Genomic DNA, 142,858 nt, shown 5'->3' with positions numbered 1-142,858 from the left:
GAAGGTGAAGAAAGATAAATGTTTAGATGGTGTCATGTTCTGAGAAGTGCAGCTCAAGAAGGCTGGGCGGGGGATTATATAAAAGGGCCGAGCGTTCCTCATTTCAATGCCGGCAAATGGCAACTCTATTTTTAAGTGGAGTTCCTCAGTTTCACTGGCATCAAAATGTGCATTTTGGGAATTGTGCACTCTTGATAATGTGTTTGGTTTTGCATAGAGAAATCCCTTCTTATTCAATGCATGCATATCCTAATAAAGTGGCTGACCGTGTATAATATACAATATCCACATTTTACATGCGTCACTGGGCCCAACCCAGAAGACCTGAGCCAAAAACACTTCCAAACATACATAGCATCTGAGCTGATGTAACAACAGTGTGATCAAACACAATGGATACATGGGCCAGAACAAGTTCTCCCCACTGATACATGACTTTCTGCCAAACAGCTTTGAAAGCCTTTTGCCAGAATGTGATTCAGGGATTTTCAAGAATAGGCCTTGAGTGTTGCCATGGAGACATACATCACTAATCGACCAGGCCATAAGGTTAAGGAAGCAGGTCCTGTTTTAATGGGTAGAACCGTTGATCCAAGCTTGACATGATCTGACAAAAGCATGTCCACACAATACTTACACCTCAAACTATTGATGTGCTGCTCATCAATGCTTGCAGTTGTTGTTGAAACTTGCACGAAATTTTAAAATATTTGTGATACATAAAGCATTTTGTCAAGTCATTTTCTACTGCTGTCGGGCACAGAAACAGCATATGGGTGAAATGGAGGAATGTGCCAGTGGTTCATCACTCATATCAGTAGATCCTAGGCATTATGGAGGAGTGGGGCTCAGCTGTCAAATTCAAACTAATTGAGAACTTTGTGGTGTTGCTCGTGTTTGCTGAGCTCAGAGTCTCCCATTCTCGCCCGGAAGCGCTTGTGGATTGTACAGTTTACCAACAGATGACGCCACGGCGGATTTGCATATTTCACCCTGTGGTTAAATTGTCAGGATGTGATCAATTCTCCATCCTCCTAGAGGCTACGATTGGCAGTGCGATGAATGAAGTTTATCGGGAGGTTGAAACACATGTCTTCAACAACCGCTTCCAGAGATCTATCCTGGCTGGGCAAGTTTATGTTTGTGGAATATGAGAGTCTGGTGTGGTGCTGACCTCTCAGGCATGTTTTGACCTCTGGGAGACCACCACTGTGAACTAACTCCCGGGGGCTTTGGCTCAGATGGTTTCCCTTTCCCACATCGTTTTCCTCTGATCGTGCAATGAGTCGACACTTCCTCCTCAAATAACGTTTGTTGCAAAAGTGTTCCTGGGGGCTGTTTTTGTCCAACTCAGACAGTTCCAAACACAAAAACATCCCAAATGAACTTGTAGTGTTTTATAGTTTTCCTACCTTCACCCCCTCTTGGAGTTTTCAGGCCATTTTAGGAATGATTTGACGGTAACTGCTCCTCCAAGTATGCGTTGGCAGGTCATTTGCCTCCCATTAATAAAACATGTGTTAACAATTTCCACCAGTCTTATCTAAGCTGTGGTTTTGGAGGATCGAGTGGAATTATGTATCTAATAGTTAATATTTACTCTTTTGCACCTGTAATGTTAGGATATGCTGGACATCTCTACTTTTGTGAAATAATAAACCTGGGCATGATTTGTCTCAATGTTTTTTCTGTCCCATGTATATTTGGGGTTAATGTATTTTGATGCCACAGTTAGGTTAGTTTCATAGCAAGTACATTTTAATTTCAGAATCTGTTTTGAATTTTGATTACTTTTTGGGAGACTCACTTGTTGTTGGCATTGTAAAATGAAGAGAAAACTATTTGGCACAACACGACGCCGACAATAAACGTTTGATTTTGCCCCACCCATAACACCATCTTCTGATAAACCATTGCAGATTGTTCACAAGGTTTCCTCTTGCTTCGTGTTCCCTGCATTTTAATATATCCTTGATCATCTTCATCATCCCATTATACTGGACTGTATTAAACATGATCTTAATGATCAAGAAACCATGATATAAGTATGAGCCTGGGTATTTTCGTTTTTATAAATTGGACCACCAATGATGTCACTTCCTCTTAAAGACCAGCGAGAGAGAAAATTGCATCTCTATTTAAGTGAGAAAATGTCCAATAAGAAGTTTACAGCTATCTTTTATGTGAGTGTGATAGTTATAAGATTGCGTGGTAAAATACGTCATCTACAGTGATTTACATAAACTTTATATTAAACCACTTCATACGGGTCTAATTTCATAGAAGGACACATTGGAACCTTATATTACTGGAGACATAAACATGCCCTGACCTCCACCTTCTCCTTTAATGTTTGAGAAGCCGAAAAAATGTAAGACATCATGACCAAATCAGACTTGTGTGGAGAGATACTGGAAAGAGAGAGAGAGAGCTACTGTTACTGGAGAGAGTTCTCTGGAGAGGCTCTGTAGACAGAAGCTGAGCAGTAGATCTATTGGCTGTTGGGATCATCCCCAATGATCTGCATGGGAGTCCAAACCACCAGTGTTTTCTTTGTTTCAGTGGGAAAGCTCTGAGGCTTGAACTATTGAAGTATTCTCTATGATCACAAGAAGAGCCAGAGTTCACTCGAACATTGAAGTCATTCCTCCCTTGATGAATACAACAGAAGAGAATCTAAGTCCTCTACATAACTTTTTGCCTTGTTTGCCCTCAGGGAGTTTAGAGTTGTTCAACACGGATGGAGGTCATATCCAGACTGCTAATTCTCTTCCATTATAATGGTACTTTTTATGTTAATAGTGAGTTCATCTGCATGAACATTGTGTTATTGTGCATCTTGCGAAATGTATTTATGGTACACTTGTGTCCCGAATTGTTTGTTCATGGCATTTATTACAGTATTTTGTTTTCCTTTCTGTGACAACAGTTCGCAATGGGAGTTGTTAGACCATTAGAAATATCTGAAATGGTTAGTAGTATCACTTGGTCCTAGCTGATGACTACTGGAGCTTTGTTTGATACAGGAAGTAAAACCCTTATTTCAGCAGGTTTGCATGTGAGGGTGGGAATGCAGAACAAAACAGACCATTTTGCTTCACCGAATCCCACATGTGACAAATGTACAACTATAAAATAAGGATATGGTGATAATCAAATCAAATCAAAAGCAATTGATGTGCAAGAATCTTTGGTTTTGTTGTGGGATTTGAACTCCCTCGCAGACACGCATGCATGTATATAGAGTAGGTACCGTATGCAAACATTCTGCATGTGTGTGGCTCATTGCATGCAGCCACGTGCATAAACAACAATAAACCATTGCTCCACACCCGACTCGTTCCAACAACCACAGACTCTGTCTCTTGATGTCGTCCATTCTGCTGTCAGAGCCCACATGTGGATTCCACTTAATGGATCGCACTAAGTGAATCATGATCTGTGATGCTCATTCTTCATGTCAGGCTCGTCCAGCGAGGCAGGTCATTTTTCACATCCAGCAGATCAGTAGCCGTCATGTGGATTGATGTTTATTACACATGATGTGTTTGTGTGCTGGTGTTCTGGTGAAAGCATGTGCTCCCCACCTGCCCGAGCCCACTGCAGATGTCTTCGCTGTTCCACCATTTAGCGTTCCTCCAAGACCCTCCGAACTTGGAGCCACTCTACTGTACCGACATTCTCCGAAACCTGTGACCTCTGACCTTGAGCGCTCTGGCTGTGGACCGCCACGCCGAATCACACTCTTCAGACACCTCCGCTGTCTTGAAGACATGGACAAGGCCTTTGAGATTGAGACACCTTTTCACAATCCAAAAGCATTGAGCGTTCACCTGTCGAGCCCAGCCGTGGACATCTGCTGGGTCTTTTGATCTTGTCATGTATTAAACCTCTTGTGTTAAATAATGGATGCATGCCAGCGAAATATGCGAGCCTTCATGCATGACCACATGCAGGGCTTACTGTGGAACAAGCATGTTGAACTGTTTGCAAATTGGCGCCAATTCGAGGAGGACGGTCATTTTCTGCCAGAGTGTTGACAGTTACTGTACCTCTTCAGTGACACCCTGAGACATTTGGCTGCAGCACTTTGTAGATCATGGCATGAAGAAAGCGGTATCATTCAATCTTGAGGTTTATCCTCTTGAAGATGGTCAGTCGACCAGCCAGTATCGTAGTGTCTTGCAGCCAGTACCTTTATAAGGTAGCCAACCAACAGGCAACTTTGCGTCTGACTCATAGAACAAAAACTGGCTAGACCACTGACATGCCATGGACGATGGCAGAAACATGTGGAAACAGAAATGACCATATCCTCCATGATGGTATCATTATATTAATTAAGTGGTCTAGTATTGAAGGCCGGTAGTATGTGACATGGTTCATGTAGTTTGACAGCATGAGGAAATGAATGACACATTTGTGATAATGACCCCTAGCATGACAAGGTGGCTTGTGTTAACACCACTTCCAATTATCTGTAAGTAACCACCATTCGTTTTGAGTAACTATGTTGCACATAAAAGGGAAGGAGATTGAAACTGTGGTGAAGCAAATTCGAAAATGTGATAGTAATGCCTCAGGCACATTTAAATGGTAAACATGGGTATGAACCACACATTCTACCAGTTGTTCAATGGTAACCATGCAACAATGTTTCCTAACTTCTTCACAGCCATTATTATCACTGGAATTCACACTTTTCAACACTCATGTAACATGCAGAGGAAATGAACATTTTATATTTTATTTGCGCGCCTGTCATTCCTTGCCTCTAACTTCTCTTCTGCTTGACACGTTTGCCCACCAGTATCTGAGAATGATTAAATGGGGGATTCCTCACTTGAAAAAAGAAAAAAAAGCATACAAGGCAAACACAAAATGTGGTCTGATGATGAAATTGTACCAAAAAAATAAAAAAAGGCTGTAAATTTACAAGGTGTATTCCTGGAATCACCCAAAGGTCAGGACAACATTTTTTTGAATGATCTTTCAGAAGAAGATAAACTGCTTCCTCTGACAGATGCAAGATTATTAAATTAATGGTTATATTATGAGTCGTTTTTTATCTATGTCCGTCTTTTTGATGGATGTGCTTTTGACAGTGTCCTATCCAAGTTTACTTCTGGGCCATTTTTTCCACTCCTGTATTTTGTTCTTTATTGGTCAGGCATTCCTCCTGTCTTTATATTAGAGTATTAGATTGAGACCTGGAACATTTCATTCAATTACTTATTCATTTAGTTGAATTATCTCTGACCAAATGAATTATTTGAAACAACAATTGCTCAACTGAGAACCATCAAAAATGAGTCTAAATCTTCAGCCATCAGATACATATTTTTAGATGTGACTTGAATGCAATGTATGGTCAACCATCAATCGAAACCAAGTTAAACCCATTGAGCGTTTCATAACAAAGAATGAAGGCCTCCCTTTGTCAGTCAGAGTTCTCAGCCCGATATCCCTAATGGTATCCACCATCTTGGTGTTTAGGTCTCAGCTGTCATCACTTAGGCTGCTAAACACACAGCGTGATGAGAGGAGAGTGAGGAGAGAGCTCCTCGGTGCTGTTATTCCACAGCATGCTCTGCGGTACCTCCCTCAGTGTGCCACAGATCTAACTTCCCTCCGGTCTTCCTTTCATCTCAGCAGATGGGGAAGGAGTAGGTTCAAGTGAGGTAGGCAACAGGACATGTCTGGGGGGACTTGGTGTCGGACTTGTGCACCCGTGGGTCTTAAAAGAGGGGTCTTACTCTTCACACTCAATAACAAACAAGCACAGAGGTGCCACAAGAAACGATACTGAACGTAACGCAGCATATACTATAGCAATGATCCATTCTCCTGTTAACACAGGTTAACTGAGGGAGAGAAATGTTTGGGGGCATTTGGAACCTAACGAAGTGGGCTGTTGGAGGTACATTTACTGCTGATTGTCATTACTAATTTTATCATACAAACAGTCAAATATAAAGCCTAGTGATCACTGCAGTGTGCAATGCAAACTATATACTAAATATAAAGCACTCTAAGGTTTACAGAGCAAAACAAACAAAAATAATAAATACAAATAATAAATAAATGTAATTATACAATTCAGAATGAAAATGACCTAGTACATGTATAGTCACAAGTTTGTTTCCTAAAGAGGAGACTATTTGTCAGAGAGTAAAAACATTTTACAATACTGCAGTATTCACCTATACACCTTTTCCCCGAGCTGTTTTTGACCACAGTTGATTTGAGTGGCTACTGGCGGAGGACACCAATGGCAAGGCTTCTGTGAACAGAATGACCGACTGTGGAAAGTTCAACACAACTCTTAATTAGAGGGCTGAGAGACAAGTGTCCCCTTTTTCACTTGGAGGAGATCCCTGGTAAATACGGGACTCAACATAATTCACTCAATGAACCTGTTGACTACTGCATTTTGGTTGTTAAGACAAGGAAAATGACAGTATTTTGCAAGGTGAACCATAGCTTCAAGGTAATATGTCTGTCAGCATTCATGTGTCAGATGGAACGTTTACATCTTAGTATTTTGCATTTTACTGCTCTGAAAACTTCAGGGTTTCTAATATGGATATCCTAACATGCTAAATCTAAATCTGTCAGTGTGTGTGTGTGTGTGTGTGTGTGTGTGTGTGTGTGTGTGTGTGTGGGGGGGGGGGGGGGGGGGGGGGGGGACCCAAATGCAGGGAGAAAGGCAGACAAGAAACAAATAGAACACAGGGAAACTCTAGAGCAGGGAAAAACAGAACTAAACAATGGGGGCATGGTCGCGGCCTTGACAAATCGGAATTGGATAACAATATCTTGGTAATGTTTTGCACTGCAATATCTGACTGGCACGCGTACCGCATTATCTAACCCTGTGGGGGTTGTGACGATGTAATGGAAACAGGACTAATATTAGAGGGAATGCCGAAATCAAGAGAACCTATCCAAGAAAAAAAACACGGAACCATGAGGGAACTATTACACTTTATGTGTTTGTTTACATAATTTCAAGAATGGAACAAACAAAAAAAAGGTGAAACACACATTAGCCTGCTTGTTAAACACAGATAATCAGATGCTTTTTACAAATAATACAACTCAAATTCAACCTTAGTGCCTTGAGCCATGTGCCGACCATGTCCTCATCGTGTGGTTTGTATTGATGATGTCATGCTGTTAAGGGTGGTCTGTCACGCTTCCTTCAAGCCACAGGGTCTGTAGCTTGTTCAAGTGCTCATTCAATAAATATATGCTAATGTCTATGGCTTAACAGTTGCCTCTAAGAAATATAGCATGTCATAAAGCAATGTGTGGAATTATTTAGCTACCATCAACCCAGCCTGAGGATAATCCGTGTACAGTCTACAGTAAATACTGCATGTATTAATAATGTATATTGATTCATTATTGCCCTTCTTTTGTCTGTACACTTTATCCAATATGGAACGGATGGGCTTGGCCTCGGCACAAATCAAATAACACCAAAGTATGTTTAGCCAAAGCACTAAAGTCTTTCTTCCTATTGCCCACTATTACTTCACAGTCAGAATCAGGGAGAACATTCTTGCTATGGAAATTAAACAGCAAGAATTTGGCAACATTGAACTATTTAATACCTCCTCTGAAAAAGCAAATGTTTCCGTTTGTAACAGCTAGTAAATCAGAGTATTCTTTGTTAGGTGCAGGAGAATGAACTGGAAACAGATTGTTCACCTTCTTCAGTTCTTGCACAATGTTGGGTTTTCTTTGTGTGTTCGCTACCGCTCTGAAATGATTCAACCAATACGCTGCAGTTTGTATTTGGATGACAAGCATCTTTACGTTCATGCAAGGCAGGTATCTTTCTTAAATATATGCCATAGGGGCAATTTATTCCATGCAGTACCATGTCAAGAGCAGTGTAGCCAACTTGCTGACAGTCAATTGTGGTTTGATGAGCAGTAGACATACATATTGAGGGCCCAGGTGGTTGTTGTCCTTCAACAGGAAATGTATACTCTTTATTGAGTTGAATGATTTAGCTGATATGTTCATCTTATCCCAGTTCCCTGACTGAAACTGGTCAGTCATGTTCATCTTTTAACTGCCAGAATCTATACCTTCTACTTTTCTCGTCTTTCTGTCCAGAGTTGCCCAGATTGTTCAGACATGTCTCATGACCCAGTATATATTTGAGATACAAGAGATATTTCAGACATCTGGAATACATGAAAAGGACTGAGGGAGAGAGGGCATACCATATGAAATACACACCGTTATTTTGTCTCCCTAAAAAAAATAATCTATGTGCGTTGAAACAACATGGTTGAGTTATGACTGAAATTGTAACGGTTGGTAATTAAACACATATATTCCCTTACAAGGAAGCCATTGGCTGACAGTGCACTACTCAGGTGTTGTCGATGTAAAAAAAACACTTGGGTCGGAGCTGTCATTTCAATTGTAAAAAACTGACAGCTCATCTGTAAACACTTTCTGTGGTTTGGAAAAACAGCTTGGTTTCACTTTGAAAGAATGTACTCACTTTCCTTCTTCCTTATAGACTGACATCCAGCTGAAGATCCTTGCCCAACGGAGGACTTGACAGAATGATAGACTTGAGTCTACTCCGGTGTGAAATAGCGAACAAGATAAGGGTAAAATAAGCTGAGGTGTACCACCATATTGCCTTTGAATACTTACGACTGTGGGGTCAATAGAGTCACTAATACACATTACAACTGTGGGGTCAAAAGAGTCACTAATACACATTACGACTGTGGGGTCAATAGAGTCACTAATACACATTCAAGGAGACGTGATGGCTCTGACATTGACAGATGTGCCACCTTGGTCTGTGGAGGGAAAATGAGATGTCTGCCTAATGATTACCACCTCCATCATTGAAATCATGTACATCTACTGACATAGAATCTGGAGAATCCCCTGTGGGGGAACTCCTTATCTGGATGGTGAATGTATCATGTTTGGGCTTGAACTATGCGCTCTGGTGTTTTTAGCATTCCAGTGCTGGAAGCTGCGGGTAAGACCGGGGGTCTTGTGGGGCAGATCAGTAGGGGGTGCCATATCCTCTGCATCACACTGTGTAGTCTGTCACTGTACCTAACCTATTAGTCACCTGTTTGATTGATTAAGAAATATTTATGTGAGGACCAAAACCAAACTATAGTTTACCATTTAAATGTATTCATTTAGCAGACGCTTTTATCCAAAGCAACTTCCAAGAGAGAGCTTTACAAAGTGCATAGGTCACTGATAATAACAACAAGATAGCCCCAAAGCATTGCAAGTAGCCAAAACATGAAGCACATATGGTGAACAACCAAAATAAGTGCCAAAGGGAAGAACCATAAGAGCATGTAGTTAAACAAGTTACAATTAAACAACATGAACCGCCATAAGTGCAAGTGTACCTGTAGAAAAACAAGCAACAATAATGAAAACAATATATCACAGTCAGTACAACAATTTAAATCAGTTAACACTAACCACAAGAGCAACAAGTCTCTAAGCAAGAGTCATTGTGATCCTTGAGGAAACTAACATCGGGTCAAGCAAACCATTCCTAAGTACCGTTGTACTCCCGGAGCAAGTGCGTCTTGAGCCTTCTCTTGAAGGTGGAGAGACAGTCTGTGTCTCTGATGGAGGTGGGGAGTTGATTCCACCACTGGGGGGCCAGGCAGGAGAAGAGCTTGTGTTGGGACCGGGCGGTCTTGAGCGGTGGGACCACTAGGCGGTTGTCTGAAGAAGACCGTAGGTGACGGGTGGGGGTGTAAGGCTGCAGGAGAGACTTGATGTAGTCGGATGCAGTCCCGTTCACTGCTCGGAAGGTCAGTACCAGGGTCTTGAATCTGATACGGGCTGTGATGGGTAGCCAGTGGAAAGAGATGAGGAGCGGGGTAACATGGGAACGCCTGGGTAGATTATAGACCAGGCCGCTGTGTTCTGAATCCTCTGAAGAGGGCGGGTTGCATGGTTTGTACCATACCATGGCTTTATATTGTGTTGGGCTTAGACAATATGCCAATCCATCTTTCAAGCGAAGATTTTTAACTCGGTGCTTAGACTCAATTCATGTAATGCCCTAAATATTGATTATTTGTTTCAGAAAACATAAATGCAATTTTTGTAAATAGAAGCCCTTGTAGTACATCATACAAATACATTTTAAAACAAGAAGTGGTCTATGACTTAATGATGACAAATAATCATTCACATTAAAAAATATTTTATCTGGTTTCATTTTAGAAACATACAAGCTCTGGTAAGCAATGAAGTTGTGTTTATGGACATTTTCGACTTCAAGTACCTTGTTATGAAAAATCCGGGCGAAGAAAGCAAGTCCTTCTATGGATTCCAGAAGTTGGTACGGTATTTTACTTGGAGTTTAGTATTCAGATCTCTGAAGACCCAGATGTGCAGTAAGTTTTGAGCCTCATTGGGAATTCCTCTGAAGGCATGTTTGTACTGAAAGAATGCATACAGACTGCTGTGCCCTGCTGCCCCGCTCATTGTTCACCTATATATAGACTCAGTTTTAGCAGGAGCCTCTGAGCATTGTCATGTGGTGCATTTCCAACATGACTAGAGTGACACTCCAAGTTAATGGTGTCATATCCAGAGTAGACAGTATCTGGTCCCTATTGCGTGTATAATCAGCGACATCCAAACGGAAACCCTATGTGACAGCGAAACGTAAGGAAACGTTGAGCAAGAGCAGCTGTAAATGTAGCGTAAACATGACAGATGGCCTGCCAATGGGATATGGGATCCTTATCAACACCCTGTTTGTCTGTTTGAGAGGTCTCCTCCTTCCCCTCTCGAACCTGGTTCAACATGAAAGGAGAGGGGCCGTGGCTGTGCAACTTGGCTCTCTCGAAGGGTTCTGGGTGTCCTGTCTGACAATGATTGCATTGATTTACTGCTGTGTCAATGTCATTACCACAGGTCTGTCCAACACCCTGTTTCTGTTGTGCAGATGCAGCCTGAGGAGCCATGTTGGAGGAACAGATGCGAAGCACAAACAGCCGTGTAAGAACACTAGATGAGCTTAGGACTGAACACAAAATGTGTTGTGTTACAAATTAGCTTTCACTCCAATTATAACCATAATGAACCAATTCTTGGACATGTTGACAACTGCAGCATTTGATTACTTGCAATACTATGAAAAATGTCCTTGTGACTTAAGTTTCCATAAAGGTGCATTGCCATATGCAGAAATGTACTTTGTGTCTTTATACTGTCACTAGATAGTTATACATTTATACATTAATTGTATAAAAAAAAGTTACCTTTACACTGTTTTGGATTTTTGTTCATAAAAAAGGTTAAACAGTTAAATGGTAAAATAGCATTTATTTACAGTACTGCACTCATTCATGATTTACGTTTATTGTTGATGGGGCAAACTAATGTTAAGTTAAAACCATCCTTTTAACCATCATATATGTGCTTGTGCTTGACGTGTCCTTTTTGTCAGTCAGTCTGCATGAGCTGAAATGGTAATGAGGATTGTCAAGTGCAATCAAGTGGTTCTTGGCAGTGGGCAAGCCTTTCTGCGGTGATGATGGGGCTGTGGCCCAGTGCACTCAGGGTCACTGCCAGTCCCCAGCCACCCATCACACCCATGGTGGAAAACTCAATTCAACTCAACTGCTAACAGCTTCCCATAAACGTGTAATTCCCTAAATCATATTCCCTATCTGCACATTTGTTTACTTCAGTTCATGTATATTTATTGTGGGTACTCCTGACTCAAGTGTTTTGTCAGATACTTGTGTTTTATGTGGAAAATGATCCACTTTGACTTTCACAATTTTCTTCACAATTCGTTTTTATTTTCCTGTCTATCGCCTAATATCCATGATTGACTTTAACTGGGCCAGGCGGCTGGGACAGCTTGTAATTGTGGAATGTAAGGACCAAACTCAACAGCTGAAAGAAGGATTTATGTATATTTCAAGATCCCTCTCTCACCTTTTCTCACTGTTTCACATAACATAGCACATTGAATACGTATGATTCAAACGAATGAACCATCCCCTAACATCCACCATTCCACACATTCCGGGCATATGGAGCTGACAGACTCAGACTTGACAGTGCTGGTCCTGTAGGGTACTGAAGCTGCCACTGTGGGTGGTGTTCCACCTTATCCCAAACTGGGGTGGAAGTCATTAAACAGCAGGTTTCTGAAAATGAAAACATATATTTCTTTTTTTGTTTCCTCTCTTCCCTCCCTTACATTTTACGACCCTTCAGTTGCTTTTACAGGATTCTTAGAAGTTTGGTCTGGATTTACTTCTAAAACAACAATAGCAGTTGTATCCCTTGTTCATTCCTGACTGTCAATGTGCAATGGGGTGCTGAGATAAGGAAATGAACTGAGCATCACTCATCTCTACTTATTATTTACTATTACTGTTTATATCACTATCATGCAATCAATAGTATGCTGGGTTAGTACCCCTGTAGCCGATGCAGTTCTTCTCCAAGCCTGTAGAAAGCATTTTGAGTAAATGGTGTACTGTTTGAGTAGAAAAACACAATTAGAACTGACATAATCTGGTTGAATTTACTCATGGTGAGCAAAGTGGACTGGTGAGTCAGGTGACTATCTCTTACCTAAATCCTTCAGATTTAAAGGGTACTTACTGTTGGCCCATCCCAGACGGACATTTTGAAATCGGAAAATGTTTGTAAACCCTGTTTAATGTACCTATGTTACCTGATCCTTACCTCTCTCTGAAGTGAAAACCTTTTAAGAAACATATCTTTCTTTTGCAATGGGGTGTTTTAGTGTCTTTCCAGAGCAGACACACTATTTTGGATTGGAGCCCCAAGGCCTTAAGAAGAAGCTCTTGTGGCTCAGTCCTCCACAGCTTTATCTTCAGAGCTAATGGAACTGATCAGCTCAGTCTAAATATAATAAATTAAGGCTAAAACCCCCCAATGAAACAGAGACAAGTATTCCCATTAAAGAGTAGTTCTCTAAAAAATTCATTTTCTGCTCTTTGCTCTAGGCCTACTTCAGTACACGTATATTTAGTATGGGTACTCCTGATAGATATTCTTGGGTCAGATACTTGTGTTTAATGTTTTCAGATCCATTTGGTCCAGCATAAATGTCTCGTAAGACCCCACATTCGCTAACACTCCTGAAACTTGGCAAAAAAATTATTAAATGGATTTCCTAAATGGCATTTCACATGTGCAAAGTGGAGCTTGGAACTTTCCAAGTGTGGTGAAGTTAAATCAGTGTTGTGATATATTATATTTTGCGATATGACATGTGACTCTTGACAAAAATTTGGGTCAAATGTATAACTGTCTTCCAGCTTTGAAGTTAGGGCCTCCATCTCAGTTTTCAGTGTTGTTTAAAGGTCATTTACCCCTACAAAATGTGGCTTTGAGGCATTTATAGTTGTTCCTTGAGGGTAGATGCACTTGCTGATGAAGCAAATTATCTGGAAAGTCCAGTTATATTTTCCATGTGTTGAATACTGTACTGTGTCACGTGTGTAGTTTATTACCATGGAAGTCAGCACGCTTCGTTAAAATAGTAAAGTCAATCCATTCTCACAGACCTTGGATTTAAATGACCTCAGAATGGTCGTGAAACACAGAAGAATTGCCACACTTGAAAGGTCTTCAAAGTGATTTGGTGTAGTGATTCCTCTCAGCCTTGATAATGAAGGATGAAGGTGTACTTTAATGTTTTTTTTTTCATGGATTAAAACATTGTGTGTACGTTGTTCGATGGGAATGTTTCCCGATTCGCTTGTCTTTGATGTTGGAGGCAGGAAGTGATGTCTGACTAAAGGGAAGTAAAGGTTGATGGACCATGTGGACTTGCTGAGGACTTTTCCAAAGCATGACCGTAGAAATGAACAAACCACATGGACAGTTCACACAAAGAAAAAGTCAAACAGGACATCCACTCATTATAAAATGTAACCTAAGGCTGGGTTTAATACAAACCATAATTACTGTACAAAGGGAAAAACAAGCACCTGGATGAAATTGAACCATCCTGTCCTGAGGGATCTCCTTGGCTGACAAAGGGATGATTGAGACAAGAAGATGAAGAAAACAGACAGAAAACGTATTTCAGATGTACTTTGGAAAAGTCTTCGTCTTCCAATAATTTCCTGTATGGTAGAGTAATTATCAAAAGGGAAATGTACAATGTTTTGAATGCCTTTTGCACAGGTTTTTAGGTCCAGTATATTATTGGATTTGTGTACACTCTGCTATAATCAAAAAATACTGTTTGACTGATTACATTCATGTAATGAATCATCCCTACCATAATTTTGAACATACAATGATCAGTAAATATCTGTAAATGATCATTACATGGACTGTTTGTTTGAAAATGTGCAATTGACCAGACAGGCAAGTTCTCTTCCTGGAATATCAGGGTGGTGGAGGAAAGTCTCTTTACCCAGATGTGCCCTGTAGAGCTTACCACCTGCCCTGGTAAAGAAGCATAGAGCAGATGTTTCTTCCACAAACACCGAAAAGTTTTTCCAGTTATAGTGGAGGTGAGTTACACAGCATTTGAATCAACAAAGAATATAAGAGAGTGTTGACTTGAACATGCATGATTATGCAGTGACAGATACTCTTTAAAGAATAAGCACATTTGAGTCAGCTGCATTCTGATCATATTTCAAGTGAAGCGATATCTACACTTGAGCGTGAACTGTATGAACATGGATACACACACACACACCCTTGATGTACATCTTGCTCAAATATGCAGTCCTGGACCTTTGATCCTCCTTCTTGATGTGTCGAATACAGATTTATAGGAAAGGTTATAACTGTGATTGACAGTTTCCAAGAACACTGAATGTTTGACACCCAATGTAGCGGTATGTTTAAGAAATGTATAGATGTGTGGGGAGCCAATGACAAATTATTCTATCCTGACAACTGATTTGTTTAGTAAATTTGCCTATTTACTTTCTTTTACATAATCGTGTTCTCCTTTCCTTTCTCATCTCTGGCACTGCTGCACATGGAACGTTTCTGCTGAGTGTTAGTGATTGACAGATTCTGAGCTTCCATAGAGTGAAACGAAAGAGACGGGAAGTCTGATCATGAAAAAAATACAGCTTAGGTCTTCCAAGCTGCCATGAACTTGTGAACTGACCTACTCCACATTGTTGTCTAGACAGGTGGGAAACAGACAAGTGAGAATTGTGTTCTAAAGGTGATCGTAGGTTTGTGGGGTATACTGGTTCCACTTTCATAATACATTTGTATTTTATTCAATAGACACATCACTTAAAGTTTGATCCTGAAATGTAAATATTTTGAATGTCCTACATATGGTATAAGGTATCAGGAACGATGAAAGCTTCACCTTATGGAAATTTGTCATGTTCCACAGGGGAACATACAGCATTACTTGGCTTGATGTGTCAAACTTACCAGACCATACTTGAGCAGAGTTTTGTTTTATTTCCACAGACTCATGTATTCCCATTAAGGTCTTTCAATATGATTTGTTGTGAATAATCAAAGACACTTTATAGGAATTTAAGAATGTTGAGGGACTGTTGGGAAAGACAATGAGTTGTGAGCTTGAATCAAAACAAAAGTCGAGCCGTACAACACCTTGGTGAAGGTGTCAGAGTCTGTCACTTTGGCAAGGCCTCCTCTGCACCACATGTGGTCTACATTACTCAGCTGGCAAGACCTCCACACCAACATCTTCTTCGGATGGAAGCTGCATAGCAGACCTTTACTCATTTACTGATCATCTGTGGGGAATCTGTGTCCTGTTAGGCAGTAAAATGACCTAAAATCAACCTGATTACTTTGATTACCTGATAACGATTCATACAGTAACAAGTTGGTCACTTGTGGACCATCTTAAAGTGTGAATTTTCAGTTGTATTCGTTTTGGGAAGAAAGACCATAAATATAATTTGTTTTCAATATAATAACAATTTGTGTTGTCAAAGTAACATCATATCAACTGCTCATTGAAAGATACGTTATTGTGGGATATTCTTATTAAGCTCAATATAAGTTTATGGTGTTTGTCTAACACCTCTTATGTTTCAAACTCATATTAGGGAGTAATTGTGTGTGGTCAAATTGTAAGGAAAAACACTTATGTGGCAAATAGACCTTCCCAGACATGATTTCCAGTGAGTCTCATGGATTGACACGTGCCCCATACTTTTAAACAGGTAACATGTTTTTTGGAGTTAGTTGTGAACGTTTTGTTGCCATGGAAAGTTTTTCTTTTATTGAGGTTGTTCCGCAAAAGGGCACAGGGATAGAACGGTTTTGTGGCGGGATTTATGTCTCAGTTTATGTGGAACTTGAATTCTGCTGTTCGAAACCGATCCAACTCTTCCATCACTCTAGGCAGTAGCACCATGCTGTGTGCATTTTGCTAAACTGTGGTGTCACATTCATACAAGCATTGTGCCATAAGTTACAACATGCATTCACAAACGGAAACCCTGACAAGTTCAATCACAACTTGCTACACAATGACATTTCCTATCTTTTCTTGATCAAATATTTTTGGGAGAGATTGCTCAAACCGTCTCTTGAAAATATATGACTTGCTGATGAGACACAGCAAAAGATACAGATGTGAAACAAACCAGCTGTTGTTTCCCCAAATCTGGGAGAAAGGAAGGGGATTTTCAGCAACAGTTTACATGATGAACGTATTTCATTTGGGAGGTGCAATTAACGTAGGTAGAATGTAGGTCCCTTGTGTGTAAACCACGTAAACGTAAATGACATAAAAACAACATCTATATTACTAAAGGACGCCTTTAAGATTATAGTTGGATGTACAGCCACATCACATGGAGATATAAAATGCAGGTCATGAGGAAAACCTTTTCCAAGTCTCCAATGGAATTTGCCATGGAAACAAACGAGCCAACTGTAGGAAAGAGTCATCATCCGTTGATTCCAGAATCCCTGTTTTAAGGTTCCAAACTTCACCACAGCCTGAACAACTCCTAGAGAAAGGAAATCCTAGTGAGGAACTCAAGAACCATTCAGCTGCCTTCTGACAAGTCCATTGGTTTTCTTATTCTTGATTCCAGATATGGTTAGATACTTATGTCAGTTTCAGAGTTGGAATGTGATGTTCCCCAAAATTTCCGTTGCTTCTTTAGCAATTTATTTCTTTGTGGGTTATGACAAATAACCTTGGAAGTTTTGATAAAAACTAAACAAACAGCATAAAACAATATTTTTGTTACTGATGAAACATATTAGACGAACACACAAGTGTGTTCGTCTAGACATGATTTAACCACTATCATGTCAGGAACTGGCAGATTGGGTTTCACATGCCATATTGTTCCATATTGCAGTAAAGTGCTATAAGTAGTAAATTGTAGTTTGATTGGCTTAGTTTATATTATTTGAGTTTGATTTGTTACATTTGTTATCAGTGACCATGGTTGTCCCATAATGGAACCACATTTTTAAGACTTTAAAGGCTTTGCTGTTTGACCCTTAAAAGTGTAAGCTTGTTAAAGTACATTGGTACATCAGAATGCATTAATATAACAGATCTTTTTATAAACCTTTGTGCTTCCAACACAAAATGCAACAATTCCTATGCCTTCTGTTCCAAAATTAAGGTTATATTACTAATTTCATTTTACAGTTGATACACTGCCAGATAGTCTAACACACACACATTTGATTACAAATGTTATTACAAACAACAAATGTTGTTGTATCAATGCTGTTAATATGAACAGCCAATGATGGTTGCTAATTTTCTGCAAGATTATGGAGTCAAGATGATCTAACGTCAGCTGGACACCCATTGATTGAAAAGTGATGATTCAATGCTTTCTGCAGAGGTTGCCAAGTCAACCCAACTCAACTGTATGTCATACCATCTTTCACTCCACCCAATGAACGCAGCATACACAGTAGGTTTAACTTGAGGAATGGAGCGTTAAACACCTGGGAAGACATACTGCCTGTCTGTCAGTAAACACAGATAAATAATTCCTCTCAAGTTAACAGTCCTCTGGAGCACTGTTGGACACCTTGCCAGACATTTCATCCAAAAATGTCACTCGTTGTCACTCATTCAGACCATGCTGAGCAACTGAAGCTTCGTCAGGAAATGTCTTTTGTACAAAAGGATGCATCTTATCTGTTGCGTGAACTAAACCCTACAGGCACTTTCACAAGCTACATGACTCAGCAAGGCATCATTCCCAGTAACATTCTTTTTATGACCCCTTTGACACTTCCTGCAGATGCCTGGACTTTAAGTCAATTAGACGCCTATGCTAGTAAACTCTGAGGGGAGAAAAAATCACCCATAAATTGTGCCTTGTTGGATTAATTTGATATGACCAAAGCAATGAATTAAAAGTGTCTCCAGACTTCTAGACATGTTGTTTAATGGTGGTGGCGATTAGGCAGTGGTGAAACCTGTCGTAATTGTTGGTGGACCATGAGTAAGAGATACCGGAGAAATCACATGACCGAGCTCTGCAAACGATCTGTCAAAGAACTCTGGTGGTGAGCACATGTTGAGGGCATTTGGCAAACCTGCAGTTTGTTCCTTTACAACAAATTGTGAAATCCATTGTTAGTCCCCATCCAAACCATGACGGGAGCTGTTTCTTAACCCATGCCCTTTCCGAGCTTTGTCCAAACGAACCTTGGTCTCAAGGCTTAGTGGTCCACTACATTTCTGCTCAATGACTTCCTGAGTTAGTTTAATACGTGATCTACCATGAGCTTCTTAATAGCATATCTGTCATCTATTCAGAGAGCTTGTTAAGTCCTATACATAGTTTAACAGTTGTGAGACTAAGTCATTTTTTTATCTACAGCATGACACTCATTTAGCACAAAAGACTGTTGAGAGAATTAGAAAGGAGAAGCTTTAACTTTTGTTTGAACTCTTTTGAGCAATACATACATGTGATTAACTGACTGATGTATTGATTGAGCAGCGAAGATCAGTAGAGTAGGGTCAGTTCAAGTTAGGTCAGGTCGCAGGTCGGGCCAAATCATTTGTCGCTGGTTCAATTCCGGCCTGATTAAATTCTTATTCTTGTTCTTTTATTGTTTTGCGGGTCACAGAACATGGGCGGAGTCACGGCTCACCTGTGTTTTACCCCTGTTTCATTATGTCATTACTGCTTGGCCGTATTCCGATCAGTTGGAAAGAACAGGCAGTATGCTGGGGTTTTGGGATCGAAGGGGGGGGGGGGGGGGGGGGGGGGGGGTAGTGTGTATGTGTGTGTGTGGGGGGGGGGGGGGATTCCTTTCTCAGAGAAGCCATTCATTAGAGAAGTAAACGTTTCCACTGACATCATGTCCACTTTCAGCGCAGTAAGCGTGAAGTCAGAGGATCTGCTCCCGTTCCATGGCCCAGAGATCTGCTCTGATCAGGACTACTTCTGGCCTCAATGAGAAACAGCTGTTACTGTAGGTTGTGGGCACTGTGCAAAGAGCTGTACTACCATTTCTACTTGTTCCCAGAATTACACTTTCCCTCAACCGCTTGTGTGACAGATTTGCATAGCTATTTAGTGATGCGCCCAGCCATTCACTATATTGTCTTTTGGTGTGCGGCAGTAACGTAAACCATGGTAATGCCTTCAAAACACCAGCTAGAACTTGAGGCCATTGTTTCTTTATACGGTAATTTTGATTTTATCAGTCCGTGGAGAAATCAACAAAACCTTGTTTGGTGATCTCATCCAACTTGCGTAAATATTTTTCAAGACTTTCATTCTCTGCAAAACACATAATTGAGAAAAGGTTCGACTTTATTTTTGTGTGCAGTATGTGACAGTGATTACTATGCAGCATTCAGACTGCATAGCTACCATGTACTCCAGTATTCAGTAGTTTTACCATACCTCTGTTTGACCAATAACAATAATGACAGCAGCATGGTGTACCAGTAAAACGGCATGCAGTCCCACAAATGTCACCTTGTTCCACTGCACAAGTGGCTGACGGAGAATGTTAACACATCGTTCCCCACTTCCCGACGCCACACGCTCTGACAGGTGTTGAGGTTATTGCAAATAAACTGGATACTCAAAGTTATCACTCTTTCTCTTCCTCACTCACAACTCTCTCTCTCTGTCTTTTTCTCCCTCCCTCTCTCTTTCTTTCCTTCTCTCTCTCTCTCTCTCTTTCTCTCTCTCTGTCTTTCTATTTATTTCCATCTTTCCTTGAATGTGTACTCTCTGGTTTCAGAGTGTGCGTGTGTGTGTGTCATGGACAAACCCCCCCAAAAACAAAAAATATCCTTGTTTTGGCTCCTGAGGGAACAGAGTTTGCCGCTCTTTCTCTTTGATTCTTCTGAGCCAATGGCTTCACATGGCGAAGATGGGGCTATTTACATATTGTGTAAAATCAAGGCAGTGGAATTTAAGTCAATGTGTGAACACTGTTCTTATAGAAGTGCCAAACTGCCACTAAAAACAACACTGGGCTGTGTCCTATTTTGATCTGTCAAATGGAATGATACGGCTGTATTAGAGAAGGCACAATGCCAGTAAATGTCCCTCTCCACAGAGAAACTAATATTTCATATATATCAAAGTTATATGTTTCTGACACATCCTACTGTTGTACAGTACAGTGCAGTATAGTATAGTACAGTATATTAATGCACTGAGACTGGGTCATAAAAGTCAACTGCTCCACTCAGTACATTGTCATGCTGTAAATCTGTGCAGTCTCAGTGTTGAAGGAAATCAGCTAGCAAGCTAGCAGCTAGCAGGTGTTTTCCCTGAGGTTCTCCACCACCCTGCTCCTCTCATTTCACAAGCCTATCTTTTTATGAGATCCTGTTCCAGGGCTGAGATGCATCCTTTTCTATATGAAGGTGAATCCCAAAAGCAGGTGTAGGTTGTAAACTGTTACCAACATATAGTGGTAATGAATGTTATTGCCTGTAGGTCTTTGCTGTGTCCCCCCCACCCTTCCCCTCAAAAAACTAAACATAACAGACCAAACAACTTAGTGTACTGTAACATTTGCATTGAATTTGAATGGTAAAAAAACAGTTATGAATTGACAAGTAATCAGTCACCTACATTTCATAATGATACTGCTGGTCATGCTACAAGCTTAATTTGTATTCCATTGTGAAAAGGACCGTTGTAGGAACAGACCACTGTCAGTGGACTGGAATCATCTGATGATTTAATCTCATGGCATCAGCAAGATGACCTCACACTCACTAAGGCATGACCAAGTCCATCATACTGATGGGTCTCTATAAGGATATCTGGAATCCCTTCATTCCATTTCCTCAGCTGAAAATGTTTCATTTCCCATCCACGCTCTCAAATCATATAGGAGGAAAATCTGAACATGACAAAACATGGTTTCATTCCAAGCATGACTCAGGACTGAGATCTCTAATCTGTTCTGCAACAGTGAACAGAAAGACGGAAAAAGGGCATAGGGAGCAAGACAATCCCAGTTGTTCCTCAACATGCCACTCAATACTTGGGTTCCCTCCTTTTTGGACTTGCAGCATGGCGCCTGCATCCATTCTGTAATGGGGATGACTGTTAAATGAGTCTATCTAATAGCACGCTACTTTAAAACTCGACTTTCTATGCTGTAAATCTTTTTTTCTTTTTCTGTTGGATCGGTGGTCTGTGTAAAAAACAGAGGATGTGGTTTGACTGAGTACTTATTACACAGTATTCAAAGAGTGCCAAAAATGTAGATGTGGTAAAAAAGAAAACAAGACTAGAAGTGCTAGATAGAATTTAGAACATCTGCTATTGCGGCTAAATTAATAATGTCTGCTTAGAAAACAGCTGTGTTGTTTTCCGCTGGCATTAAAACTAAACAAAATGGTTGGGCGTGAAAAACAGCAGTGGAGGTACTCAAACCAAATGTCAGGAGAAGGAAAATCAACAAAAACATTTTGGGATAACTGCACTATACCAGTTTTCGATCAAATGCCAGAAGGATGTGTGCACGGAAACCAGCGATTGATTGAATACCAATACACAATCAGAGGTTGATACCAAGACACCATTTGTCTGCCTTCACTTAAAAGAGAGCCAAACACAAACTCTTGGGAGGTCTGAGGCTTTTGGCAAGACTGCGAGAGAGGAAATTGGGACTATATGGAGGCATTTAGTGTTTTCCTTCTATGCTATATTAAGCTGCTAAACGCACATACCAAAAACACAGTTTAGTACATGGTGGGCTTTAAAGTGCTTTGTTTGCAGCTTGATAATTTGCTTCATTGACGACCATTTTTTGTTGAGACAAGATATATGACTCTATGGACGGTGGGAGGCCGCTAGGAGGCGGAATACTGCAGATCCCAACAAAGATTGCGACACTAAAACACCTTGAATGAAAGCCAGCAGACCCCAACGTCCAATGGACGTGTTCAGCTGTGACTCAGATGGATGAAGACGTGCAAGTGTGTGACTCCTCCATGAACTCTGTCCTCCATGGAGAAGACACTGAGTTATTGATGGAATCTTCTGGATTTCTAGGAGGATTCCAAATGCTCACGTTTAGATGAGAAACTGCACCATAGCTTCAAAAAGTGTTTCCGAACCAAACCTTGGCATCGGGAGGTATTTCTGAAGTGTCTAGAGTGTGACGGCAAATCTTCCCTCTATCCCTCACTTGGGGACAGTTGTCTTCTCAACCCACCCGCCTTTGTGACCAGTGTTCAAGGACAATGTGACAGGGCAGCCTGTAGACATTGCCTGCCTATGGGCGGAGAAAGTAACACGACCTATCATGCAAACATGAGAGAAAACAGAGCTGGAGATGCTGTAAGGCTCATTTGTGCCATGTCTGTTAGTTCTAATCTGGATAGAGAGAGACAGAGAGAGAGAGAGAGAGAGAGAGAGAGAGAGAGAGAGAGAGAGAGAGAGAGAGAGAGAGAGAGAGAGAGAGAGAGAGAGAGAGAGAGACAAAGAGAGAGACAAAGAGAGAGAAAGAGAGAGAAAGACAAAGAGAGAGAAAGACAAAGATAGAGAGAGAGAGCCTGCAGGGTCAGATGAAAAGTTTAGATGAAACCAAAGACATCTGCTTAAACCTGTTCCCCCCTCCCCTTCCCTCTCTGCAGTCCCCCTCCCCCCTAAAGGCTGCGTGGTTCAAAGACGAAGACAGCTATTCTTCGGGCGATGGTGTGCGTCTGTTTCGCAGGTTGGCCAGTGTCTGTTTCTACTCTAAAGCATTGACAAACAGGGGATTCTGCCGATGTCAGTGAAAACTGCACCGTTCGGCCAATATTTATGTTATGAAGACAATGTTGAAATAATATTGTCCTGAAAGGAGCATCCGTGAAACGAGGATTCTGATATGTGTGTTCTGGGGTCAGCATTTAAAACCTTGTCCCTGGCACTGGAACTCTAACTTCTGCACTCTAAGAAGCACCGCACTATCGTGCAAGTGAAAAGTTTGCGGCTGCAGGGGTCAATTCCTTTCTTCCTTTAAAGAAAATTGATGTGTATATATTTATTTGCCAGCTTAATGAAAATGAGGTCCTCTAGACTTTAACAAACAGAAGGTTTAGCACTGCACACGCTACCAATCCCAGCTGTGGATACTTTTGCACAGCTGTCTCCATGTAAGACATTGACGTGTACTTCTTCTAATTAAAACCTTGATCCTTAATTGTGTTTGTATATCATTTATTCTGTGTGCTGTTTATTTATTTTAGTATGCGTATCTGAACCCTAAGTCTGTACTCAAGTTTGAATTGAATTGATATCATTAATGTTGATATGAAAGAGTGTGCCAAGAAGACAAATGTCATGCCTTGCATCTGTTCCAGGAATCAGCGCCCAGCAATGTTGTGAGTCAGAAAGCTGGTCACTTCTTGTAGTAGTGATTCACTAATGAGCCTTGGAAAGACTTTCCTCCACTCATGAGTCAAAAGACATACTGTTACGTAATTAGGACCCTTTACCTCCTTCTTCTTGTTCTTCAGGTCAAGGTCAGACCATTTATTCTAGGGTTAGACCAGGCCCATAAATTGCACTTGGTTACCTTCACAAGTACAGGATCCCTAGCTACAGGTTCTGTGGTTTAGGGGTTAGGTAAGACATAGGTAGACATAGTATGCTGAAACCTTGGCATTCAGGGTTAGGATGATCAATGTCCTGAAAAGCAAAAACCATAAAGACTTCTGTCAGATGTTAAGCATATGGTTCTCTTACTAAAGTCAAGAAAATACCTCACCCAAAAGACAGATCAATATGACTCTTACCTTGACTGCAGTGTACTGCTCCAAACTGGATACTTCTGGAAGAAAGCCATGAAAATAAATCTAGATAGTGAGCCTTTCTGCTATGCAGAAATTGGAATTATCAATTTTTTCAAGAGTGGATTTAAATAACACACAATTTGTACTTCCTTGCAACATTAATATCAATCAAATCAAATATCCACCCAGTTTGGTACTGGATTTCAGGTACTGCTAATGCTGAGATGGAAAGGCTTGGGTTCCATGCAACGAAACAAGCAAATGCATTTCAGCAAAATTGTGTTTTCATGGTTTGTTAAATTATGAGGCTGTTAATGGTATACAGCAGTTCCACATCCCCCACTGTGAAATTGTATCAAGTAACAATAACACATGGTGTCATTTGAAGATAGGCTTATCCACAAAGTCTATTTCATGGAAGCTTACGACACAATAGTAATAAAACAAGCAGCAAGGGATTTTAGCATTCAAAGTATTTTGCTTGGTCGATCAATCATCCAAACCACTTATCTAAACCGTTTGAAATCCGTCTTATCGTTCTTGAAACATTTCACTTAAGTTTGAACTTTGCTAGAATTGTAAGGAATTCTAATAAAAGTGACAGGAAATCAGATCACACTCTCTAAAATTGTGTCAAGGTTCATCACAGCATAACTTGTTTCTGTGAATGCAAAGGAGTACAATATGCTACTGATTGCATACATTTACTTTCTCTTGAAAGACACAGAATGAACACGTTGGTTTGAATGCATTGGCAGTGGTCTGGTATGGAGGTCTTGGAAAAGCAAGCCTAATGATAAAAAAACGATCCCTAATCTGGAACTAAACAGAGTTTATGAGGGAAATAAATACGAGGTGCTTACCTTCAGTTTATGTACTGTAACGTCTGTGCAGCATAATCGCTTAGGAATGCAATGTTCCATCTACAGGTAAGTACTGTATGTTGAGGCAATAAATGGTAACAGACAGAATACACAGCCATTTAACAATGGAGTGTCTGGTTTTGTATGTGTTTAATATCCACATTTACTCAAGCTGCTGTGTCACCCCTTGATGAGCAGTAAACCTAAACTCATAAAGCTCCAAACCTCCAAAGAAGAGGGTCCAGAGCCAGTTACTGGTCTTCATTAACTCTTATTGTCTCAGACTGGAAGTATTGTTTTCTAAGATAAATGAAGACATGGGGACAGAAGCACCATCATCATGCTCTGAACAGTTACCAAAGCTATTAAAGAAGCACAATTACGGCCTGGTCTGCCAGTGTTTAATTTCAGACTCCATTTTATGTATGATTAGGCAGGGGTGACGTTGCATGATTGTGCTCTATAAGATTTACTTCATCAACTAGCCATGTACCCTCCTCCAAACCTCTGTAGACTACGTTACACATTTTCAAGAGCAGTTAAAGGAATCAGAAGAATCATTCAAAAACAACTTGAAAAGTCACATTAGTCTTTCCACATACACAAAAGACAGCTCTCCTGAATAATGTGTTGCTCCAAAGATTGTTTTATCGCTTAACTGCTTGTTGACAGATGCACTTGGCACGTCAAAGCCTAGGTCTTGTCCAGGACAGGAGTATGATTGGGTTGGTTGAGGGTTGTGGCAGATTGTTTCCTAAGCTTCTTTCAAACCACTTGGTCTTACAGTACATCTCTGTAAAAATGGACAGGTCCCCACTCCCTGTTAAGGCCCTCACCCCTTGGACAGGCTAGTCTGTTTGCTTCCTCAGTAGCGGGCTTGTAAAGCTGAAATTGTTGTGGCCCCTTAAGCGCGCTCTTTCTCCTTTTTTCTTTCTCACACAAACACACACTTGTCTCTCTTGTCTCCCTTTCACTCCTCCACTCTCTCTCTCTCTCTCAATGTCTCTCATTTACGGTCCTGTGGTTTTCATCGGCAGTTTAACACAGAAATGGGTTCAAAATAAAGAAGTGTCGCTGTGTAACGTCTCTTTGAAATGTAGCATACACAGCTCTGAACATAAGATAGTTTGCTCTACTGTAGTTTGGCATAGTAGGATCATAGTAGTAGCCTTTATCAGGACAAGGTTGTTAGAACACAAACCATTACCTGTAAAAGGAAATAATTCATGGCTGTCAAGTCCAGGCTGCTACGTGTCACCTGGTTGAAAACCATTGAAGACATGAGGGCATATGCAGACTACATCAGGAGCATGGCAGAGACATCTCTTTCCCATACTTCCCACAACTGATTTATAGTTTACAGGCTTGGGTTTCCTGCACTAAACCTTAAGCCAGGATAGGGTGCTGATTTGTTTACGGATTGAAATTCAATGAAGATAAAGTTAAAACGTTATCTTACTTTTGGGCTCTGGAAGGGGAGCATGTTTAAAGGGGGGCTTGTTGAAACATTTCATGCATCTCTGTCTCTGGTTTGAACCAAAGCAAAAGTAAAAAGAGGGATATCATTTCTATGGTGTTGTTTACAGACCATGTATGATAGATGCACTGCATGTCATTGAGAACCTGATCATCTCGTTCACCATTCAACTTATTTTCACTCCTTAGTAAATCAATCATCACAATCAAAGGGTGCTACCATCTATAGACAAGACAGACATTTTTTCACTTACTAAACTTGGAGACAAAACAACAGACATGTCTGAAATAAAAACTGACATTGGGATGGGAGGACTTCTCGAGGGCATTGTAAAAGTCATTCAGGAATGGACGCCGAATCTTAAAAATATTGGCTGAAGTGGCCCCAGAGATTCTGTAGAGAGAAGATGGCGGTTGAATATCTCATAATCCCAGGCCCCTGTGGTGACTTCAAGAATTGCAATCAGAGCTTGTCCTGAACTTGCATTGGAGGAACGCTTTTTGTTTCCTATAACCTTTACGTAATGGTGAACATTTTCAGTTTCTTTCCTGTTATCCTAGGAGTAGGCCAAAGAATAGTCAGACTGTCATTTTCTTCTCATCCAACTCAATACCTCATGAATAATGTAATAAAAGAACTAACTTGACAAATTTACAATATATCTGGTCTGGATCTAACCTTAGAAATGAATTCCATTTTCCAATGTGATTACTCAAGACCAGAAGGTTCCTCTAAATGATAAAAGAAGGCATAGTTCCCCAATTATTTCTTGCCATATCAAACTTTCTACAAAGTTTGCATGACGCAAAGGTATTAAAGCAAATGTTCCATTACAGTTCAAGTTTGTGTCAACTGACCTCTATCTGCTCCCTGCAGATTAACATGACCTAACAAGAGTAATTAAGCCAGAATGCTAAAACAGTGCTGATGAGGAAAGTGTGTCTTGTGGGAACATTGCTTCAGTTCTCACACCAAAGTCAACTCCAAGATCTACATCAATCAGCCAGTGTCTCTTTTGGGGAGGATAAGTTGTTCTTTCTTAGTCACTTCGGGAAGTGTTGGAAATGGAACTTCTTCACTCAGAGCTTAAACATGTCAAACTTTGCCTGAAATTAGCCAATGTCATTCTCTCACCATGACAACCCAAGCTGTTGTTAATGTGAAACTCACAGAAGTCTGCGTCCCATGTCTTTTTTGGATGAAGGTCAGAACTCCAGATGAGCCGGGCTGTATCTGCTTGCACTCAGGGGGGAAAGGGAAACACACTAACGGTCTTTTCCAATTCGGCCACTTAAATTAGAACATGCTGAAAAGTGAGTTGCCTGTCTACCATCATTGAAGTTCAGGGAAACAAAGAGAATTTGGACAACTTGGACATTGGCTAAAGAGGTCCAGTAGGAAATAACTTCCCACAGTAAAAAGAAAAAAAAGGTTTTTCTCTCACAGCTGGTGAAGATTCGCCGGTAGACAGGGAAGCTCGCAGGCTCAGTGTGAGCTTGGTGATGTAGACAGAAGAGCATGATTCCCAGGAGACGCTTGTAAAACGGATATTACATTAAGTATGCATTCATTGTATGAAAAATGACCTCACTGTCTCTTTATGCTTTTGAGGGATTTAAATTTATGTCAATCTTTACTGGGCAGGGTTATTTAGCAATTAGTGGTTACAAGAAAGTGTAATATCATTACACTGTGATGGTTGAGCAGTGAGGGAGTCGGGCTAGAAATCAGAAGGTTGCCGGATCGATTCCCCACCGTGCCAATTGACGTTGTGTCCTTGGGCAAGGCACTTCACCCTGCTTGCCTAGGGGGTAATGTCCCTATACGTACTGTAAGTCGGTCTGGATAAGAGCGTCTGCTTCATGACTAAAATGTAAATGTAATAATCTTAATTGGAAATGACAATTTCAAACGCGGAACATTCCTTTATGGAGGATTACTATTCGGGAACTAAAATAGCCATCTAATTGAAAAACAAATCCATGGTTATTTGTTCATGAATGAGACACTTACCAATAATTCCTTGGCAAATCACAGTGCCATTTTCGCAAGGCAAGGGGTGTGGATAAATAATTTTCTTTATCGTAAGAAATGTTTTTAACAAACCAGCTCATTCTATGACACACAGATGGCATTCATATCTTATTTTTGTTTACATGGTGCCCTCTGATGTAGCAGATGTGTTATTATTTACAGACTTAATTTGTATCATTATTTTTAAATAAGGTATTTTAGATTTTGAGTTGATTCAGTGGTGACAAAATGTTACAAAAGGTTTATGCGGTATCTGGTTTAAATGTCTGTTAGATGTTACACACTGACTTCGCCCTCAACCTGTACTTAGAAACAACCCTCCCCAAACCAGGACAATTGGCTTTTTTCGACAATCTGAAACCACTTTGTACGGCTCATTTCATCATAGTTTAATAGAGTTTATTATGGGTCATTCATATGTTTAATCACAAGGAAACATTTTCTTTGGGTTGGTCTTAATTGCAAATAAATGTGCCTGTAGTGCTGATGAAGGCTAATACTGTCATTTGATAATGGTTATAAACTATTGTGGCCTTTAGATAATGTATCAAAGCCTAATAAATGTTCATAAAAAACATCTCAGTTTCACATCTCATCTCAGTTATTCTTTTCCTTGATTGCCACAATTAACTTTAATAGTCGGGTCCTCATTCAACCAACAGAGTAGATATTAATGGATTGAGAACATTCATTTTCCTTGGCCGAAGACATTCTGAGAAAGCCTGAACAATTGTCAAAAATGACTGAGACATTCAGATCTACAATTTCAAATTGAATTAATTCATTGATACAATCAATCAATGTACATGTATTTATAGAGCACAAAGAAGAAGAGTGAATAAAAATAATTGAGAAGTTGCAAGCATCAGGAATTGATTTTCTATGTTGATATGCCGATCAATGTAAAGTCTGCTTGTGGTGGGAGTCAGAAGAGTTCCCTTTCGCGGAAAGGGAACTTGTCAGCGATAAAAAAAATCAGAGTTAGCTCATGTTTATGTACACTGTCCTCTTCAATGTAGCGAGCTCAATGTTTTAGGAGTATCTCTTTAAGATTGTGTAAGTGCTATTACATAATTCGGATGCTGTAAAGGATGAGCTGTTTTCAATTAGCCATTTCATTGGACAACAAGGCCTTTTTGAATGCTGGGTTGAGAACTATCATCCAAGTATTTTGATCCTATAGTATCAGCTGGCTTTTAAATCACGTTTTATGACCATTGGACAACAGATTTTCACAAGAAAAACTGCAACAGATGTGCCTTCACACAGCTGAGGTGCATTCTTCTCTAGCCATCGACATTAGGCTTGTTACACACACAAACACAAGCCCCACATGCGGTCATCTGCTATGTACCCCACAAACAAATGAGTGTTCCGCCTATGCATTGGTCTTTTCCTCTGGGGACTAAGTAAACACTGACTTTGATTTGCATGTATGACTCAGCCATTACCATGACAGCGATTTCATTACAAGACTTACGGTGCCACCTTGAGGGATCGTGACCCCCACACAGAGAGGAGGAGGCACGCTTGGATTGAACTGAGACGTGTTCAAACAGCACGTCCACACCCATCCTTGGATTAGTGGACAGTGCATGTGCAGTAGACACACCCACAGAGAACACAGGGAAGTCTCCATGACGATGCATATCCAACCTGGCAGAGGTTTCACTGGCTCTGTTGTTTTGTTTTCCAACAAGCTCGTCTGAATCTACAAATGCAGAGCACCGTCTGGTTTTTGTCCGATCCAAATTGCGGACTTCTGAAAGCATGTCTGGAGTCATGCTTTGTACAACATTCCATCAACAGATCGCATCCACCATTGGTGTAGATTTGTGAACAGTACAAGTTGGGGGGGAAACCCATCTAATCATAACTGCTTTTTGTGGCTGTATCTCTTCAGTACAAGAACAGCGCTCTGGTTAGACCAATGAGGTAAACGTACTGTTGGTACGTGTAGTCTTGGTCAGTATAGTCTTGAGTGATAACCGTTTTTGAGAGGAGTGAAATAGCAACCCAGATGCTTAGTGTAGACAATGTCTCTCACACTATGTTAAATTGTTGGCTTCTGGTGTCTATGTTCACAATATTTACTATAATGTTGCCGGACGATGGGAACATGATTATATTTAAATCTTCCATCTTGTCAAACATAGACATTCATGAAATATTAGAGTAAATTCTCGAAATGAAAGTTTATATGAGGTAATTATCGAAGTTTATTGCAATGACTTAATGCTTACAAAATATCAAACAGAGTTAGTCTATACTGTAGAAGTATGTTTAAACACAGAGATAATCACAGAGATTGGTTTTACTTTGTTGTTCAGTACTCATGAGCTAAGCACACACTTCAGCTAACAGTAATGACCAGTCATTGTGCTATGTCTGTTAAAGCTTACAAGTGAGACTTTCCAAAGAAAGCTTTATATGTGACAGGCATAAGTGGGTCAGCATGCAACTGTGACATTTTGCACACAAACAATCATTCTAAGTAGAAGGGAGGGGATTCACTTTTCTCCAGTTCCACAGCAAAGATGCATCATTGAAGCCAGGGTTCTAAAATACAAGAGTGCAACTCAGTTTTATTGAAAGACAGTACAATAGCCTCCAGAAGCAATTTACAATCCGTTGTTGTAAGGTTGGCTAAACACAAAAGGAGAGATATATTTTTGGAATTTGCTGAGCAATTATTTTGTGCTTATGTTTCTCAATAAGAGGACTCTAGAAATATCGCTCAAGCTGTGAGGATAGTTTTTCACGTCTAAAAAACAGTTCAAGCATGTAGACATTCTCAATTTTCCATTAATCTATCACGTGTTTTGTACCTGTTTAGGACAAATCTCATACTGTCATGCAATGAAGTCCTTTAAAAACGTTATTCTTTGGAGAGCTCCAAAGCTGACAGTGCTTCATATTGCACAGACATTGTGTGACCAGAAATAAAACATTGTTTTGTTAACTAGACATGGGCCTACATTATGAAACTCAAACATGATGGATTCAAAGTACTCAGAGATTGTGTAACAAGAGGTCTGATGATAGAGTTCAGCTTATTACTGTGAAAAGTATGTATGAGTATTGGTAATTGCACTAGAGACGAGTTTCCCCTTGGCTTTCTCTGAAAAACATCTGCTTACGTTTTACTGGCACATCTCATGTCAATGTTATTGATGAATTCTACGATCTTAAATATGCATCATAATATTCTTCTGACCAACAATATTGTATGGGATGATGTCATTTATGAGGTGCTTTGTAAGGTACATACTGTTGAAAGGAAACAGGACAAAATCCTTTTATTCTTTTTTTTTCTTTCGAGTTTTTATGATTACTCTCTTTCCACTCTTTTCCAGGAAAAGCCCCAGTTAAATCCTGTAAACTCCAGGTGTTCATTCATCAAAAGGGGGAGAGGATACCACCTCCGAAACGCTATCTGCGGTAATCGTTTGTGTCAAGTGTTGACAGAGCAGCTATCAGGCTATAGAGTGTCCGCTCACGGAACACCTCGTGTTGTCCAGACGAGCCCCTCAGCCAGACTTTGCCTGCCTCCCTCTTTCCATGAGGTCACCTCTGGCCACGGAGAAGCTAGAGTTTATAGTTCTGCTAAGTGCCTCAAAAAACTCAAGACAGAGGATGAGTTTTTATTGCGCTTCACAGCAACTTATAAACACGGGTCTATACTGTGTTGAAAGCTGCTCTCCTGTGACTCTCCATAGCTTGCCTCGAAACATTAACGTTTTCCTAAAACCAAGCGGCTGTAATTGCATGAATGAAACATTAGTCACACGCATGCCAACTGAAGAGAGTGAGGCACTCCATAATGAGCACTGCCGTGTGTGATATGAAGGTGTTCATCAATACTAAGTAGTCCCGTGTGTGTTTTGCAGTGGTAGAGGAGCCGAGGCCCATTAATCAAAGCCGTTCTTCCTGACAAACGAGGCTTCACAATAAAGTGTTTGATTATGTTCCGCAGATGGAAGAGGTGGCGGAGCCAGGCGAGCTGCAGTTGCAGACCTTCACCCCCACAGTCCTGCAGACAGAAACCGTTCGCAAATGTATGGAGGCTCATCCCTCTCTCAGCGGCTACACCGCATGTAGCTCCACCCCTTTTTGGCCCAGACTGGGCAAATAGTCTCTGACTCTGCGAGTGAACCACTCGCTGGCTGGATGCTAGAGACTGACTCAGACATATAGAATTTATTATGTGGCAATATTGTACTAAAGGCACCCTTGTTGTCTGTCAAGTCCCACACACAGAACTTTGACAGGCTTTCAACACATTGTGACAAACTGTAGGAACCCCCCAACCCTTTGAGTGCACCACCTGTATTTGACTCTGAGAGACTGACTCCAAGATATTAGACTTGTAATTCATCTGTGTGCCAATATTAAATATCATTTCCTTTCTATTATGTCTGACACACAGCACATTGACAGGCTTATGGTGAAAGGATAGTGGTCTGAAAAGGGATGTGACATCCCTTTGATCAGCCCTTTATTGACGAGGGGTCAAGAGAAGTGCACACAATATTGGTTTCAGGCCCAATGACCCTCCATCATCTAAAAGAAGAACAAGGAGAGAGAAAAAACGGACATCTGAAATATTTCAACCAGGATGTTTTGAATTTGGCCACCATCAAAGAGAGAGTATCTTAATCTGGTTAGCTCTCCTTGAGAGCTCCAGATTACACTGGGAGTTCAAAGGCAAGGTATCGATAAGAGTTGTACACCCAAAAGAGAAGGACTGTTCCAGCCCCTGGGTTATCTTTTTCCAATTTATCTCCAGAATGGTGCTGCTGAAAAATACCAGAGCTGTACATAATGTAGATTCAGTGTTGGGACAGGAGAAATCCTTATAGGCATCCATGGGCATTGTGTTTTTACTGGCAGTGTGCTTGCACTGTCTGTGTTTTTAAACTGCAAAACAAACATGGTAATTCATTATTTCCTGGGCATGGTTCAATCGGAAAAGAATGCTCTCAATGTATTTGTGAGGCACACTGCATTAAAATGTTCCCATAAGCACCTTCATGTTTCAGTTCGTAGTAGCAACAAGTAGCTGACATGATTCATACTCAGCCGAAATGAACTCATCACTAAGGCAGTCGGACTAACCTGTGTGATGAGGTGTTTCCATTAGTACTAAATAAGTTGTGACCCGATGATTGGTCTTATACAGATTTGTGAGTCTGACTTGTGTACTTAGCAATTAAGCTTTTTATGTCTGGCTCAGGGGAATGATTCAGGAGGAAACTATCTGAAGGGAAAAAAGCTGTGCAGAAATGGGTTCGCTGGGTTCTCCATTGTCCATGATGTTAAGAGCCTTGTAAAAGTGAGTACTAGGTAGCATTCTTTATTTTATTTTTTTTCAGCATACGTCTCAACTGTTGACAAGTGAAGTGTCTTTCCAGACTTTCTTATCTACTCCCAGTCCTCCCCAGTATGTGTCTAGTCCAGGAGTAAAGATGTTATCATCTGTTAAGTCCATTTCCCCCAAAAACGAAGATCTGGGTGTTGTATTACAACATAAATACAACACAAGTCAAAATGATGGAATCAAGCCAAGGCACCAGGTTCAAATTTTCAGTAGTTTTATTGAAAAATGCCTCTTTTGTTTCAGAAATAAATAAGAAAATAAGGCTGTGGAATTCACGATCTGCAGTTAAAACATGACGCAGCAATACCATATCCATAGTTTTGCATACAAATTCAAACTGCATTAGATACTGATAAGACAACAATGCCAACAACTATATTCTGATTAAAACATTTACTAAATATACACCACAGACATGCAATTCCACCTTTGGTAAAATCAGCTGTGACTTGATATAGGAAACTGATAAATATTTTGTCTAGAGAAAAAAAAAAAAAATGGAAGCCATGTTTAACTGCAGTACTCAATTGGAAACATCTTGGTAGACGCTGAACAATAGGCCATTATTTAAGTTAGAATGAAGGCAAAACTATGAAAACAATTATTAAAAAAGACTTGTAGTTATAATCAGACATACTGGATGAAATGGGATTGATAACACATTGGTTTCAACTTGGATATCCCAATACTATGAATTAAACAAACCTTTTCTTTTCTCCAATGCTTACAAAGAGTTGGAATTAGTCAGGAAGAGTGCATTGTCTGACACTGGGAGTGGATAAACAGTTAACGCTGATATGTTACAAGCAAAATGCACAATAGGAAGAAAGAAAGCAAGATCACAGATTCCTGTAGACTATTCTAAGCTTTTTGGTCCCTCTCCCGCCACAAAAGAATGAACTTGCATATGCTCTAAGGTACTTCCTAATAAAGAAGAGGTATCAAACCCCTTTTAAGTGTGAGAATGTGCACGGCCCTTAATTGTATGCATATGTGAACACAGCAACAACAAACAAATCAAGAAAAAAAAAGAAAGAACATCCTTTCTTATGATGCTATCCGTTTGGACTCCTTTCTTGATAGTGACCTCTTTCGACGCTCATTTTGTGAGAACTCCTCTTCCTCTTGGATTGGGACTACGTGGGTTTCGGGTTCAGATGGGTATGGGTCTGGTTGGAAATAGTTGTTGGCCAATTGAACATAAATGTATGTTTCACTGTGCACAAGATGAGCTTTGTAATTACAACCTATCAAACTTGAAAAATATGGCTGAATGGTAATGATAAAACAGATGACACTGATAGAAATGGATTGTAAACAGTTCAGTGCATTTTCCATCTCTGTTTGATGCATGTATTACTATGTGAAAAACACTGGTGACATTATTGTGTGGTGGCAACCCATTCAACTATTGAAGAAATGCACACATAAATGCAACCACCAGCCTAGGACAGTGATGTTCATCCTCTCAAACTACAGAGGTGCAGCTGGTATTGGGAGATGAGTACTACTACTGCTATAGCATAACAGGAGAACTGAGACATAAAGAAAGCCAACCTTCTGGTTCTTCTACCGTGTAAAAACAACAAGGGACAAGGAAACAAGGGAAAACATGTGGTTCTAAATGGCCCTGAGTGGTCTGTGGTCTAACCCTTGTGGGGGAAACAAGGTATGGTCACACTTATGGTATGGTTCCACTCAGAAGGAAAAGAGGCATTCGTGTTGGCATTCAGCAAGCAGTAGGTTACAAGGCACAAGCGTACTACAGGTGTTAAACTAAATTTAGTGGATGTGACTCAAATATCATTTACAAGGCACCATTAGTTTATTTACAGGTAAAAACACCTCAGAGGAAACTAAGTCAACTATGGAAAGAAAGTTGCTGGTGCTGTCGCTGTTGTTGTTTTGTTCCACCTTGTTAGTATTGGTTGTTTGTGTGTTTTTTACATGCTCCTCCACCCCCATAGAAGGTCTTTTGTTGGTTCTTTGGCTTCAAGATGCAAACAGGCCACTACTTTTGCTGCCATCACCGTTGCTTGTGTGTTCTAGATGCTCTAAGTTGGTGTTAGTACCAGTCCTCTGATGGGGTTTGTTTCAACATAGTTTGTTAATCATTTCCGTGGTGGTTATCCTCAAACAGCTTTAGAGCGTGTGAGCAAGCCTCTCAGTAACAGGAACTTGTCTCAGGAATTCAAAGTGAAAGCATCACAGGCCATTTAGAAAGTTTACTACGGTGAACCTGAAACAGGTCAAACAGGATGTTAGTTTTCCACTCAAGCATCCTTTCCCCCCCCCCGCCCCCCTCCAACAAAATGGTAATTTGAAATTGTCGATCAATTTGCTGTCACACGTCAAACTACGTTGCGTAACAGCTGGTTATCAAACTATGTTACCTAATAGCTGGTTATCAAACTATGTTATCTCATAAGTTGTTTTCCAGACTACCAATGGCATGCTTTTTCAGCTGTTTTGGTTTTCTCCTCCAGCATTTCATGCTCAAGTGTCATGCAGTCATGCCACCTCTCTGCCTACATACCTCTGTATCCTTGTCCGTTGTAAGGGATGCCGACACACTGAGAGGAATCACAGTAACCAGAGGGGCCAGGGGGCCCCCTAATTCCAGCGAAGCCCTGGCGGCCAGGAGGCCCTCGGGCCCCAGAGGGACCTGCGGGGCCTGGAGGTCCTGTCCGAGACTCGCCTTGTGGGCCTGGGGGAGAAAAAAATTAAACACAGTTGGACAATTATTGTCACCGCCATCATAAACATTGTCATCTTAGTCATCACCAATGTCATCCTTCCTCCATAGGATCCCAACAAGAATCGTAAGTGTGGGAACTGGTGACTGGTTTCTGCCACGGAGGAGGAACATTAAATTAAAAACATTTAAAAAAAAGAGGGAAAAACTCCTAGAGTTTGTTGATCCTTTTTCCCCTTTCCCCGTTGTGTCTAGACGTTCATAAAGCCAGCTTGGAAACGTTCCCTCGCCGTGTCGTATGTCCTCCACTAAGCCCTTGGACCATGTGTTGCGAACCAAGCCAAAGACGTCCAGAGGAGGAAGACCCGAGCACACCAGGCAGATTATCCCCTCAGCAATGACTCACCCTCTCGAGCCACCCCCTCCTCGGTTTTGACCTTCTCAGGTCTCTGGATAGGGCGGGCCATGTGTTTCACCGTCTGGTTCTCTTGTTTGAACCAGGGGGCGCTCATGGAAGACTCTGGCTTCAGCTGGGTCCCATGACTGTGTTGCTGTAGGTCTTACGGACAAGCTGGACTGCTGAGTCAGCTGAGCTGCTCGATGAGCCCCTGACTGGTGTTAGTGTTGGATGAACTATACAAGTATCCTGGCTGCAATAGAGGAGTTCATACCACTGGGCTTCCAGTCAGTCCTGTTTCACAACTCCATTTAGCAAAGAGCACCATTTTGACAAAAGCACTCAGGACACAAGTGTTTTGCAGGAAGAGAACCCGTCTGTTAAGGTTCCTTCTCATCCTGTCCCTCATCCCAGCTCCGTCTAATTCAAGTTTCAAATGTATTTGTCGGTTGTAAACAAGTACAGTTGCGGTTCCATCGGAATCTCCAGGCAATATCCGTGTATCCCATTCGTACATGAAATCTGTGATAACCCTAACACTCTCTGCTTCTCTGGGAGCTCTACATCAGTGTCCGCCCCGCTTAGCTTCCCTCCTCAACCGTTGCTGACTGGAGGCCATGGAGTTCAGAGGTGGCTTACAACAGCGCATTGATGTTCAGCAATTAATGTTCAGTCCGGTGGGGATATACATTTGGTTTCAACATCTGTGTATGTGTGTGGGTGTGTGTGTGTGAGCACCTAAAACACAAAAGCAACATAAATCCCCTGTAAAGGCCGGGTATTTAACATGGGGGACTGTAGAAGGGAGAGCCGGTGGTAATTTATTAAGCACAGCTGGCTGAACACAGCCTCGGGCTCCACGTCAGAGATGAGCTGGGTGGAGCCTACTGTGATGGCAGCGGAGGTTTCAAACAGGGATGAGTAGAGAGATCAATTCTGATAGAGCCTGGGCAAAATAATGTGGAGACCCACAATCCTTATCTTGATTGGGGGTACGATACCAAAGGAGGAAGAACAGATTTTTTCGGAATGCAATGTTTGCGTCAAACATACCGGGTGGTCCTCTCTGTCCTCGCTGTCCAGCTCCTGGGGTTCCTCGGTCACCCTTTTCTCCTGCGGAGCCTGCGAGGAAACGCATAATAATTTACAGGCCTGGAAAGGATGAACAAACTCTACGAATGCCTCTTGTGCCACAAAATAAACCTTTGCTGGCAGCTTGAAAGAAAAAAAAATGCAAGCCTCCCAGAGCCACAGAAAATAATGGGAGACATACGGAAAAACACCAAGAGGTGTAGAACCACACAGACAAGGAGGAGAGAGAGAGGAGATGAGAAGCTCGAAAACTTCATGGAGCACTGATATTTCAGACAAAAACTCATGTCCAATTTCACTGAAAGAACCATGACACTTCTAACTATGCCCCACTGATCAACAACAGGGCGAGACCGGAATGTTCTCCTCCAACATACTTTAGATAAGAACAATTGTGCTTGTTCGGCTGGCATCCAGTACCTCTCTCTCCCATTAGGCCAGGTTGACCGGGACTTCCAGGGAAGCCGTTCCGTCCCGTTTGTCCTGGTTCTCCACGGGGTCCCTGACTGCCGGAGGGGCCAGGGGGTCCAGGGGGACCTGGGTTGTTGCTGCTGCGGTAACCGTTGGGAATCTGGTTCAGCATTTGATTGACTCGACTCATTTGCCCTGCAACACAAGGAGGAAATTACAATTGAGAAAAGAGAAGATTGTTCTGGAAAGACTGAGCAAGCTCTGTTAGGAGTCTGGTTTTCCAAGCGATTGCCAGAACTACTTCTGCCTGCAGTGCATGAAAAGGAGAAAAAAAGAAAAAAGGAGGCGCGAACCATTCACTAGCTGCTCGCAGACTTGTCTGGCGATGGACCGCATCATGTTCTGAGGAGCAAAATCGCCCTGGAAACAAAGAGGTGGTCGTGGTGATGAATATCCAGTTGATGAAAGATACGTTAAAGAACATCCAAATTCATAATGATGGATTCCCAGTCCAGCAGACGCTGTATGTCGAGGTTGTAGCTCTTGAAACAAAAGAAGAATGTACTTACTCTCTCTCCTTTGTCTCCCTTTGCACCTACGCCCCCCTGTCACAACAGAAAAGAACCACCAAAAAACGTTACAATTGGACAGCTTGAACAATGGATGAGAGTGCTGGGTGATTGCATGTGACGGGACCAGCGGTGACAACTCACGGAGGGTCCAGTGTCCCCAGGTTGTCCGGGTTGGCCTGCAGTCCCAGTGTTTCCAGGAGATCCGGGAGGTCCCTGGATAACAGCAAACACACCAGGCCGCTTAACAATGGCTTCTTGTCATGTATTCTCTGTGTTAGATAGGCTTGGCATCTGATGTGCATTATGGCGGTTCACATTGATTAAGGAAAGACCTCACGCCAAAGAAAGGGATTGTGGGTTTGACGTACCATCGGTCCTGTTTGGCCTCTGGGTCCTGTGGATCCCTCCTTTCCTTGGGGTCCCTGCATGAACAGTTCCAGGGAGTTTAGCACAATACGGAGCTTGTAAAAGTGTAAAGCTCATGATCATTACAACAAGGTATATTTTACTCACCCTTGGTCCAGCTGGTCCAATTGGGCCTATCGCACCAGCAGGCCCAGGTGGACCCTGGGAAACATAGGAAAAAAACAGCCAATTCAGTGCTGGGAAACCTTTTTCCCCCCTCACTAGCCACATTAACCAAGGTCAACTACCTTTGACCAACAAACTAAAACCAGTTTGTTTCACTAGCAGTTTTCCGCGTGTCAAACTGTAAATCTCCCTTTACTTCTCATTTGCTCCGAAAGCCTGCTCACTTTTTTATTATCAATCCTCTCTCGCCTTTGATGCTTTGGCATAAGATTTACAGGGAACATAATATATTCCAGATCCGTTTTATTGGCTATTATAAACCAGGGCTGCGTATTCTGCAAGTCATTAAATGCATGTTGCTATAGCATCTGCTCCAACATGGTCACCTGCAAGCTACCCACAATTCACTTGGAGATGGGTAAGCCAAGGCTGGTAAATTGGAATCGATACTCCCAGGATCTTACTCTTACTAATCCATGATGTCGAGGGGCATCAACGCAGAAACATGAACTCTGACCTCTAAATTCTGTTTCGAGAACACGGCCCTTAGCAAAGCCTATAGCTCGTTTTTTCATCTCAGACCATAAAGGCTGGTGAAGTAAACACATGCCCTTCAATGAGACTGGAGGGGGGCTTCACAGGGCTCTGCATTAGTCAGCGTCTGCGTCTATAAACAGATTTAATGGAGACCATCTCTGGTGATCTCTTAAGTACAGAAGTTCCTGATTGGGGACATATGCAAGTGCAATGCTTTTGAGTTCAAAGTAAACAGCGATTGCCTGGAAACCATTGTGCACACTGTTGTCAATATGGATGGGACAGTGGTCATTCGGTGCGAGTGCGGTTTGAATCACCCACAACAGCAACCGGTTCAGCCATGCCATCAATCATAAAGACACATGGTAGGAGAAAGTTAAGAGGCTTAAAACAATATAAAACATTCCCATCTATTTTTCACCAGTTTATCAGCTGAGAAAATAACTCCCAGCAATACTTCAGTACATCCCTCTTATCCCCCCCGAATCCCTCTTCACTTGAAGAGCGATTTGACCCGCAACTCGAAACAAAACTCAACCGGTTACTGGTAACGGCTTCTTTGCAAGTCCTCCTCAGGGTGATATATGTCGTCTGTGGCCTCGCTACATGGAAGGAGGCCAGAGCAGTAGCATAACCCAACGCTGTGAATTATTCCCCTAGTTTCCTGTTCAAAAACCACAAGCCGGGGCTCGCGGCCAAAGCAACACTCACTTTCTGCCCAGGTAGGCCCGAGTCACCAGCTTCTCCCTTTGGTCCGGGTCGACCCTGAGACGGAGAGAGCAGATGGAGGGGGGGAAAGGAGGAACACACAATCAGAGGATAGCCCACAATTTTTTTGCACATATAAATCTCATCAATCTCGCGGTGTCAATTTGATCCAATGCTCAGCCAATATGTCACTGTGTCGGTCCAAAACTAACAGTGACTTTGCAATGTGATACGTGGATCTCGAGTGGTAGAGCTCTGTGTTGTGAATTCAGTTGGAGTTTCTCAACTTCAGTTGAGTGCACGCGGATGGTGGAAATCCCAGCCAGGATTTATGCTTAAGTATTGAGATGAGGTGGTTTTTGAAGAACCCATAGGTTTTCTAGTCTATCTCCAGACATAATGGAATGCAGGCTCAACAAGGCCCCCGCCACCACCACTCCACAGGCTTTGTAGATTCCAGACACGAGAAATGGCCGCTGTGGCCCCTATGTGGTGGGTCGAGACATGGTGGGATTTGCGCGCGACCGCTGAAAAGTAGCACAGAGGTGCCTGTGGCTGGTAGTCGGCAGTGTGTATGTGTGTGTGCCAGGACGTATTTTGTTGTTGTAAATATGTGTGTGTATGAGACTCACAATTTCTCCAGGAATAGACATGCCGCTTGGCCCTTGAGGGCCCGGCAGACCCAAAGGTCCTGGTTGTCCCACATCCCCACGCGGCCCCATTGGACCCTACCAGACAACACAGAGAGACGAGATAAGCCATGGGCATCAATTAGACCTGGAAAGAAGTCAATATTGTTATCTCTCGAACACGGCGGTGCCTCAGAACCGCTACCGGTTGAAATCTCTGGAAACAGACACGAGAGCCTGTGGAATGCATCTGCACTGTCAAACCTCGTTCAATATCAAGAAGGAGACTAACACTCTCTCGGTAAGTGAATTCAGATGTGCTTCTTCCCTTCAAAGCTACTTAGACTGTAAACAGATCTTGGTTTTCATCAAGAGAAGATAGCTTTTACTGGAGACAATATCCACATTCCCCATTCGGTGTCAAACGTCACTTTTAACGTCAACGATCGTTTCATGACTCGACTCATATTTCCTCACTTAAAAGGTAAACATGCAGAGGTGGAGGTTAGCGAGGGACTCACCACAGCGCCAGAATCTCCTCTTTCACCCCGAGGACCTTTGCTACCGGGTGAGCCCTAGGGAGGGAAGGAAGAGCATTGGACACAAATTAACTGTGTAACTTAAGTGTGTGTGGGCGAGAGAGGATGAGAGAGAGGAGAGAGAGTGATGGGAAAGAAAGAGAGAGAGGGGAGACAGAGAGAAAGCGAGAGACGGAGAAAGAGAGAGGAGAATGACGATGGAGATCAAATAAAGAGAGGTTGAACGGAGAGACACAAAGGAACAAAGAAGGGAGAGAAAGAGAGCGTGAGAAAGGGAGAGAAAGAGAGAGGCATAAAGGACAGACTGACAGAGATGAGCATCCAGAACATAACATCCATCGGCGGTCAGAATGGATGACCGACTGGGGGGTTTGGAAGGAGTGTGTTGCGGCCCTTACCACTGGTCCCATGGGGCCCGGGGGTCCCGCGCTGTCTACGATGCAGGTGCAGGAATTGGGGAGGGATGGGCACTTGGCCTCATCTCTCTGTGGTGCGTGGACACACAAACACACAGAGCAGTGGTGAGCTGAGACAACAGTGAAGATTTGGGACTCTGCCAGAAGTTCTCCTCATATTTCAGAATCCTTTCAAGGGTGAAAAGTAACCCTTGCAACAGACACACGCAGGAGGCTGGGCTACGATAAAACAGTCTGGCATTACAATGGTGCACACGGACGGCAAAACAACAGTTTACTGCTGTGTACTGCTCACTCGTTAGGAAGGGCAAAAACCAGACCAAAAAGACAATAGAACAGCCCAATCTAGACAGCAGTCCTTGCATGCAGCAACCCAGAGGCTGGAGTTGCGATGGAAACAACCACAAGAGTTGAAGCATGTTGAAAACCTTTGGGTGGTCAACACCAGCGTCCCTCTTCAACAAAAGCTGCTTTCATTTGTTGAAGGCGAGCGTTCTCTTAAACACATCCGGGGGGACATAGCCACGAAACTCCAGATTGTGAAAAAAAGAAGTGCAAAGCTCAGTGTTGAAAGCGCCCGAATATAAAGAATATAACACCCTGTAAACGGTGTCATGAAGATGTTGGTGAAGATGGCCTGACAGAATTACATTGTTTGTTTTGGATTCATAGAGTGAACCCTGTGTTGGTCTGTGCATCTGACAATGAAAGACTTGAACTTGAAACCTATTGGTATATCTGGTTGGCCTTGGTTTTTCCCAGAACACTTTACCCTGGCTCCTGACTGCAAATCAGCGACACAAGTCTCCGTGCGCTGTTCGAACATGCAGCTGGGCGATATAAATACAATGATTGTCCTTGAACTGTCAAGAGTCTATAATTAAATCCAACCAGGTCTATAACTTAATATGTCCCGAAAACATTCACTTGGACCATTCCAAGTGCTGTCAAATACTGTCAAGAAACAGGTGTCTCAAAGATTTCCTGTCAAAAATATAGCCCCAATGACTTTACCCTTCCCCAAATGCCAAAAATGCACATCTAGCTTTTTAAATTTAGTTTTGCCTGACATATTGGAGGACATCTGCATAGGGGTATTCAGAGCATGTTGTATGAAATGTTGCTCTCCAATCACTTTGACAGAGCTTGAGTGAAATATGCTGAGCTCTCGGTCCACACAGAATGTAACTATTGGAAAAGTGGGATTTGTAGTGGGAGAAGTACCGTTTATCTTTTTCACTGCAGCTGTTATACATGTTACCAATCACAGGACCTCTGGCGTCAAGGACAGGGCAAAAATAAATGTCGTGTTTTTCCATTGTTCATGTGTCTGGATGATGTGAGCATGTCCTCAAGCAAAGATGTGGGATGAATATGAATTTGTTTACAGCTTTGTCAAGAGATGAGACAAACTGGCATGGATTTATCCGGCATGCCAGGCCAGGCCCACACAGGCCCCTCACTGAGTCTGGTGCAGCGGACGCCAGGAGGTTGTTGGATACAGATGAACGGACATCCTCATGCCCTGCTTGCGCCGACCCTGTTCGGAGGACGGCTAACGCGCTAAGCCCCACCCCTGCAGGACGGCCCGGCGACGTTCCCCTCTTACCATGGAGGGGAGATCACAACATCTGTCTCTGCTCGTCCAGCCCAGGGTGCAGACAATATCGAACATCTGGAGCTGGAACTGTGGAGAGAGAAAAAAAAATAAAAAAAAGGAAACAGGGTTTCAGAGGACATGTGTCAATGATACATCCTCCTCACCCCCCCCCCCCCCTCCACCTCCCCAAAACAAAAACACATACAAAAGACAAGGCAGGACAGACCAACCGCGAGGCATCAGATAAGAATAATTGCGCTCCAACAAACACGCTCCAATGAGGAGAGCGGGCGTCATAGCGACTCCTAGAGCTTCCTGCTTCCCGTCCTCCAGACACACAGAATGCACACGCTCTCTTTACAGAAATCTTTTCATGTCCGGGACATAAACAGCGTCAGGCTTTTCCAGTCCAAGGTTTTGACTTACAGTTGCAGATTCGCCTTTGGACCCAATGGACTTGGACATTTTGCCCAGAACTTGATATCCATCAGCAGACGTGTTTCCGCCTTCCTTAATCTCTTTGGTGGCCACCTCTTGACAGTCGAGGTTTAGCTTGACGCTGGTGGGGGAGACCAGGATGTGGACCTGAGAGAAGAGGAGGATAGAGACTGATTAATGAGTCGGACTTTCGACTGGGGCTAAGTCTTCTGTCTGCTTTGCATCCTGATGCTCTGCTATTAATTAAATGCTTCTCTCAATCCAACTTTGGAGAAGAAATAGATATACTACAGTACAGTATATCCTCTGAGTGGTTGCTCCTTCCAGCTCAGATGGAACGCAGACGATAGTCAGGAGTGCACACATCGGAGGAAAGTAGCACGGAAGGAAGGAAGCGGCTCTAAAAATGGAGAGAGAAAAGAAAACCCTGCGAGCTCGGCCATGTGGATCAGCTGCAGTTTGGCTCCAAAACACACAGCTCTTCATCCTCTACAAACCTCATTATAGCGTAGTTAGCTGATAATTACATATGATTCATGGCATGTCACATCATCCACGCTGCTTAGATGGATCTGGTGGTGGATGATAAACGGTAGGAAAAGTCTGGATCAGCTGGGGGTTAGGCCGCTGGTTTTCGGAACGCCACCCTTCATCTGTTACCTCGTCTTGCGGTGACAGGCGAGAGAGAGAGAGAGAGAGAGAGAGAGGGCGTGCCGCTACAAGAAGATGAGTCTTCCCACCAATCGGTGTCACGGCCGTGTCGGGAGTGTGTAGCCTGTCGAGGCTTGTGCGATTGCCCGTCCTCAATCAGGCGCTCTCCCTCGCCACACAAAGACGAGACGATGACGTCGTGCCCCTCAGTCATGCTCCCTCACAACGAGGGGCAGCGGTCGCGTCGTTCAGTTTGAACCACAGGGATCACATTCGCTCTTAGAAGGAACATTTGACTGTACAACGTCATGCCCAGACTCCAGGAGTCCAACCCTAACCCTAACCTCAAAGAACACTGTGGTCGGCATCCCAGAAAACGTGAAGGCGGCCGACCACGGGGCTGAGAAGAACAAACTCCTCGCTCTGGACCCGGTGACAGCCGACCAACTAGGAAGCCTTCTCAGCAATTTGTGGAAAGAGCGGGCAGGGTGTCACCGATGAGGAGATGTTTTTGGTAAATAAGCTAAACATGCACTTTCCTGAAGCAAACACAGAAGACTTGTAAAGAGTCGTTCTGCTGGATTGAAATGACTAAATGTGACCGTTTCCACTTTCAGACCTCTGAGACAGTGAGACAGTGTCTGACCAACTGACAGTGATAAGCCAAGCAAATGTAGCCAATCACAGTTTCCTGATAGAATATTCCGTTGGAACATGGCTAACGATAGTTCGAGATGATAGTAACGAAAAATGCCATGGATGTGTTGTCTACAATAATAAGGGTGAAGACTGCACCCACTCCAGGGACATTCAATTGATTAAAGTCGTCCAATTATTATTATTATTATCCACACACATATAACGTGGGGTTTTCCCTCAATGAGAGGTCACTTAGAAGACTCTTTACACCATGACAACAGTCACTACCCACCACCTCCCATCTCCACCCCTCCCCTGACTGAGTCTAAATGTTTTAATTCAGTTCAAACGTTTACCCTTTTATTAGACTTAGACTTCTGTGTTGTCTACCTTGAATATACTCCTGTGTGGGGGAATCTTTTCACATACAAAAAGACCAAACCACAGAAGAGGCCGATGTTTGCCAGAATGAGTAAAAGAAACAATGATAAAAGGTTCCTGAGACGCATCATGAAAATAAGTCTTTGCTATTCTCAGAATTAAGGGAATAATATAGGATCGGACCTGACAGACACATCTGGCTGATCTTTCACTGACTGATTGAATGGTTTTCTACTCATCTCAATCTATACTCACGGGAGTCTTCACATTCTTTTTAGATCCTGCTGCAGAACTCATCAGATGGGCTTTGGCTTTCTGCTACGAGGATCCGGTAAAAGCTGAGTTGGCTTGGTTGGACAGGAACAAAGGTGGCTAGCTTGGATGTTGCTAAGTTGATAGCACTCACCACATACCACTTTCATTGTGCTGCCAGGGATGGCTAAAACAATAAACGGCCACACCAATCAAAATAGAGAGTGAGAGTTTTGGCCAAAGAAGATGTGGCTTTGTGTTCGATACTGGTAGAAAGGAGTTGGTTTCACAGAGAAAACCCCTGCCTCTGCCAGAACAGCACTAAAACTGTCGACCTTGACGCTTTTTGTAAAAATGGCTAGTTTACAAGGCGTGTGTGGGGGGGGAATCCATCGTGTTCCATTAGTGTGTGTCACAGTGAGATGCGTGACCGACGTTCTATCCCCCATTCAGGAATGGTAGAGATCACGCCGCTTGTCGAGAACCATTGGGGAGAGGTGACATGACTCAGAGGCCCTGCCAGGAGCTATGGTCTGTCGCCAGAATCCATTTGATCTGGCGTGAACTCAAAATCTCACCCAGGTCCATATCGGTACATCCAACCACGCTGGGAGGTAAACCGCAAAACAGAGTCACTGCTACTAAGGCAACAGAGTGAATTCCCCTGCGGTCAGCTACCAGAGGCTACAGGGGAGAGACAAGGCTCTGATCCAGACAGCAGAAGTGCAGCGAAGCCAAGGGGAGGAATGGAGGGGAGGAGGAGAAAGAGGCGGAGGGTGGGAGGACAGGAGGGAATAGAGCCATGAGAGGGACGAAGGAGAAGGAGGGCTTTTATGGGAGGGAGGGAGGGAGGGAGGGAGAGAGAGAGGAAGAGAGAGAGAAAGAGAGAGAGAGAGAGAGAGAGAGAGAGAGAGAGAGAGAGAGAGAGAGAGAGAGAGAGAGAGAGAAGAAAGAAAGAAAGAGAAAGAAAGAAAGAAAGAAAGAGAAAGAGAGTGAGACAGGAAGAGATTGCAAGAGAGAGATGGGGGTCAAATAGAGAGAGATAACAAGGGAGAGTTGGAGAGACAGAGGGGGGGAGAGAGATAAAGACAGACGAAGGGAGGGACACCTTCCCGAGATTGGCATCCGGCTGCCTGTCTGATGTCATTTTTTAACAGCTTGACGACTGACCCAATATTTCCAGACAAGCGCTCCAACGAGCGACAGCAGTACATATTTATTGGCCTCCCCCAAAATAACTTATATATTCTTGTGAAAGAGTACCATACTGGTGTACTCGAGTGCTGAAGCAGCTGATCTAGGAACCTAGATGAGGTAACTGAACCTCCATCAGACTTGAACCAACGGTGCTTCCAAGTGCATCCAACCATGGACCACAACTTCTAACACTCCTTCAATGGCAGTGATAATGGGTCTTGATTTGCACAAAAGACCAAACGTTCCTTCTCTCTCTTTCACCAATAACCCCGATCCCCACTTACTGGAGCCCAGCGTACAGTACTGTAACAGTCTTTTACAGCAGTCAGAGACCATCTGTTGCATGTGCCAACAGAACTCTCTGCAGAGCACATGTCCGAAGCGGCGTCGCAAAGCGCACCTTCTGTAATGTACAACACATTTGGAATGCCAGGTATTTTCCCTGGGATCTATATATCCTCGGGACATCAAGTGAGAACATTGGAGCCAGATGTGATGGATGTGCCACACCTTCACCTGCCAAAGTTCTTCCAGAACATTCTGCGATCCATCCATGCCACCATCCCTCCATTTAGGGCCATATTTACCTTGTGGAAGCTTCCATGGAAGATCCTCTTCACAGGGTCGCTGTCAAACGTGACCCTCTGGATCTCACCACGTGTGTCCTTGTTATAGAACGATACCGTTTGGCTTCCAGCTGAGAAGAGAGGAAAACACGAAGAGAGAGAGAGATTGAGAGTGGCAGGGTTCAGACACTTCCCTCCGACATTGCATTAGTAATAAGTATCTAAAGTAGAAACAGGACTTGCGTCTTCGCTGTTCGTGTGTGTTTGTGTGTGTGTTTGTGTGTGTGTGTGTGGGGGGTGGTGGTGCTCATGGAGGGGGCCCAAGTAGTTATGCTTTGTGAAAGCTGCTCCACAAAACACAGGCAGGGCAATGAGGCGTTGTGAGGCCCCCAGCTGAAGCTAGTTGAAGGCAGGATGCCGGGGCTGGAGGAGGGACTGTGGTTACACTGATGAAGGCCAAAGCAGCCCTCCCTCCAGGGCTCTGGATCCTGTTAGGAGGCTATTCACTTGAAATGATTTCTGCACAAAAGGGACACAGCTGCTTGACATGACTTCTAACCCCATCCAGCCCGCCCCCCCCCCCCCTCCCAGTGTCTACCGATTAAAATGACATTTTTCGCTACACATGGACTCACACACACATAAACAGAGGAGTATGCCTTACGATTGATGGTGACACCAGTCTCGGGTTTATGGTCCTTGCTCGACACCTGCCAGATGTCGAAGGCCTCGCTGGGCGTGTCTGGCAGCAGGCGGAACATCATGATGATGGTGTAGGAGTGAGGTAGCCCGTCTGGGTGGATCTCCCTGTTCCAACGGCAGAACCAACCCCCCCCCACAAATAAGTCATGTGGAACGATGGCCCCACGAGGCCTGCGCCCTGTCTCGATCGGCTGGTTTCTCACCCCAAACGTAACTTACGACAGGACATTGTAAATCCATTGACCTACTTTGAAGGGGAGAGAGTCTCTTTGCGAAGCAGAGCAGAGCAAGACCTTTCATGTTAACTGCTCCACGGCTCCCCGTATGAAACTACCGATGGGCGATGTTAAAGCTCCGCCTTTATGCACTGTGTTAACTACCCCGGAGGGACTCTTTTGGGAGTGCGTTTAGGATTTAGTCAATCCCCAACTTCTATGCACCTGACATCGCTGACCTTCTCAACAACAGGGGCTCTAGTGAGCGCTTGGCTGCAACACACACCTGCTCAGCCCTGTGGCACCCAGAGCAGTAAAATACTGCAGTCAACTCTAGAAAACCGAGACCATTTTCAGTCATTCTTTCACTAGACATGTGTACCCCAGCTGCCATGGTTTCATTCAGACAGTAACCCAATTTAAAGTAAGTATACAGAAATAAACTAATCATGCTTGTCTAAGTCGGGCTGGCAATTGATGTCGTTCAGCACAGTTGCCTGAGGATATTTTAATGACTGTCATTAAGCATGAATTTACAGTAGGTTTAGACAGGGCTTATTCTGCAATTAAACAGACCTTCAGTCTATTACCACCCAACAGCAGAGCAGATACAGGCTTTTCACATATGCAAATGAACGTCATCTTGTAAGTATTGGCAAGCAGACAATTTATTACGCACTCTAAAAAAGGAAAAGAGAAACAGCGACTCTGGCTAGCTGAACTAGCTTGGTCAGAGCCTCGTACACTTTCATTCATTAGAGGTTGATCCCATAGTTTGTGACAGCTATTGGGAAAGCCTTTTGGCTGAGGTGATTTCAATCCTCAGGGTTCCAGACTGCTAATTAAAGGTCCCATGACATGAAAACTTCACTTTAGGAGGTTATTTAACATTAATATGAGTTCCCCTAGCCTGCCTTTGGTCCCCCAGTGGCTAGAAATGTCAATAGGTGTAAACCAAGCCCTGGGTGTTCTTCTTCGCCTTTTAGAAAATGAGAGCTCAAATGCTCGGTTTCGGCGAGACATCATGGCTTGCAAATGACCGCAGCATGGCAGTTAGCCCCTCCTCTTTCTTCCTCACATCATTTAAAGCTACAGAGCAGGGCCCAAGGCAGAAGCACACGGCATAGCGCCACCATTTCAAATACAGCAGATGCTGCCATGTCACAGACTAATACCATTGACCGGAGCTCTGTGCTGATTATCGGTTGACCGCCAGATTGAACAGTTCCCTGTGCTTGACTGGGTTTGAAAACATTGAAAAGTGATTTCTCCGAAAGCAATTGGAACATCTCATGGAGAATGAACGTGGACACACTGGCTCATCTTTTTGCTTTGGGGTTTCGACTTACGTCGTGGGCTGGTTGAGGAAAGCGTTCTTGTGGAGTCTGTAGGCCGTGTAGCTGTTGAAAGAGCCAGGCTCCATGGACACTCCCTGGATAGAGCCATAGGTCTTCTCTGTCAGGTTAAATGCCTCCAGCATTCTGAAGCCTGCACACACATGATCAAAAACAGGGTCAGATACCTGATGCTTCCAACGTTTACAGTCAGTATGCACTGCGGCTGGTCCCAAGGTTGAATCTGGCAAGAGTTCTTACCTGGCGATGTGAATCCATTCAGGTAAATCAATGGACAAGCTACGGAACAATAAATAACAGATGTTTGAAAATACAACAAAAAAAATCTTAAAGGTTATGAAGACATATGTTTCAGTAAAAACAGATCATCAAAAAAGACGCTTTTAGAGTTCTAAAGAGATATGTCTCTTGGTGAAAGAGAGAATGCGTCAAAAATGCACTTACTCGATGTTGCGGTTTCGCAGATGAAAGTCACCAGGTTGTCCTGGATGGTGGCGAAGGCGTCAAAGTCATCCACCACGAAGATGTGTCTGTCACTTGGCTTGCTGCCAATGTTCTGCAGTTCGGCGTAATCCACATCAGCCACTCCGACCACAAACACACTGTACCCTGGGGGAAGAACGCACGACCCGCGGACGGACGTGTCAGTGATAGCTGCTCGAATGCCATCCCATTAGCCGAACTATGTCATCTCCTGCAGAGAGATGGGAGGAACGGAGTGTTTGATGGACAGGTCGGGTGGCTTACCGGCGTGCTGCAGCTTGGCGGCGTTCTTCTTCACCTCGTCTTGCGAGCGACCGTCCGTGATGGCGACGACCACCTTGGGAACGTTCCTTCTCATGCCATTGTTCGGGGCGAACACCTTCTCATACACATGCTTCAGGGCGACACCTGATTGACGACAACGAAAACCCAATCAACCAATGGCACTGGATGTGTGATAGGTGAATTTCGAGACGCAATCATTCCGTGCTCGGTGTCATCGATTAAACAAAAGCTTGTAGGCGAGACCTGAATTCAGAGTTTCGATTGGCTCACCCGTTTTGGTGTTTCCTCCTTTGTAGCGAATGAGCTGCAGCGCAGCGAGGGCGTCGCCCTTGTCCTGGTAGGAGTTCAGCCTGAACTCTGTCTGAGAGTCATCACTGTACTGCACAAATGACACCTGTTTCCAAAGTCAAGGACACATGCATTACAAGGAGTTATGGTGTGATTTAACAGTGCACCACCTCTGTCGAGGCAGATCTAGGACTCAAACCAAAAATTATCCAAGTCAACGACAATTTATAGCCCCTTTGAATGATCTGAAGTCGTTTTTTTGAACCTCTATTTTCCCCGACCACGGACCTGCATTCCTGAGGGCCCGATGACATCGAAAGCTCCAATCATGCTGAAGACGAACTGCACCACTTTGCTGAAGCTGTCGTCACCGATGCTCCACGAGCCGTCGATGACGAACACCACGTCTGCCTTGGCACCTTTGCACACTGAAGCAGGAAAACAAACCAGTGAACCACTGTGCACCCCCCCCCCCCCCCTAAAACGGAGCCCCAACACCGAGACCAACACACTGAATGGCTCTTCGTAATTAGGGTTGGCATCCTCGCAAATAAAAAGGTCTGCCAGATGACATCATTGAGCTATACATAGCAATTATCGGGTTTAATTGATCACACTTTTTTGGTGGAAATACTAAGAAAACGAGGAACATTTGGTCACCAGAAGGACTGGGAAAGAACTGCCTTTAATGACTTTCTCTAGTACAAAAAGAAGTTGGTAAAATGATGGATAATGTCTGCCTTATGTGCTCGCCGCACGCTTTGAGCTCTCTCCTCCATTCCTTCCTCTTTGTTCAAGGTCCATAAACAAGTTTAGCAGACAGACAGTTACGTTTCCTTTCTTAACACCTATGTCAGTATTGCATAAAAAGTGCTCCCACTGAACTGAACTTTTTCAGACTTTTAGCCAAGTGCGTAGTTTATTGGAGCTCTTTTGGATTACGGTGCCGGACTTCGTAATTTAAGACCCATTTAGATGTCAGATTGCAGCTGTGAAACTCGGTCGGCTAAAAGGTGTTAGAGGGCATTTAGCAGATGCGTTCATTCAAAGTGACACACAATTTGGGTCAGAAAAATAATCTGGGATAATCAAGGGTCAAAAAGTGCACAGCTCTGACAGTCATAGTGCTCTGGATCAACCGGCGTGTTGGAGACAGTACTGGTGACATTGGTGCTTACCAGCCCATCCTGGGGGGATGGTGGGAGGAGGAGGAGGAGTTGGTGGGGTAGTTGGGGACGGGGTAGGCTTGACCACTGAGGGGGAAGAAGAGAGACCAGAAAAGTTACCCTCGAGTACATCTGTGCACCTTAACACATTCACAACAGCTCTTTCTCATGCCTTGGAAAACAAACACTCACGTGTTCTCTCCTTGATGCTGACCCCGGGGCCCTCCAGGTTGGGGGTCTGGACGAACACCGTGGCACTGTAGAGGGCGTCGGGCGAGAGGCCGTCGAAGCAATAGTGGCTCTGGGCTGCGGTGATGGTGATCTCCTGCTGGCCCTTGCTGGAGGCTACACAAGGACACGGAAGGGGGAAGATCACACGTGAGCTGAGAGCTTGGGGTCGAATGTAAACATGTCTGCTGCTCCGGAGATTTGTCAGTCTTTCACCATCGTAACGCCATGCAGCTGGACACTTACAGACTTCTAGCGAAGAGACTTCTGGAAAAAGAGATCCAGGACATCCAGAATATCCTGCTTTGCATGTAACTGAATTTGAAATGTTTGGGGAAAATGTTGAGATTTTCCAAATGTGACTCTTCTTGTCAGGCTTACCACAACAACCAAGACTGTGGCCTTATAAGGTTGACTCATCTCTTCATCTTCTTCTCCTGAGTTGGCCTCTATATCATTTGACTTAGCTTTGTTAGCATTCTAATTCCTGAGGAATTTTGGTGAGAACAGCAAACCACAGTTTGAATTCCTCTTGGAGAACAAACATTTTCCTTATTTGTTGACTTCAAAGCGCTGTCTGCTCTTGAAAAGGTTTGCCTACAGTCCTCCCAAACCCCTGTGATTATTTATCTACTGGGATAGTTTTTCCACAGCAGCTGTCTTCTCACACAAGCAAGAGCCTACTTCACTTGGCAACCTGTCGCCGCCCGGATGAGTAATAATGACAAGCACAGACAGTATTTAAATACTCTGATAATGCCTCCTGTTTTTTCACGGGCTCCCCAGAGCCTGTGTGCCAATATGAAACAGATGGATTCAAAGCCTCGTGGTAGTTAGGAGGATGTCATCCTTTCAGACAGAGACACAATTAAAAGCTTGGTGGTCGAACGCTTTTTAAACAGCATCCAGCTCACACATCCTGCTTCAAAAGTGTTAACAGAAGGATAAACAGTGCAGCGGACCTTCTCTGACAGGAATGTGCCGGATGGAGTAGAGGAGCCAGTAGCTGGATCCTCCACAGGTAGCCACTGTGGTTGGTCAAGACAGAGAGACCCTCAGTGAAACGGACTCGAAGGTGGGAGACGGGGACTCACCGAGCAGAGGGTTGAGCTTGATCCTGTAGGACGTGGCAGCCCTGTGGGGATTCCACTTGATGCAGAACTTGTCGAAGCCCACGTCGTACGTCTCCAGGTTGGTCACGTTGAGGTAGACTGCGGGGGGAAGGGGGGGGCGAAGGGGAGAGAGCACGGAGAGAGACCATGTCAGACTCGGGCGGACGACTCGAGCGGACACGGCGTGCGGACAGAGGAGACACGCCTCCTTCGCTCGTTGGGATACGTACGTGTCGTGCCCTGTCCGATGAGAGCCCCGCTCGTGCCGCCCGTGTACTGGGCCGTCACCTTGACATCGTAGGGGGTGCCTGGAAGCAGGTTCTGCAGGGTGTAGGACGTCACGTCGCCCACAAACACATCCAGGCTCTCGTCCTTATCTGCAGAGTCAAGCAACACAAATTCAATAGGTTTTCGAATAAGGCTCCTATAAATGCATTGTGGTTGAGATATTTCCCATGAATAATTATAGAAATGCCTCTAAAATATGAACACACAAAAAAAAACGAAGAAACGATGAGAGATTCAGCTTGATGGAGCTATTCAGAGGAAGATATATTCAGGGTTCGAGACAATCCTGTACAGTGGTAGACACGTGGCCTGGTGTTAGTGACAGGACATCTCCAAACCTGCGGGCTGGTAGGACAGCCTGTATCCGAGGACAGGCGCGGGCACGGCGTCCCAGGCCACACGGAAGCGGGTGTACCACTCGTCCGAGACGCGCAGGTTCCTGGGGTCCAGCAGGCCCACTGGAACCAAGGTCGGAGCGAAACGCATGTCAACACACAATCAGTCACGCTAATTAGCCGGTAATGACATGTAGGGGCATGACCCTGTTTCCAGGCCTCACACACACCCTCCCCCACACCCCCCCCCCCCCCCCCCCCCCCCCCCCCCCACCCCACACCCCCCATAGTAAAAAGCAGGCATCAGCCGTCGCCTCAGTCGGCTCGTGTGCTTTTGCTGCCGTGGCTGTTTCTCCTCCTGCCTGTGTTTACCAAGGCTATTATGAGTAATGCAAAATGTTTCGATTGGGTTTATTTTTCCACGGTCTTGCGGAGGGAGCCGGGCACTGAGGGTAGCTGCGGTAGCTCCAGGCTCCTTGGTTGGAAGGAGGCCAGCTAAAAACCGCCTGGCAACAGGAGCTGCACTCTCCCAGCCAAGACAAAAAGTTTCTTTTGTTTGTGTAACTCAGACTAATGTTCGCCAGTCACAGAGCTCTGCCGCTCCTTCTACTGTGTATTCCCAAACCTCCAAACTCTTCAAAATGAATTTTGGTTTGGTTGGCCCAATTATTCATACTGTATGTCTATTGTGAGCTTTTTTTCTCCTCCCATTGCGCAGACTGCCATTGTTCGTTCCAGCTATCCTAGCCTGGGAAATGTCTCCAAAGGAGAGTATTGTACACTAGAACAAACTGGTCAGGTCCAAACGTTTGATTACCCGTGCGTCCGTTTCCATTCAGTGAACCGCCCGGGCCCTCAGCGTAGATGGCCTCCACAGTGATGTTGTAGGGGGTGTCTGGGAGCAGATTCGGGAGCAAGGCGTTGTTCCTGTTCCCGGGGACGAAGGTCTGTGTGACAAAGCACCAGAGAGAGCTCCCCTCAGTCATTAAGTATCCCACGCAAACACACACAGGAAGAAGTGATGATGGAAGCTACATGCTAATGCTAGCTCCCAGAGTAGTGACTCATCACTCAGAGGACAATGAGGATCGGTTAAGAGGATGCTCGGTGACCCCACACACACACAGAGTTATAGCCTCGGTGGGTGACCATTTGTCCAAACGTCAACACGGAGCCATGCCTTAATTTTTCTCTCTTAACTAGTCTAATCTAAACCTTCGTGCCCAGGCTCTTTGCTCTGGTGAAGGACAACAGCTGGCCTTCCGCGATTGGTGAAACACGGTGTTTACGACCATTCATAATGCAACACCGTGTCAGAGGCTTTAACTGAGACATGAATTAATCTCACAACTCAGACAAGAATGACAACACATTAAGACTTCGGGATGACTTCATTCAAGATCTTGGCTGGAACGCCACATTGAACATCATAGCTGATATGTGAGTTAACATTGATACGCCGGATTACTTGTTGCCCGTGGGAGGTCAATGTTTTTGCTACTTGCAATCTTTTTTAGCAATTTTGCTCGATAACATAAACATGAAAGTATTTCAATAGAGTATATTTTACAACTTTTGTAAGGAAGAGACAGGTTAAGCTTCCCTCCCTTGCGCTCCACTAACAATGTGAATATTACAAAACCTCAGTCATACAGAAATGTCAGCATGTTGAGTACATTGTTTCTAAACGCAAACACAGGAACCCTTCAAACAATTTAACCTCTCCATCGAGGGGTGTTTTTCGGGATGTCTTGCCACAGACAATCAGGTGGTGTACTCACAAACTCAGTGATGGGGTCTCCTGTCATGGGGGCGTAGCCTATCTTATACTGCTGCACGGGGCCCTCCGCGTGGTCCCAGCCGATGGTCAGGGTGCTGGTGGTGGCATCGAACACACGCAGGTTCCGAGGGCCACCACGGGGCACTGCAACACACACACAGACGCCACACCGCCCCCCCATCAGTTACCCACACACACATCTACTGCAGCGGACCTGCTAGAGCTAAGAGCGGGGGGGGGGGGGGGGGGGGGGGGGGGGGGGGTGGTCTGTGTACTGCACGAGTCGGAGGGTGAAAACCAAGCAGGGACGTGATCCGATGGGGACACTCACGGGTTTTGCCGCTGTCTTTCACCGGGTGCCCCTCCCCGTCCGAATACAGAGCCAGCACGCTGACGGAATAGGGGGTGTCCGGAATGAGCAAGTCCAAGAATGCGTTGTTGATGTTCCCAGGAACCAGGACCTTTTGAGAGGGGTCACGAGGGGGGGGGTGGAAAGGGGGGGGTCATAAACATCACCAAAACAACCCGAGAGAATCTCCCTATTCAAATGAACCCTCTGTGGATTACACACCAATCTGGCACTACTAATGTACATAATGAGCTCACTGTTACTCTTTACCGGTGTCATTTTTGATGCATGGGGTTGCCGAAAAAACTACGAAATACTAACAAAGCCTTAGGAGGTTAAATGTTAAACAAAGTCATCCGTTATGGGCGACTGGTAAACAGTTAGTGCTACGATGCGGCTGTTATTACTGAACACACTTTCGGCTTTAATCTCAATGCGGTGTCTAACAGCAGCGGGGATTACAGTGTCCGCATCACCACAATCAGCACGACACCCAGAACCTTTTACTTATTGAGGGAGTCATTACATCATGGTAAATACAGCTGCCTCCAGAGCCTTCTATCAGGCTTGTTTCCAGACTGAACTGGCTGTGTCGCGACCAAAGGAGCCATGGAGAGGCCATGCAGGTGTAGGACACGTGTATTAAAACAGCCTGCCGTTCTCAAACTGAAAGATCCTACATCTAAATGGAATGTGTAATCTTTGGAGCGGGCCCCATTAACCTTTATCTGAGGCCGCGGGACTTCAAACAAATCCGACTTTCATCCAGGCTTCCCACAGATGTGCTCGGACATATTTCCCGCCCTTTTTTGCAAAATGGGGCATCCAGAAATATTCATCTCGAGACAGAAAGTCTTTAGTTTTGGGGGTGAATTGACACCAACCTTTCTGGACTACGATGTGAGCAGACGACTATCACAGGAAACCTTCCGAGAGAGAGCCTTCAGAGAAACGCTCCCTCCATTTTGCTCTGGGAGTTTCCTGTGAGTGGAGGAAGGAGACTCTACACGACCCCTCCTCCCCTCACTCTTGTTCTCTAGCCGCCCGGGGGCTCAAATTGTGTAATGACAGGCCCCATTTCACAGCGGAGAAAGTGACTTACCGACTCGGCGGGTTTGGCTCCGGTCAAGGGGGCGTAGATGACCCGGTACTGCTGCACCTGCCCCGAGGCGGGCTCCCAGCGCACGTTCAGGCTGTTGGGGGTGGGGTTGTACACCTGGATATTCTTGGGCGGCGTGCGCGGAACTGTAGGGTCAAGGAGGGTAGGAGAAAGTCAGAGGGGAAAGTGCAAGTGCTATGTACAGTTTCCACTCCACACTTAGCCGGGGGGGGGGGGGGGAGAAGTTGCAACACAAAACAGAGACAACTGTGGAATTCACTCCGGGCCCACGCCGCTCAAAATGAGAGGGAAGATGCCACACGAGGAAGTTTAAGGGCAGACGTCCGCTGAGGTGTTTTTCAGCGGGAAACTGCTCAGTAAAAACTAGAAAAGGTCTAGGTATTTTCCCCTCACAACTGCTGAGGGAAGCATAGTGTCCTGTGGCAATGCCATTTTTCTTTTTCTTTTTTATAGCGTCTATGTGAAGAGAAGCTGCACCGTTTCGGGTTTAGGCAAAAGCCTCTTAACTTCCTTTTTAAACTGAAACAGATGTGCATATTCCTCTGGAATTCAGCATGTATGCCCCATAAAGATAGATGTAGTAGGTAGCATGAGGCTTAGCCACCTTTTTCATGAGAGAAAAAAAGCTACAAAGTCTATTTTATCTAAACGAGAAGGAGACGTACTCTATACTATAAACGCCCCCATGTTTCAGAGCCCTAGAGTGTATGACGTGTCTTCAGGGAGATCGGTCAGCCATAAATATACCCGCTCATCTGGTCCAGCATCACCACAGGACTTCAGATAACAACGTCAGTAAACGAGTGTCTTACACAGATGAAATGACAAGGAATTAGTAAGCTCACATAAAAATGTCCCTCCAAACCTTTTCACAGCGTTGCACAGAACTGGAACTTTCGATGGAATCATTATGCACCCTCAGCTCTGTAATACTGACATGCTCTGCTGGAATCACAACGTTCCAATTAACTTCCCTGAGATGGATTTCTGCTGACTGGGCATGGCAAGCTGTTTGAGCACAAAGAAAACCGTGGCACACTACAGGGTATTACACCACCCTGACACGGGGCAACCAGCTATCCTCTAGGCTGTGTTAAGTCTATCTGGTTAAAGGACTGGATTTGAAGGCTTCTTCAATTCTTGTTTGATGTTAACCTGAGGGACACTTCCTACAAGGCTGTTTGAGACTTTGAGATAGGACTTCAAACTCCAGAGAAAAAAAACATCAAAATCAAAGACGAAAACATGAAAACATTGAGGGGAGGATTGGAGTCAGAGGCAGCTGTCCAAAAACGTACGTGTCTTTCCGTTATCAGACTGCCGCAGGCCTTCTCCCTCAGGGTAGACCGGTACCACGGTGACCGTGTAGGGCGTGTTGGACAACAGATTCCTCAAGATGGTGCTAGTCGTGCCCCCGGACACTTGTTCCTGCGCCCGGACAGGAACGACACATTACTGGATACAGGATTCCGACGTGACCCAGGTTATAATGAACGGTACAGTCCAGCCGGAGGAGAAGCAACCACAACGACAGTCTTACCATTTCCTCCGCGCCGCCAGAGGACACCACGTAGAAGAGGCGGGTACTGGCGCACGTTGCCCTCGGCGGGCTCCCAGCGCACCTTCAGGGAGCTGGTGGTGGGGTCGGTCACCTTCAGGTTCTTCACCCCACCCAAGGCCTCTGGCGGGACGAACGGGAGAGGAGATGAGCTCAGCGCGGAGGTCATTCAGTGACAGGGGAACACCAAGAGGAGTCCCCGCAGAGCTCTGCACGTCCGAATGCCGATTCGCCACTTACTCGTCTTTCCATTTTCCGACTGGCGCTTTCCTTCCACGTCCGCGTACACGGGGACCACCGTCACCTTGTACTCTGTGTCTGGCTGCAGACTCCTCAGAACGGTGTTGGTGGACATCCCAGAGACTTGGGTCTGGTTGAAAAGAGTGTACACAGCATTATCATTCATTTATGATCTACCAGATCCCTGGCAACATGCCCGTGTGCAGGCATGTACATTAGCGGATTGTCAATGTCAATGGCCGGGTTTCCCCGGATTCGTTAAGAAGCTCTTAACGCTCAGAGCTTCTTAGGAGCTCTGAAGAACACTCTTAGAACGCTCCTGAGAAGTTCTTAGCGTTGAGAGCTTCTTAACGAATCTGGGAAACCCGGCAAATGTGTTTTAGGTGTTAGCATAGGCCCAGGTTTAGGGATGGACAGTTAGGGATATGTACCTACTCCCTACCAGTGGCAAGAGACCACTGAAATGTCCTCACCAGTAATTAGCGGCAGGGGTATTGCTAGCACGTAGGGTAATGAAATCATGTTTTCTGTCCCCCGTCAACGTTCAAACCAAACCCACGCCCTTTGGTGTTTGATTTTGAACTCTGCCGTGACTGAGTCCCTCAGGAGTGCTAAAGATCTATTGAACTGCGCCGGAGAGCAGAGACGGAGGCCTACCGTCAACTCTGCTCCGCCTGCAGCAGGGACGTAGAGGACGTTGTACTGCCTGACGTCCCCTTCGGCCGGCTCCCAGCGCACTCTCAGGGAATTGGTGGTGGGGTCGGTCACCTGCAGGTTCTTCACTCCACCCAGTGGCTCTGAAAAAGCACCGATGATATCACTCTCTCGCCAACCCACTCCCAAACGAGCCTCGGTTTTAATAACTTGTCTAGGGAGTACAGCTGAGGACTAGCTGTCCGTCATGTTTTGAGCAGTGAGCGCTCTCTGTAGTTCACTGTGTTGTACGCTTTGAGCAAATAGAAGCGCGCTGGATGCGTCAAACACCGTGAGGTCGTTTTGGGTGTCGTGGATCTAAGATCACTCACTCGTCTTCCCGTTCTCGGATGCCCGTATGCCCACTACGTCGGGGTAGATGGGCACCACCGACACGTTGTAGACGGTGTTGGGGTCCAGGTTACGCAGCACGGTACTGGTCGTGCCTGCTGACACGACTTCCTGTTCGGGAAGATTGACAGAGCTCTGTCAGAGTTCTAAGGTCCAATCGGATTGTGTCCTAACATCCAGGGGTGTGTCTAAATACTTTACATGATCAACTCACTGACACAAAATGCAAGCCCCTTCCAAATGCAAGCCCCACCCATAGAAAAAGGGTTTTCCAGTAGGGTAGTACACAGGTAGTTAGCATCATAGCTGTCAGAGTCCTACCGTCAGCTCCTCCCCTCCTGGTTGGGCGGCGTAGAAGACCTTGTACTCGCGCACGTTGCCCACGGCAGGTTCCCAGCGCACGGTCAGGGTGCTGATGGTGGGGTCGATGACCTGCAGGTTCTTCACCCCACCCATGGGCACTGCGGTGGACAAGACAACGTTACGACATTTTGCCAGTCGGAAAACGACAAAGAATATGGGTGGGTAGCATTTCTGCAATGATGTCCGTGACTTTTGAGTCGACAAGTTGTTTTTTTGTCTTAACCAAGCACTGTAGACAGAAAGCAGACAGACTTTAGACCGCATAAGTGAAAGAGCTTTTTGTTTAGTCGCCGAACCCGTTGGAACTCACGTGTCTTTCCGTTCTTGGACTGGGACTTGCCCTCCATCTCGTGGTACACTGGAACCACAGTCACCGTGTACTCCGTGTTGGGCTCGAGGTTCTTTAGAACCATGGTGGTGGTGGTTCCGCTCACCTGGTCCTGGGCAGAACAGAACAAAACGACCTCAGAAAGCGCTCCGGTTCCAGACTGTGTCCTGGTCTAGGGGAAAAATCCTGAACACCAGACATTCTCTGGGGCGGTGAGACTGGTGCTGGCGAGACGGCCTTACCACATCCTGTTCTCCTCCTGCAGCTGGGACCCAGATGACGATGTACTCGCGCACGGTGCCCTCCGCCGGGTCCCAGCGCACGTTCAGAGTGCTGGTGGTGGGCTCCACAACCTGCAGGTTCTTGGCAAAGCCCAGGGGCTCTGATTGGAGCAGAGACACAAAGGGCCTTGTCATTTCATCACCTGTATGGTAAATCTATGGTGTACATTCATAGTCAGTTGACATGTTTTGGGGGTTTTTAGGACATAAAAATAATCATACAGCAATACAGTTCGACATAATTTTTACTTAACTAGCATGATGCTTATTTTGCTCTACAGTCATGGTCAAAGGATATATATTGTCAAAAATGACTAGTTTGTCGAGAGTTGTGGACCTGAGTTGTTGACATTTTCGACTGGTCATCAACCACGTTGTCGGACGTATTTTTTAATGATGAAAAATGATAGAGACTTACTTGTCTTTCCGTTGTCAGTGGAGATGGGTCCATCCCCCTCCGCATACACTGGGATGACAGACACACTGTACACCGTGTTTGGTAGGAGCTTCTGTAGGACTGTTGAGGTGGTGCTCTCTGACACTTGCTCCTACAGAGGAGAGACAGTGTGAGCAACAAGCCTTCTAAAACCACGAAAGGGGCCGTGCAAAATGTGCAACAGCAGGGTTGCTAGTCTCTCTAGGAGGGGGGGGGGGGAACAAGGCGCAAAACGATGTAAAACAAGCACTCCAATGACTTTCACCACCTTCAGGGGAGATTATTTTGACGAGTCGTTCGATCGAGAGTGAAAGCAATGTCGTAGGCCACGGTGAACGCGGCAATTGCAAACAGATAAGTAATGCTTAAAGGATTGCATTACACGTTTGCCAGCCAAGCCCCTACCGACAATTACATCACGGTTGTGATCACAGAGCTGTTCACACTCTGCTAGCACCCACCCAGGCTGAACACCCCCTCCCCCCAAATTCCTGTCAAGACTTCCTGTCATCGCCGCGTTCTGCTCCCACAACAGGGTTGACGACACGCCAAGCTGTGTACGCCAGTGGAGGAGTGTTTTCCCAGAGGACCAGGGAGCTGTTGGGATACATGTGGAGCTACGAGTGGGGGTGACCTAGCCAGCATGCGTGACCACACCACGTTGGTGTTGAGTTGTGTGGAGACAGGAGGGGCGCGGGTCGGATTCTCACCACAATCTCCAGGCCGCCCGCGGCAGGAACATAGACCACTTTGTAGCCCTGGACGTTCCCGTCAGCCGCATCCCAGTTCACGGTCAGCGATGTGATGGTGGGGTTGGTCACCTCCAGTTTGCCGACTCCCCCCAAAGGCACTAGGTACGCAGAAAAAGAAAAGGAACGTGCCGGGTGGTTTCAGTTTGAAATCTCTCCGGATGTTTCCTCTGTTCTCTATGTAGCTGTTTGTGGCAGTTTTTTTGTCGCTACACACTTACATGTCTTCCCATTCTCTGCCTGGCGTTTGCCCTCCCTGGCCGGGTACACAGGGAGCACGTTCACAGTGTAGAGGGTGTTTGGCTTCAGGTTCCTGAGGACAATGGTGGTGGTGCCTCCAGGAACTTGCTCCTGTTGAACAGCAGGGAGGAAAACTCTGTTTAGAGAACCTAGTGCAGATCAATCACTCCAAGTAAGAACGACTGGAAAGTATTTGAGAGAGAGAGAGAGAGAGAGAGAGAGAGAGAGAGAGAGAGAGAGAGAGAGAGAGAGAGAGAGAGAGAGAGAGAGAGAGAGAGAGAAAGAGAGAGAGAGAGATGTACCTGTTAGGAGAGAAGGAGGGAGAGAGAGCGTGGGAAGAAGAAATAAAAGGAAGAAACGACGAGAGGTGAGTCTCACCATTTCCTCAGTGCCGCCGTCAGCCGGGACAAAGAAGATCTTGTACTGACGCACAGCACCATCAGCTGGGTCCCAGGCCACGTTCAGGGAGGTCATGGTGGGGTCGGTCACCTTTAGATTCTTCACTCCACCCAACGGTCCTGGAACACAACAAAATTCATTGTGTTATGATCCATACATTGGCCCTCTGGGTCAATAGGTCTTTTCGAGGCGAAGTCCAAATGAAAAAAAGACCTCCATGTATTTTAGCGAAGGTTTTTCGTTGGTGCCTGAGAGAATGTCAGAGTCCGGGGAAGCCAGACAAACTTACTGGTCTTTCCGTTCTCTGACATCTGCTTGCCATCTCCTTCTGCGTACACCGGCACCAGGGACACAGTGTAGAGGGTGTCTGGCTGCAGAGCTTTCAGGACTGTGTTGGTGGTGCTCCCAGGCACTGAAACCTATAAGATTATAACCCACAACATTCAGACACCATGAAATGGCCAGCCAGTGGCAAGTCATTGACATCAACACAGCTGACTCACAACTACACACTGGCCATGACCCACAACTACACACTGGCCATGACCCACAACTACACACTGGCCATTACCCACAAGTACACCCTAATCCCATCTTTCCATCAAATAATGCATGGATTTCCTGGCCTCTCAACACTACCAGTGAAGACAGGGAGCTGACGGTGCTCCTACCAGTCCTACCATGGCCTCAGCTCCTCCAGCAGCAGGGACGTAGATGACTTTGTACTCTTTGACTTTGCCCTCGGCGGGCTCCCAGCGCACGTTCAGGGTGGTCATGGTGGGGTTGAGCACCTGCAGGTTCTTCACTCCACCAAAGGGCTCTGGAGAACACAAATAGGACTTTAGTCTGTGTCTTTCTTCTAGAATCCAGGGTCTTTACCATTGTGCATATTGAGGAATTGGAGCCAAAGGGGGTTAAGTACCATGTTGGGTTGAATACGAGTATTATATTTTAAATGAAAGCTCTCAGTGAGATCCTTTCAGTGCCACAAAAGGAAACAACTGAAAATATGACCCGTATGTTGTCATTAAAAGAAAGGCCCTCGAGATATAGTTGATATAAAGTGATATTTGCTTATCTAAATAGGACCTCAATCAAATGAACTGAACAAGAGCCAAACGGGATTGATCCGTGGTTAGAAGTTGAGAGAATGCTGGAGTCCAGAGGCCAGCCAGACTTACTGGTCTTTCCGGTCTCTGACATCTGCTTGCCATCTCCTTCAGCGTACACCGGCACCAGGGACACAGTGTAGAGGGTGTCTGGCTGCAGAGCTTTCAGGACTGTGTTGGTGGTGCTCCCAGACACTTGCTCCTGATGGATCACACAAAGTACAGACAAATGTGAAATAGCCAAACCCATCAAATGGATTTCCTGGCCTCTCAACACTACCAGTGAAGACAGGGAGCTGACGGTGCTCCTACCAGTCCTACCATGGCCTCAGCTCCTCCAGCAGCAGGGACGTAGATGACTTTGTACTCTTTGACTTTGCCCTCGGCGGGCTCCCAGCGCACGTTCAGGGTGGTCATGGTGGGGTTGAGCACCTGCAGGTTCTTCACTCCACCCAGGGGCTCTGGAGAACACAAACAAGACCCGTTTAGCTGCACAGATAATGAGAACTCACTCTTTATGCCTGGGCTGGGTGTAGATCTGTGGTAGAGCACATGATCGTGGGGTCACAGGCTCAAATCCCCCCTGCGCTGTACATTGCTTTGGAGACTGTCATGTGACATGACATATTTAGAATGCTACAATATGTGTGCTAGTGGATGCTATATCCTGGCAATAATGTCACAATGCCTGTTCAAGTACGGTGGTCTAACTCCACTCGGTGAAGTCTATTGACCGTGACTGACTAAGCGTGTGTGGTGCCAGCTGTGGCCTTGGCTAAGTCTTGTGTCAAGAGATCCTGTCATCGGGGCCACTTACTGGTCTTTCCTCTGCCCGAGATGTCTTTGCTCTCTCCACTGGGGTAGACGGCTGCCACGGTAACCGAGTAGGGAGTGTCTGGGATGAGCTTCTGGAGAAGAACACTGTTCTTCTTCCCTCCAACCTGGGTCTGTCGGGGGGGCGGGGGGGGGGGGGGGGGGGTTAAGGTGTCAAGAGTCTATCAGTCTCCACTTTGTTTTAGGGAAGTCAAAGGACCTCTTACTTCAAAGTAAGAGCATAAATTGTTAGTACTGCAAAGTGGCTTCGACGGTTACGAGCTGTTGTCAGCTTGGACAACCCCCCCCCCCCCCACACACACACACACACACCTGTCTGAACACACCAGCTAAGTAAAAAGGACAAGCGTCTTCTCCGCAAAGTCAGGGAGAAGTCATTGAAACATGACAGACGTAAACCCAGAGCTCCTGCGTCAGGTTTTGACTTTTTTCTAAGTGGTGGAGGCAGGCACAGGGTTTCTGCTACCTCCTGGTGTGCCGAGGGGAAAAAAATGGAAGCAAGCTTACCGGATTTCCTTAAATCTGCCAATGTTTTATCACTGCTCCTGCGGCAGTCCAATAGTGAGAGAACTCCCAAAGGCTAGTGCCATTTGATGGCGTCTAGGAGAGAACAATGCCCTTTTACACAGTTTTGTTCGTGAATAAAATGTTTGAAAAGACCAAGTAGGCCTGTGGGACGTCAGACATCGTAGACCAGCAATGCTTCAGTCTATGATCCAATTTATGAAACGTATCACGGCGCTTAATAAAAACGAAGCACATAAAGTAAAAAGGCCAAGCCATGAAACCCCATTTAAGTGGTGCTACCCCAAATCTGTTTATTTAATGGAGCACATCAACAGGACATTATGCTGATCCTTTCTTATCCTCTTAAGCTGTTATCACCAAGAGGCAGTTCAGTGCCCAGTCATCTCCTGGACAGATATGATATGTAGTTTATATCTAGATTTGTTTAAATCAACAAGGTCATGGACAGCGATGTCAAGACAGCTTTCCACACTCGGCTGGAAGTCGTCATGTCACGAGTGAATCAAAAGGATGACAGGCCTTTCCTGTGGCGTCGTCTTGAGATCACAGCTTCAGAAAAGGATACACTGTTTGGAGAACACTTGTCATAACTTTTCACAGACACAATAAAAATGGTAACTGGTGCTCTACATTTTGGACATATAACAACATCATCCCAAGACAATGTTTTCTTAAGGTATTTCATCCCTGATCACAATCAAGTAACCATTTTGAAATGTAGTCTTGGCAGCTATGCCGAGATACTCCAGGAATAAATAAAAAAATGTTTAGGACAGACTGTCAGAATCCAAAGGTCGAACTAACGATGACAGAGCAGACCGACAGCTTACTAACCCTGATTGTCTGAAACGTGGACATCCAACATGCTTTTCTCAAGAGAACTATAAACCAATTCAACCATTTCTACTGAACCAATTTGAAACAGCTTTTATACTCCCTAGCACAGCACAAGGGATATTTTGGGAGGTTGTCTTCTCTTTTATTATTGTAAGATTCCCCGTTACATCACAACGGTTATGAAAGGGTTATTAAACTAGCTTGGGCTTGCTGAGGAATCCCCAAAGTAGAGACCATTACTGTGATAACTAATGTCTCCACTCCCAGCTCAAACAGCTCCAAGAAATTAGGTGGGGGAAGGGGGGGGGGTGGCAGGCAGAGAGCGAGAACAATACCACTGCACATTACAAGCGAAGAAAAAGTAAAAAAAAAAAAGTAAAAAACATTACATGATAAAGTCTTAAGAAATCATGTTAGGATTTTAAAAGGATTACTGTGTTTGCTTAACTGCAGATTTTTCATGGCAGGGGTGGCCCGGTTGGCCATGACAACCAGCTGATAAACACATCTTGTTAACACACTGGACGAATTCCATCAAGTGACTCAGTTAAAGGGACAGTCTAGCCAAATCACAACCCTAACATATTCCCTGCTTGAGACTGTAGCTTGAGACGTCTTTAACTTACCGAGAGAGTCTTGCCTCCGGCCACAGGCTGGTAGGTGAGCTTGTAGTTTTGGACAGGGCCCGGGGCGTGGTCCCACTTCACGGACAGGGTAGTGGTGGTGGCGTTGAACACCTGCAAGTTCTGGGGCGGCCCAGTGGGGGCTAGAGACACACAAACACACACGTTTCCAATGAACAAATCGTTCCATGACTTCCTCATGCAAGGTGACTTGACCAAGCCAGAGGATAGTGGGGGTGGGGGTGGGGATTTTACATGGGGTACAAGGCATGGGACAGCCGCAACCCTGCCCCCATAATCACACAGAGTCAGGAAGCTGGATGAAGCGATGATTAGGATGATGAGGTGAGGACACAGTGATAATGTCATCGGTGACAAAACGGAAGGGGAAGCAGTGTAGATGGACCGAAACAATATGTGTATGCACATGCAAATGATCCCATTCACTGGCTGACTGGTGGAGACAGGTCGTTAACAACACGATGATGAAGGGATGTTACAACGTGAGGGATGGAGACACAACATGATGAATGACGTGATGACAAAATGGTTGACAATGGGAGTTTGGGAGGTGGCTGTCGGTTGTCAATGGTCACACTTTTGCGCCGGAAGCTTTTATGGTACGGAAATGCACATGCGGATGGGTGGGAGGCAAAATGAAGTGTGCTTCCATCGACACTTTCATTACCGTCCGCATTACCATTATAATCATCAACGAGGACATTATAATGATAATGTCTTTTGTCCTTCTCAAACAACCTACCCGGTGTAATCATCTTTGACACTGGAAAGAGACGTCGGGAGAACAACATGTTATTCCAGTTCTGCTCTGCGTGTGCGAGCGACAGAGTGAATGTCAAACACTAAAATGTGTGTCGAGGGAGGGGAGGGCGTGGCGCGGCTGGCTTACACGTGCGCTGGCTGCCCATCAAGTCTTCACTCTCCGATTCGTCAGGGTAGATGGCGGTGACGGTGACGTCGTACAGCGTGTCTGGGTCCAGGTTCTCCAGGACGTGGCTTATTTCATCGCTGTTCAGGATGGCCTGGAATATGAGAGAGAGAGAGACCAGGCCGGAGAAAGAGGGAGAAACAGGAATGCGAGTGTGAATCGGCATAATCCGTTTTTTTGTGTGTGTTTGTGTTGCTGCGTTGACAAAAGGCCACCGATTCGACCGGACTTACATATTGGAAGTTGGTCTCTCCTTTCTTTGTCCAGCCAATGCGATACAGAGCCACATCGGGGGCCCCGTGTTCCCAGGTGGCCCGGAACGAGGTCTGCGTCACCTCCGAGAACTTGAGGTTTTTGGGTGCCGGAACCACATCTGTTCACATGGATAGGAGAGGAGAGACAGAGAGGGGTGATTATGAGGAAGTCCTGAGAGATGAGGCAAAGCCATGTCATCAGAGGAAGTCTGGTCACCATGTGAGCTCGTCTCGCCGTGTATTGGCCAGAGTGAGGGAGCGTGTATCGAAAACAACATTTCCGCAAGTCATCTGGGATTAATTCCTGATGGATGATGCCCCATGCGGTGACAGATAGCACACACATACATGCATGAACACACACAGACAAACAAACAAGCACACGCACACACACACAAACGGTTTGCCATGGCCCGTGCCAAATTGCAGCAGAATAATGCAGTTTATCCCCTGAGGGATCGGATCCCTCATGTTTGGGCTCGATCCAGACGGAGAGGTTCAGAAGAGGCAGAAGCCCAGTCAGAGGCAGAAGCCCAGTTACAGGCAGAAGCCCAGTTAGAGGCAGAAGCCCAGTTAGAGGCAGAAGCCCAGTTAGAGGCTGAAGCCCAGTTAGAGGCAGAAGCCCAGTTACAGGCAGAAGCCCAGTTAGAGGCAGAAGCCCAGTTAGAGGCAGAAGCCCAGTTATATTGTTGGAATTTGATATATAGTATTACAGCTATATTGTATCTAGGACAGTTCACAAGAAATGCGTGCAAAGCACATCCATTGTTGTGAATATTGAGATTGCAAACTGGGAGTTCCGGGCTTCCATATTAGGTGAATGGGTTTACTTCAGCACTGTATCTCGAGCACTGAAAATGTTGCCATCCTCTTGTCTAATCTGTTTAGTTCTGAGTAGTTGTGTACCTGTGATTGCTTGTCCACGCATGGTGTTCCCTGGTCCTTCGTCATAGACTGGTGTGACAGACAGGTCATACTCAGTTTGAGAGATTAGGCTGGCAAGGTCTAGTGTTGTGATGTCACCATTGACATCAACCTGCAGGGTAAAAAAAGAAAAGTTTAGCAAGATGAAACTACAATAAAAAGTGTTTGACTTGGAGATTTTTTTAAATAAAAGATACAGTATAAAGGGAAAATTAAAAATAATGTTGCAGTGTTTATTGCTTAGCATGGCTAGTTTTACTGCCATGGTGTTTAACTTTACAGTTTTGTACAATAGCCTAACTAAAACCTCTCAGTGGAAAAAATGTCTTCTCTCAATAACTGAATTTCAGTTTGAAGTCATCACACTCTTTGAGGAAAGCCATTTGTCCGGGGGGAAAAAAAACAGTGCTAAGAAAAGACTTGCACAAGTCATTCGTTTACATATATATTTATATATTTGTAATTCCAGAGAGTGTTAGGTGGTAGGAAAAAGTTACAACTTCCAGCAGAAAAGTGGTTGAAAAAAGTCTCTTTCAGGTTATTTTCCACTTCGACTTCAAGAGAAGCACAGGAAAAGCTCTTTAAAAGCAATATGGGAAGGAAAATCCTCTGGACCCTGAAGACTTTATAAGATAAATCCGCAGAGGTCTTCTTGGGAGACAGGCTGACTTCAGATGTTCTCCAGGAAGCTGGGCTTCCAGAGGAGGCCTCTGTCCTATCCATCAGTTGCTTCTAGAGTCTTCTTGCAGGTGACCACGAAGACACCTTCGGATGTGTGCTGCCTGCCGTTCCCTGTCTTTGACCCTCGCTCCGATCCAAGTGAAATTTAACTGAAGACGGCGCTGTGATATAGTGGCTGCTCTCTGGCATTTTTCTCCCAGCAGCCTTCATTTCCCATAAGTCCCAGCCCGACCACAACATATTTAATGGTCGGGCTACAACAGCTCCTGTAGTCTGTCTAGACTTTTCTAACCATTCGTTTTGCTACCGACAAATATGTTACGGACGGATGGTGTTGCGTGGAGGTTGTGAGTGACCATGACAGGGACAGGAAGGAGGAGAGGCGGTGACGCGAGTGTTACCTCTTTGAGCTCCCCCTCGTCAGGCTTGTAGGTGATGATGTACTTGCGGACGTTTCCGGGGGAGGCGTCCCAGGTGAGCTTCAAGGTGCTGTGGGTGACATCGGTGACCCTCAGTTTACCCGCCGGCGGTGGCGGCACTGACGGAGCGACAAAGTTACACAGAAACGTCGCGGGAGGCGCCAAGAAGAGAGGAAGACGGAAGGAGAAGGGGAGATTAGCTGAGTCTTGACAGTGTGAGACATGAGCCCTCGATACATGACATGCGTGGGGGGGAACGTACGAGTGACTCCTTGGTCCATGAGGGGGTCGCTGGCCGCCTCGCCGTGCAGGGCGAACAGGGAGAGGCTGTACGCCGTGTTGGGAACGAGCTGTTGCAGCTGGACATCACTTGCATCTGCCCCAGCCCGAATCTGCACAGCAGGGAAGAGAGGGAGGGAAGGACAGACAGAGAGAGAGAGAGACAGAGAGAGAGAGAGAGAGAGAGAGAGAGAGAGAGAGAGAGAGAGAGAGAGAGAGAGAGAGAGAGAGAGAGAGAGAGAGAGAGAGAGAGAGAGAGAGAGAGAGCCAGGCCGGAGAAAGAGGGAGAAACAGGAATGCAAGACAGGACTTGTCACCAGGACATTTCTGAACACCTGGAGTTCTTCACTAATCCCCAACCAATCCCTGAGAGTGTCCTAGAAAAGAGCTTCTCAACTTGGACTTCCTTTCAGAAAGCCTATGGAGTCAGCCTGGCCAGCACGACAGAAGCCTTACAGCTCTAAAAGACATAGCATCTGTTCAAATTCTGTTTGGTTAATATCATCTCAATGACTTCATTGGCAAAATAACTTGTGCAGGGCCAACATGAGCTAGTCCTTCCCATTACCCTCTGTGTCCAAAGGGTCTGTTTTTTGTGGACCTTGCCTGAACACCACTGTAAAAGTCCACTTCCTGTGCTCTGTGCAGACATCATCACATTGACATCTGGAATGAGTAAGGCACCACTAGCGAGGCCCTGGCTAGCCCACCTTATAAACTGGATGTGGAAATGCTGAGCTCGCAAATGGAGGTCCTATTTAACCTCTTCCATGAGCGCGTGTGTCTGTCTGTGTGTGTGCGCGGGTGGCGAGGACTATGTTCTCGTGCGTGTGGGCGCGTGCGTGCGCGCGTGCGTGTCGTGAAGCCGACGGTATGGCTCCCCTCACCTCTTTCTCCGTGGTGGGCACAGTAGCGTTGATGGCGCTGTACAACAGCATGTACCCTGTGGCTCCCTCCACTTGCTGCCACCTCACCCTGAACGTGGTCATGGTGGCATCATACACAGTCAGGCTCTTCACCGCAGCCAGGGGCACTAGAGGGCGGGAGCAAGGAGGGAGAAAAAGGTTACAGGGTACCTGGAACTCAAACGATCAAGTGTGCTGTCGTTCGGAAATGATTCGGAAATCAAACAAGGTCTTATGTTCCCCCAAATCTTTTTTGTCGTTGGTGTAAACAGTACCAAAAAAGTGGCGCGCAATTGCTGACGTTTTAGCCTTTTGGAGAAGCTTTCTATTTGATTCTTTTCGATTCTGTAGGTTGGTAGGGTTTTCAGCAGCAACATACATCAGGCTCCACAGACTCTCCACGGACGTCTACCGTGGCAGCGCACCACACCCAGGCTGTGTTTATGGCTGAGCCACACTGAGAGTTACAAGGCTTCTTCACACAGGAGCATGATGACCTAGCCCATTGTTAGTTTAGAAATGACCACAAAGAAGACCGCAGTGATCTAACGCTTCTGGCGGCGTTTACTTTGCGGACGACCCAACAATAAGTGTTGTTTATGACGGTGAGAAAAATCTTAAGAGTTTACTGTAAAATGTTTTAATTGACAAATTAAAAAACGGAACAAAGTCAATGTTAAAATACAAATGAGCAATGAAAGCACTCAGTGCCGTGTACTTAACAGTGTAATAACTCGAGTCCCTTTTCTTGGGAGACACTAATGAGGACAAGAATGACAGAACCTTCAGTCATTCTCAACATCATTAAAGCCCTTTCTCTTAATCCAGTTTCCCAGCTTGGCCATCCCATTGACCTAATCATAAGACAAATATATTCAACACTGGCAACAACATTTTGAAAAACACGGATGCTAATCAAGACACATGAAATCAATTCTCGGTTTAGTGAACAGCGTGATTTAAGAATAACAAGTAAACAACAAATAAACAAGTTCCATCCGTGCGCTTTAAGCTGGGTAACGAGCATGGCAGCACCGGGCTGTTGTTGATTTCCAAATGGCCTGAACCATTTACCACAACAGTGGAATTGCCGAGAGCAGTTTGTTATCCATTTTACGTTTCTTTTGATCATTGATTCCACCCTCATCCTTGCCCCTTGGGGTTTGGGGCTTGGGGTTTATCCTGTGCTGTGAGCAAACTCATTTGAATCGTCTGTATCAGTGCCTTGCTCTACAATAACTGAACGGAATGGTCTGGAATACCTTGAAGGGAAATCATTTGAAGGTTTAGCCTATGCGAATTAGCAGTAAAAGTACAAATCACGGGGGAAATAAAGGATGCAGGTGGAGGATATGGTCATGCAGCTGAGGTACTTACAGGTGGTTTCGGTTCCCTTCAGTGGCTCGCTGCTCATCTCGCCGACCACGGAATACACATTGACCAGGTACTCGGTCAGAGCGGACAGCTTGACCAGGACCACGGTGTTCACGGTCCCATCGACGATAACCTGAGCGGATTGAAAAGGACAATAGCGTTACATGTCGTACACACAAACGGCTATCCCAATGTTGCCATGGAGTTCACTACAAAGCCTGACAAATGTGACCTAAAGCCACCCGATGTCCTCTCTCTGCCTCTCCAAGAGTTACAAACTCGTTACGGGATGGTGCTGGAATTACAGCAGGTCAAAATTGAATGTTCCAACGACCCAAAAGTGAAACAAACGTCTTTCTGCACACTAACTCCCCTCTCCAGGTCAGAGTATTGGCCCAAAGGAGCCAGTCACATATCAAGCAATCGAATGTGAAATCCGATTCATTTGTGTGAATATATACGTTTTGTATTAGAATTTGAGCAATTTCAATGAGGCAGAACGCATCACCGGCCATGATGCAATCTCCCAGTGGGGGGCCCTGGCCACCAAGGCACAAAGGCATGGCAACCGGGAGTCTTGAGTGAGAGGAAGAAGCTGCATATAGGGCAGCAACTCCCCCCCAAAAAGCAGCATGGATAGACAGACTGCATGAACCTTCTGCCAAAACAACCGGATCACCTCTGGCAGGGGAGAACCACAGAAGTCTGAGAAAGAATTCTGATGAAAACAGGGATCAGGTCGGCCATATCTCATTCACATCCAAACCAGGTGGGGTGAGCGCATTTACCAATGAGGACGGCCGGGGAGGGTGAGAGGAGAATGGAGGAGAGAAGAAGAGAGGAGCGCAGAGGAGAGGAGAGGTGAGGAGAGCCCACCTGTTCTGTCGGACCTCCAGGATACATGTATTCGATGCGATACTGATCCACCGTGCCGTCAGGTGGCGTCCAGGTGGCACGGAACGAGTGGTGGGTCACCTCAGAGGTCACCAAGTTAGTACCCGGCTCCGGGCCTCCTCCTAGGGGCAGGGCCACAGGGAACGTGAGCTGACATGTCAAGTATTTCACATGCTGAACTCCCCAACCACAAATCTGTCCCCATCACACTAGCAGGTCTGACAGACGGGGGGGGGGGGGTTGCCTGGTGTACATTTCACCGCTTTGACAAAGGGCTTTTTCAGAGAAATCTGTTCTCTTGCTGTGTTGTAAATCAATATTGCGCTTACTCTTAAAATTAGATTTCAGGACAAGGCACAGTACGTCCAAAGCAAAAGTTTCCATCAACCGTTTGAGTCCCTTAAAACCATATTCAGGCAAGCATATTTATCAAGTCAGTCAAGCCAAATAAAGACAGTCTAAATCATATTCACAAACAAAGGTCTGGGTTTTTCCTTTCAATGTGGCTCGAGTCATGAATATCTTATTGGAATCTTCTTGCTCCTACGCTAATCTGTTTATACCACTGAAGGGCAGTCACAGTACAACTTGTGCTGGGATCAGACGACAACGCCGATCCCGTGGCACTTTCATCCCAAGCTGCCAGTGTTGCCTCCACCATCCTTAAGACAAATGGATAACATAAGCTGGACAGCAGCGCATGGGTTGCAGGGTATTTAGAAGGCTGTTTTAGCAGGGGATGGTTGGAGGTCCAAGTCTCTCTCAGAGACGGGAACAGAGAGAAAGTTGCCTATTCCCAAATGTGGCTTGTGAACGATGTTTTGGCCGATCTCACAGTCATCTCACCTCAAATGGAAGTCACCTGTCTATAGTGTCTGTAGAGTGTGCGGTAGAGTGACACATGGATGTGAATGTGAAAACACTGTCATCCTAAACCAGCCCGTGTTGAGGAAGTGAGCGACCTCCTAGATCGTCGTTTTTGGTACCTGGGCCCTTCACGCTGTTGCACAGGTTGACGGTGAGCTCGTCGACGATGTCCAGCAGGAAGGAGAAGTCGTTCACGTTGTACATGTGGATCTCGTCCGGGTCGGTGGCGATGGACCTCAGCTCGTTCTCGTCGGCATTCTTCACCCCGATGGCGTACAGCTCGATGTTCTGGTCCCGCAGCCTCTGGGAGTTGGTGACGATCTCATCCTGGGACTTGCCGTCAGTGATGAGGACGCCAATCTTGCGAGCGTCCTCGCGGAGTCCCACGTTGGGTCGGAAGTTGTTCTCGAGGATGTAGTTCAGGGCCATACCTGTGAGGGGAGAGCTTCACATGAGGCCTGTTCGTGCAAAGCACATGCTGGCAAAATGATTTGTAACAAGGATCATATTTTTGGGAATGAATCGTTGACTTTGGTCTGAAAGCCATGGTCAGTTTAGTCACAGCCAGTAATAATAGAACTCGAGTTGTTTGTGTAACAGTCACCTGTCATGGTGTTTCCCCCTTTGTAGGGGAGGTTGGCCACAGCGTTCAGCAGGGATTCCCTGGTAGGGTGGGCGTTCAAGTGCCATTCTGTTTTGGGGTCCCCACTGTACTGGGCCAGACCTGGAGAGAACACACAGTGTTGAATGACAAAAATCAGATGAAGGCAATGTGTTAAAGCCCAACTTTAAGTACAGTGTTGAAAGGCCTTCAAATCATGCCATGGCAAAAAGCGCAGCATGGAACTTCAAACCAAACGTACCAATCTGGACTCTCTCTGGCCTGACGTCAAACACTCCGACCATGCGAGCGATGAAGGAGCGGATGGTCTTGAAGTTCAGACGGCCGATACTCCACGAGCCATCCACCAGGAGGATGATGTCAGCCTTGGCCGAGGACTTGCATTCGGGGCCTGCGAGGTAGGAAGACACTGAGATGAAAAGCAGGTGCGACACGACCTCGTGTGTGTCTGCTTGGGGATGTTTCGGTGTCGTGACGGTCATGAGCGAACGTGCATGGAGAGGGGTGGATGGAGATGGCTGAAGACAACAATGAGTCGGTTCGACACAAGCACAAACACACAGTATCGCCTTGACCAGTACCACAGTAGCAGAGTCATACAAATTTGACACACTTTATGAATACAAACATTTGAAGCTCCGAGACAACATTTTCTAACAGCACATTGATCCATTTGCGAGATCATTTGTCAATTCCTCTCGTTTTCTTTTGGGGTTTCTCCTCCACGTTGGTCTTGCTTTCTGTATACATCCACAGCCTTCCGGGCGTTTCTGAGGCTGTCAGGAGGATTTGTCCCCACTGAACAACAGACGTGAGCCTCCTGACAGGTGATATACGACGCACTGCTCTGCCAGAGTTATTGCACATTCCTGGGGTGTTCCGTACTTGCCACCAACCCCCCACCCCCCAGACACCTGTGTGGGTGAGAGGGCTATGGTGGAGTTCGTCCGAGGTGCACAGAGGCGCTGACGCACCCTGCCGGACACCGGAGCTACGAAATGGAAACGGAAATCTGCCACCGTACCTGCAATTGGAAACAGGTTAGAAGACAATTGATTTACCCCCACATGGTTATTTGCGAGAGGTAGGAAACAGATAAGGATTGTAAGGGGATAGAGAGGGATGGATGTTTAGCAGATTGCGTTCGCGGGGCGTCTGGGAGATACACCCCCGTGATATGTGAAGCCCTCACGAGAACGATGCTGACTCCCTGAGACGTTCATCAGCAAAAACCAGATGTCGCACACTAAGACTGTAAAACACCCAGACGAGTAACACAAAGCAGATGACACCGGCTTTGAACAGTCGACGCATCGGATCATGAGAAAGCATCTCAGCAAACGTGCACTAGCAACGCTAGTGCACATGTGTACATGTGAATGGGCTCGTCGCTCGTGTCGTTGTTTTGTCTGTTGTGTGGGCAATGCTCCAGTTCCCAAACCTAAGTCATGGCATTGCTAATGCACGGTGTGTAAAACAATAGATCTGATATCGTGCTGTTCCAAAAAGGGGTCTTTTCTCTCGCGCGGCGCTACAGACAAACCACCCGCGCCCGGTGCTGCAGTGATTGGACGGTGATGGCCTCTCATTGGGTAGTCTCTTCGTTTGCATGCATGTCTGTGGAACCTGTGTGTGTGCGTGTGTGTGTGCGTGTGTGTGTCTGTGTGCGCGTGTGTGTGGAACATCCTCTCTCCTGCTCAGTGAGCAGCTAGTCACTGTGTCTGCTCTCCATTACAGCAGGAATTTCTGCCCAGGGTCAGCAGCTCTCTGGGGTCTTATATGAGAAACACAACATTTTCCTAGCCGCGTGCGTCTCTGCGGCAGTGCGGTACGGCTCCCCCTGCCTGGGTTGTAAAACATCTGTAATTGCTTGCAGAGTGGCTAGTTTTCCACAAAGGTCTTCTTTTTTGAGGGGGTGGGGGGGGGGGGGCGACGTTAAAACGGGGAAATATCCATTGTACATTAAAAACCTTGACGTCTACAAGATATGGACTGAACGAGTTAACAAAGGGGTTTTTCTTTGCTGCGACGCAATTAGGACTGGCGTGTCAGACTACAGAGGGAGGAGATGTGGATAGTCCAAAACTGGCAATGGATGAAGCGGGCAGCGAAGTAACATTCCTATAAGTGTTAGTCGTAAATGCAACCTAAGTGTCAAGCTTCTCGCTATGGGCTTGCAAAATGGAACTTCGATTTACACCAGGGTTTCGCCCGATGGTGATAAGGGAGACAAGGTTGATCCCAGCCAAGCATCCCAAAGCCATTAGTACTCGTCATAATCAAGGGCTTTGAAAGCCAACGCAACTGGGATTCTGATTCCATTTGACGGCACATATTTCACTCTTCTGGTGCTAATCAGAGTCATATTGTGGCGCTCTTTTCTATTGGATCCCAGTCTAGGCAGCTCTACACGGTAGGAATCCAAGGAAAGGGGCCAAGCTTTGGTTGCATTGTTTTGTTTGCGTTGTTATGTCTGGGTGTGAGCATGTGTGCGGCTCAGCTGTGCGAGGCTGTGGTGTCGGTGTCAGGTTTTACCAGTGGGGTCGGGGGGAGGGGCTTCAGGTTCATCAGAGAGAGTGGTCTTCTCCTCTCCGGCCAATGGCATGCTCTGGCCTCCGTCAAACATCCCAAACACTGCCACTGAGTATTTGGTACCAGCCCTGATGTGAAAACAATGGGATTAAAGGAACCATCTGTCACAATAGCAAATTGTGTGCTGGTACTGTTGGACCATATCAGTGTTTCATCTGATCTCCCCGTGGCTGAGGAGGGAACATCTCTGATCTCACCTGAGCTCCTCCAGGACCACTGTGTTGTCATAGGGGCCGACAACCAACTCTCCCAGGTCAATGTCATTCCCGCTGGGATAGAAGGTGACCTTATAGGCCCGCACTTCCCCAGGGGCGGGGTCCCAAGACACCCGGAAACTGGTCTTAGAGGGCTCGGACGTCTGCAGGTTCCTGGGAGCTTTGTAAGGTGACACTAAGAAGAGGAATACAGACGGGACCATATCAATACACAGTTTGGCGTGAGCACATCCAACTTCGAAACGAGCTGGCGAGTTTGCGGTGACGTCAGCAAACCCGCATTCCAACCGCTCTCTGGAACTGCATCATTAGTCCATTACACAATGTCTCAAACCCGGAGCCACCGTTTCGTCGCCCAGGGTCATGCCAATCATACATGTGTTGGTAAGGTGCGTGTTACATCCCACAGTGTGCCAGTACTCTACTGTCCCCTCGTGGGGTTGAATCATGGACCAACGTACGTGTAGTTCCTACTCCTTGCCTTGCTTTTCCTTCTCCGCGCTTGTAGATGGGGTGCACGGTGATGTCGTAAGAGGTCATGGGCTGCAGCCGTTTCAGCACAGCGGAGGTGGCCGTGCCGGCGACCTTTAAGACCATTTGTTTCAAGCCGGCGGAGGGGGTGTAGGTCACCCGGTAGTTGACCACCTTGCCCGGCGCGGGCTGCCACGTCACCTTCATGGAGCGCTCGGTCTCGTCGGAGACGCTCAGCGTCTTGGCAGCGGCCGAGGCTGAGGAGAAACGGAATATGGATTCAACCTGGAGTGTTTGAGGTCGTAGGAGGGTGCATGTTAAACATAACCTTCCCCAACTTTAAGCTCCATAGACCATGTGATGAGGTAGATATATTCAACAGGAGTAGCATGCATATGAAATTAATCGACCCGTGGCCAAGCCATCCCAAGGGAAAGATGTTCAGACCATTAAAAGGTTGGGAGGATATTCTTTTATTGGCAAGGGGGGGGGGGGAACCCAAACCCAATTGGCTGAGTACGAGTAGGGAAGATTTGAGTTCCCCTAAGGTGATTCCCTTCTAAAGTTTGTTTTCTTTCAATAGTATGTCTGACCGTCTAGCCAATGCACTGGTTTTCAATATCCACACGTGTCTAGTGAAGCCAGTGCAGAAATTGCCTGTTGGAGAGCATTTTTCCGTCAATGTAATTTCCCCATGTGTGGATATAGTAAGATGGAGGATGTTTGGTCATTCTTAGCCAGGGCGTCCTGATTTTACTCCAACGCATCAGTGCTATAGCACATGTCCACCACACATATGCCTCATTTAAAAAATAACATTTGTCCCTCGACAAGAGTGACGTTATCTCTGAACACACACTGCATCAAGACTGTCATCTCCTCTGTTTTCCGCTGCAGACCACAGCTAAGAAAAAAAGCTGAGTGAAACGGCTGCTTTAAGTCAAGCTTTCCAATGAAACACCAGACACCAAAGACCAAAGCCCATCTTCAGAGCATGACAATGGTGAACACATGGGCAGTGATATCAGTTTTCATATTTTTTCCCCCCAATCATTTTGTCTGGAGAAAATTACAGACATGTAGCAGTTGCTCAGCCTGTTTTCCACTTTCATAGATGAAAATAATAGGCCTTTGACCACTATAATCTGCAGTGTCTCTACCTGCAAAGCCTGACCATAGAGTAGAAACTGCCTGGAGCCCTTCGACCACAGAGGAGTGAGGCAAGCTGTGTTTAAACCCCAGGCTTTGGCAACAGCCAACAGTAAACCAAAAACACAAGAAGTAGCCATACCGTCCGTGGTCTCCGTGCCGGTGAGCGGCTCGCCGTCGCCACGCCCGTAGGAGGCAAACACCGACACCTGGTAGAGGGTCTCTGGAGTCAGGCCCTCCAGGACGGTGCTGGTCGTGGTCCCGGGGACGGTCTTCTCCCCGGACTCCTCAGAGAACAGGGACTTCCAGCGGAGCCTGTACATCTTCATGTTCCCCGGTGCGGCAGTCCAGGAGACGGCGAAGCTTGTGTCGGTCACGTCACTCGTGACGAGGTCTTTCGGGGAGCCCAACTCTAAAACAAGATGAAGAGGACAGCACCTGCGTTAGGACTTTGCATGAGCAGTGCATGGAAACACCAACTGATGAATCGACATACATTGACATGCCGCTCCAATTTTAGAGAGGATTAAATACCGTGACTAAAAAGACCCCCACTAAAAGACCCCGTTCTCTTGCTGCAGCCGAGAGGCCGTTCTGAGAGTGTTCTGCTGGCTGACCTAATTATTCGAAATGGAAACTATTAAGTCTGCGTCCAGAGCACGGCATAGTTGAGCAGCCTGTCACAGCTATAAACTCGACGGAGGAACACACACAGATGCACACATCTGCACCCTGGCGTCCAGCTCTGACTTCGGAAAACGACGCAGTAAACCTGCCTCCAGTCCGTCACAGGTTAAATGACCGAGTCGGATTACTGGATCTCTTGGAAATCCCCAAAACCGGGTTAGGTTCCTTTCGTTCGGACTGTATATCAGGGATTACGTAAACCTGTGACATATCAGGTGACGTATAGGAGACTCCCTATAAAGTTTCTTAAACATCTGCTCTACACACACTGTGAGGACACAGAAGGGGAGGAGGGGTTGACAGGAGCTGGACTTTTGAGAAAGTGCGGTCATGTTTTCTGACCTCCATCCTGTCCTGCCTGATGAGGCGGCCTCCTCGGAAGCCTGTCTGCCAAAACATATAGATGTGGTTTCATCAAAACTAAACCTGCACCGAATTTCCATGCATATGGATCACATTGCGACAAAGCACAGGCACAGAAATTGGTCCATGGCTCTGGGCGTTGTGGAGTTAAATATTTGCAAACAAGAATGAGGATTGGCTATCTTAGTCCAACACTTTTGTCTTTCTCAGGAGCAAAGAGGAGCAAAGACTGTGCTGAAAAGAACGAATGTTCAATAGCTGTTGTGAAAATCATGATTAATTTCCCAGGCGAGATCCAGCTAAATTATAGGACTAACAGAGTTGAAACAATACCTTTTTGTTTAAACCAATTTATATTTTGATACTGGAATGGATATTCCTCAGCAGAATTCCCTGAGTATATTGGGCCCGGTCGAAACGGGACCCCCACATATTTATTTTAATAAAATTATCAAATCCTTGGTTATATCCACCTCACAGGCAGCAGGGTCTTGTTTTTATAATAGTCGAAAAGCTGAAAAACTGAAATATTGAGTAAGTGAAAGCAAATAAGCACACTGATAAACCCTGGACCTTTCATGAACTCCTACACGTAGACAAATAGAAGCCCAAAGGAAACACCATAGACTACAGTAGGAAAAAACATATCTCAAAACAGCCTGAAAAAGATGGGCCATAGGCATGTGTTTAACTTTATAGATCAACAACTTAGCTGTGTCTGATTTCAGGGCAAGTCTTTCCAAATGTCATGCCAAAAATAATCTATCAAACATTAAACTCCTCTGAAGCAACCATTCCAACCCTGGCTAAAATCTCATTTCCTTAATTTTACAGCACATGTGCTCCTTCCACAAGTCGTCTGCTAGTCTCCACCACAGAGACACAGCAGTGGCCATTAGCTGGGCCCTCTCCACCTCCATTTTTTATCTCTTCAAGGAGCTCTCATTTGCAGGGCCGGGAGTGTGTCTCGGGCCTTTTCAGAATAACAGCCCGCAGACTGCACGTAGGGAATCTGGCAGTCGGCAGACCTGCCTGAAAGTCACTCAAGCCCAATTTTTTCCACAGCCCATCATGTGGCAAAACTGAACAAAACCACAATAAATTCAACACCCTCTCCTCTTCTTTTTTGACACACTCCCTCACCTTTTTTCCTCCTTGTGCCTCCCAATTTTCTCGCTCTGTCCCACAACGTTGCCTCTCCAGCACTGAGTATACTGTAACTTCAGACAATCAGTCAGACTGGTAAGAAACTCTGTCTCCCGTCTACAGCAGGGATTGTTTTACACAGGCCTTTGAAATCTCAAATTGCCTTAAAATTCGGAACGTGTGACAAACTCGGAAACCATATCCAAAGAAGAAATCTGCCCTGCATTTGCATCTTGTTACAATTAAAACAAGGGGGCGGGGGGGCTGTCTTAAGTTCAATGCTTCAGCTGTATGTTTGAAGTGAAATCCTTTTTTTTGTAGCTTTTTTCCTGAGTTGCCTGGACCTGGCTGTTGAGATGAAGGGAGAGGGCAGGTGATGAAAAGACGTGCACATCGGCCGCCTGGTGCTCTTAATGTCTTAATGACATCCCTGGGGTCGGGAGCATGGCGGATCTTAGACGCTGCCTGGCAGTTGCCAGATAGGGGAGGAGGAGGGGGCAGGTCTCTCTGGGACTCCCTCATACAGCTCCAGCACCTCAATCACAGAAGCTCTTCAGCCATGTTTCCAACTGAATCGACTGATTTCCACACTCTTTTCTCTCCCTCCTTTCAGCTCCCCCCACCCCACCTCTACCCCCACCATAGCAAGAGGAAAGTGGTCAGTGCTAACTAGCGGCTAGTACACTGTACATAACTTGGAGGTAAGGCTTTCCATTTGTCTCTTTAAAGTTCATTATCTCATTCCATTTCATCTTTCTCCCACGTTGTTGTGATAACCGTGGCCATGTCTGCGGAGGTAACTGATTGTATTTGAAGGGGGAGAGACGATCACTCTGCTTCTTCAATTCATCACCTCGATGTGAGAACTGAAGGAGCACAAACTCTGGGCAGAAGTGTATCGCAGCTCTGTCACCACCCTGTCCAATTGGAGAATCACTCAGTGTGAAGGAAAGTGTTGCTGACTCGTCTCTAGAGGCTACAGATAATAGGCCACTACCATAGGCAAGACTAAGCAGGGCATGGATCCAGGACCCCCAAGGGCATCCAGGAATGCTGCCTGACGAATAATCAAAACACTGACTCCCTGTGCAATATCCTTCTAAATCCCCACAAGCTTACTTCCTTAAACAGTTGTGAAGGACTATGTGTGAGGAAGCGCACCAACTTTCCAAAGATTCTGAAATATATTAATATTATTTTTTATAAATGTCAGCAGGGAATTCACACAAACTGTGGCTTATTTATCTGACCGGTTGAGCCTCCAAGAGGATTTCTGCACAAAGTGTTCTGTCTATGTCAGCTTGGTGGGGTGAGTGAAACCAGAGCACGTAGCCCAGCGGAACACTGTGTCTGTGAGCTGCAGCGAAGAGGAGACTGTCGGCCCTGGAGCTCCCTGGAGGGACTTCAGCTGGGACCGCCCTCCAGACGGCCACCATCCCAGGCCCCGCACCGGGTCACGCCACCAGAACCTGCCAAGGGGGCTGCTGCAGTCCCGAAGAATGGGGAGGTTCTGTGCTGCGTCATGTCCAGCTATTGGACAACGCCATGGAGTTCTCCCATGTTCCTGGGAATGTGTGGGACCCTCTTCCAAAAAAGGACTTGAGTCTTGAATACTTCTGTGACCTTGCCTTGGGTGGTTTCACTTTGGCCTATCCTGTTGTACGGAGATTGTGGACAAGGCTTTTCAGTTCCAGGCAAGCCCTCACAAGGTAGACGGACAGAGAGATGACTCACCAACGCTCCCTCCCTCCCCCCACACCGCTTCTTCTCTCTTCTAAACTCCCAGCCCCAACACCCAGCTCAAGTCACATTCCTGACCCACCCATGCCCAGTCTTGCTTCCCATTATTTCCACCTCTCAGGTTTTGTACAATAGAGTTCCTTGACCAATGTGCTAAAAAAAGAGAGGTGAATGATGGTGGTTTGGTGTGGTGGGGGATGAGGGATGATCAAAGCACAATGGAAATTCCATTTTGACTCCGTTGCCTGACACGGGCCTGTGACGGGTTGTGGTAAATGCCACATGACAGACTGGAGGTCCTGGGTTACATTTCATGAGATGACTCGGTAGCAGTGTTATTGCGGTGTTCTCTGGGGGCAGATGGCTTGACCTCCAGCCAAAACACAATCACTGGACATGATCTGAGCTACATCTCCAGAGGATCAGAGAAGCCTGCTCAGGCAGTTACAGGAGAACCAGATGGCTTAACTTTTTCGTGTTTATTATGTTCTGTCTATCTTAAGGTTCCTGCCTTTGAAGCAACCACTTGAGTATTGAAAGGGGGGGTGGGTAACTTGTAAGCTCAGCAAATGAATGGCACGTGAGATAAACTAGTTTAGTTTGTCGTGTCTGTTTGAAGTGCCGGTCATTCGTTTTGTCACACACCCAAAGCATGGCATGTCCCTGCTAAGGCTGTCATGGCACGAGCCGTGATGACGTCGTTATTCCCTTACCTTCCAGGGTGGTTCCCCGCCCCTCCAGAGGGTTTCCTTGGCCGGACGCGTAGCGGGCGCTGACAGCCAACTCGTACTCAGTGCCGGGCTGCAGGTTCTTCAGGAGGGTGGCGGTGTTCTCCCCCTTCACCGTCACCACCTTCATCTCCCCGCCTGCGACCGGGCGGAACGCCACGCGGTACTGGAGCACGCGGCCCGGCGCCGCCTCCCAGGACAGCTTCATGGTCGACACGGTCTCATCGAAGACGCGCAGGTCGCGAGGAGACCCCAGAGCTGAAAGAGATAAGGCGGGATTGTTGTCGTTCGTGTTGTTCACAGGGTCAAAGTATGAGTCGATCTACTCAGATGACTAGATATTCCTGGGGCAAAATCCAAGTGAACTGTATGTCTATTGATACTAATCTGCTGCAATATCTGCTGTTTACATCTGTACGATATGTTGAAGCCAACAAAGAATAGCTAAAAGTTAGCGGCACTGTAAACAATGCATTATAAAAATCATTGTAAATGAGATTAAAGGAAAAAAAACATACATTCATAGAGACAGCTGGATGATTGATGCTAAAGAGGCACAAGTTGGGATATGCTCTCCACTTTTAACTACCCTTGAAACAAACAGCTGCTTCATTTAAAGGAGCTGGAATGTCCACAGACACACTAACTGCTCCAAACACAGATAATCACGGCAAAGAATGTGGTTGCCGTAGTGAAGAGAATTCACTTTTGTTTGTTTCCGTCCACCTCCCTCTGTGCTTTGGCTTCATCCCGGAAAACTCAAGCTTATCACTGGGCAATATTTCACCACCCACACTCACACATACACACACACACAGACCTTAAAGTCCCTGGTATGTGTAAAAAAATTCCCCCACTAAGCTCTAACCCACACTCATGTCTTCCATTGACTCCCTTCCAAATTCTAATGACACAGTAGATGGAGCGGAATATTAGTGTTTGGAATAACAGACATGTTGTTTAGGAAGGGGGGGGGGGGGCAGACAGCAGATCCATTCCTTGTTAGCGCAGGCTTGGCATCGCCACAGTTACCTTCTTTGGTGGTGCCGTCAATCTGCTTCTCTACCCCGGGGCCAGACTGGTACTCTGGAGTCACCGTCACCCGGTAGGTGGTTTGAGGAAACAGCTGCTGCAGAACAATGGTGGTCTCGCCCCCAACGGTTGCTGTCTCCAGCCTGACGCTGTCACCCCTCACCGGCTCGTAGGTCAGCAGGTAGCGTACCACTGCCCCAGGAGCGGCAGTCCACGACACGCGGAAGCTGTCTGTGGCCTCCTCAGACACCCTCAGGTTCCCTGCCGACCCTCGTTCTGCACGAGCACAGAGTCGTACACGAGTGAGCATTATACACTCACTCCACATTGCTTTTCAACGTTTCATCGTAACAACTATTCTTAGGCGTACCCACCCTCGAGAGTGGTCTCAAATCCCGTCAGAGGAAGGCTGTCCCCTTTGTCATACTGTGCGAAGACGTTGACCTCGTACTTGGTGACGGGGGTGAGGTGGGGGAGCACAGCAGTGAGGGTGTCCCCAGGCACGGACATGGACACAAAGTCTCCACTTGCTTCTGCGGCCGGTCTGAACTTGAGCAGGTAGGACTCCACGTTGGTGACGTCGATGTCCCAGGAGGCTCTGAAGCTCCTCGAAGACACCTCGGAGAAGGTCAGGGACTTTGGCACGGCAAGATCTGGAGGGGGACAGAAGAGCAAGCCAAGGTTCATCCCCAATGTCACGATGGAGAGGAGAGGAAAGAGAGGATAATGGATAATGGTTCCTTATGGAGATATGGGCCAAAGTGAAGCGAAGCCTCCCATGGAGTCTACTGTAAAAATGTATGTTTTCAATCAATATTACTAAACAAGAATCAACACTTTGGTAATCCAATTTATAGTTGGTTACACAATTCACTGACAGGGCTGAATAACTTTCAGCGATGTCATTTGGAGTGACTCATTTTTTTAATTATTTTTCCACATGTAAGTCCTGTCCCTGCCCCTATGAGGTTGTACATGTGTGTAACACATTGTATAAAAAAGCTACACTTAAGAAGACAGCGTTGGAAAGTTGTATGATGACACAGACAATTGCAAGCATATGTTGTTCTTGCATAAGACTGTGTCTTCTTTGGACACTTTGAAGGTCAGGTGAATCAAAAGGTGGTAGGAGTGTGGTATATAAAATGGAGATGCTTCATTTTACAATCCCTAGCTTCACATTCAACTACAAGCCAAATGGTATGCCTTGTATTCCACTTTGGGAAAATGGGCATGAGTGATAAGCCAGACAAATTGTATACAGCTCCACCAGCACTGACTTGCACTTGTTCCAAAATATACTTTATCAAACTGTTCTGTAAACACCTTAAAGAAAGATCATAGGCTTCTCATAACACACATGGAGAAATATCCCATTTGGGAGTTTGGGAGTTTGTGGACACGGAATTTATCAACACACACAAGGCAAGTACTCAGGGAAGTACTCACTCCTCTGCTTGATGTTGTAAAGTTCCTGTTCGATCCTCAGGCAGATGGACTGGGTGAGCTCGTTAGAGATCCTCTGGAAAGCATCAAAGTCGTCCACAGTGTACACGTGGGTCTCCACTGGGGTGTTGGCGATGGCCTCCAGCTCTGATCGCACGGCATCCTTCACGCCCACCGCAAAGATCTCCACGTCCGTATTCCTCAGCTTCGTGGCCGGGTCCTTGAAGGCGTCCGAAGACTTCCCGTCGGTGATGAGGATGGTCATGTGCGGCACGTTATCGCGCGCCCCTTTGGCTTTCAAAAACACCTTCTCCCTGACGTAGGTCATGGCCCTGCCCGTGTTGGTGGAGCCGCCGCGGTAAGGGAACGTCCTCACAGCCTTGACCACAGCGCTCAGGTCGTGGTGGGTGTTGAGGAAGAACTCGGTGTGGGGGTCCCTGCTATACTGAACCAAGCTGATCTGAATCTTGTCTGGACCAATGTCAAAGGTGTTGACCAGCACTTCTAGGAAAGCCCTGACCTTAGCAAAGTTGGATAGTCCTATACTGTACGAACCGTCAACCAGGAGCACAAGGTCCGCCTGTACGTCCACTCCGAGTGAACATTCTAGAAAAAGAATGCAGAATGAGCTGTCACGCCGTGGGCAAAATCAATCAGAGGATTTGAACGCACTGGATGCTGCACCGGTTACTCACCCAATGAGATCTTGATTGACTCAGTCTTCTGCATGGCCATGATTGGCTCGCTGGGAGTCAGACCCTTGAGGGCGTACAGGTTGATCTGGTATTCAGTATCTGGGGACAGGTCTCTGATCACCACTGAAGTCTGTTTGAAGCCTACATACAGCTCCTGGCGTTTTCTATCAGGCATCATGGGGATCAGTTGCAGCTTGTATCCGGAAACATCTCCAAAGGAAGCGTCCCACGAGACCTTCATTGACTTGGAAGCCACCTCAACAACATAGAGGTTGGAGGCTGGCTCGACAACTACGAAAAGAACATTCAGGAAATCTTAGAAGACAACAATTATCAACCCACCTGCGAACATCCTCTGGGCTAGCCTATCCCAGTTTGCAAACAGTCCACAAGTATCTCCTTGTGGCAAATACATGACAAATTCAACTTCTGAATTAAGTAGATACTCAAAAGCACATTTTACCTTCTTCGCCACTGACAAGTGAGTTGAGTTGATCGTCAACGCTTGAACACACATGAGTGATGAGCTCTTTCTGGACATTCTTGACCAGGTTAAAGTCGGCCACATTGTAGACATGGGTTTGGTAAGGGGTTGAAGCAATCCGTTTAAGCTCCTCCTCATCTGCTCCCTTGATCCCTACGTTGAATGAAAAAAAGAAAGAAAATGGTGACATCAAATGTATACGGTTCCCCATTAAATTGGGGAAATGTTCCATACAGCCGTCATCATTCTGATCACACACCAAATTCAGGAGGTTTAATTATTCATATTTAAGAGACAACACCAATAAACCCAAAACAGTCCTTGTAAAGTCCATGGCCGCTCATAAAAATCCTTCAAAATCGGAATAAACCGATACATTCTTCTTCACGTCTGAGAGCTATAAATACTGGGTGAAACAAGTGATCTATAAAGACAGGAAATTAAGTACTACTTTTCCACACGTTTCCTCTTTTAAAGATATCCAGCTGGATTTCCTATGTGATAATCCCCACTTTTTCATTGAACAAAGTACCAGAGGCTGGGTTCGTTCTTTTATTTCCCTTTCGGTTGGAAAGTATGACCACATGGGGAGTATAATTCAAACCCATTCATATCATATAGACTGGTCAGCCCTTTGTCTTGCCATTGCAGCAGAGACAGGGGAAAAACCTATGAAGAACCAGATGAGATGCCAGAGGAGTAGCGTTGTGACCACGTACCTAAGACAAAGATCTCCACTCCCATGTTCCTCAGCTTTTTGGCAAAGTTCTCCACGGCGCCCTGAGACCTCCCGTCGGTGATGACCATGGCCACTTTGGGGAAGCTTTTCCTGGCCCCGGAAGCCTCTGTGAATGTGTTCTTCAAGAGGTAGTCCATGGCTTCACCTATAGGCACAACGTACGACACCTGATCAACAACCTCTTTGTAACAGAACCAATCAAAGGATGATAGACTTCAAATAACCACATACAGCCTGTAGTCAATATTAAGTAGGATGTCTTGTCAGTACCTGTCATGGTGTTTCCACCGTTGTAAGTTAAGGTGTTGATGGCCCGGAGGAGATCTCCACGTTTGTGGTATTGGTTCAGGTTGAACTCGGTTTTGGAGTCAGTGCTGTACTGTACCACGGCCACCCTGGTCTTGTCCTCGCCAATCTCAAAGGCGCCCGCCATGGCTGATATGAAGCTACGGATGGACTTGAAGTTTTCCCTTCCAGCACTCCATGAGCCATCCACCAGAAACACCAGGTCAGTGATGGCACTGAAGGAGCACTCTGGGTGGGAAGGAGAGTGGGAAGGTGGAGTAGGCAAATGCTTTGACCTGAAGACACGTTTCTAGAAGGAACCATGTCCTGTTTCCGTATCCTTATAAGTCCCAAAAGCGAAATTGCTGACCAAAAACAACAACATAAAGAGCGCTGAGGGGGAAATACCTTACAATGAAACAGTGAAAAGAGCCTCTAGAGGCTAAATGTGATCCAACGTTTTTTCCCCCTTTCCAAAATGCCTAACGTTAACGTATGAAAAAACAGCCCCCATGGCCCTCATATTCTACACAGGAACTACGGAGATTCAATTCTGTGTGTTACTCTGTATACACGCCATATCGCTCGATCACACAGTTGAGATGAGACCCCGTGGTGGAGTTGGTCTTTGGGAAAGCAGCAAAAGATTTTTAGGAAGTACATTTGCTCAGGATAATTCCTCAGCTTTCATTCCCAAATCGTCTAATATGGACGTACTAAACCAGTGAGGTTTTCCCAGCAGCAGCAGCAGCCTACATCATCTGGGGGAGGCCACGGAGCTCTTGTAAACTCGAGTCTGTAATGGTTTCCACTTCTCTCCCTGCCTTCAGGGTTGGGCTTCTATTCAGCTCCCGCACCAGTGGCCTTGACACAGCTTCTAAATCCACACCCTTCACTGTGCGTCCTGACACTGAGCATGTGCAAACTCCCCCATACTGGCGCGATTGACCGGCCTGACCAAGTTAATGATTACCCGTTTTTTTTCTTCTTCTAGATTTATGTGGCTTTAAAAAATGTATTAGTCTTTACAATGGGGCATTGAATCCGTGGAAACGCCCCTCTGTTGCTGACTACACAGCAATGGAAAGAACACAGAAGCACTAAGTAGAAATGAAAAACTGGAAAGCTCATAACATAAACCATGTATGTATTGGACTTACTGACTGCATCTGTGACCAGCGGTTTCCTGGGACCTCCATTTGTACCACTTGATTGGACTGAAACACAAGCAATGGGACAATTCAAACATCAGACACTGGAACACATCATTCTCCACCATGGAAATGGATCATTGTATAGCATTAAGAGCAGACTAAACATGTTACTCGGTTTGAGCGTAAAAGATTTGTCGATGGTATCAACAACACGTTATTTGATGTGGTCGTCTCGTACAAGATAAAGCCTTGTGGTTTCGGTGAGCAGGCTAAACAAAGCTCTCAGATTGTACGGTAAAATGCCAATCAGTTCCGCCCCGTTGTCCTCTGTAATCTCTAAAGACTTTAAAGAGTTGCTTCGGTTTCTCTAATCAGCCCTGTGTGGGGCTGCCAAAGAAGCCTTCCCACCAGGCAGTTCACATTAAGTTACAACAGACTCCATTTCTGCTAGGACTTGGATGTCGGGGGTTCCCTCTGTGCAGGGAACCATTTACCGTGTTCCTTAGTCATTCTTCCATCTTGTCAACTCACAAAGTATGTGACTCACTTGTGATCTGGCCAGATAAGGGCAGACTTTCATCTGATCCGTAATATGAGGAGATTGTCACTGCGTAGTCCACATCTGGAGTCAAATTTGTGATTGACGTCTTGGTAGCAGAGGCAGGGAGGTTTATTTCTCGAGATGGTTCATCTGAACACAAAAAAAGTCAACACCATGTCAGGATGATTCAGTTGAACATGAGCTTACAGGGTCATTCAGAAAAGCAATGCCAGTATGACCCTTAATATCAGCCCATCTTCATTTTGATCCTAAGTCACTAAAATGACTGTGGATATACATGCACAGGTCTCAATTCGGCACACTGAAGCAATACATGTGTTTTTCTGTTTGCAAAGGCATTGGTGAGCCATTTGTTGATCTCAGTCGCTGGGCTGTTGGTAATATATGTGTATGTACTGTGTAAAGCAGACATTCTGGCTTGAGTGAACCTGCAGCTGTAAGGTCACTCACCTGTGTCTGAAACAACTTGTAGTCGGAAGCCCTCTATCCTACTTATGGGCAGCCTCCATGTCATTTGCACTGTGATCTCATTTAAAATCTTAAACCTCAAGTCTGAAGGTGCATCAACTGTGAAAAGAAGAGTCGGCCATGTTAATCCCAACGTTTGTGGAAAAGAGTGTATTGATCAATAAGAAGAGGAGAAGTTGTACAACACAAACAGCACAAGGGTGTACCCAACAATCAACACTTCAGAACTGAAGTTGTCCTGTTCATTGTTGGGGCAAACAAGACATGGTGACACATGGTGACACAGCTAAAGGACATTACAGACAGGAGAAGCCATTTTGGAGAAAAATGACATTCGTTTGAGCTGTCCCAACAACTCAAGCATGTAGGGAGGGAAAAAACACTGCGCTCTTAAAGTGCCAAAGGCCAAAGTGGTAGAACATGGCTGTCTAAGCATACATAACAAATTATTTTGTAACATCTTGCATGCTGCCCATGAAGTCAATCCAACGCATGCCATCTAGTTAACTGTTAAATTGACAAAGAGGAACATTGAAACATTTGGCATTTACAATGGAGTCAAGATAGGATACTCATACATTTGTTGTTTGGATTCAACTATTTTTACAACTGCCATCCATTGCAAACCTCTTAAAAGAATACACAGTCATTGAAGACACATGTACATCTTTTCTCAAAGAATGGCACATACAGTGAAAGACAAGAAGTAACATGAGAGACGTAAAAATTCAGTTTCAAAACCATCATGGAGACTGTTTGCATTGTTTTATAGTCATGCACATGTACATGAAAAGTTGTTGGACACAACTTGTAGCACCGGACATAAGTTTTCATGTACAAGACGGACTACAAAATATTTTGTAATATTTTAAAATGATATTCTTCGGTTGGGAGGGGGGAAAATTAGAATCCATGCTGCCTGGTCATGATCTGAAAGTCGAGTCCTGTCATGTCTAACTTTAAAAGCGACCAGTGTAAATAAGGAATCTACAGTACGTGTACATTCAAATGTATTAAGAAAAACAACACAGTGTATACGATCAAGATAAATATACAATGCACTGTGCTCAAATCTACTGCGTTAGTTGGAGGCATACTGTCCTAGCTAAATAAAAGAAACCCTATGAAACAAGAATGAAGGGAGGAAGAATACCATTCTAAAATATTGTTGAAAAGCCATGACTCATATAACCTGAGCAAAGCTTGACCAGTACAGGACAGCAAAAATGAGAACCACCAACCTGTCAAATCAACTCAAGCCCCACGTTCAGCTGCTTCCGTTTCCGATTGGGCCATTTATGATCGTACAGTTACTACACACATGATCATCACATAGCAGTGCTTCAGGAGTACACGCATACAAACGTGCACACACGTACCCACAAGGTTTCAGGTGGTTAAACTGTGGCGGTGTGTGCAGGTCTGAAATGCGATCCATGACAACCAGCTGTAACTCTGCCTTTCAAGCATTTTATTTTGTCGGTTTGAAACCTGGTCTCAACATGTCAAACACTTTTACAGAAACCTAACCCTAGTACAGAAAATACCACTTTGTCTTAGCTTACACCCCGAAGGGTACGGTTATAGGCTCTTGTACATGGGTTATGACTTCTTCTTGTGACCATAACTAAAGTCTAGCTAATACAAAGTTGTTTCTAATATGGGGAAATATGTTTTATATGCAAATCTTTGTTCTGAAGGAATGCTGAAAGGAGTCATATGAGCGTTTTAGCCTGAGAGTCTTTGGAAAATAATGTGAAACTCCTATTTTGTCTTTCCGTTCCATCAGAACAGACAAGGAGAGGAAACTTGGCCACAAGCTCATTTTTTTCCAAAATGAAACTAGAGACGTTCAGTTCCTTTTTCCATAGATTTGAGTTCAAAATCATTCATACTTAGAATATTAGAATATTGTTAAAACATCTTGTGTCTGAATAGATTAATTGGGGTCAGGTTTGATCAGAGCAATTATATACATACAAGACTATAGGGGAAGGAGAAGGAATTTGGTTCAGATCTCCCTGTATGCACATTATCCCACCTAAATCACACAACTGATCCAAGATCAACTATCTTAGATGCCCAGTGGTGAATCTAGGTTCCCACTTTGCTAAGCCCCTAGATAAAACCTATTATTTTTCCTGTGACCCAGCAGAACTAGGGGGGTCTGGGGGCATGTTCCCCCAGAATATTTTTTTTTAAATATCCTTTTAAATATCGTCCTCTAGTCGGTTTTGGAAAGATAAATGAACACATTTAGATTTAAAATATGAAAGAAAAAGAAAAAATTACAAAATAAACAAGTTTGGGGGGGGGGGCTAATTAAACATTTGGGGGGCCCCCCCAAAATAGGGCTAGATACGCCCATGTTTATGCCCATTTGAGACCGTAATACAATATAACTTGATATAACTTTACGGTAATTAAACGTTAACTTCCAACGACGATAAGTTATGAAAATATTCAAAACGTTTTAGCAATTTTTGTAATAACATTTGGACGTCTTTTTTACTATTCCACATGGTAGGGCGTACATACTGTAGATGTTGGCAAGTACAACTGAGTTGTCAGTGTCCCATTAAAACACATTACGAACAAGAGCTCCTCTTAGCGAGCAAAATAGACCACTGCATCTGGGGAGTGGCCCCGACTGATCTTACTGGGGGCCCAAAGACATTGTTAAAACACACGGTTTCTGAAGGAGAGAACAGTTAAGTCTATACAATTACACTCAAAAACAGGATTTGAAGTATAAACGTAGATTATTTCTCTCAAACGCAGTGCAGAACCAAATCAAAGACAACTTCAAAAGACGTGGTTCGGTGGAAAAAATGGCATACAGACGCATTTATTTCTGCAACATTTATTCGTTTTGAATCTAAAAGACTCCGAGACTGGAGACCTCGATCGAGTTGGCAGAACGGTGTGTTTAAGTGTGAAATTTGAAATGTAATGCGGGGGTTGAGGAAAAGCGGTTAATATTACCTTGGGCCTCGACGGATGATACTAGTAGCACTACGAGGAGGGCAGTCGCTGCCAGAGACAGCCTTATCTTCATTTTTCTCTCCTTCTTTCTGGCTCAGCAGAACATGAATGAAGCTACAAAAAGAAGGAGCAATTACGCACTGGTTTCTTGCCAAACTCTGTTCTAACCATGATAAAGACCATATGGCATAGGTCCATTCTAAAATGATGTTTCACAATAATTATGCATTCATATCTTTACAAATAAAAAATCCTAATAGATAAACGTAAACTTTTGAAACTTTCAGCTCTAGCCGTTGCAGTGGAATTGCCTTTTCACTGTTATGCGCGCCACCTGAGGATGCATCGCTGCAGTCACCCCCTTACAGCCCTGAATATGCTACAACTTGCCTGCGTTTGGTATCGATAGAGACAGGTATATATCAGTGTGCCAATCTGGGTGCCAATCTGAATGATTGGCTCTCAGACACGTTCAAAAACTACGCAATAGTAAAAAATTGGCCAGAAAGCTGACTGGTCCTAAATCTTCTGAGTAGAATGCTTGATAACTGATAAACGCAGAACATTATAATATCACTAATCCTAGTATAAAACGAAATGTAGGTGAAAATACATTTTAGCAGGCCTACACGTTGGAAAGTTAAAAGTTGCAAAAAGCCTTACAAGTTTAATTCATCATCGTCCCCCATTTTAATGATACATTAAAAAACTATGCGTCAATTGTTTATAATTTCAATTCTGTAACAAATTTACCAAACGTAAACACTTACTAGCCTGACACAACTTTGATCTACATTTTGTTAGTCGGGGATTTTACAAAAACTAACAATGAACCCTTGGACGTTATTGAAATATCCAGAAGAATATCGATTTTTGAAAAAGCAAAAACTTTTAAATGATGGATGGTGTGAATGGGATCATATTAGGCTAAAAGCAATACTGACCTGCGGATGTGATATTAAAGTGAAAATAAGAAAGCCTTTCCGAGGATGTAACTTCTGCTTAAAAATTTGAGATAGTACGTTTCACTGAGGAGAAGATCGTCCAGAGGAAAACTCAGAGCTCACTTGTGGAGGTCCCAGATAAGAAGCCTCTTTCCAAATGGGAAGAATCTTTTTACAAACTGCTACTTAATAGGGGGCTGTTCCCAACTCTCCCTTCAGTATCGTAAGCTCTTACGACACACAAGCAAGGAATCCTGCCACGGACTGAAATATGTAACCTTTCAGAGTGTGTGGGGATACACTTTAGGAAACTTTTACATAAATTGCTGCATTCCTTCGCAATGATGCCTTCGTGTGTTTAGCCAGTCGTCTGATCGTGACATCTGCTTTGGAACCGAGACAACTAAGCATTTACTGAAAAGCCAGTTAAGTCAGGCCTTAATTGTAGACAAAATGATCTTCTAAAAGTGCCAAGTTAATTAAGTAGATGTTTGGCCCAAATTTCGAAAGTCCATTGCAGGAGGAAAAATCTTTATATGAATTAGATAGTCAGGCAAAACATTTTTATAATTGGAACAGACTGCATTATGAGTCGCATAATTGAGGGAGACAGGCAGCGGATTATGATATAACCAGGCCTACTATTGTTCAGTGGGATCATTAAACAAATAGTTTAAGCCATTATAGAATGACATGGGCACTGTCCATCCAAAATAAAGTAAATTGCTGAGCCTGCATGACATTATCATTACCATTTAAAAAGTAGTGCTTGACCATTTGTTTGGAAACGTAGCCCTCTAGTGACGGGAGAATTGAAATGCATGCGGACAGTGTATAGCGGCCAGCCACTGGTTAATTTATGTTGACTTGTGTCAAACGCTGATTCTAACGTAATTCATATTTCCCTACGTTTTCATGTTTACATTTACATTTTACTCTTATCCAGAGCGACTTACAGTAAGTACAGGTACATTTCCCCGAGGCAAGTCAGGTGAAGTGCCTTGCCCAAGGACACAACGTCATTTGGCGCAAACGGGAATCGATCCGGGAACCTTCTGATTACTAACCCGATTCCCTAACCGCTCAGCCAGCTGACTCCCCCTAACCCTAACCCTAACCTCCCTTTAAATACCACTATGTATTTAGCATGTATTTGACTTGTTTATATCAATACAGGATTGTATCAATAATGCAGTGTCATATTCCCATGGAAACCTTTTGAAGAAAACATTTCCTTTGCGCTATGATTTTCCTTTCCATATCCAGACGCTCATTGAGGATATCCAGATGTAGTCTGCCACAAATGTTTATGGCCTTCATAAGGGGCAGGGTATTTCGGTAAAACCATTATGGAATTCCTACCGTCACTTGTCATAATTGCAAAGCTATTTTACCACTGCTGGTTAGTGGAATAAATAGACACACACCAAAAAGACCAGAAAAGTTAGTAATGAGAGGCTTTTTTAATGTTCCTCAGAGTACAAGAAATAAATATTGATCTAATGAAACAACTTGTAATGAACGCCATTATAGCAGGATACACAGGATGAAGACCAACACCTTTATACAACACATTGTGAACCGGGGTGGTGAGTGCACAAGACACGTAAACAATGGTTTACGCCTTCTTTTGGGGGAATGCTGCTTTGACCAGTTCATACACAACAAGTCCAGTTCCTGCAATGGAGTTCAAAATGTGTTTATTTACAATGTGTTTACCAATGCTGTCCCATGTCTTCCATAGTTGTTTGTCACTGCTGGGCTCGAACAAAACTGTGCAATTACATTGATTGATCTTATACATGAAACAATGAGTGCAACCACCCTTTACTTACCAAGAATAGTCAGTCCCATTGTCGCTCTGTACAGGAGAGCATCTTTGGCTCCTCCCTTCAAGTGAATTGGTATCCCATTGTCCTCCTAGCCAGGATGAATAACAAACCGCTAACTATGGGCACGTGCATATCTCTTTCTTGTTTAATAATAATTCAAGTTTCCATCTACTCCCTGATTCCATTAAACACTCTCCAAAGACGTGGGCATATTATCGCCTTATATGTATATATTTTCATTACACACACAAGCAGTGTTTTTAATCAGTGATTACTAAGCATGTGACAAAGCAATATCTCCACTCCAGGTTGATGCATACATTGTGGTCTTTAAAATACTCATAAGTTAATGAAAAACATAATTCTACCGACACACGTGAATCATGCAAATTGTAATCTGTTAATTCAACACAGTAGGATGCCGTGAGATATACTTATCTGTAGAGCCACAGTTTGCCACAGGACAGTATAGGCTATATAGGATTCGGGATTCATATGCAGACAAACTATAAGGGTGGAGATCAGACCAGTCGACTAACAACAAATAAAGGTCTCATGAAGTGATCGGTTTATTACTACAATAGGAAATTTGTAGAAATGACTTGAGAGGTATTTTCTAGATGAAAGTTTAAAGACCTCATCCTTAAATGTGTCTACTTCTATTACACTTGAGACTGATGTACGTTACTGTACCTGAAACAACTTCTGTTTCCCAGGGACTTTGTTCTCCACTTCCCTGCGCACGCTACAGCTGAGCGTCCGCCGCGACACCTGCTGGAGTGCCTGTTAATGACAGAAAAGGCATTATTACTAAGCTCCTGACTAATAATGTGAATTAGGACGTAAACGGAGACACCTAAATGTTACTCATAGTCAACTAAATTTGGCCCTTCAGTCGCACCGGATTGGATTAACTTGTAAAAAAAAAATTTGTATCTAGGTAGCATTGCTTGTATAGCTACGGTACCAGGTCGCTGTTTAAGAAGTCAATGAAGTGTCCTGAAATGACCCCAAAATAGAAGACACTTGAATTTGTCAAGCGTGTTACAACCGTAATATTCTAAGACTACAACAAAATGGTCAATATTAACACCATACAGTAAAAATGCCTCATAGATACCCTGCAAATTTAGTCTTACTGAAATGTGCCGGTACATCTTTTGCCGCGATCACAAGGACACTGGTAAAACTCAATTTCCGCGTTCTCTTCTTCGGTGGACTATTAACTGACGCGTCACGACTGCAGTGAAAATACTGCCACACATGGGCTGGAGCTGTTTGAAGCATTGGATAGTGCGTTCCCTGATATTTTACAGGACTTGTCATTGCGCATTCAATAAAAAATGCCATGGCAATATTTATAAATTGTCTGCGCTTATCCCAAATAAGGGAAAAGTGTCGAAAATTTGAGTGAATTTTAAATTTTATTTGTCAAGCACATTTAACAGACTATCCAGCAAGTGTGTCTACTTTGAGAAGTTTAAATACACACAATAAAATCAAAGGCAGCTATATAAAGTGCACATTCATTTAAAACATTATTATAACATCAAATGTTTTGGTCCCAAAATAAATAAATTACATTGATCAGACAGTTAAACATGTTTTGAACCTCTGCATTCTCAACAACTGAAATAACTACTAAAATAAATAAGTGCCATAAACTTAATAAAAATACATTGAAACTGCAAAAAACCTTCACAGAAAGCTTGCATCCTGTTGCAACAAACTCACCTCACTCACTCACAACAAACAAATGAAGACCATAAAGGCTATAAAAACTGACATTAACATTGTTACTGACATTATATGTTGCAATACTACCATAATAAATGTAACTATTGATGCAGTTGCTCTTTGCAATTCCTGATTTACTTGAAGATGAAGGTTTCTTATTTTGAAACAATGCTCTATAAATTATAAAAACAAAATTGTATCAATGTTATCTGGATTAGAATTGCACTATCGGCACTAACATTTGCATATACTTTACACATAGCTGTATTCAAAGTACTGGCAAGACAACAGCTTTTAACAGTAGCAAAAGACCCTAAGAAGAATCATAGCATTCAGCAATACGCACAAACCTCAAAATTCAAGAACCAGACATGTGGCTGTCCCACAAACTTTGCACATTTGCACAGTGCATCAGTCTTATAAATAAATGACAAAGCAAGCCATTCATCTAAACCAAAGCCAGGCATGAAGGACAATAACCTAGTGTGCCGTTTCTCTGTCCATGCAGCATATCCAAACACATCTTAATTTGGGATGTCAGCGCTGTTGTTGCGGTTGCCATATTTGTGGTGGATGATGAGCAGCACCACCCCCAGGAAGAAGCAGACAGAGCCCACAGTGATGTAAGCGATCCCCAGGAAGGGGTTCTTGCCCCCCATCCAGGAGATGGTGCTCAGGATCATACGCTTCCTCCCCTCAAAGCTACGGACAGGGTAGTCTGGGATACATTAAGGAGGAATCTATCGATGTTGAAAATGCAATTTCTATCAATTGTTAGGATGATTAAGCATGCGTTATTTTTATACAAGGCAGTGATGCATTTCTGTTACCAGCGGCTATCACTACTTGGGTCTAAACATCGTGGTTCTTTATGTAGGGCGGCTTGAGGACTCAGAGGAAGGATACTGTAGGTGACTTCCAAGGTGTAGTTGCCCCGAGGAAGAGTTGGGGTCATGTTGTTCTTCTTCTGGATAATACGGTACAGCTTGCGAAAGGTAGGCAAGGCAGCTGTTCGCATCCACACGATAAAGTCCTCATTAATGAAGCCATTATTTTCCAGGTCATCGTCAAGCTCATAGACAGGCTTGCGCCAGTTGATTGGCTTGGTTGTGCCTAGAACAGGAAAAGACAAGTCAGTGAACTACTTGCTTCAGATTCACCATCCGTGTTGATATTGTGTTATGTCATCTGCTTGCGTAGTCACCTTGGAAGACAGATGTCAGGTTGGGGTTATTAGCATCAGGGTTCCTGAATTTCACATGCTTGTCTGTCCACCACGCAATTCCCTTCCTCATCAAAGGGATCTGAACCCTTGTTCCATTAGGATCAAAGTAAAACAGCTCCAATGTATCTAATAGCAAGGTGTCAAAGTAAATGTTGATTAACCAACATGAACCTTCATAATGATGGCCTTTTTATGATAAATACAGAGCACAAAACTGTCTCACCATTGAACATGCTATTGGCAATAGCTCCACATGGAGCAATGGCCTTGTTGTCATTAAAAGCATAAGGCTCACATTCTTTACTGGGTTTCTGTAAATAAGAATACACATATAGTAATTAAACAGCATGAATCACATAAGATATAGCTGGGAGAGAATTCATTTAAACTCCTATATTATGGAATATTCTTACCGTAAGAGAACCACTGTCACCATTCAGTTGACTGTCATCCCTAGACTTAACATACCGCCTGTGATTTTGGTAGAAGTTCGACAAGCCGTAATACATGAATACGTTGCTCTGTTGAAATGAATACATTTGAATATAATGGTCACAAGAGTTCCACAGATTCAGCACACTCAATAGACAATCTCTCTTACCTCAAATGGTTGTTCTAAGGAGAAAGGTAACACGCATGTACAAGGCCTTGAGGTGTTCCAGCTGAAACTTTGGGAGCAATTAAAGCAAGGACTGGACATGTCTACCCCAGTGTAATCAATCTGCAAAATAAAATTATTATATACAATATATTATAAACAAATACATTTCGAGACTTGCCCTCTTGGGCCCATTAAAAAGAAGCCGAGTAGCTGATCTATTGGTTTAGTTTATGGTGCAACAAGTATTAAAGCAGCTAGTGCTAGTTGGCTTACCTCGAACTCCTTGATGTTGTTGGACGTTACATAGAGGCCAATGCCAATGGGGATGAAGATAAGCCCGATAACAAAAAAGGCAGGAAGAACCGTGCCCGCTGTCAAAATGGGTTGCCATGCGGGGAGCCGTTGCTGTTTGAAGGCTGTGTTATCAGGCTTTTTATTTTTGATAGTTCCTCCACCTGGTCCTGCGATTGTATGCAGACCGTCTTCCTCCTTTGCGTTGTAGCTAGACGCCATCATAACACTGCTGTGCTGCTGGCAACAACGAGGCTACTGCAGCTACGCTAGTCAGCTGACGAGACGCCGCTACCAAGCTAATTTCTATTCCTGGACTATGTCAGATAGGCTTTACGCCAAGTTTGGCAGAGTATGATGAATAATATGTTAACTATGAAAGCAACAATCTAGATATCCGAATCGAATAAACTCTTGCTATGATAGATAACCATAGACAAACTTACTCCTACAGACCAGGAAGTGTCCAACCCACGGTTCAACCTCAACGGTTTGTGATGTCATCACTATAAAGCCAGTTGCAGTGCAAATTTTTATTATGACTGAAATCAGAACAGAACAACAATTATTAATGATGACAAAATATGCCACAGTGCTTTATTGGGTCAAACACAAGCAGAGATCTGTAGTAAAAGGATGCTCTGTATAGTTAAATAGCTTGTCATTGCAATAATCCACACAATACAGTTGGCTACATCATATTCCGTCACAAAAGAAATGCAAGTATGCTTGTTTAATGACTGCTTCAAAAAGTTCAACATTGCAAGATACAAAACAGAAATTGATTAATCTCAGGAAAGATGTTGTGCTTGTTCTGTTACCTGGTGGGAACCGAAAATGCAAGTACTGTAAAATGCCAGTATATTCAAGGCCACCCCACAGCCTCCTCCACCTCTTCATGACAAGCACTTTTATAACAATAGCAATAGTTTAAATCATCAAATCATGTGTAGGGATGATTATAATTTTAAGAAATGTAACTCTCTGTTTTTACACAACACTATAGTGACTGAAAAATATTGTAACAATTTTTTAACAATATTTGTGTTCAGTGTAATCACTCCCTATCTTATCTTGATCAATCCATCAAAATGTGGCTCACTCAAAAGCTGTCAATATGCAAAATTTGCCTCAATTTACCCTGAAGAGAATATTGGCTATTTCAATGTCACATACTTTAGTCATTTAAATTTGGCTTATTATAAATTGCACCCTCTTTTTACACACTGTAGATAATATATATTTAGGGGTTTTACGTGCACTCCGGAACAACTACTCAGTCACATGTGTATACTGTATCTCTCCAGGATAATTTGGCTTAGTTCTCAGTCAGATCCCAACCCAATTCCTGTCAGAAATGTCATGGACACTGCACACACGACAGCCCCTCAAGACCCCTCAGCTCAATGTTTTCCCTTACGTGGATGTTGATGACTGTGGCAGTACACAATGACAAAAGAGTTGCACTCCAGGGTGGTTGTCAGAGAAGGTGAAGGAAAAATCCACATCAATGATCATCTTGGCTCAATCACATAGTGCATAACATTTCCTGTGGGAACAAAAGTGGTTTAGCACAATGAGTGGCATGTTGTGCCAGAGAGCCAACATAAAAATATAGAAATTAATGTTTTTATGTTACCTTGAGGGTTGACCAACCAAATTGTACAAGGCAATTTGACAAAAACAGAGCGTAGCTGAAAACCTTTATGGATGTATTCTCTCAATGTCTAGTATTCTCACAGAAGAAATCATAGTTCAGCTAACAAACTTTTTGCCATGCCGGGAATTAAAAAGTTACAGATTACAGGTCGGAATGTTGCAAGTAAAAAACATGATGTCCTAAATCAGCACAATGGCATGAAGATGTTTATGAAATTGCTGTATAACTCAGCAGCCAAATGTTTGTTAATAGAAGCAAATGCGTTAATAAAAGTATTAACATTTATTGTCTATGGATCCACACTGTGACCCTTGTTGCCATTGTCCAATAAATTAACGGATGGGATCCTCCGTAAATTGAGAATAGACTGTACCATTACATTTAGGCTCTGACGGTTTAACCAGAAGCGATCGTTTGATCCACCAAAATTAACCTCAGGGGGATGATGGGTTACATGTGCAGGATGTAGCTGAATCAAAGTCAAATGTCCTTGTTGTGAGTCTCTGTGTTTCAGCTTTTCACAAATACACAGCCCTGGTTTCCAGATGCTTCTCCCAAGAAAGGGGACTCAACTGAAGCCATCGCCCTTATTATGAACATGCCTTGCTTTGGTCTGCTACCCATCTCTCTCCATCTGCACCGCACTGTTGGCTATCCAGGGATGCCCTCCCTTGAACCCTGACATCAGTGAGTCTTTCTTATTTGCCTCATTTGACTGATTATGTAAACCTTTGTTCATCCATTCTAGCTCATTAGGATAGTGGGATACGTTTTGCATCGGTCATTTGTTATCAGTTTAGATTGGAAGGTTGTTTACAGATTAAAGTGTTTCCTAATTACTCAGATGCCATTTGTAATCAAGTCTTAACAATGAGAGCATCAGTACCTTGAGTGTAATTTCCTCTCTGGACCCAGATCTGTTTTGTTTTGTGATCTCAGGATATCCTATCACATCCTTGTTTAATTATGGTTTTGATTATGGTCCATCTGTGGAAAAAAGTCAATGAGGTGACCAGTTGTCAATCAATAGATCCCTTGGATGTTTATGTGAAGTTCTCCATTTCAAAATGATTGGTTGTTTATTGTACATAATGTCTACATACTGTATTGCTGACCTATTCCAAACAGAGGAATATGTTTAGTTTTTTTTGTTCTCAATGTTTGCACGTTTATATGGTTATGTCAAGATCTGTCCATGTGAGGGAGCTGTTTATTTATAAATAGAGACATTCTTCTCGTGCCTTTACAGTATTTGAGATGCTTTCGAAGCAAGCAATTGCCAATATTTTCTGCATTCATGTTTTGGTTTAGGAAATGAAAAGGGTCAGGATGAGAGGGAAGATGGGAGGGACTTAAAGGGGGCAGTGTTGGAAGTGATTAGAGATGAATGAGACTCCCTACAATATTCTTTTTCAGGGTGTGGATCTGGAGAGATGAGATGAGTGGAAGAGAAAGGAGGCAGTCAGGAGAGCAATAAAAGGAGTAGGCAGTGAGAGAAACAGAGCATTGGTACCAGAGAGACAGGCTAACAGTTACTTGACTTCACACCATCATTTTGTCACAGCCCTATTCCCTTTCGTACAGTTTTCACCAATTTAACATGCGGTAAACGCAGTTAAGGATTGAAGTATCAAGGATTCAATAAAAGGATTCAATAAAAACATGTTTCTCTATGTAAAAAGGCCATACTTGAATGATCATAATGTTCATAATCTTTTGTCTGTTTATTTTACTTATTCATTTATTTGACAAGTCTCTGTTTGGTCTATATCCTACCAAAAGTACCAAAGTGAATATAAATGTCATCCCTGACACCCCTATGTGCTGCCCTCATACATTGTGTCACATGCTGTGATGGGTCTTCAGGAAGTTCATCAATCACATCCTTTACAGCCGGCTAGATCAAATCAGGAATCTGGGCCAATACATGATCTGTCTCCTTCTGTTTCCACTCTGGGAATCTCTCCTATTCTCTCTCTGTAGATTCCTCTGACTCACTGAGAAAAAGGCTTTGCCATAAGCAAAATGAACAACTTTGCAATCAAAGGTCGTTTTGAAGTACTAACACTAAGATAAACAACTGTATTAGTTTGACATTCAACCCAGGTAACGTCTGTGTCTTTGGCTTTGATATTTGCAAGAAGAATTCCCCTTAAAAATTAGATGGACGACTTTTTATCTACAATCAGATTTGTGGCTTATACATCATCGTCATGCAAGCTGGATGATGACATTACGGGTTATGTTCGTCATTTGTTGGGGCTGTTCTGCAGATGAGTCACCGAAAACAGAAAAGGTACTGCTAGATGGAGGCTTCCTTCTGTAATTTGTACTCACCTACAGTACATACACTATAGTGCATGCTTTGCATGATATTAACCTTTACTTCACTGACCTTTTGGCTTCTCCAACCTTTTTACATCAATTATGTATGGATGTCCAGAAGTCTTATGTTGTGTTTCAAAGAAAAAGTTTATTTTCTGGTGCAACAAATACGTGTGGAAGATAAATGATCAAATTGGCTTTTGTACACACATTTCAGGGAGATTTAGTATTCTGAAACCTCCATACATGGTATTGGCAAAATGAATCATGAAACAAAAATGTCTACTCACAGTGTGAAAATCCTGATGAGAATTAGTCTGATTGTGTCGATTAAATCAAAAAAAGCATTGCATTCAGGCACATGAAAACATGCAATGGAGACGCCTTTGTGTCACTGAGAGCTTGAAAAACACATGGATAAACAGGACAAACACATATTTCAAAATGCAATGTGTGGACAAAGCAATAATATCGTTTGTACAGGAAAAATGCTCACTGAATCTGTCTATATATATATATAAAGCTGCAGTATGCTGTGTCTTAAATCGTAAAGATGTTCTGCAGTGTGTCTGTGCAGAAGAGCATTTTGTATGTGCCCTGTCTGGTTTTGGAAGAAGACAGGATAAGCGGGGAATCATGTGGAGTCCTGGGAGGTGTGTTTCCATGGCAGCGTGTGGCACTCAGCTCTTCCCTCCCCCCGAGGAGACAGATCTGCAGACTGCAGACTTCCTCACTTCTATTTTCATTGACTGGCTCTCTGCTCGTGACTCTAACCTGGTAACCGTGGACATACCCAGAACAGACTTCCCCGTTTTCATACCTTTTGACACAGGGATTCGTGTGGCCGCGGCCCGAGTTGACTGCACATCCGAACCGGACTGAAATAAATCATATGACATGTATACTGAGACAAAAATCTAACATCATCATCAGTTAACATCCTCCTTTAAAATGTACTGCAAGTGCATTTTTTGAGGGCACTGCATTTAAGCAAGAAGATACAGTATAGGAAAACGCATACATTCCATGACAGAAATAAACTTCATTTATGGCAGTTTGGGAAGACAAGGGGTGGCCATCTTGGATATTGAAAATCTAAAACGTCATTGCGTGTCTGCATATTATAGCCACAATCGTGTTTTTAAGGAATGTCACCATGCTGCATATAGCTTTGCACATTTTTTATACAGTGTCTGTTACATTAAACAAAGAATTGGGCAAGTGTGTTTTTAAAGCTGTGCCAAATAGGTTAGACTGAATTAAGTGAAAGTTTGTTAAACTGTGTGATGTTCATTTCTGCTTTTCTACTCCAAATGTGAAGGTTTGCCCACTTTAGTAAAACATCCAAATTGGTCATCACTGGTCCATGTTTAGTGAAAAGGGAGGAACAACATGGTCAGTCGGTGCCAGTACAGTGTTTGTTTTTCCACACAAGACCCTTTGAATGGCCCTTCTACCGTCAATCATCAATTCATTCCAGTGTTAGTATTATTCACAGGGAATGTATTCAATTGTTTATATACCTTGATAGAGTGCTATCTAGGGAGCACACACCACCTGATATCATTTTGAAACATTTCAGAAGCAACTGAAATATAGAAGATTGGAAAACATTTAGATATTTCTGTCTACGAGGTCACAAATATTTGAATCAAACTGTAAACTTGACCCCAGTGCATCATTTCATAGTTTTACTATGAAATTGACAACTCAGCGAACATACTGAGAGGACAGAATACGAGAAGGATTGTGCAATGAAACAGATCACGTATGATACTCACCACTGACTGTGTCGGTCTGGAGGGTGCTGAAGTGATGGGGGTGATGGTGATGCTGCTCGTCACCTTGCTGGGGGTGGTCTTTCCCGGGGTGGCGTTCGGGTGTCGTGGCGAGCGAAGTACCGTCCCTGTGGCGATGTCTTTGCTTTCTGTGCTCACGGTCAGTGGCCTGACCGTGACCATGGGACTGCTGTTGCTGCCTCCCTCTGCAGACCGCTTGATCTGCGGGCCCAAGTGGATGTGGATCTTGTTGTCCTCAGTGGTGGTGATGATGTTTGCGTTGGAGTTGTATTTCCTGACAGGAGCCGGCACTGTCTGCTTGTCTGGGGTCACCTTGAACACGGCGTGGCCGGTTGTCATCTCGTGGTTCCCCGGTGAGGCTGCCTCAGACACTGGGGTGGTGCTGACCGTGATGATGGAGACGGGGGAGAAGGCACCGGTGTCTGAGGAGGCGCTCCGACGCTCCTCAGGGGATTTGGCCCTGGAGATGGTGGTTATGGTGACCGGAGACTTGGACCGTTCTGGATCCCCCAAGCTTTCGCCGGCCCTACTCTTAGAGGACATGGTGGTGGGCTTGGGGACAATTGTGATCCGCGGTTTCTGCAGGCCGAGGGTGGGGATGATGGTGGTGCTGGAGAAGAAGTCCTCGACTCGAGGACTGGTGATCTCCAAGGTGGCCGTGCTGTTCTTGTGGTCGGGGGTTACTCGGATGCGCAGAGGCTGGCCAGGTTTTTGGGACATGGTCACCTCAGGGGGGCGAAGGAAGGACTCCTCGTTGTCCAGAGAGGTCACCTTGTCGGGGCCGGTCTGAGTTACAGTAATCGCCTCCTTCTTTTTCATCCAGGGGATCCAGGATTTTCTCATGTTCAGCTCCGTGGCAGCAGGCGGGTAACGCTCCAGAACGGTGGGCTTCTTCAGACCCTTCTGCCTCAGGTTGCTCATAATGTGGTTCTCCTCCAGGACCGACTTCCTGATGAACACCGCGGGGGTTTCCTCTTCGACAGGCTCACTGGTCACCAGGTCTGTTTGCACAGCGGCAGAGGTGACCGGCACGTCCACCATCCTCCTGCCGTTCATGCTGGGCCTCAAGGCACGACTGTAGCGCTTGGTGGCCTCCAGCTCCTTGGCGAGGCTCGCCACTTCCTGGATCATGCCCTTCTTCTTGTCCTCCTCCTCGATAAACCTCTGCTGGAGAACAGAGTAGTCCACTTGCAGCTGGGAGAGCTGGTCCTCCTTGTTCATCAGCTCGTGGATCTTCTCCTTCAGGGCTTGGACGTCTGCCTGAAGGTCTCTGGTCTTGGCCTCCTCCATTTTGCATCGCGTCCTCAGCTCAGCCTCTTGACTGACGGCCTCCCCTTTCTCAATGGCCTTGTTCCTGGCAACGTGACCCTTCATCTCCTCCAGCAACTGGGAAAGGGCATTGGCCTTGTCCTGCTCCATTCGGAACTTCTTCTCCAGCAGGTCGTACTCGTCCTCCGTCTTCATCAGATCACCTTCCACCACCTCGAGTTGCTTTAGGCGGTTTTTGAGTCTCTCAATTTCCAGAGTCAGCTCCTTGATTTTGTTGTCCTCGTCGGGGTGTCTGTAGTTGTCCTGGTTGGCCCTGGTTGTTCTCGATTCTCTCCCCGCCTCTTCCAGGCCGTCCATACGCTTTTTCATTGCGCTCACCTTGCATGTCAGATCCCTGCACTTTTCCTCTTCACTTGCGAGTTTTGTTTTCAGTTCGTCCTTCTCTCTAGTCGAGCTTGTCACTTTGATCTCCATCTCCGATTTCAGTTTGAGGAGCTTTTTGCTCTCCTCAATGAGCTTCTCTGTGACCTCCATGACCTTGCCTTGCTCCGTTTTGAACATCTTACTCAGATCGTCACTTCTTTGCTCCTCCTGTTTGATTCTCTCTGCCATGTTCTTCCTCTCGTCCACCAGTATCACTGTGAAGGACTTGAGCTTCATCAGGTCATCCTTCAGTCCCATTTCCGCCTGTTCGAGTCTTGACTCCGAACCCTCCAGGTCTCTCACACGACTTTTCACCGTTTCCATCTCAGCAGCCAGATCCTTCGCCACGTTCTTTTCTCTTTCCAGGTTTATAAGAAGCTGTGAACATTCGGTTTTACTCTTGTTAAAAGCGCTCTCCAGTTTCTCCAGATGGACCATTCTCTTCTGCAGTTTGTCCACCTCCAGCCTCAGCTCCTTGCCATGGCTCTCCTCGTCCTGCAGTCTCTTTCTCAGTTCCCGGCAAAGGCTCTCCGTCTTGGTGATCTCCTCGTCTTTTCCCTCCATTTCCACGAGCCTCTTACGGAGGCTCTCCAGCTCCGCCATGAGGCTGGAGTTCCCGCATTCCCCCTTGCTCATCTTGTCTCTCAGCTCCTGGTGGTCTTCTTCTGACTTCTGCAGAGCTCGGTTGCTCTCCTCCAGCTCCTCGATCCTGTGGCCCAGGCCTGCCAGCTTCAGGCGTAGCTGGCGGCTCTGGGACTCCTGGTTGGCCAGCTTGGCGGTCATCTCCTCATGCTCCTGGGAAAACTTGGCGGCCTTGTGCTCCAAGTCCACCTCGAGCTTGAGGACCTTCTGGCTGTCTTCCAGGGCCGTGCCGGTCACGGCGGTCAGGCGCTGCTCCCGCTCCTGCAACTTCTGGCTGAGGTCCTGGACCTTGTGGCTCTGCTGGTCGATCTGCTCAATGTGGAGCTGCCGTTCGTCCACCAGCATCAGGGCAAAGGACTTCAGTCGGACCAGCTCCTCTCGAACCTTCTCTAGCCTTCGGCTGTGGTCCTTGTCTTTACGAGCCTGGTATGCCTTTTCCTGCTCCAGCAGCCTTTTTAATCTGGGAGAAAGAGAAAGGGAGGGAGAGGGAGCAACAGAGAGAGGGAGAAACAGATAGAGAGAGAGAAATAGAGGAATCGAGAGAGACAGGGACAGGGCGAATGAGAAATATGTGAGTGAAATGGTGGCCAGCGTTATTAATTCAGCAGTTCCACTTCTGTCGTTACTCCAGCAACATTAACAAGTCAATTGCCTCTTGCGTCTTCCAACACTGTCATTCTATGTTCAATTTTCGTGCACTATCATTACTCATGTCCTGCACACGGACGCTAAAGTGAACGAGGCAGTGGAGTGTCGCCCCGGACGCTCCCGGAGAAGTCTGACCAGACTCTGAATGAGAGCATACCCCCCTTAGAACCCTGTGGGCAGAGGCAGCCTGAGTGGAAGGCAGGCGAGCAGAAGAAATGGCCCAGGCATGATAGGAGAGAGGGAACAAAGGAGGGAGGCAGATTAAATCCCAAACCCTCGTGATTCTCACCAACAGGGGTCCCGCTCGCTGACCTGCGCACCGAGCCGGTGATGTGATGTGACCGCAAGGTGCCACATCACAGACGCGCTGCCGTGGAAGGGTAATGACAAAACGAGCGGGCCTCAAACAGGGGGACGCTGCCACCTGGTAGAGAATTGTTTGTGCGATTGGACCTTGATGGAGTCACTGGAGTAGATGTTTAACTAAGCTCTGCGGGAGTCTTGCTGCGGATCCCGCTGTGCGAGTGCTCCCGGGGAGATTGTAACAGGTCGTTTCCATGTGGAAGCCACACACACACACCACATCAGAAACCTCCAGGCATAATCAGCAGCACAGAACTGCACGGCACTTGTCTTTGGTTTCCAAAACCTTGCTTTGCATTACAAAAAATGCTCCCTGCATAGCACACAGAGAAACAGCCATTCTAACAATAGTCATGATAGCAACCAGACTGTGCCTTGTTTGCCCATAGTTTTCAAAGGCTTCAGTCTTGTCTGAAACTGTCTAAAACTTACCCAGTAGACACGATGAAGGGCAGGTACCTCCATGCCTAGTGTGTTTTGAATTGTGCAGGAGAGCCGGATGGCTAAGACTCTCGGCTAAGGTCCGAGAGGGCCCCCACTCCACAGGGAATTAGCCATCACATTCCAAACATGTCATCAATGGACAATGAAATGTGAATGTTGTGTAAAACCAACACTGCTGCAGTAGCGGGTGATGTCATCCCTCCCATATAAGGCATATAATGGTGCTGCCCTTGTTTGGACACAGAGGAGGAGGGGTTCAAGGCAGAGGGGAAGGCTTCTCACACTAAATCTCTCCTCTTTCTCTTCCTTTTCCCTTTCTTCTCCCCGGTGCATGAAAACGTGGTCGTCGTAGGGAAAGTCTGAAGGTTTTCAAGAGCCTTTTAAACCCAGGTACACAAGTAAACGTATTGTCAGATAGAATGGCTTCCTCTCCCTCAACTCACTCTGTTGTCTGGCCTGACCCAATTGTCTTGTTCGTCTTGCAGCTGACAGTGTTTCCATAGAAACTGGGCAACAATGCAAAGGGATAGTTTTGTTTAGGAGAGTACAATACCAGACTGGAGCTACTTTCCAGTTCATAGATAGTAGACAGCAGATAGAATCAATAAGATCAAATGTCACCTGTGTATGTTGTCATGAGTTTCAATTTGCGAAATCACAGAATACTTACTTTATTTCTCACCAAAGTGGTTTCAAACATGTACAGTGTATAGATGCTAAAAACCCAGTACATGTGCTGTAGAGGACACCAAATGTTATGGAAAAGTTTCAAATATTGCCATGTGTGAGACCTTCATTAAGCTTCAGCTCCCAAGACGTTTCTCCAGAGAAACAACACTTGTGGTCTTGTAAATCTAGAATAATCCGGAATGCCACACGGGTGATGTCACTGGGAGGACTAATCATAAAACTTGCGTCACAAGGTCCAGAGTGGCCTTCACACAGAGAATGCTGCTGATTAACAGCAATGCGGATAAACTGTTGCATGATAGCTCACAGCATGTACAGTATTAGTGGTCTGTGCAGTGTTTCACATATATAGTAGTTCATGAGCACTATCAGCCTTTTTCAGTGTATCCAGTGAAACCTGGTTGTGTGACAAAGCATTGGCTTAATTAGATCCAGTGCTATGCTAAGACATGGTGTTTACTCATTCCTTACTGCAGGGTGAGTGTAATGTGTGAGTACGCTGGTGTGACCTTTCCCCTCAACTAGCGTGGCATTATAAAGTAACTTCTATAGCAGATGACCTGAATGTTTCCTTGTGGTCATTGCTATTCATAGCCCCACTGATGACAGAGGCCTGTCAGCGAGGGGAGGGACGCGTGGGACAGGATAAACACACGGCACCTTTGCTTAAACCCACTTATGCTGCTAATGTCAAACCAGTTACAGTCGCCATAGCCACATTTCTGTATATTCTTCTCAAGGGCAATATGTTTGCCCCAACGGGAGGTAACCCTGTGTTACCAAGCGATGGTACCCAAAACAGATTTCCCGCAATATCATGTTCACACCTCACAGATAAACAGTTTAGAGACCTCACAGAGAGCCTGGCAGTGAGGGAGGTTCTGCGATGGTCTGTGAAGTGTAAACAGAGAGCATCTTATTACCCTGGCTGAGTTCCCCTCTGTGACCTGGCATCCTTTCACAGGTGCCTGGGATGACATCACCCACTGTGTGTCTCTGAGATGATTCCACCCTGGAGGAATGTGTTATCACATGCTGTTGAGAGACAGCCGCAGGGAGGGGAGGGAGGGAGCCGAGAGTGGGATGGGGTTCAACCTAAAAGAGCTCGAAAGTGTGTGTTGGGTGTATACATGGTACGTCTATGCTAGAATATTGCGATGTATTGAGATGTCTGTTGAAATAAGCTGTGAAAGATTTGAAATAAGATGGTGGAGAAACATGACCTGATAAAAGCACACTGACAGCAGTTGCAATCCATGAAGAGATAAAGTCTTCATTCGCATGGGCTCCCTATAAACAGGGCTTAGAATAACAGTCACCTGTTGTCAACCCTAGCCAGCCAAGACAGTATAAATAAAAAATAACACAATTCACATATAAACATTATCAATAGAATTTGAATCAAGAGAAACTTGAACTAAATGTATGTGGTCAACTCGTTATTCTCAGCTCACCAACCCTAATCCCCAAATAAATCCTGTCATCTTCAGACCTCGTCAAACTAACCGTGAAAACTCTGTAAATGTGTTGAGTCATCCAATCAAGAGTCTCTCTCGCTGCCACATCCCGACCTCCGAAACACCCCAGCGCAACGTGACTCTGACTGAACCCACCTGTCACGGGCATTTCCTTAATTCACTCCTGTGCTACACCACCGAGGAGAACATTGGACCACGGTTTTACTGGCCTGTCTGACGTGAACAATAAAGTCTTTGAAGTTGTAGAGAGTGTGGTCTGCAGCTGTGCCTGCCCGGACTCGGCCCCTGGCTCTTGTTTCCTGCTCGTCTCCCTGTCATCTCCTCACCTCTTCTCCTTTTTCTCACCCTCTCTGTCTCTCGGCACGTGAATACATGTTTCACCACAGACCGAGAGCTGCGAATGGATGCTATTCCCTCCTCAAGCGTGTGGATGGCTTGAATGCTTCAAGCGACACAGGCTCAAGCACGGAATTGAGGAACTCTTTGATGCAGACTGATTGCAAAGATTTGAATACGGCATACAGTACGCAATATTCACGTGTAATATTCCTAGTGTTGCACATGCAGTAATGTGCCATTCATTATTATGTACATTTTAAGCGGGCGGCCTTTTCCTCATGGAGAACATTGATTGCTTTGGTTTCCAAACCATGACCACGGAACTCCATGTTGGTGAATAAATAAGATGCGGTCATTTTGCCAAGCACAACATCCTCAACAAGCGTGCAACCTCACTGTTAAAACACCCCCAAATATTTAGCTGTTGCAGCCAAACAACTCAGTCTGTTGGCCTCTGGTATATGCTTAGAGTAAACTTGGCCATGCACAGCACTGTACAGATGGATTGGGTGCTGATAAGTCGTGTCTATCTGACCGATCCCCAATCTGGGTCTTATCTGATTGGCCTGCGTGCCTCAGGTGATGTCACGAACGTCATCTGATATGTTCAGACTTGCTGCTCTTTGGACGGGCAGGAAGTGTGTTGTCTGTGACGCTGTCTGCTGCTCAGATTGACATCTGGATTCCAGCTCCTATATGAGCCTCACAAGTTCCACCTGGCCTCATCGTGCTGGCATTGAGTCCGTTTTTCTTTCTTTCTTTCTTTTTGCTCCTGACCTATTCACAGACTTGCTCAGTGCCTCAGTCGAATAAAGGTGTTTGTCAGATGGCCTTCACTCTATAAATGGGCTATATGATGGAGAAAAGACAACTTGTGACAGACGCGTGATGGGAAATAGGCCTGTTCAGATTTGGAAAGGCTTTAAGAAAGTTGTGTATGTGATTCTGTCACAGCACAGTAAATCTGAGAAGCGGTATCCTTAAAATCCAGCAAGCCCCACCACCCCCACCCCCCCCCCCCCCCCCCCGCCCCCCAACACCGTAAAAGGGTTTAGCCGCTATGCTCGCATCGCGATTCCATGCGAGTGCCGTTGTAAAGGGCTCCATCCATACTATCCGCATGACCCTGCCTGGTGTGTCCGTTGTCATTGTCCGAGTCCATTCATCACTCCCTGGAGCTCAGTCTCTGTCAGCCCTAATCATCGGTGGCTGGCAGGGCACCTCGGGGCCTCTCTCAAACCAGCCAGGGCCCCACGTCCCTCTGTGTCCTACACGCTACGCCTGTGGCCTGCGAAGCTCCCTTTGGGCCCCTGCGTCTCATGTGGCTTCCACTGCGGGTCTTTGTGGGCTTCCCAGGAACAGCGGGTATAGCAGGCATTGGCAGGACGGCACAGGGTATGATAGGGGATTCCGCCCCTCCCCCCCCCACCCTTTGCCCCCCCTCCTATTTTCCATCCTGCCCTACAGTGTGCGCTCCTCCTGCGCCCCTCATGTGCCTCTCGTGCGCAGAACATGACGGGGACACGCTGTCCTTTGTCACTTGTTTGGGTATTGAAAAATAGCTCTCCCTCCCTCACCCTCCCTCTCCGCGCTGCGCGGCGCTCCTCTCACCTCTCCCTCTCCTGCTCCAGCAGGTTGGTGAAGTCGTCGCTCTTGTTCATGAAGTCGGCGTGCTTGCGCTTCTCTCCGTCCAGCTCGTTGACCGTGCGCCGGTGGCACTTCTCCGCCATCAGCAGCTGCTCCAGCATGCGCCGGTACGTCTCCCTCTGCTTCTCCTCCAGCCGGTCGAGCTGGCGGAGGAGGAGGGAGTCAAGGGGGCCCCAGTGGTCACGTTCAGCTCATGCACAGTACACTGGGGTTCCCGGAGAGTCCATTTTTCAAACTCTTGATAGAAGTCGAGGCCAATTACAGTTGTATTTCGTATCGTTGAAATACAGCATAGTCACATCAGAGTATCAGTTTTTTGTTGTTGTTTTTTTCAATCCAATCTGTATGTTTAAATCTACGGGCTTGTATTGCCACAGGACACTGGCTGGTGTCCTGTGGCAACTTTTCTTGGGACACTCACCTCAGCCATGGGTCTGTCGTAGACGTCGTCCAGAGCTGTCGTGTTGGTGGTCAGCAGGCTGTCTCTCTGCAGGGCCAGGAGGGGCTTGGAGGGGAGCGCCGAGCCGTAGTGAGCCTCCAGGGCTTCTGGTCGTGGATGCTCCGACTTCAACATGTGGATGATGTCTTCTCGTGCCTGAGAAAGGAAGGAACGGCGGGGAGAGTTGTGTTTGAGTACCCCGTGTGATGCTACGCAGAGCTTCAAAATAGTAGAACACTGTTGACACATTAAGCTTGAACTCTGTAGTTGTCCTCTTTGTATTTCTCATTTATAATTCATTTTCAATGTTTGGGGCTTTGTTTGGTTGGGGGTTTTACATGTTTGATGTTTCCAGAATTGTCCACTGGGTGGGGTGAGAATAAAAAACAACATTAAATAACCACAAGGGAGTGCTGTTCTCCCTTGCTGGTCGCCCTGACAGGTCCTCTTTCATACTTTCAATTCTCATAACACGCATTCCTGCATAGGGATGGAGGAGACTACAAGACCTCTTCTTATTCCTCTCCTAGAAATGGTTGACAGACCATAGTACTTATCCCTGTTATCGTCATTTGGAATATAATTTGCAAGTCATTTAAATACCATGAACATCACCACTCTTCTGTTGAATGGTCTTTCAGAGCATGCCGGTGCATTATGTTGACCTTTTGACTCATGATGTTTTTCGGCTGTAGTGCTAATGGAAAGCGATCTTGTGTACACACCCAAGCAGATCAACCATGGAAAGCGGGACAGGGTGGGGGGGCATGGATACCGACGACATTCTGTCCCTGGAGGATGGTTTATAAATGGAACTCCATTAGAAAGTAATCATCAGGATTATTGCAGGGCAGCAGTTAGGTCTGTTTCCTGAGTCCACCCTGAACCATCTGTGGGGGGGTACCACAGAGGCATTATGAGCAGTATCCTGAACAAAACTGTATTTTTTGAAACCCTTTCATATCATTTGGGAATGTATTTAGTGTTTTTCATTTTAATTGTATTCCACTTGGTATTGCTAGTTTATGTATCCTTAGTATAGTTAGACCATATATCTACATTTAAGATTCCTATATGTTTATTGTAAATGCCAAAGCAAAATCCTTGTCTGTGCAAACTTTCATGGCGAATAAATCCCTTTCTGATTCTGATTCTGATCATATGTGTACCGGAGTTGTCAGCTGGGTGGGATTTGAATTTTGGAGCTGAGACTGTAGTGCCAGACCAAACTTTACCAAGCACAGGTTGAGTATTTGAAGGGATGTAAACAGTGTTTTGGCCGAGGTGTGGATCAGGGCTCTTATCGGCTGCCAAAAGTATTAGTGAGACCGAGTATGTGGCTCAGGTCACAGCAACATGTCAACCCTGACACACAGAGGATGAGACTCCACCCTGCCAGGTATGACCCTGGCCCGGTGTTAGCATAGCTCCGTGAAAACCAGGGCTAGGCTGCTCCAAAGAAGACTCAGTCATTCTTTGTTTTGCACCCAAAATAGACCTCTCCTGCAGCTAAAAGTTTTGATTTAACAAATTTTGGTCAGGTTGGGAATTTGTGAAGCAAATTCGTTTTTAAATGAAAGAATTTGAGTGTCAAAACATTACTATAGTTTCTCTCTGGCAGGTGTTTTAGAGAAAGTACTAGAATCTACTGGAACAGCTTTGGGGAAGCCACACTTGGACATCACCATGGAGACTCACCTGCACCTCTCCCTCCATCACACCCAGCAGGCGGAGAAGGTCTTCTTTAGAGAGATCTATCAGTCCCGATTTTCTCCCCGAGTTTTTTGGAGGCGTTTTCCCCGTTGCTGACACAGCCGTTTTCCTCTCTCTTTCACCTTGCTGACCCTTCATCTTGCTCTTCATCTGCTCCGGTGTGTTCTCCTTTTCCTCTCGGATGAAGGTTTTGGTGGGCGGGGCCACGTTGATGTGTTCGTCCTCTGGACCTTCCATGGCACTGGTCCTTGACCTCATTCTCTCCTGCCGCTGGAGGGATAGGTAAACAACCATGGTAAACAACTTTAAAGATACTCAATTCCACATCTCCAATTGTACCGTCCAGAAAAATCTTCAGGATTGATTCGCTGTCAACAATGAGTATTCTCTCTTTGAATTGGGCTATTTTCGACCACTGGGATGTGATATCAATGCTCTCTCTGATGCTTGTGCTCGAGGATCATGTTTTGTTTACAAGGCCAGAGCCATCTGTGTTATTATCCCTGGAGAGAGAGGCAATAATCTGAAAATATTCACTGCCACTAAATATGCCAGGAGGTATTTCTGGAATGAGAATTGGTCAGCCATGGGTTTTCCACAGGACATATCATACATATTTGGATTGATTTGCTGGTAGTGCTAATGAAAAGAAAGACGTTTGACGACGAAAAGTGTTCACTTTTGTGATGCATTCGATCTCTGGACTTCTCAGAACAACAACAGAAATGTGTCTCGTTCACAGCTTCCCTGTGGGAACTCAACATCTCACTCGTGGCAGGGTGTGGGTCCCAAGGCCCAAGGCGCACACAAAATCATCTCTCTCGCGGGAACCTGAGAACACGTGGAATGAACGTGGTAGAGAACATGTATATTAGGTGTAACGTTCATGCGGGAAATATGTGCAGTGCTATCCGAAAGTGGGCCTGCAGTACTTCATGCGTGAGTGTGACTATGTTGAGAGGGTCAGTGTAAAGACACGTGGACTTCATGCTCATAATTAAAGAGCAGGAACACGGTTTGACAGACGAGCGCTCCCGCCCCCCCTGCTGTTCCACCTCAGAACCATCGTTTCCATCGCCCCCGAAGAGCCAGAACCGTGCCTTCCATCGTATCACATCGGGGGAGGGCAAGGCCTGACGGCCTTTGGACATTGATCAAAGACCCGTGTGTGTGTCGTGGGGGGGTGGGGGGGTAAATGTGTGGTTAAAGTGGGGATAACAAGCCACAGCTTTGACAGATGGGCAATTCGATTTAGTCACTAGATGAGAAACAATTATCCCCGCGTACGGATCTGTGACTCTCATAAGGGAGACACCTCGACTGTGATGACACGGACAGCTGTCTTCCACACCCAAACACAGGGGGAAATCCACATCCTTGGAGGTACCGTGTGGGGTTCCTCAGGAAAGGAACATGAGGCCATAGGATCTGAATGGAGCCCGAGTTGCTCAAGGTTGTTCCTCTGACGAAAGCAGCGGGTGACTCAGACTGAGAGAATTCTGGCAGCCATATAGTAGCAGGCACTTCAGAGCTGGGTGTTATTAATAGTTGTTTCAGGGGAGTAGCCAAGCCCTCATGGGTATAACCGAAGAGCTGTCTTCATTTTGAGTGTCAGTTTGATTTGAACCAAAAGCAAAAACTTGTGTGTAGGAAAATAAAACCGAGACAAGCCTGACGTTACGGCAGTCACAATATTACGCACCGTGTTTACATAAAGGCTCTGTATCAAATAACCAAAACACCCTCTGGGGAAGCGGTGGCCATATTTATTGTGTTATTGTAATGAAACGGTGCTTTGCTGTAAGGTAACTCTCCCTGTTTATTCTGCTCCATCTGCAAAAGATCGGCAGTCAGTACAGATGATTCCTTGGGCAATTACGTTGTTTCACACGATGACCTTAGCAGCATTAGGCAGTGATGAAGTGCAGCTCAAGCACTCATGGGCAATTCAACAGCTCAGTCCTCACGACCACACAGTAGATATTTATGGAGATACGATCATGCTAGACCGGTCTTCCTGATTTACACTAGAGCCTTGCTAAAACCTGGGACAGCTGTGGCTTGAGGGTGATACACGAGTTCTCGGCCCGTGAATCCAGGGTCACCGGGTAAATAAGCGATGGACCCCCACACCCCTAACCCCCTATATTTGAGCCGGACCTTGGGCAGAATGGCCTGCATGCACAGCTGTCTGCAAGTGAAATTTCTCTGTGTATTTTTAGGGTCTGTCCACTGGTGCTGGTTTGACCCATGAGAGGAAACTCAAAGGCTATCAATTTATAAGTCATCAGCGTTCTAACAGATGCCAATTCTTTAATTGAACTGCACAGCTGTAGGTGTCTCACTGGCCAGATGCCGTCTTGTAAATAACCCCTCACTACTCCTTGTCAGTCAGCCTCTAAAGAGGAACGTTTGCCCACTGGAATTGCTTCCCAGCATTCCCTGTGTATATTTTAAAGAGGTATTCAAAAACCTCTGATATTCAAAGACACCCGTTTATATTTAGAAGTAAAATGAGGGGTTAGTGATAGCCTCCTCCATGCAAACATTCCTTCCTGGGCATAACAGTGCAGCTAATCTGGGAAACAAGGGCTGGTGTGAGCCAGTTCAGCCGTCACATTTGTAATTGACATGCCCGGTATTAAGATCTGAAAGCGTGACCAGACCACATCCTAGCTTCATGCGGCAGTGGTTCCATTCTCTTACAGTGCAGAAGTACATGGTGTGGCGAGAAGAAGAATGCTAAGTGCTCGGCTAAGTTTAACGCGTCAGCTCTCAGCACTTTCCGTCGCCGTCGTCAGACAAGTCATTTGAAATGCGTAGGGTGGTGGATCAATTTGCAACTCCATCGCTGCACGTGAGATGGTTTTATGTGTGGTGTCTGGGAGAGGAGAGGGCCCCCTCAGGGCATGTCTTGCAGTCTCATGTACTTAGCACCGGTAAAAAAAAAAGAAGAAAAAAAGGGTTCTGACAGGTGGTGGCAGCTGTCCAAATTCCGCAACAAGATATTGTCGCTCAATGTGAAATGTCTTGGTGAAATGTCTTTTACATAGAATTCAATTCAGCCACGGGAAGATTCAAATGTGCCTAAAAAAAGGCATAGGAGGAAAAAGAAATAGATTTGTTTTGAGGACCCGAGGGTCCAGCTGACTTTGCTACAATAACTCACTGTTGCAGGAAAAGGGGACAGCAAAATCCAGACAGCAAAATATTAGGCCACCTATTTTAGTTACTGCTCTTTCGTTTTACACATTCAGTTTGTGGTTATGATGTTTTTAGTCAAAATCCTTTCCTCAACACATCACCTCTTCTGGGAAAAATCAATCCACCCAGCCTTTTACTTGCCACAGATTTTACTTTGGGAAGTTTTGTCTTGTATAATGTTGACAATGTACAGATGTCAACTTTAACCGTTTCCAACTGTCAACTTCAACAATTTCATAAATCAAACATTATGTGTAGTGCCATGGTAACCTTGGCAACCCTTTGTGGGATGAAATTGTATGTCACGACAGAACTTAACACAGCTTTGCACTTCATTAATCAGATGATTACACACAAATGCACTTGGGGGTCCGCATCGCCCCATGTTGTATTCGCGAGCGCAGCTGCCACTGTCAGTAAGCAGCAAGGCTGGAGGAGAGCAAAACCATTGGGGTTCACTAAAACAAAGCTCCTCGCTTCATCGTGAGTCAGAGCTTGGTTACAGCCCGCTGACACTCGGTGAGAGAGGTACAGTCTGAGCACCGGGGCACCACACACCTCTGACAGTGTGTGATTAGCCACCGTGTATTATGTTCCGTCTCCCACCAAGGGGGAACGCTGACCGTCAGGGGTGAGCAGACGGTCAGACAGGCTTTCCAGTATCTCATCGCTGTATAGAACGTACTTTCAGATTTGAGGCAGCACTTCCTCTACGACTCCTGCTGTAGCTAGCTAGCCACGTTGCAATCCGAGTCCCAGACAACCTTGCAACTAGACGAGGTCAATGAGTCAAGTGGCTGATTAGAGTGTTAAGACGAGACTGTGAAACTCTGTGCCAGCAGGATACGTCTGTCTCAAGTGCAGAGATGACAAAAGTTATCACTTTGCCTAATAGAACCATCTAGGCATCTTTCTTTAAGTACATATTTAACACCGGTTTTCCAGTGTGCTGAAAAAAATGGACTTCTTCCTATTAACTACAGTGCAGCAACATGCACCCAAGTGTGTCTAGTACTGTACCAGCACACTATCAATGTCAAACATTTATGCCAAATGCTGACACATACTGTTCAGTTGAGACAGCCATACCCCTTGCAGAGCTTGTCTGGTTACAGTCCGTAGTATTTTATGAAGATGAAAATATAAATGTTCCCTTATCTCATCACTGTCCGGCACATGCACGTCCTCAGCCAAATCATCTCGATAGCTTTCAACACAAGTATTCATTTGACCTAAATAACCTCTCCAGACATAGGCTCATTTGAAATCTCACTCAGGGGTTTTGCCTACCCATGTGATAAAGACATTTTATTCTTTAGGCTATTTATTCTTGATGTTGAATTTGAATCAGTACTTCTGACTGGAGAAAACACTTAGACCTTCCTTTATCTTTGTGTCCTGTGCACACAGTAGCCAGAAGTCTTTTGTGGACACCAGTGCCTCCACATTTAACTTGATAGACCATGTCCTCTGACCATGTGACATGTCATCGTTACCTGCCTCCTTAGAAGGGGATGTCACAGTCATAAAGTACAGATGAGTGGGCAGCAGATCCCTGTAAAGGCTTGGATAAAAATAGAAATCCGAAACGTGGCCAGGTTCAAAGTAACCCTCAGCAAGAAACCAGGTCAGGGGTCTCAGTGAGCACAGATAGAGAATTTCCGAATCCGACTGGAACAAGGATATGCTCACTTATATGAAAAGCATCACAGGTAGCTTAAAAGGAAATGTCTTCCAAACATCTGGCATTCCAGTGGCAATATGTGCCCAGCGACAAAAACCGTCAAAAATATATTATACGTTTAGAAAACGAAGGACTATCAATACACTAAACTGTTATTGCTTTACCATACGTCAATAGCAGTACAGGATGTTTTGAATAGAGAAATTTGGGTGGGCCAGAGTTTCACTATTCTCAATTCAATTAAATTCCCCAGTCCAGGTCATTCTGCAACAGGAATGCCTAGGCAGCAGAAATGGCAGGGTTTTATCTTCATATTTTCTCAGTGTGCCTCATCAGCATAAACGGGTCCAGTGAGCTGACATCACAGGCCAGATGTACTGTAGTTCTCCAGCAGGCCACTTTCACATGCCTTTCAGATGGGATGAGGATGAAGTCACTTCCCTCATAAACGGAGAGGCAAGAAAGACAGTGGAGGCACAGAGAGGGGAGAGAGTGAGACAGAGAGAGGGAGAGAGAGAGAAATTTGTGTGAGTGATTGAGACAGCTCGAGAAGTAGGAGAACGAGGGGGGGGGGGGGGCGAGGAAAAGTAGTGTGTGTGTGTGGTGTGTGGGGTTAGCTGTTGACTTTTACTGAATTGTTACTTATTTATTTTATTTCGTTTTCAGCCCATTTCCAGGTGCCATAGCTAAGCTAAGGAGCTAAAATAAAAACGAATTTAAGGAACGTTCAGATGTTTGGAGGATACATTCTTCCTGTAATGACTTCCTGCTCTAGTCTCTATTAGTCACCAACTATACACCTGCACATCGTCCTCCTCTTCATCCTTATCTTCTTCCTCTTCCTCCTCCTCCTCTACCTCCTCTCTGTGAGCAAGGGAGATGACCTCACTTTAAGGCTTGACTGACTGACGATGTTGGATGGTCCAGCGCTAATGCTTTTTTTTATACCTCGGTCAGCTGTTGTGAAGACACACCCTTGTGGGAAATGAAAGCATCAACAACACGTGGTCCTCCCACTCTGCCTCTGAGATGGATTAAGTCCCACAGTACCTCCACACAATGTTATTGGTGCTGCACTCATTAGTTTTGACAGGGATGGCCAGTAAGTCATAATAGTTTCATTGTTAAGCACACTGGGTGACCAAAGCCCCATAAACAACAACCCTCCCCTCCACACACACACACACACACACACACACACACACCACCTATGGTTACTCTTCTGCTGCAATGGGAATGCTGGTGTTGTTCTAAAAACCAATCACCAAGAGTTGCTTCCCTCACTCTTAAGATTGCTGAGCTGAATTGGTGAAGTGTTCTCATGGCTCACCATCTTATCTGTTTGGGCTTCTGGCTGCTGCTGAAGTCATGACACAGGCACAAATTAAAGCAGATGATTTAAAGAAGAACACTGCCAACAAACTTACAAGAGCACAGGGGAATGCAGTATGAAATGTGGAGTTACGGGCTGGAGGGGAAGATGCTTATACAGCCAGAAATATTTTGATGCGCATACATAATAACCCATGAGTCTCCAGCTTATCGGTGATATGGGACTGACAGCACACTCCATTAAAATCCTAATGAAGATTAAGGAAGGGCAGTAAAATTGTCCAACTGTAAAGCCCTCGTCATTATCCTCTAAGAAATCATGGGTTCAACTGCCTTAAAGTACAGCAAGTTGGCCGTATCAAATAGTTACACAGTTGAACTGTGTGACATTTGAGTTAAACAATTTGTTTTCTGATATCATGATAGGCTTTCTTGTCAGGGTTTCCTGATCCAACAGTTTTTTTTTACCAAAATGCACCAATTGAAATGTTCCGATAATATTATTTTCCTCCCAGTTGAAATCCCGATTTAAAATATCATGAAAAACTCTGGAAAATCTACTGATGGAAGGATTTTTATGTCTCCAGAGATCAAGGTGCATGGAACAATGGCTGCCACTATGTCAACATTGAGGGGGTGTGGGGCCACCTCTGTGAACTGGGTCCCCTCAAACACAGACGTCTCTCATGGGCCCTCTCATAAAAAATCAAATCCCTTTGGAAAAGTACGTACGATATTTATCTTGTGTTTGGAAAAATCATTTACTGGGATTAAAAAAGCTCCAGATATGAGTCCAATTTAAGTATATCAGTAAAATCTCTCATAAAAACAAAACAAACAACAAAAAACCCCAGCTCAGTTCCAGTTCAACTGGAAATCACCTAGATTTATTACTATTCTGCTGCGTCATTTTTCACCACAAGCCATTTGGCCCACTGCATTTCAACCATCCTCTGGAGAGAGAGAGCTCAAGCATTAATCTGCTAGAAGATGTAATCAATGAATGCCTGCCCATGTACCATTTCCTGAGCTGGGCTTGAACAGGACATTAGACCAGCACTGTCGGTAACGCTCAATCACAGCCCACTGATTCACAATGTGTCTCGTCCATTTGTGAGTCAACATCCACAAACCTGGACTAGTGGGTGCTGTTGTTTGGCATTGTATCTTCCATTAGAATTGATATATATATATATATATATATATATATATATATATATATATAGCATCATAGCCAAATAAATTAACTGGATGTCTGTGGAATTGTTAGGTCAATAATAGGTTTATCACAGGACTTCATCTATTGGACATGTAGGATTAGACCATGTATGTACAGTAAATCCAGTGTATTTGAAGCAGATATGAAAAATTAGTTAAAGGCATAAATCTGAATAATTTCTTACCTGCGCTCAGCAATCCCAAATCGTAAGGGTGTAAATATTTCAGTCACTAAATCACTAACTCTCAGAGTATAAACTGCCTGACTTTTGTTAGTGTTTGACAAGCTCAGGCACCATCACTACTGAAGTTTCACAAAAGTATATCTTGTTCCTCCTGTCTTCTAATTTATCTCTCAGTCTGTGTCCTTTCCTTTCTCTATGTCAGGGTCAAAGGAAGAGTAGAAAAAGATAAACAACCAGCTTTGTCCTCTCCCAAGTTTGGGCCAGCAGTCTTCTTCACACACTGAGAGGATGAGTGAGAGGGTGAGTGAGCGAGCAAGCAAAGAGAAGAGTGAGTGAGTGGGCAAGACCAGGAGAGAGGGGAGAGTGAGAGGCAAAGGGAAAGGCTGAGATAGGAGGGGGGGAGGCAGGAAGAGAGAGAGAGAGAAAGAGAGAAAGAGAGAGAGAAATAGATAGAGAATGAGAAAGAGTGCAAAAGCGAGAGGGTACAAAACAGTACAGTGGTGAGTACGTGGTGGGCAGCTGTCACCTCTTTCAATAGCCACTTCTGTTTGAAAAGTCAGTCCTTCCTTCAATTGGGGATATCCAGGCTGGGATAATGAAGCAGATAGAGAAAGAAGTGAAGCTAGCCTGGTATGTCAGGGAGACCCTCTCCTCTCCTTTTCCCTTTTGTTCCCAGGCAGAGGAGTGTAGACCAGTGCAGTGACTGGGCTAAATTTAACCAGTGTTCTCATTCACTCATGGCTGTTAGCAGCTGAGCACATGGAGGGAGTCAGTTCCAGGCCCCTCTGACAGTTGAACACAACCCTTCTCCGGCAGGGGAAGTCCAGCCTGACCACTCCCGTCAGAGGCGGGGATAGCAATCTCTCACTCTCTGCCCGGTCAAGTGACATTAACCTTCGCCTTCCTCTGAGACAAGGCCAAGTTGTGGGTTATTGTAGATCAAATGTGATCACCAACCTCAACCATTAAGGATTGAACAAGTGGGTCGAACTGAATTAACCCGCAGTCAAGTGACGTGTTAAATCGTTTGAATGTCAAATGACTTGCCTGTATTGACGTCTGTAGTTCAGCCTAGTGCATGTTTGCTGCCCACCAACACAGTCATAAAACATAGTGTACTGACCCAAAAAACAGTAACCCTTTTTAGAAATTCAAAAAGCACACCTCATGTAAATCTCATCAATATAAATGATTTACAAACCATACACTTGACATGCCATTGCATTCCTTATTTAATTGTACACAGAAATACAGTATATGTCTGGAAAGCCCCACAGCATACCAAGTGTGATATTGCAGGGTGACAGCCATGTGTCGTGGGTCCTTAATAAACAAAACATTACTGGTCAATCTCCACTTACCCAGATGAAGTCATATAGCTGAGGAGATGTCGTTGAGGAGATGTTTCACATGAAGGGTCATTTGATATGTTTAGCCCATAAAGTGGTGGTGGTCCTTACATTGTGCTTCAGTGTTTTACTTGTGGTTAACATGAGTCACCTGTGACCAAATCTAGGCTATAGATAGAATTGTGCTGTTTTGAAATCAGTCACCATTGAATTCCCAATGTTTATTGTGAACCTTAAATAGAAATAGAATCTTGTAACATGGCAGCTAAGGTTTCAATGTAACAGAGAAAGTAAACTACTGTATAAATATGAAATAGTAGGTTAGGTTTTACAGAATTTGGGATACTACCATGGTAACAGTGATCTGTATTCTGTCTGACTATCCCCTGCTCAGGCAGAAATACTATATCATCTCATTACAGAGACATAATTGAGTCAAGTCCTCTCCTTCTCTCTGCCTCCTTTTCTAATGCCCGAAGATGTTTATCATAGTCGGATCATGTTTGGGTAATTCATTTGACTTTACTCTGCAAGCAAGACTGGTCAAGCCATAAGTAACTTTTAACTCATAAAAGTAGTTTGAGTCGGAAAAAAACGACAATTATTTTCATAAATTCCTTCTCTTTTTTTTGAAGACACCAAAGGTTTTGGTCAAGTTTTTTCACTTCATTAGGCTGATTGAGACATATTGTCGATGTGTTCCATTAAAAGACACTGGACCACATATTTATTTTGATATGGCCTTTAAAGACTCATCCACCATTCATTCAGGGAGATAAACAGAAATGGAAAGCTGTCTGCCACATAGCAGTAGGGACTATTTCAGGAGGTGTTTAATGTGCTTGTAAAATCAAGGTCCGTGTTTTATGGCAAAGGAAAACAAAAACAACATTGGATGGACTGTACTAAATTCTACTCATTTGGCTGTGGTACAACACCGGTTTTAGATAACCCATTCTTTGCATAGGACATCAAGCTCACAATGACCTTTTACATTGTGCTACTTCATCTTGGGTTAAGGTGGTTTTGTATTGCCCAAAAACATCAAGTGCCAAACACAAAACACTGGACTAAAACTTAAGGTTTCCATGGTGTGTAATATTGCTGTCTAGAGTAAGTTGGATTTTCACCACACACTATGACAGTCAGGAAATCCTTCATGAGCTTTTAGACTTAAAGAACACATTAATGTGATGTGTGTTCAAGAAGCCCCCTTCTGTGACTGGGCTGGACATTGCAGACACGACTTCCAATGCGACTACAATGATTTAAATGCGTGCATAATTAAATAAAGCTTTAAACATCTCACTCACCCAAAACTAAATTAAGCAATCCATCCAATGCAATATAAAAGAACACAGCTACAATTGTTCCGTAGACATAAGTGTTGTGTACCGCCATCTAGCAGATGTTTTGTGTAACTAAAGACTAATGCTGCATAGAATCAGGTTGCTAGAACAGATGAACAGAGGAACTGTGAAGCTTGGCAGGCAGTCATATCTGGGAAAAACGTGTTTTTATCAGTAACCGACAGTAACCTAAATTAGTTTTTCTCAACCGTGTAATGTCACTTAGGGTATGTCTGTACTATTCAACTCTGTTTACTATCAGAAGTATCAGAGTATCAGATTAACAATGATTTTGTGCAAACCATGTGCCAGGGATATCAATCTGTAACAAACGTGATCATATGAATAATGTTATCCAAGAAAATCATACATTGGGGATCCATGAGGAAATATGTTAAGCTTCATTTTAGCCATCTCCTTGGAACCTGCAAACAAAATCGCTAGCCCTCTGCTCGACTGGGACGCTGATGCGCAGTAGTATACACCATAATCAGGGGCGAGAACATGGAATAAACATGGCTCACAATAGAAGCTTTTTCATTGATGGTAAGAAGGAATTTTCAAAAAAAATGTTTCAATGTAGATCTTGTCATTGTGTTGCAACTGCATAATCGGACCTGATACAGTGTGATCAACAGTGTGCGTGCCAAAAATATGTGGTCCAATCGTTCAGAGATGAAATCGAAGGTAGAGCTATCCGACTAGGCTAGCCTAGCTAGCTAGCTACCGTTAAGCTAATGTAGTCCAGCTTGTTTGGTCCTTTCAGCTGTACTTGAAATGGTTGTATTTTACTATTGATAAGATGCAGTATAAATGGACTACTTTGAGGTAAGCCATTTTGGTCAATGTCCGTTACTAATGATTTACTACGCTGTCATATCACAAGCTGACATTTAATATGCACTAATAGCGGGCTAGCTGGTAACTAACACTTGCTTAGCAGGCGAATTAGCTAGCTAGAAGCTGCATAGTGCCGTGGTGCTTACTACTAGCTATCTAGACCATATATGTGGCAGTGGGCATTGGTTTTGGAAGTGGCTGTTTAGCTACGTAAGCTATTATATATTAGTAATAGTCTAGAGGAAGAATTAACTTTTAGAAAGACAAATGCCGTTGTTCTAGTGATGCATGAGTGCAGTGCAACAGAAAATCCTTAATTAACCCTCTTGAAAGCCCATCATCAAGCAGCTGTCGATGAGATTTTGACAGTCAATGTAGGACAGGGATAGCTAGGCCCACACGCTTTGCAAACCTAGCTGACATTAGCTAAATAGCGCCCTGTTGGTCAGTAACGTTAGAGGCCCTTCAGCTAGCTGGTAAAGTTGATTCCCATCAGGTTTGGCCAATTTGAAAACTATGTAGCAACTACATAAATAAAAGTTACAATGAAGCCAACCACGACATCTATCTAGGAACATAGTTAAGCGAGATAGTCCTAGCTTACGTTGCCATATAGCTTTATATAGGTTAAACAAAGTCAATGATTTTCATGCGAGTTGGACTAGCCTAGTTATGTTGTGGTCTGTCTTTATGTTCCTCGCTCAGCAAGCGGGATCGGGTAAAGGAGGACAAAGCAAGCATTTGCACAGTAATATTTGTGCCTGTTCCTTTGCCTTGATTATTATATCCAAGCTATGCAAAGTCTACTTTGCTCCAATCACGTATCTACCGAACATTCTTCTAAATAGTTGACACAGAGCTCCACTGTGGAATGTGGCGTCTGTGATGTGGCGTGCGAGACAGCATGGCTGAGTTGGGTGCGAAGCATGTCAATCTGCATAATCAATTAACCTAGTAACGGTATTTGGCCATGACAAACCGCCAGGAAGTGTATGTGTCTCTGGACCAAGAAGGGGGACAGTAAACTGCTGTTGACTGTAATTAAAGTAAATGATCTTATAGCTACTCGATTGAAGCCATTAACAACACATATGCAGTGGTGGATTCAGACTAGTTCTTGGGGAGTTTAGAAAAAGAAAGGCTCTTGTGGAGTAATTATGACGTTTGGGCTTAAAGGTGTCATACAAAACAAATTGGCCCTCCATGCATGCGATTGCAAATGATTTCCGATCTTGGGAGCCCAATTAACTTCAAGTCGATATCTTTATCAAAGACGGTGTTTTTGATTCCAGCAGCCTTGTCACAGCTGACAATCTCTCCCATCTTTTCAGAGAAGGAGTTGCTGGCTGCCTTACAACACCTGCTCTGCTCTCAACCGTTTACGCTTCTTTAGACCACATATGTATTCCCTTTGATCATAAAAGAGCTGCCAGTCACCCAAGCTCCTCTCTGCTGAAAACTCCCACTCTGCCCAAGATTAATTGGTTTATGCTGCAGATCCAATGAGCCTTAAATGACTCGCGCATCAGTCCTGAATCTGGGTTTTCGCTTTCAAGTCTGTATAGATTTATAGAAGATATTTCAATCACCTTTGTGGATATGATAGATGAGATGTCTGGTGCGTGAGCGATCGTTTCTGCTGATGGCATGGCGTGACCTCATGCCATGGCACTGATCACAGTCTGGTTTGTATATTCAAGCTCTGGATAGATCAGAGGCCAGGAGAGATGGAGGGTACACGCAGAACTGGAGCTTTTCTCTTTCTGGTGACAGTGAAGAGGACAGGAGACATGAGTAAGCACTTCTCCGGATCTCATTTCAGCACTCAACTGCGCTGCACTGCATCAATCCCCCCCCCCCCCCCATCTCTCCCTCTCTCTCTCTTTCTCTCTCTCTGTGGAAGACCCCAATGCCATCTCTCCATTAGTATTCCCACCTGAACAGAGGCCACTATACAGCTCAGCGATACAGACAAGGCTGCGCCCACACGCACACACACTCACAATCGCAGCCTGCATGCCAAGTCATTATTTTACCCACGTTGCAGCGCTTCCTCTTTATTCACCCGTAGTTGTGTTCACCGTCATTCCCCTTAATGAGTTGATAATGAATGCTGGGAATTGATCGTTTATTCTATCAAGTCCTCGCAACGTGTCATCACGCCACACACTTTGGCAAATGATGGTAAATAAAGCTTTTTCTTCCTCTCCACCTCCATGTTTTTTTTTTTGGGGACTCCCTCTCTTCTCTGTTTTCCTCCCAGCACTTCGGCGGCGACCATGGAGGAGTTGAACAGCCGACAGCAACAGGCCCCTCCCGAGGGGAAGAAGGTATTCTACCTCTCTCAAGCGGGCCCTCTCGCCCCCTCATGACTCACAGCCGGGGCATTGTTGTTGCCGCGTCCCAGCGGGGCCCGCAGGCTATCTGCCGGGGCCACGGCGCCGGAGCCGTCTCTGCCAAAGCCTGCCTGGCACCACCTCACAAGGCAGCGTTCAGTACCCAGAGGACCTGGCTATCCACAGTCGGCAGCACCGGCCGTGGCTCCCGAGCTGGGGGGGGGAGGGGGAGGGTGTGTGGGGATAGGGGTTTATCCTCAAAGGCTGGGCGGTTTTCGAGCGTTTGGGAAATGTGATGTTTTAGGGGCTGTCTTTGACTTGTTTTTATTTAACTCGATTTCTTTGTTAGCGTGTTTGCTATTGTGCCCGTAGCAGGGGCGGACTGTTCACAACGCACCCGTTTGATTGGTTTCTCTCTTTTTCTTGGTGTTTTCCAGTCGCCCACCCTCAGACACTTCTCAGCGGATCCTCTGAGAACCTATGAAAACAGGCCAAATAGTCACATGAGGACATACAACAAGAGGCTCAAGTATGGCACCCGCCTCGCACGCGTCTGCACAACCCAAAGGGAAACCCCCAGTGGCGTTCAGCGGGATTCTCACCCGCGTCCTCCCTTGTCTTCCAGCGAAGCGCCCCTCGCAGTAGCAACGCCGTCGCCGATGCCTAACAGAACCAACTATCTCATCCTCAGCCCCTCTCCGTCACAAGGGGTGGTCTTACAAGGGAGACACTTTCAGCACGCCAATGCCCACAGCCCGATGAGGAAGCCGGTCCAAAGGTAGGAACAACAAAGACGTGTGGATGTAACTGCGTCCCTCGCATGAGAGGATTTGCAATCTCACAGTATTGATCGGTAGTCTGGAATCGATTCCAAGAGCTTACTGTTGGTTTGGGTTTGTCCAGAAACAATGTTCTTCTGAAACCTCACCCCCACTGGGTTGTACGATGAACGTCGTTTTTGGCATTTTGTCACCTTCTTCTTTGCGGTCATGATAGGAATATGTCAGTGTGTAGAATACGTGTGCGCCTCCATTTCTTGTAAACACTTCTACTTAAATGTTTGGGGTTGTTTGTCAGCATTTGATTTTCACTGGCCGTTTTTTCTTTTTTGTTGGTCTGTTAGTTTTTCACCACCCCAAAGCAGCCTTGACTTGAAGGAAAGGTAAGAATGGCCATTCAATGGATTTGCCCTTCAATGCTTTTTCACCAGTTTGGTGCTTCCAATAGGGTTTCATTTTGTGCTGTAGCCAGACCAGTGATGCTTATGTCTTGTCCGCACTGTTCTATTCCTGTACCTACCAACATTTGCACTGGTACCATATGTGCTGCATCATTTCCATATGAGAGATATTTAGCTGTATTGAAGCATTCAACCCTCCCCCCAATCTCTCTTAACCCAAAAAAAACTTGCCGCTACTGGGAATGGCCTCATGTACAAACACAGAATTAGCTTTGTGAAAGCGACAGTTCTGACGGGGACTCCCGGTGTCTTTGCTTCCCCTCAGAAACGACTTCTTCACAGCCGCCCCACAGGTCCAGTCGGTGGAGGTAGACAGCATCCTCCTCACCTGTCCCGAGGTCCCAGGTATGCGGCACGGGCCTCCTCATCCACCATGTCGGTGCTCTCTTTCTCTCCGTCTGTCTGTCTCTGTCTGTCTGTCTCTCTCTTTTTCTCTTTGTCTGTCTGTCTATCTCTCTCTCTCTCCTTCTTCTCTCAGGCATGCAAACTCCTCCCCTTTAGGTGAGACTCACCTTTTTGAAACCAAAATGGGTCACCCACGTGATTTGTGCAGATCCGATGAGAAAATATTTGGGAGGGGGGGTCGGGGGTCGTGGCCTTCGCAACTTTACAACTGGCTCTGGAACCAATCGTCACTCCTAGAGCCTAAACCTCCCAGCCAGTCGGGGGCAGAGTGGGGAGAGGTTTTCTACATTGAGAGCAAAATGAAGAGGCTAGATCAAAGTGCACTAGATTGATGCTTTTAACTTAAAAAAAAAATGCTTTTCCCGGGGGACCATCGCTGTATTGTTCTCACCTTTTTTTTCTTCTTTTTTTTACCCCTGACCTGTTTGCATGCTTGTTCTCTCCACGCTAAACTTCCTGCATGCGAGTACAGAGTGTTCCAGGGGAGCATTTGGGAGTATCCTCCCCCCCCATCTGGATGTGATGTGCCACTGGGGTTAAGGCGGGGTGGGGGCGTCTGTGTGTGCGTGTGTGTTGCTCCGTGTGACAGCCAACTGGGTGTCCTTCTGCGGGGCTCGATCTGGGCTGAGCCTCCTGCCTGGTCTGCCAAAAAAAAGTGTGTGTGGGGGGGGGGGGGATGCAGCCCTCTCCGATTAATCCACAAAGCTCCTGCTGGAGGAGAGAACGCCTGGCCGCCGCAGCAGACGAGCAACGGGGAGGACACGATGCACACTCGCTCACACACACACACTCGCACACTCTGGGGCACGGTTAATGAAGCTGCAGGGCGAAAATCTGGGAACGATTACACGCTGTGGTGAAAAGGTGACCTTGGCGTAGCGCTTGCACCCCCGTGGGAAAGTTCTCCTTGAGGCGGGTTCACTTCGCCGCCCAACGGTTTGCTCGTGGCCGTCTGGTTCTCCGCGCACGGAGGTCCTCCCCCCCCCCCCCCCCCCCCCCCCCCCCCCGCCCCATACAATCTCCTGGCTAAAACCGCATGCCGTCTTTCGTTTCCTGTCTTTATTATACGTTTGACACATTTAGCAGAAGCCTTCCCCCCCCCAGTGATGGATAAACAGTACATCATGTAAGTGCAGCGGATAATCAAGGCGTAGAAGTGTGCGGTGCAAACAGTTGTTTCAGTAGCTCGAGCCAAGGAACGGGCTGCGTTTTAGTCAGGCGCGGTGCAACAATAACGTCATCTCAGCTACGACATTAGATCACTCTGATGATATAAACAGGGAGGGGAAAAAAAAAACCCCGAAGAGCATCCTTTCAGCGCCACATCTTTCATTTTGTGTCTCCCTTTTAGAAGAGGAGAGCCTGAACATCAAACGGCGCCTGCTGCTCAAGCGGAGGCCTTCAGACCCCAAGGAGACCTGCTGTTGCTTACAGACTCCGGCCAAACCCGTCGAGGTGAGAAGGAATGCGAGTCGTCTTAGACTGAAAGAGCTGGGAGTCCCTGCCCGGGCCAATAGGATTGGTGTGGGGGGGTGAAAGGTCGGCCTGTTTACCGTGCTGCCGTATGAGAGGACGCTAACCCTGGACTCTTGCACTCCCCCTCCCCTACTCCCCCCTCCTGGCCTCTCATGGTCAACAGTCCGACCTTTCGGTAAGCCACACCTACATCTTGTAACAAGAGATAGTGTCTGGTTGTTGTGTTTCCTTCCCTGGACGTCGTGTTTCAACCGTACGAGCGCTCTTGATCATCGGGTTCCCCTTCACAGTCGTTTGAGCCTGTTCCCGCCTGGGCACTAACCCCCTTCCCCTCCCGACCACAGCCCCTGCGCCCCAGCGAGTACTTCACGGTGTGCGGCAAGTGCGGCAAGCGCAGCGAGGACCACGCCAAGTGTCAAAGCTGCGGCCACGCCTTGAGCCCAGAGTCGCCCCGCCACGCTCACCTCCTCCCCGTCCAGCCGGCCTCGCCCGCCCCCAGACCCCCTGTCCGGCCCCAGCCCCAGCCCTACTCCCCGGGCCCCCACAGCTTCCAGTCGGGGAAGGGCTTCTACGGCGCGGCCTCCACCATGAGGGCCCCGCGCATGGACGTGGTGCCGGTCCGCATTACCCGGGGTAACATGCTGCAGCCAATCAACGGGAGGCCCTCGGGGCTGGCCGCCACCACCAGCTGCTGCGGAGCCAGGGTCTCCAGCAAGGGGAAGAGGTCCGCGGCCGCCAGGCAGCTCGAGCTCAACGACCCCAGTAAGTCCCTGGGTGTGACCTGGCCCGGTTTCCTGGTCCACTCATTCCCCATTCCTTTGGAGAGCAGGGGATGACTAGCAACCTGGAAATCGTGGAATAGTTTGTGTTCAGTGTGAGAGTAGGCCGGTTTGAAGACGGTTTGGTAGTTGTGCGAACCACAAACTACCCACAAACTACCGAGGCAGCTGTTTCTCTTGATTGCCCTTCTGTGGCACATTTACATTGGCTTGCAAACGCAAGCTTTCACACCGTGCAAAAGGAATTGTGCAAAAATAGAATTCTGCCTCAGTAATACAGTATATTCAGAGAATGCAGGGGGGAGACTCATTATGTATCGTGTGGGGGTTCATGTCAGCTATTTGGCGGATATACCTTATTTTCCATGTTTGTTGTCGTGTGAGTATCCCAGTGCAGGTAGTAATGGCTACCGCCGTGCGTTTCAGTCGTCCTGTCCAGCGACGACGACGAGGAGGAAGCGGACAACGCCAGCACGGGAAGCGTGAACCGCCTGGACAGCGTGTCCCCACGGCCCGCCGACTCGGCGCACTCCTCGCCGGCGCCCTCCGGCGGGAAGGTGGAGGCGGCGGTGAAGAGCAGCGCCGAGCAGGAGGAGATCACCCCCGACTTCTTCGCCGACATCGACACTAAAATCTCAATACCCAGGAAACCCTGCATGAAGGATCAGGCAAGTGATCGTTTTGCTTTGTCACGCTGCCCAGTGTCAAATGTTTAGCTGATGTTAGGTCGCTCGCTTGTTCATCATCAGTATATAGTGCTCAGTGAGTGAGGAGCTGTTGGCCGGTCTCACAGCATACTCAGACGGTTCACTTTGGCCTAATTGAACCACTGACAGAACACCCTTAAGAACTCGGTGTTCCTGAACCGTGTAGTGGATGGAAACCATACTGGCTCTGCAGCAGTTTGTCTGTTTGGTTTCAGGGTGAGCGTTTGCCCACCGGCTTCTTCTGCAGCCGTTCTAGTAAACCCAGAATAGAATATTACAACCTACAATAGAATACCCCTTTTCCGGGTGGAAAATAATGCGTTCTATTCTTAGAGCAGTGACAACAACACATTTCTGATATTGTGGCCTTAACATAACGTACCGCTCACCTCTCTCATTAGATTCTCGTTTGTAAACTAGAGCCTCTGTTTCATTTTCCAGGTCTGTAACCATGTACCCGACGACACCACCCCGGGGAAAAAGCCCAAAATGGCGCTGGATAGCATCATCCTGGAGTGCCGGAGCGTGCGCGTCGGGACCCTCCGCAGGATGGTCACCAAGCCCGTCATCGTAAGCTGCCCCGCCCCTTCTCGCACCGTCTCCCGGGAGACGCTCAGTGCTGCAGACGAGCCTGGCTGGATGGAAGCGCTGGAGTAATGACCCCCCCCTTTTTCTTCTTGTCTTTCAGTTCTCCGTCGATCACATCCATCTGGAAACGGAAGGTGAGTAGCATGCGTCGTTAGGGACAAGCCCGGTGTGTGTGTTGTCGTGTCAATCGTTTTATTTCACACCCTGACGGCGGCGGCTTGTGGAGATCGAATTTGCGGTCCGGGTAACAACATCCAATCATTTCCACCGTAAAATACACCGATGCAGACGCCTCGCGTCGTGCCTCGTCATCCTCGACGACGTTTGGTCGCCAATGTCAGAACACCCGCCTTGGCGTTGCATGCTGGGTAACGCAGTTCTCTGGGTTTTCTCGGCGGCGGCAGGGCCTGAGGTGGACGCGCTGGAGAAGGTGAGCCTGCGGGCGTCGGAGCTGACCAGCTGTGAGTGGTGCAGCGTGAGGAAGCTGCCCGTGCTGTTCTTCCAGACCACCCAGGAGGAGTGCCGGCGGCTCCGCACGCAGCTCAACATGTCCCGGGAGGACGGCGGCCTGTGGTACGACTGCTCCGGGGACCGTGAGTGACCGCCGCCACTCTGAACGCACAGACGGACGCACAGACGGACGCACAGACGGACGCACAGACGGACGCACAGACGGACGCACAGACGGACGCACAGACAGACGCACAGACAGACGCACAGACAGACGCACACACAGACAGACACACACACAGACAGACACACACACAGACAGACACACACACAGACAGACACACACACAGACAGACACACACACAGACAGACAGGACACTCTGCGCAGGCCATGTAGCATTTAGCTGCGTTGCTGGAGCAGAAATGATCTTCTACAACAAAATGATTATCTCCACCGATTTTTGTTGTTGTTGCAATTGTTTTAGTAAATGAAAGATAAGCTGTATCATGTAACCATGCACGCGGCCCAAAACATGGCATCACTGACATTTCAGTGTTGTGATGTTTTAACAATGGGGAAGCTGGATTCTCCTGACCTGAAATAAATTTGAAATCATTTGTCTTTAGCTCCGTTGAATAGGAAGTGCATAGATGAATGAATCCGCAGATTAGCAACAAACTAGCTTCTGTTAAAACAATCGCCACTATGTACCAACACGGTTCCTGGAATCCCCTACCCCGCCACAGAGTCCGATGAGAAGTACATCGTCCTGATCTTCGAGAACGGGCTGCTGATCCACGAGCAGATGATCCTGGAGGACATCCTGGTGGAGATCGGCCGGGTCAACAACCTGACCGACTTCCCCACCAAGCTCTCCTTCGACGAGGCCAACATCCGCCTGGTGAATTACAACAAAGCCACCAAGGAGAAGGAGGAGAAGGTGGTCGCGGGCTCGGGGGTTCCATGGATTATATTTCTCTACTCAAATCTGTATTCATATGTGACATTGTTGTTTTCCTCTTCTTGTTCGCTTCTCATGGTCTTTAACAGGCGTCTCTCCCTCTTCCTCCCCCTCTCCTGCAGGGCAAGCCAGCGGGCAAGCCCCCTGCCCCGGTGCTCAAACGCACGCGCATGGCCACGCGCCAGCACGCCAGCATGTTCTTTGACGACGAGGAGGACGACATGGCGGAGCTGCAACCCACCTTCACCGGACCAATCATAAAGTAAGGGGTTCTCGAACACGCTCACTCTCTCTCTCTCTCTCTTTTTTGTGTGTGTGTGTGCCGCCGTGCCTTTTTCCCGTTTCCTTGACGAGTCGTCGTTTCGCCGTGTTTGTTTTGCGTGTTCCAGGCTGATGGTGTACCCCCCTCCGCCAGCCAAGGGAGGCATCACTGTGACGAACGAAGACCTCCACTGCCTTCACGATGGAGAGTTCCTCAATGACGTCATCATCGACTTTTATTTAAAGTGAGAGCCCTCCGCCCCTTATTTGATCCTCTGGGCCCGGCGTCTCTAACCCTGGCCCCTCAGAGCCCACTGTCCTGGATGTTTTGACACGTCTCTGTACGCTTAACGCACCTGATTCAAATGAACGGGTCGTTTTCAGGCTTCTGCGGAGCTCAGTAACGGCCAATCCGTTTGAATCGGGTGTCTCGGAGCTGGGAAACGTCGAAAGCATAGAGCACAGCGGGGCCCTGAAGACCAGGGTTGAAGACCACAGCTCTGGGGGGCCATTGTCTATCTATATTTTCCTCTCTGAAAATGCAAAAGAGGCTTCCTCGTGTCCTAACTACGGTAGCCTCCGAGGATCATAACGTTGTTTATTTACCATCGGGGGGGTGGGTTTTTTGTGGTGTCCTTTGCAGATACTTGGTCTTGGAGAAGTTGAAGAGAGAGGATGCTCAGAGGAGTCACGTGTTCAGCTCCTTCTTCTACAAGAGGCTCAACCAGAGGGAGAGGAGGAGCCTCCCTGACACCACTCACCTGCCGTGAGTATGCCCCCCCCCCCTTGGCGGCGTGAAGCCAACGTTTCGGCAGGAAATTCGCTTTACTGCAGGTCGCTAACGCTGCACTACGGTTTCCTCCCTCCCCCCTCGGTCGCCAGGATACAGAAGAGAAAGCACAACCGCGTGAAGACATGGACCCGGCATGTGGATCTGTTCCAGAAAGACTTCATTTTTGTTCCGATCAACGAGTCGTGAGTCTCCTTCAAAGTCCCCCTGGCAAAATCTGAGCGTTCATGGCTCGGTTTGTCTCAATTTCAGAGATTTTCATACAGAACATATGAAAAATGTATACAACTCCTCACTTCTGTTTCAGAGCCCACTGGTACTTGGCAGTGATCTGCTTCCCCGGGCTGCAAGGCCCTCAGTATGAACCCAACCCCATGTACCAGGGCCCGGCGTCAGCCGCATGCTCCACCCGAGCCCCAGGCCCGGCTCCATGCCCCACTCCAGGCCTGGGGCTGGAGGCTATCTTCTCTGATCACTGCAGGCCACTATCCCCTGAGAGGGACGACTTCCTGGAGCCTTCTGATGACCCCCCTGCCAACGAAGCCTTATTGGAGGCTCACTCCAACAGCAACCAGCCAAAGGGGGCTTCGGCCTCTACTGAGGGGGGACAAGAGCCTCCACACACCCCCGGTACGAGGAGCAACGGACAGACTGAAGGCCAGCCACAATATACAGGTGAGTTACAGTCACACACCTCCCAGGATAAAGTCTGGACACAGGTGAGCAATCAGAACCGACTTCATTGGCTATTTTTCCTCCCCCCTCCCCAACATGTCTTTCAGATGGTTTGCACAGGATCAGTGTGAGTTACGGACCGGGGAATGGGAACAACAGTGGCGCCTTTTCTGACGACCAAAGCTCCTGTCAGGTAGTGCTGCTTCCATGACGTTGTGGCCCAATGACAGCCGGTGACTGATGTCACGTGTGTCTTCTTAACGATTCGAATTCCCTTAGTCTCAATGATAATCGCTGTTCCTCTCTTCCTGTCCAGGATGAGTGTAGTGAGGATGGTGGCCTTGCTGACGATTCTCTCAACCAGGAGAGCTCAGGGTGGACCTCCAGACCCACCTTGTGCAAACAGTGGGTTGAATGTTGTTTTATCTGTGTGCCACCAGGTGGCACAATCGCACTCACTTTTTCGGCCTTGATTAGATTTAAAGTGAATGACTTTAACCGTGAAGTGATTTGCTTGTGCAGAATCAACAACAGTTGTAAGGAGTAATAAAGTTTTGCTTTCAGGCCTTGTATTCTCATCATGGACTCTCTGCGTGGCCCTGCCAGATCCACGGTTGTGAAAACCTTGAGAGAGTAAGTGACCTTCATTCAGAACATGGGACGCTCCGCTGTGTCTAAAGATGGTGGGAACATATTGTGTGTGTGTGTGTGTGTGTGGCTGCAGGTACCTGGAGGTGGAATGGGAGGCGAAGAAAGGAAGCCAGCGGAGCTTTGGGAAGGACATGATGAAGGGCTCGAGCCCTCGAGTGCCTCAGCAGGACAACTTCAGCGACTGTGGAGTGTACATCCTGCAGTATGTGGAAAGCTTCTTCGAGGTGAGAGCAGAGGTTGGACCGGACATTCAGCACACTAGCCCAAAAAGCGTTGGGGATGTGGGGCATTAAGTGTGCTTTGATTGTCACCGCGTAGTTATTTGGAAACTCCAGAGTATATCTTTTTTATATGAACCACGATTATCTTTAATATATTTAGTGCATTTAGTCATTTAGCAGACGCTCTTATCCAGAGCGACTTACAGTAAGTACAGGGACATTCTCTCCGAGGCAAGTAGGGTGAAGTGCCTTGCCCCAGGGACACAACGTCATTTGGCACGGAAGGGAATCGAACCAACCTTCTGATTAATAGCCCGACTCCCTAACCGCTCAGGCATCCGACTCTCAATGAACTAACAATAACCCTTTTTCATTGATGTCGCCACGCAGAATCCACTTCCTAGTTTTCATCTCCCCGTCAACCTGTCGGAGTGGTTCCCACAGCAACGGATGAAGACCAAGCGTGAGGAGATTAAGGAGCTCATCCGGAAGATCCAAACTCAACAGGAACTGGACAAGAAGGAGGCGGCCCAGGGCTCGGCCACGGGCTCCCCCCAGGAGCAGGACCGGGGGAGGGAGGGTGGTGTGGACACTGGGTCAGAGCCCTCCTGCCAGCCCCTCAGTTGAACTGGCGCTGCTCTGCTCTGACACATTGGTCCTGTTGGGTCTGGTCTGGTCTGGCCCGGCCTTCTAAGATATGAGCGGCAGCCTCCCTGGAGCCAATCATGATTGTACGCTGCTCCTGATGACTCCTCCATTTCGCTGCAGAACTGTCCTGTTCCTTCCATTACCTACCATTAAAAAAACAAGACCTTTTAAATTTGTATTTGAATAAAAGATGTACATTCGCTGGAGTTTTTTCGCTGCCTTTGTAATTGACTGTTTTTGATGCGCTGTTGAGTGATCCGTTAAGTTATGGTTTCAAAGATGCTCCTTTTTGAAGGACAATCTGTGCAGAACATACTTTTCTGCTCTTGCATCTTATTTGGTATGCTTCTGAGATGTTTAATGAGTTTGTGATATTGCTGTTGTTTGTAAATTATATCCACCCGTCTGGAAAATATATCATTTTCAAAGTCTCAGTCCCTCATCAGTTAAGTAAATGTTAGTGTTGTTGTGTCATTTTTTGATGTGAGCGGATGGATCTTCAGCATTAAATGAACTGATGCAAGAGCACACATTTTGCCTTTTTATCCTGAGGAGCCTCCAATTCATTCTCCTTTTGGAATCTATCCTGCTTTGAAATCTTCTTGTGGTCCAGTAAATTGTTTTAGAACACAGTTGGCATCACGGTTTGAATTCCATATCTCGTGGTGGTAAATTCAAATCCCCCCCTGTAAATTGCTTTTTATTGAAGCATCTATTAAATTATGACATTAAGGCAATGCGGGTAAACCCACAATCATACTTGCCAATCTTTTAAATCAGTCAAACTAATCCAAGGCTCTCACGCATTTCAAAAATGTATCACGCTGAGAAGGCATAGGCGTATCTAGCCCTATTTTGAAGGCCCCCAAAAGTTTCATTAGCCCCCCCAAAAAATTAAAAAATATACATATTTCTTTTACATTTCTTCATATTTTAAATCTAAATGTGTTCATTTCTCTTCCTAAAACCCACTAGAGGACACTTTAAAAGGATATTTTCAAAAATGTATTCTGGGGGAACATGCCCCCAGACCCTCCTAGTTTTGCTGGGTCACAGTAAAAATTATAGGTTTTATCCAGGGGCTTAGCCCGCCCTAAAGTGGAAACCCAGATTCGCCCCTGAAGTAAGGGATAACTTGTCCCGCTTAATACAATTAATGGACGAGTTGCAGATTTCTGCCGAGTTGATAGTTGTCTTGAATTAAACAATTTTAAGCCAGCCAATCAGAAACATCACTAGCAAACTTTTGATAAACTTGAGAGCCCTGCAAAAGTTAGAGTTGAGAGTTGCCTTATTTCATCCAAACAAACATGTTCTGCAGTGTTTTTGTCCAAATACAGTTTTTACTTGCTGCCATGTCCTTTTTTGGCTGTTTAGATGGCTCCTGTTGAGAAGACAAACCAATGATTGAGGCAGGAAGACTCAGTAATAGTGATTACGTAATACTTTATTACAGGATACAATTCATATTTTGGCATAATGGTTCTGCTCGCTCGCAGCGGCTGCCTGCCGCATCCAACAGAGACACCGTTTCGGCATCCAAGCAGAGAGCAGCGACGCATTCCCCTATCCCCAAGGGTGGAGGCGGGGGCGGTGGAGGCAGCACATTGAAACAGAGCATCCTGTGTCGCACTAAGCAATGCAGAGTGCAGTGATAACCTGTTTAAATAGCCCGCCCTGCTAAGGCGTTCCCCGACTGCATGATATGGTGAGATGCTAGTGACGCGCTAAGAGCTTTCATTATTTCCACTTCTTTGTGAGTAACTTCTCTCCCGGATGCAAATTACACATCTGAAGACGTTAATTTAACCCAAAGAGCAACTTAATATTACAGACAGCAGGTTATGCAATAGTCTAATGCAGGGGTGTCAAACTCATTTTAGTTGAGGGGCCAAATACTGCCCACTTTGATCTCAAGTTGGCCAGACCAGTAAAATCATAGCATAATAACGCATACATATAGTATGTGGCCCCATAATAGTAAGGCCGGACACAGGAATATAGATTATTTATATTTATTTGTGGGTTTTGATTCCCTGACTGCACTCAGTGAGAACAGTCTTAATCTTTGAGCTTTGAGGAGTTTTCGGAACAAAAATACTTATTTCTTATACTGACGTCCTATCCTGTAAACTTAGCTAAATTTATAAAATAGGCACAAGATAGGCAACAGTAGTGGCTCTCTTCTGAATAATGAAAGAAAATAAACTAAATACAATGGTTGAGCCACACAGAAGAGTACATTGGTAAATTAAAACATTTAGTTGACAATCAAACATTGTTCAAGACATTTCTATATGTATAAACTCACTTTCTCGCTGGTGTACAGCCTGTGTGCTAAATCACACACGGAAACC

At 45.5% G+C, this 142,858-nt stretch overlaps 5 protein-coding genes across 12 annotated transcripts; 1 reads left to right on the top strand and 4 right to left on the bottom strand.

The window, feature by feature from the left end:
• Positions 1-34,199: 34,199 nt before the first annotated feature.
• On the bottom strand, positions 34,200-95,733 carry col12a1b (collagen, type XII, alpha 1b). The gene is given in 80 exon segments (XM_047021088.1): positions 34,200-36,246; positions 36,544-36,714; positions 38,153-38,221; positions 38,612-38,797; positions 38,956-39,022; positions 39,172-39,207; positions 39,316-39,387; positions 39,543-39,596; positions 39,688-39,741; positions 40,954-41,007; positions 41,583-41,678; positions 42,101-42,154; positions 42,517-42,603; positions 44,144-44,221; positions 44,561-44,719; positions 48,280-48,389; positions 48,923-49,065; positions 50,525-50,663; positions 50,771-50,809; positions 50,975-51,139; positions 51,278-51,421; positions 51,569-51,692; positions 51,875-52,014; positions 52,765-52,839; positions 52,945-53,097; positions 54,075-54,191; positions 54,323-54,469; positions 54,719-54,838; positions 55,533-55,662; positions 56,497-56,639; positions 56,827-56,956; positions 57,947-58,089; positions 59,263-59,392; positions 59,505-59,546; positions 59,548-59,645; positions 59,763-59,892; positions 60,420-60,559; positions 60,788-60,917; positions 61,128-61,267; positions 61,480-61,609; positions 61,740-61,879; positions 62,197-62,326; positions 62,925-63,064; positions 63,185-63,314; positions 63,582-63,721; positions 63,892-64,021; positions 64,274-64,422; positions 64,784-64,913; positions 65,024-65,172; positions 65,529-65,658; positions 67,537-67,676; positions 68,297-68,317; positions 68,444-68,576; positions 68,716-68,855; positions 69,643-69,772; positions 70,743-70,879; positions 71,023-71,152; positions 71,927-72,072; positions 73,322-73,451; positions 74,195-74,334; positions 75,199-75,510; positions 75,684-75,803; positions 75,943-76,092; positions 78,237-78,361; positions 78,491-78,683; positions 78,970-79,236; positions 80,271-80,540; positions 84,778-85,050; positions 85,825-86,100; positions 86,199-86,477; positions 87,274-87,876; positions 87,966-88,256; positions 88,429-88,602; positions 89,169-89,333; positions 89,459-89,722; positions 90,634-90,690; positions 91,175-91,318; positions 91,640-91,756; positions 94,643-94,756; positions 95,587-95,733. Coding segments are annotated over 79 exon segments (11,118 nt in total). The 5' UTR covers positions 94,716-94,756; positions 95,587-95,733; the 3' UTR covers positions 34,200-36,235.
• A 1,301-nt stretch (positions 95,734-97,034) lies between these two features.
• LOC124468806 (cytochrome c oxidase subunit 7A2, mitochondrial) lies at positions 97,035-98,668 on the bottom strand. Its single transcript, XM_047021774.1, has 4 exons — positions 98,558-98,668; positions 98,112-98,201; positions 97,422-97,506; positions 97,035-97,263 (listed from the first exon to the last, which is right to left on the bottom strand). Exons 1-4 carry the CDS (start codon positions 98,573-98,575, stop codon positions 97,205-97,207), a joined length of 252 nt encoding a protein of 83 aa, XP_046877730.1. The 5' UTR covers positions 98,576-98,668; the 3' UTR covers positions 97,035-97,204.
• Positions 98,669-98,823: 155 nt separating this feature from the next.
• Positions 98,824-101,765, bottom strand: LOC124468570 (cell cycle control protein 50A-like). The gene is made up of 7 exons (XM_047021370.1): positions 101,255-101,765; positions 100,982-101,101; positions 100,794-100,901; positions 100,604-100,691; positions 100,360-100,506; positions 100,062-100,268; positions 98,824-99,873 (listed from the first exon to the last, which is right to left on the bottom strand). Exons 1-7 carry the CDS (start codon positions 101,495-101,497, stop codon positions 99,680-99,682), a joined length of 1,107 nt encoding a protein of 368 aa, XP_046877326.1. The 5' UTR covers positions 101,498-101,765; the 3' UTR covers positions 98,824-99,679.
• Positions 101,766-101,844: 79 nt separating this feature from the next.
• LOC124468569 (filamin-A-interacting protein 1) lies at positions 101,845-125,552 on the bottom strand. 5 transcript variants are annotated; one of them, XR_006956201.1, is made up of 9 exons: positions 124,775-125,099; positions 117,137-117,421; positions 115,421-115,594; positions 114,964-115,142; positions 107,039-109,850; positions 106,781-106,845; positions 106,078-106,135; positions 102,693-102,821; positions 101,845-102,093 (listed from the first exon to the last, which is right to left on the bottom strand). XR_006956201.1 is itself a non-coding variant. In XM_047021368.1 (8 exons), exons 2-8 carry the CDS (start codon positions 117,407-117,409, stop codon positions 102,801-102,803), a joined length of 3,582 nt encoding a protein of 1,193 aa, XP_046877324.1. In that variant the 5' UTR covers positions 117,410-117,421; positions 124,775-125,099; the 3' UTR covers positions 101,845-102,800. The 5 variants fall into 5 exon arrangements, 4 of the variants coding, with proteins under 4 accessions (XP_046877324.1, XP_046877325.1, XP_046877323.1 ...); XM_047021368.1 differs by having other exon boundaries at positions 101,845-102,821; XM_047021369.1 differs by lacking the exon at positions 106,781-106,845 and having other exon boundaries at positions 101,845-102,821.
• A 2,018-nt stretch (positions 125,553-127,570) lies between these two features.
• LOC124468940 (sentrin-specific protease 6-like) lies at positions 127,571-141,029 on the top strand. Of its 4 annotated transcripts, none has more exons than XM_047021993.1 (24): positions 127,571-128,018; positions 130,013-130,106; positions 130,576-130,642; positions 131,086-131,177; positions 131,274-131,426; positions 131,772-131,810; positions 132,154-132,233; positions 133,645-133,748; positions 134,114-134,531; positions 134,975-135,216; positions 135,697-135,825; positions 135,944-135,977; positions 136,248-136,436; positions 137,041-137,195; positions 137,378-137,517; positions 137,645-137,761; positions 138,160-138,282; positions 138,399-138,491; positions 138,614-138,981; positions 139,089-139,174; positions 139,298-139,386; positions 139,546-139,614; positions 139,706-139,856; positions 140,244-141,029. In XM_047021993.1, the coding sequence occupies exons 1-24, from the start codon at positions 127,940-127,942 to the stop codon at positions 140,478-140,480; spliced, it is 3,348 nt and encodes a 1,115-aa protein (XP_046877949.1). In that variant the 5' UTR covers positions 127,571-127,939; the 3' UTR covers positions 140,481-141,029. The 4 variants fall into 4 exon arrangements, with proteins under 4 accessions (XP_046877949.1, XP_046877948.1, XP_046877952.1 ...); XM_047021992.1 differs by having other exon boundaries at positions 137,041-137,234; XM_047021996.1 differs by lacking the exon at positions 130,013-130,106 and having other exon boundaries at positions 127,572-128,018; positions 137,041-137,234.
• The last annotated feature ends 1,829 nt before the right edge of the window (positions 141,030-142,858 follow it).

The sequence above is a fragment of the Hypomesus transpacificus genome, chromosome 6 (genome assembly GCF_021917145.1).
Source record: "Hypomesus transpacificus isolate Combined female chromosome 6, fHypTra1, whole genome shotgun sequence".
Taxonomy (NCBI): domain Eukaryota; kingdom Metazoa; phylum Chordata; class Actinopteri; order Osmeriformes; family Osmeridae; genus Hypomesus; species Hypomesus transpacificus.
The sequence above is the reverse complement of the archived record's forward strand: the minus strand, read 5'-3'. Positions and strand labels throughout refer to the sequence as shown.

Bases quoted from the DNA above. Each gene is read 5' to 3' on its own strand.
- LOC124468806 (XM_047021774.1), bottom strand. The intron at 97,507-98,111 runs GTACAGTAACGT...CATCCTGGCTAG, and splicing joins GGAAACAGAAGTTGTTTCAG to GAGGACAATGGGATACCAAT. The intron at 97,264-97,421 runs GTAAGTAAAGGG...ACTCCATTGCAG, and splicing joins AATGGGACTGACTATTCTTG to GAACTGGACTTGTTGTGTAT.
- LOC124468570 (XM_047021370.1), bottom strand. From the start codon at position 101,497: ATGATGGCGTCTAGCTACAACGCAAAGGAGGAAGACGGTCTGCATACA. The intron at 100,902-100,981 runs GTAAGAGAGATT...TCATTTCAACAG, and splicing joins CCTTAGAACAACCATTTGAG to AGCAACGTATTCATGTATTA. The intron at 100,269-100,359 runs GTGACTACGCAA...TTCCTGTTCTAG, and splicing joins CCTGACATCTGTCTTCCAAG to GCACAACCAAGCCAATCAAC.
- LOC124468569 (XM_047021367.1), bottom strand. From the start codon at position 117,409: ATGAGGTCAAGGACCAGTGCCATGGAAGGTCCAGAGGACGAACACATC. The intron at 115,595-117,136 runs GTGAGTCTCCAT...TTCCTTTCTCAG, and splicing joins TGATGGAGGGAGAGGTGCAG to GCACGAGAAGACATCATCCA. The intron at 115,143-115,420 runs GTGAGTGTCCCA...CTCCTCCGCCAG, and splicing joins ACGACAGACCCATGGCTGAG to CTCGACCGGCTGGAGGAGAA.
- LOC124468940 (XM_047021992.1), top strand. From the start codon at position 127,940: ATGCGCAGTAGTATACACCATAATCAGGGGCGAGAACATGGAATAAAC. The intron at 137,762-138,159 runs GTGAGAGCCCTC...TGTCCTTTGCAG, and splicing joins ATCATCGACTTTTATTTAAA to ATACTTGGTCTTGGAGAAGT. The intron at 138,982-139,088 runs GTGAGTTACAGT...CATGTCTTTCAG, and splicing joins AGGCCAGCCACAATATACAG to ATGGTTTGCACAGGATCAGT.